Genomic DNA, 139,968 nt, shown 5'->3' with positions numbered 1-139,968 from the left:
ACAGGAAGCGTAAGGTGTCCACAAGACTTGACAGGAAAATCTGCTGAGAGGCCAATAACAACCGCCAGACAACAACCAAGGCCCTTCTACCATCAAACAGTTCTTTGTACAGAGGAGGTCTTTGTCCTGGTGTGTCTTCTGTTTATTTGTATTTACTCCATGTTGCTGCTTACAACACATTTCCATCATATGTCTAATAAAGTACATCTGTCTAGTGTTGACACTAGGATGAAAAGGCTACAGCTGTTATAGAACACCATTAGGTCATTCAACAGTGTATTTCCAATACGTGTAATTTCTCAAACCTAAACGGGTCAACTATGGACCTGGTGATAATGAAGTCCAGTGCCAAGTGAGGATACATCAATAATCCATATCACATATGAAAATGCATTCATATAATACATGCAATAACAGGATAACGGCAAGCAGAAGGCATCATTCATGTGTACAATAGAGGTGATCTATTTACTTCCTACCTCCAACTTCACCGTCCTGTTCTTTTAACATTTTCCTGGAGGTGTTGACCCATCAAGTCAGCCTTCTCCTCCTTCACTTGTCCTGAGGCTCCTCCAAAGTCAAACCAATCCAGAGGCACAAAACAAAAAACACTGAATAGACAGCTGCAACATTTTAATCATTTTTATAATTGCAGATTCTTGCAATTTACTTTAAGTTGCTTTCATACTTAATGTGTATTTAACAATTATAAATTTTCATTTCATTTCATTTATTATTGTTTATTTATGTTGATATGTTAATATCAATCATACCACTTATTTTCTTCATTCTGACATTCTTGAGGAATGACTCAAAGCATAACTTTGGTGTTCTATATTCTATAGTTGTGATTGCACGTAGTCGGGTGTGTTTTTAGTAAGTGAGTGTGCTGCGTTACTGAGCCTTGTGTGTTAATAACTGTTATTACTGTTTGCTGTGTAGAGTTATGAAGCAATCAACAGCCATTCATAATGATTTTTTTAGCGTCAGGATTGTTACATTTTATCTCCAATATTTATTGCACTAGGGGAAAGGTGTGAGTTCTTCTTCTTCTTCAGGCAAAACCCCTCATTGCGATGACATTTTGCTTAGCTAGGACCTAAGATGTAAAAGCTTTTATTTGATGATTCATAATAACTTGTTATAATTGCGTTTAAGTTTGGTTTGAGTCATGATAAAGATTTGCCTTTTTAGTGGATTGTTAGCTGTTGGTTGAGAGGCTGAGGAATGGGTTATGAAAATGAGTTTGAACAAAGGAGACTTGTTTGCCAATTTCTTGTGAGGACATTTTGATCTGTGTGTGTGCCAAATACCGGCAAGTCAAGCAGGAGCTCATAGTAGACTGTGTTGTTTTTTACTTTGTGGTTGGCTGATGTGAGAAAAGAAGCTTGTTGTTCAATCGAATAAGAGGCATTAAACATCATCAAATAATTGCACTTAAAATTAATTAACAGAATAAATAAAAATTAGCTATTTTTGAATTCCAGGTGTTCACATAAACTACATCATTCATTCTGTCCACTGCTGTCAGGTTATTATCATTGTTGTTATTTTAAGTATATTTCATTTTTCATTTTTTTTTTAAAATTTCTTTCTGATTCTATAGTGTTGATTGTTGCCTCGCCGATGCCTTTAATGTTAATATTTGTATTTAAATAATGTTTAAACCAAATGTCCCCATTGTAGCAAGAGTAAAGGTCTGATCTAATCTAACACGTTTATATTGCATGGGAACTATAGACCCATCTTCTCTTATACTCTTATGTGCAGGTGCTCATATTCCAAAGCACCAAGATTTAAAAGACCGATTTTCACTGCAAATGTTTATCATCTTTCTGTTATCTAAACAAAAATTACGTTTAGTCTGCTGTATGTTCAAGAATAAATGGACAATGGTGAACAATTTGTGAATATACTGCAGAGATAGACCTGTCAGCTCGCAGATCCAATGCATGATGTAGAAAATACACTATAAACATATAAACATATCAATATTTAGAATTCATTAAACCCATCTAATGTAATAATCTTACCTGATGTCAATGAGAAACCGTCTGCATCTGCGATCAAGTTCAGTCAGACTGAGACCTTTGCTACTTGTGACATAGCAACTCACAGGTTTCCTGACCTGTGTTCTTATTGGATGTTGTCATGTTAATTATTAATGCAGGATTTGACCTTCATGAATCAGCTGAAGAATAAAAGGTGAATGTTCAATATAACTGTGAACATAATTATGCATGAAACTGAACAACTACATACGTCACTCATCTGGGACATCAGGTACAATAAAATCAGATTAGATGGCCTTTATTACCAGACATTTTAGACCAGTCTGAATGAGTCATATCATACTCCATACTCCAGTCTCTAAGCTTCAGTAAAAGAGTCCAGGGATATTTCCCAGGTTATACTAGTCTAATGTGCATGGACCAGCGGTAAAGGTGTACACATACATACTGTAACTCTTCTTCCATATGCCTCTCACTTTGAAGTCAATTTGTCATTGCCAAGATCTCAATTTTCTTTCCTAATTGTTCCTTCATTTCATTTATTTCTGAGTTTTTTCCAGAGAACATCTTGGTGTCAAACAGTGGTCAGCAGTTGATTTAACTGTGACAACTCTCACTTGTCTGATGACTTGCTTCCTTTCCTCTGAATTTCCAACAGGCACCCGCTGTACCAGGTCGTAATGTTTTGATGCAATAAACAAAGACAAACTAAAGAAAACAAAAACTTCATGAACAGGCTATGAAAGACATTAAAGGCGCTGCAATGTGTGGCAACCTGTTTCAGACCTGAGCTTCATTATTATCATGATTATTATTATTTATTTATTTTTTTTATTAACAAGGTGCATTTGTACAAAGGACATTGAGCTAATAGCTGTGGGCATGAGGCCATAATTACATTTTCTCATGTTGTTGCAGTGGTTGTTTACATCCCTGCCTCTGATAATGGTGAAGCTGCTCATGATGTTCTGCTGTCAGCTGTGAGCAGGCTGCAGACACAGCAGCCTAATTTTACCCTTATCCTCATATTATCCTCATCCTTATCTCTGGAGACTTTAACCACGCTGCACCCTCATCAGTTCTGCCTTCATTAACCCAGAACATCGCCTGCAAAACCAAATACATACTATGTATACTAACACCAAGGAAGCATATGTATTGTCTCCTCTCCCTCTCCTAGGTAAATCTGACCACAACTTGGTCCTCCTGCAGCCAGTGTACAAACCATTGGTAAAGAGGCAGCCACCTGTGACATGCACAGTGAAGAGATTGTCTGCAGAGGTTGAAGAGGACCTACAGGCCTCTACTGTTCTCCGAGTCCCAGGGGATGCCTTAATTTGGATGGATTTATCAAGATGGCCGAACTTCCATGGTCACTTTCCTTGTATTCCTTTTCATTCTACTATCCCTTATCCCTGTATGAACTGTGTAAAAGTATGTCTTTATCATTATTATAGTGTGAATATAGGTTTAGTAGTAGAGTGCATCATGGATTGATCATGGCACAGCATGCATTTAAATTATGATGTAAAAAATGGTCAGAATTTTCATTTAAATTATGATTAAGATATTAATGAAACATATTGACTGCATTAACAGATTATTCTAAGTACGATTATTTCTTGTGACATACAGTATTTTTCTTCATCAAAGCACGGATGGTCTGTAATGATTGTCCCCAAACTAATGCCTTGTTTAAGGTAATAATACGAGGCAGAGGTACATTTGTTTTGTAACACATACTTCCATATTGTGTGTGTGCGCGGCCTTATTAAAGGTGTCACGTTATTTATTAATGTTGGAGGCAATCATTTTTAACCTTGGAATTATCAGAACAGTAAAAGATTTATGTTTATTAGCGCTGTGATTAGGATATTGAAACATTTATAGATGACGCTGACCTCAGTTCAAGCTGGTCAAGAGTCAGCAGCTTGATAACTAGCTTTAAAGTTTAAGCAGTTAAATCAAATAGCGATGTATCTTAGCTGAACTCTGACTTTCAAATGTTTGTCACGTCCACTTTCTCCTCAGGTCAGAAGTCATTTCTCTGCCCAGGTAAAACTTACACGTTTTAATACCAAAATATAATGGTTCATTTTAATTCCGGTTGATAGTGAGTTCCACATTCCACAGATTCAATAAAATATATTATTTTTATTTTAGGATATTCAGAAATGGTTTTATTATATTTATTTTATTCAGTTTTTCCAATTTTCTAAACAGTTTGCCTGAACTGAAATTTGATGAACATGACTTGCACCTGGTTGCTGGTTGGACTTTTCTAAGGCAAATATATTTGCACTGATCATGTCACGTTCTGTGTCTTCTCCCATGCTTTTATTTTGTTATTGCCTGTTCGTCTCATGTTCCTTTGTTCCCACCAGCTTAATAGCCTGCACGCAGGAGCTCGTTTGATGATCAAGCCTCGCAGATTTCTACACCCAGTAGTGATGTGCGGATCGATCCTGAAATACAGATACCTCCGATACCGGATCTTGATTCTCTATAATTGATTCTCAAACCAAAATATCGATACTTTCAATACTTAAGTAATTTGAGGTCATGTATATCCTTAACATGAACACGATGAAAAGTAACCAAACTATTGCATAAGCGTCACAGTCAAGACTCGATCATGGTCAGTGCTGCTGAATGGGCGACCTTTAGTGGAGACGTGTGGAGCTACTTCAGCGCCACAAACAACCAAGAAGCTGAGTGTGACTGTCGAAAAACAATACGACGTTCTGGCAACACAACAAACATGGTGAAACACTTAAGGTTAAACCACGCAGTTCAGTACTATGCATCGATGAGGTCAAAGGAGGAGGAGTGTTCAGTGTCCGCCACAGGTGCAGCTGCCAGGACAAGACAGAGGTCTCTGGCGGAGTCATTCCATGCAGCAGGCAGGCAATATCCAGGTAAAGTAAAGTGATAAATAATATAACAAATAATAATAATAGTGATAGTATGTGTATGGCTGAAATAATCTCACTCATCCTAACTTTAGCCTAGATTAATTTATGTCAAGATTCCTAGGTAGTTCACCTTTAAAAGTAGATCTTTTAAATTATACAGTGCAATGACAAACTGTAAAAGATGAATACAACATACAACAACATAAAAGATGAATACATATATAATATTATATATATATATAATATTGTATTATTTTCAATCAAACTTTAACGGTTAAATTAATATATATAACTTGAATTAATTATTGATATTAATTTAACAGTGCAATTATTGTGGTAAGATTTGTTTAAATATTTTACTAGCAATTTCAGTTTTGAGTGGCCAGTATAATAATTCAAATATCTACAGAAAGGGGATACATCCCCTTTCTGTAGATAGTTGAACCTAGTAACTGGGAATAACCTGGGAATTACAGCCACGTATGTATCGGCAGAGAGAGTCTTTTCAAAGACAGGGGAGGTTCTGAGTAGTGATGGGTAGATGAGGCATCCTGTATCGTTTCGACACAGTGACACACTGTATTGACACTGTGTTGACACTGTGTTGCTGAATACTGACACCTGGTGGACTTGCAGGAAACATTTGACAGGGTCATCTGACACTGATCTGTCAAACCAATTTCATCCAATTCCATTGATTAGGCATTTGCATTCACATTATTTTTACATATACGTAATTTCATTAAAAAAAAAAAATCTTTGATATTCGACACACAGTTGATAAATTAAGTGAACATCTGTCTGAATGCCTCAGTAAAAGTGTTGTGAATGACAATGGACTCATTGTAATTAAAGATTTTTATTTTTTCAAAAATAGTTTCTCCAGCGTTTTGTTATTCAGTCTATTTCTTTTTTTTGAGGCAATTTACCCCGCCTTTGAGAAGATCCTCTCACAAGGCACTGAAGAGGCCGGTGTGCACAACACCTGTGTGGCCAATATAAATAGGTGAGGGAACGTTGCCTCCATGGACTTCCAGTATAAGAGCGGGTCTTCCGTACGTGCAACGTGTCCTGTTGACAGATGCGCTTCCTTATAAACACAGTTTGGCGCGGGACCGCTGTGTCGACACGGTTCCGGTAGTGGTCACGTGACTTTCTTAAAGCGGTACGCGCACCGACACGGGGTTTGCCCTGGAAGCTCGGCGCACGCATCGACGCCTCAGTGTCGCTGGACCCATCACTAGTTCTGAGCAAAAAAACGGAACAGACTAAAGGGCGTGTGAGAGTATTTCCTTGTGTGTGAGTGTGATTTAGATCCACCTCCGAGCGCTTTTCGTTATTTGGGCCTCGTGAGTAACCTCCGAGTGCGTCTTTTGTTGTCCCTCATAGTCAGGTTTGGTATTCATCGCCTGTTTTCTGCTTTCAGGGTTTTCCCTGGCCTTGTTTGTGTTTCCTCACTCTGCGTTTGGTGTGACGTCCTCAGTTCATCCCCAAGTCCCTGAATGAATGAATTAAGTGCTGTCTGGTTCCATCCACTCCCAATCAGTGATGCCAGTAACATGTTACTGAGTAAGAGTAACAGCTTACTCACTCACGAGTAATCTAACGCGTTACGATTCCAAAAAAAGTAATCAAATTAAAGTGACTTATCTAAGTCACCATGTGTTGCTATTGTTGCCATTGTTGGGAAGCGAAATGTTTTTGTACAACTGCGTCTTTGGGCATGACGTCATGTGCGGGACACAACAATCACGTTTTGAACACGTGGGTAGCTCACAACACAAGCACAAGCATCTGATTGTAGCTTAAAAAATAAAAAATATTTCCCTACATTTTATTGTATAAATGGCAATATGTCATTTCGTTTTTTGTTTTTTTTTTTTCATCATTTTTGTGAGTGGTTTTTGCTCCATTGGGTTAGAGTGTGTCAAAGCAAAACATTGGCTGTACATTCACATAACTGAGATTGTGCTAAAAAAAAATGATCCTAAACATGGAAAAAAACACTGCACCCCCAAGAACTCCAACCTCAAAATTGACAAAAGATATTCTTTAGTCAATGAGAGCTGGCGTAGCCTTGCTCACAGCCCCGCAGCTCTGCAGCTTCGTGTTGGGGTTTACCCCGGTGAACGAGAGGGTCGCGTCCCTACGCCTACGGGTTGGGGACAGGTGTCTCACAGCGGTCGCGGCTTACGGGCCGAACAGCAGTGCAGACTACCCGGCTTTCTTGGAGTCACTGGGAGGGGTACTCGACAGTGCCCCAACCGGGGACTCCATTGTTCTACTGGGAGATTTCAACGCCCACATAGGCGATGACAGCAAACGAACACCATGTTTGAGCACAAGGGTGTCCATAAGTGCTCATGGCACCAGGACACCCTTGGCCGGAGGTCTATGATAGACTTTGTGATCGTGTCATCTGACCTTCGGCCACGTTTCTCGGACACTCGGGTGAAAAGAGGGGCAGAGCTGTCAACCGATCACCACCTGGTGGTGAGTGCGATCCGCTGGCAGGGGAGGAAGCCGGTCAGACCGGGCAGGCCCAAACGTATTGTGAGGGTCTGCTGGGAACGCCTGGCGGAACCCACTGTCCGTGGCGTCTTTAACTCCCACCTCCGGGAGAGTTTCTCCCAGATCCCGAGGGAGGTAGGTGACATGGAGTCTGAGTGGTCCATGTTCTCCTCCTCCATTGTCAGTGCAGCTGCACGTAGTTGCGGTCGCAAGGTCTCCGGTGCCTGTCATGGCGGCAATCCCCGAACCCGGTGGTGGACACCGAAAGTAAGGAATGCCGTCAGGCTGAAGAAGGAGTCCAATCGGGTCTTGATGGTCTGTGGGACTCCTGAGGCAGCTGACGCGTACCTGCAGGCCAAACGTGCTACTTCCCATGCAGTCTTGGAGGCAAAAACTCGGGTCTGGGAGGAGTTCGCTTACCTCAATTGGTGATGTTGTCGGGCGTTGGAAAGAATACTTTGAGCATGGAGCATGGTTCGCATTGCCGGCAGTAAATCAGACCTGTTCCCGGTGCTTGCTGGTCTCCGCCAGGGCTGCCCTTTGTCACCGGTTCTGTTCATTACTTTTATGGACAGAATTTCTAGGCGTAGCCAGGGGTCGGAGGGGATCCGGTTCGGGAACCACAGAATTTCATCTCTGCCATTTGCGGACGATGTTGTTCTGCTGGCTTCATCGGACCGGGACCTTCAGCATGCGCTGGGGCGGTTTGCAGCCGAGTGTGAAGCGGCCGGGATGAGGATCAGTGCCTCCAAGTCTGAGGCCATGGTTCTCGACTGGAATAAGGTGGTTTGCTCTCTCCGGGTCGGTGGAGAGTTCTTGCTCTGGAGTTTAAGTATCTCGGGGTCTTGTTCTCGAGTGAGGGAAAAGGGGAGCGTGAGATTGATAGACGGGTTGGTGCAGCGGCAGCAGTGATGTGGTCGCTGTATTGGACTGGGAGGAGACCCCGGGGAAGACCCAGGACTCGCTGGAGAGATGATGTCTCCGCTCTGGCCTGGGAATGCCTCGGGATCCCCCGGGAGGAGCTGGAGGAGGTTTGGGCTTCCCTGCTCCGAATGCTGCCTCCGCGACCCGACCCCGGATAAGCAGCAGAACAAGGTGAAGGTGAATGATGTTACTCTCAAAAAGGTTGAGTGACTGGGTGCTGACTCTTGACACGTCTGAATAAAGGTCATTTTAATCATTAGGGTGGTTCAATGTTCTTATTACGGTGATAAACAAAAATCATAAACCTTTTATTGGTCAGATCAAAGTGTTCGCTAGTGTTCCTCCATTAATAATTAATAAGGAGGACGTGTGATGTTGGATGTAAGGAAGGTGTTGCCATCTGACCTCTTTCATTTTGACAAACACAGAATTTGACTGGGCATCATTCACATCAGGTAAGATTTGATTTGCATCTTATTGTGTTTTATGTACATCAAATACTGGATAAAACACATGGTGACTGCAGGTCAGGCTCAGCTGCATCTTGATGTTCACTGTTCGTCTGTGTTGCTTTATTACTGATTCAACCTCTTGTTGAGAATAGTAAATGATGTATTGTACTGTGGTCCGTAACCACGTGCTTTTTTCCATGTACCTGTAGGTCAACCAGGAGGAAGGAGACGTAAATAAATAACTGTAATTATCTGTGAAGAGCTCCTGCTGCCTCTGACAGCTATGTTTACAAGCTTGGAAATTATGTTTAACTTCTTTAACATTCAAATAAATAGTACAGGTTCATATTAAATTTGACCTTTGACCTCAGCAAGCATCACTCAGATCAGATCAGTGAGCTTTGTGGCTGCAGAGTCACAGATTTAAGGCATATTTACACAACACACCAAAGTGAAAACACAAAACATTATTGTGAAAATAAAAAAAAACAAAACTTGCAATAGTCAACTACAGGTCAAGGTCACTTGATCCTAGGTAAATTTCAACCACTCTGCTGTGCAGTTCATCATCCAGCCAATCAACTCTCTCATAGGTTAAGATGCATTCAGGGTGCAGAAAAAAAATCAGTCAATAAATAGAAATTCTAACAAACAGGCAGGGGAGCACAGAGAGTCAGAGTATGATCAAATTGCTCTGCCTTATGTTCAGGATTTTCGTAGGTGGTTGATTGCACAGCAAAATTAATTGTTAACACTTGACAACAGTGAGCTGGGGACCGCACTGCCCCCTACCTCGAGGGATTGTCAGTTTACTCCATTAATGGTGCTCTGAACTCAAATAAGGGTCAACAGAGGTGAAGGTATCCTCCACCTGCCCATTCTCTTGTGCAGAATCCCACACATCTAACAGCTTTGTAACAACTGTGTATTTCCATTTCTCAGTCAATGCAATATAGTCATTTGATAAATGTGAGGTTTGGTCTGCTGTTTTAGGGTGAGAGGCAAATAGACTGCCCTGTGATCCATAAAATTTAGATTTGCTCCAAAATAATTGGTAGAATTTTTATTTATTTATTTATTTTTGCCTAGGTGAAGACCCTCTGCACACATTTGGGTTGTAATCCTCCTGTTGACAATCCCTGTGCCAGACTGTTTAGTTCGATGCCAAAGTCAGACGCATCTCTCATGGAAAACTGCAGTGATCATGTAGTAAAAAGTAGTAAAAAATTTTCAATTGTTGTCCACATTGTTGAAATAGTACATGCATTTCCAAAAACTATTTCAACAAATAGCTGAACTTGGATTTACTCCTGCTCATAATGCATATGGAGGTAAATATCTGAGTCAATTTCCGGACAATAAGCAGCTACTTTTTTATCGCGGCCTGAGCCCTGCGGCTTATATATGGATTTTTTCAGGCTGAAATCAGATTATATCAGATGCGGTGAAAGCAGAGGCGTTTTATTCACCCTTAAAGACCTTAAAAACCATTGTTTCCATCCATGTGTCCACAGCTGTCTAGATCTCCTGGAGGTCTGGAATCAAAAAGAAGCAGCTGAGACCGGCAGTGGTGTCTGAAACTTTGGGCACACGGGTGAAAACAACACATTTTGAGGGCATTAATGTGAATAAAAGATGTGAGACGCTGTCTTGAAAAAAAAAGCATTCAGCTCAAAAGTCACCAGCGAGTCGGCTTTGGGCTACTGACTTGTGCCCGTCTGGAGAGCTGCACCTTGTCTATTGTAAGGGCAATGTGGCCAAGTCAAGATGCTCCGTATTACGCACCTTGTTTCCGCTACTTCCTTACTCTCGATGCAGGACCCCGTTTCCAAATCTAGTTTTTAAAAGCGTTTCTAAGCCGATGCACCACTGACCTGTCCACAGCGCAGACAGCACCACTGCACCTGCACCTTACAGACTGGTGCAGTTTATGTATGAACAAGATCGATTTTCCTTCTTAAATGCTGTGGGTGCGCCTAATTTTTCCGTGCGCTCTATAGTCTACAATATTAAATAAAACCAGATCAGAAAGAGTCACAGACCGGGCAAAACAAAGCGAAGTCGAAATGTCCAAAATCAAAGCAGAACAAACAGAGACAAAAACACAAGGAACAGAAATAGTAAATCAGAGAACAAACCATGAAACTCGTGGAAACAGAGGAAGGAACAGAACACCAACTCAGGCACCAGGGTTTCAGAAAGATAAATCAAAATAAACAAGCACGGGGAGGTGAAAGACTGAACGAGGAGAGCCACTTCACCACAGGAGCAAGAGGAGACGATCTGGCACACATTGCGGGAGTCCAGGTGTTCTTATACGCAGGTGATCAGAGGATGATCGGCTCCAACCGTGTGACACAGGAACAGGAAGAACGGAGGGAGAAAACAAAAACAGGACTCAAGGGACCAAAATAAAAGCGGATTATGACAATTTCAGAACGATGTCCCTGTGAATGCCGTCTCTTAGTCTTAACAAATTGACACCAATTGAATGTCCTCAGCTCATTTCACATTTCAGTTTTGGACATTTTACATATGTACAGTGAATTACTTGCTTAGGGATTGAATATAATGTAATATCTCATTCACTGTGGACTGATCTTCAACTCAGGTAACGAACACGTGTGTGAATCAATTTACTATACTTGACAGTTAAAGAGGTTAGAGAGTAGTTTTAAAAAATGTTCTTCCAACATGGTCAACATGAGGTGTGTTGCTGATTTAAGGTTGTAAGGAATTGGACAAAGCATAGGCAGAGAACATGGCTTCAGTGAATAAAGATGAAGATGAAGGTATGTGTTGTCATTGTTATTTAATCATCTTTCAAACACGATGAGAGAAGTTCAACAAAGGTGGTCGACATTGCCCAGAAAAGGAGGGGAGTGAACAATGTCATATCGATAAAATACTTAGCTGACCAGCCACTTACTGTAAGTACTGGCTAAACCAATGGATCATGTCGTATCATTAAACCAACAACCACGTCTTGTAATTTTCTTGGAAAAACAAATGATTGTAACCACCAGAGAGAAGGAAGTTCAGGACAAATCTGCACATCAGCTTTGTCGCAAGTGAGAACACCACTAATATCAGGTCTGTAATCTGTTCACCACAGTTATCACATCAAAGATGAAGTTTGTTTACTCAGACTGAAGCTCGCACAGCTGCACATCATCAAGTCCATTCATAGTTGAGCTAAACAGCTACATGCACGACCGTTTAACGCATCATCCACAAAGTGTAGTGCGAGGAAGAGAAATTCCAGTTGCGCTCGCATAGTCTCCAAAAGTCTGGTCTTAGCCAGACCTTTGTTTTTCTGCGTCTTTGTGTGTCTGTGGTCATTGATATATTTTATTTTAATTCTTTTACAAGTTTGGCGAAGAGACTCATGCCTTCAATGTTACTTGTTCATAAAAGCCATGAGTCCCAGACTTCCGGGTCTTAACTGGAAAACAACCACCAAAAACCCCAAAAAATGTCATCAAAATAGAAAAGGTCACAAAATATTTTTTTTTACAATATGATTTGACAACACCAATACAAACTATGGATTAGTGATGCTGGGATCCCTTGAGTCTTGAATGTTGACCAACTCAACATTCAAGACTGGCACCATGAGTGGTAAGAAATCCAACGAACCGACGGTGGTTGACTTCTGGCAGGCATTTTAGAAGGGAGAGCGGGATTGGCAAATTGGGATCAGGTGTGTGCAAGTCTGCCGATGGTGGGAAAAGAGGGAGACGCCCCCAATCCTGGAAGAGAGAGGTATTCATCTGGTTTGCAATACCACACAGAAGCATAGCTAACAACAACTTCAATTCTAATGCAATAAGTATCTTCCTGTTAAACCCATAAATGGCTTCATTTGCTAGCGGAGGATGAACAAAAAAACTCATGATGCGTGCAAAAACCATAAGACTCTTGGCCTCTGGTGCCCCCCGGTCCAGACGGACAGAAAATAATGAAGTCGATGATCGGACGACAGTGATTGAAAGTGGTTTGATGGTATGAGGAAAGAAAAGGAAAATTCATGAGGATTTGTTTTATTTATGTTTGTGCTCACCACTGATTCCAGGAATTTGATCACTGCTGCTTTTGTTTTTCATGAAACAAAATATGTCAATTATTATTTCACACATGCCTTTACATGCATTTTGACTACTCAATGAATTCTATTCATAACACCGTCGCCAAAACACCATAACACCGTAACTGTCACAGGGCTCAGAAATGAGAGGAGACTCAATTGCAGGAAGTAAGAGAGGCGAGGCAGTTAACGGAACAACACAGCATTTAATAAACAAAAATGTCAGCCAACACAAACGGGACGCAGCCCAAAGTCCATAACGACAACTAAAGGAGTCTCCAACGGAGAATAAATGACAATCAAGGTCAGGAATTGTCCAAAGTCCAAACAAAGAGTTCGCAAGGAGGATCGGGCACGAGGAGGAACAGGAACTAAAAAATGAGAGGTCAGAGTCAGGATAAAACTTACAAAAATACTCAGGTGCAAGGCAGTCCAGGAGGAAAAGTAGCGATCCGAAGAATGAAAAGTCCAGCATACCACACATGAAAACGTTCACGACCTGGCGCTGCACTGTCATCCAGCTACTCCTTAAGAAGCTGTGGAAAATTAGGGGAAATGAGGTGCAGCTGCCACTCGTGCCCGACCTGTCAAGACAAACCACACACAGGAAACGGGGAAGTGTCCATACAAAATAAAAGCACAACAGGAGGGGACATGACAGTAACGCAGCCATCTGACTAAATATTAATGACTTCCTGAACTTTTGTTATATTTTATTTTCACGTTATACTAAGTAGATCTATTTTATTACAGTTCTGCTGGATGTTCTAACCACACTTCGACTGGAGGAACACAATCCCAACAAGCTCTCAGTCCATTTCCTCTTGGAGATAAAGAGAAGCTATAATCAATCGGATGAAGCTTTAACTTTGAACCAACTTCCATTCCACTTTCTCACAAAACTATTCAAACTCAACACTGACTACTGGAGCCACACAACATCGATGAACAAAACTGAGGTAGACTTATACAATGAAGAAGATGAAGACGATGAAGATCAGGTCACTGCAGACGACAATGTTCATCCTCTGGACCTCATAGTTGCTCTGTTCCTCTGTGCTGACAGCTGTTTGCAGCAGGAAATGGCCCTCAAAATGTCAATGTGTCAGTTTTCTCTTCCTCTCTTGTTACCACCCACTGAGAACAGTCAGTGCACACTCATGCTTTGGGCTCTGAGAGGAATCATAAAAGAGTGGCAGCCGCATGGTTTGTCAGAGTCAAGAGGGTTCAAGGAGAACTACATCGTCCAGGAAGGAATTCCTCTCATTTCCTTTGTGAGGCTGAAAAACTGCTCCTTATCCAAATCTCAGATTTTAAATCAAGTCCTGAGTCGTGGCCAACAGAGTCACAGCATGTTCATCCACAGAGAGATGAAGGGAGGAGCCCGTCAGAGGAAAATATCTGCTGGTCTGGTTGAGGTTTGTTGGTTTCTCCCCAGTGGAAGAGAAAATCTTGATGTTTTCTCCAATCCAGTTGCATTTGCAAACCTGCGAGGAGACATCTCAGAGTCCCAAACACAATTCACTTTCCTCATGGAGGTGTCCACTGCTGTGTTTGTTTTCCTGGACAGAGTGGAAGAGGCTGAAAACCAAACTCTCAGATCAGTGGGAAATCTAAAATCTAAAATATTCCTTGTGGTGAATCGCACTAACAATCGTGAAAACATGGAGACTGTGAAGAAAACATTGAAGGAGCTGGAGTTACCATTTAACTATGTCCACATTAAGGATTGTGGACAAAATACAACAGAGTTTTCAAAAAAACTGTGTTCCTGCGTAAGTACTTTAGCGTTTACTGTTTTAATTTTGGATTTGGACACCATCAGTGTTGAGAACATGCGTGACACTGCCGTTAGCTTAGATCTGTCTGTGGATGAAGATCAAACTCTGCAGCAGAAAGAGACAGCAGAGAAGATCTTTGGTGATGTTCGAAGTATTCCAGAGTTCAAGAATCAACAACTTCCTTTGCAAGGAAAAGAGTGGAAATCACTCGCTCGATTAGAAAGAGAGGAATGTCGCATCAAAGTGACAGCTGATGTTGGAATTCAACAGCTTAAATCCAAGAGCAGAGCACAGCAGCTGAAGTTCCGGCAAACACAAGCAAGAAAAAAGCTCTCCAGAGGAGTCACCATGTTCATTGAAACATTATTATCCAGTGATAAAGAACAAAGAGGCTGTTTTCTGAGATGGATGCAGTTCTTGTTCAACTCTCATTCACAACACGTGCTAACTGAGCTACGGCAACAGTTCAAAGAGCAACGCAACAGAAAAGATGCAGCACGTGTGGCAGAGTTGGATCAGAAGTTAGTTGACAGTTCATTGGGACTGGAGCATTACATGAGAGAAATGGGGCTGATTTTTGAGTTTTCCTCGCCTCTCCAAAACCTTGAGAAGCTTCCAGGTCTGGCTGCAGACCTGCTGCTGGATGGTTATCCATTAGAGCTCCTGGATGGAGAAGCCTCCAACATCCCTCAGAGATGGATCTCACATGTGCTGATGGAGCTGCACCAGAAGGTTGGAGGGAGAAGCCGACTGTTGGTGCTGACTGTGTTGGGAGTTCAAAGTTCAGGGAAGTCCACACTTCTGAACACCATGTTTGGAGTTAGATTTCCTGTCAGCAATGGGCGCTGCACCAGAGGAGCCTACATGCTCTTTCTGAAGGTTGGAGAGGACATGCAATGTGGCTTTGACTTCATCCTTCTTATCGACACAGAGGGTCTGAAATCTCCTGAGTTAGCTCAGCTTGATGACAGTTATGAGCACGACAACCAACTGGCAACCTTTGTCATTGGCCTGAGTGACATCACCATCATCAACCTTGCCATGGAGAACGCTACTGAGATGAAACTTGTTCTTCAGATTTTCATTCACGCCTCTTTGAGGATGAAAGAAATTCGTAAAAAGCCCATTTGTTATTTTGTGCACCAGAATGTAGCAGGTGTTTCAGCTCATGGAAAGAACACAGATGGAAGAAACCGTTTGTTGGACCACCTGAATGAAATGACTCGAATTGCATCTAAAATGGAGCATAAGTCTGTTGTTCAGGCCTTCACTGATGTGCTGGATTACAACGTGGACACCAACAACTGGTACATCCCAGGACTCTGGCATGGAACCCCACCAATGGCACCTGTCAACACAGGTTACAGTGAAGCTGTGGCAGATTTCAAGAACAAGCTTCTGGAGACTGTTAAACACAACCAGGACAGTGAACTCTCAACAATCCCAGAGTTCATTGAACTCATCAGAAGTATGTGGAGAGCAGTGTGGAGGATTCCCTCTGTGCAACACTGAGTGCCTGTATATTTGTTAAGATCGTTGACTAATTTCGGAAACAAATGGACACTTAACTTTCACTACCATCTTGTCAACCTGCAATGGCCCTTTTTCTCCCACAGAATACACCATTGAAGGTTAACAGACACACTGCAGGGAAATGAAGGAGATTTACCCAAACTCAGTGGGATGTCAACTGTAGGAGTGGTTTGAAGACTCCTTCCCCTAAAGTGACCAGAGTGAAGCTGTGCAAGCAATGAACTGATCTGATGTCACCTGAGTGACTAAAGTGACAAATCAGCTGACACGTGTCAACTGTGTCTCACCCTCTGATCATATTTCAGACCCAATGACACCAGTAATAACAGCAAAATGAAGCTAAACAGATGAGGTGTCAGGGGAGAGGAGGAGAAAACATTTCTCCATCAATTGCAAATGAAAACTCCCATCCAACCTCTCGAGTTTTTGGCATCTTTCCAACCCTTTCATGGCAACTTCATCCCAGCTCAACTCCTTCTTCCATCTGGGTTGCAAGCTGATTCTTCGAGATCCCTGATGGTTGCCGACCGCTGACAAGGTTGTTTTGATTCATCTTTTTTTCTGTCTCCGTCAATCCTAATTGTCCGTCAATAAATCCCATGGAATGAGATTTGTCTTCACGTTATTTAGTGTCTATTATAATCAATTAGGGCCTCTGATCAGCACAAGAACATCATGACAGAAGCGGTGACTTTATATCGAGAGACTGATTCATCTGATTCAAATAACTGAGTAACTAAAGTTAAGCTGATTTCAGGTGTCAACCTAAACTTTATAATGGTGTCCTCTAGTCTGACACAACTGGACCTGAGCAACAATGATCTCTTTGATCCAGGAGTGGAGCTGCTGTCTGCTGGACTGAAGAGTCCACACTGTCACCTGGAGACTCTCAGGTCAGAACACATCATCTCCTCTCTTCAGTTCTGCTCCACCACTGGACGGTTCTTCTGCTCTCATGGTTTTCTAAAACACTGTTTCTCCTTCATTACAGTCTGTCATGGTGCATGATCTCAGAGAGAGGCTGTGCTTCTCTGGCCTTAGCTCTGACCTCTAACCCCTCCCATCTGAGAGAGCTGGACCTGAGCTACAACTATCCAGAAGGATCAGGACTGGAGCTGCTGTCTGCTGGACTGGAGAGTCCAGGAGAGTGTGATTAGGTCATTCTTCCACTCAGTAAAGAGTCCCATGTGTCAGGAATGGGTTACTTGAGGAGCCCGTCACATGTCTGTGGTAAGCTTGTGTTCCTGAGACAAAAAGTTCAAGGAACTCGAGTGGGAGCCAACCGTCAGGTCCCTCATCAGGAAGGCCCAGCAGAGAATGTTCTTCTAGTGGCATATAGGACAATTTTGGCTGCCGTCAAAGTTGCTGGTGGAGTTCTACACGGCCATCATCCAGTCCATCCTCACCTCCTCTATCACTGTCTGGTACAACAGCACCACCTCCAGGGACAAGAGCAGACTGCAGCCCATCATACGTTCTGCTGAGAAGGTGATGGTTGCAGCCTGCCACCTCTTCAGGACCTGTATGTCTCCAGGACCCAGAGACGTGCAGATGATAGATCGATGGATGGATGGATAGATAGATACTTTATTAATCTCCGAAGAGAAATTCCCTTTTCCAGCAGCATGTATTTGTCCATTTTATCATCCTCCCCGAGATATGTTGTAGAGCCGAATGCTGGCCTCGGTTTGTTTAAGTGATCTCTGGCACATTAAGCAGAACGGCGCAATTCGACTATTGGAATCACTGAGGGCCAAATGTATCCACACTCCTCCCCGTGGATAAACAAGGTATTGCAGCTCAGGCTGTTCCACGCTGACAAGTCATCCCTGGGGATTAAATTAACGCGGGGGGCCTGCGGGGGTCCATGAAAGGATCTGTGACAGATCTGTCATGGAGCCACTATGGAAAGCTGGGATCTTTCAAATGACTTCATCTGTAATTTGCTTCAATGTCACCAATAACTTGACGCCGGCATCCGAAACAGTCTTCATCATCAGACTCATGTACAAAGATTCTCTGGAAGAGTGGAGAGGCTGAGTTAAGTTCCAAAATCCTGATAATAACGATTTAAATTTAGCAAAGAATCTGACTGAGCACAGTCAAGTCCAAAAATAAATAAATAAATAAAAACAATCAGAGCTCTTAGACGGAATGAAATGACAAGCGACCCAAATGAGAGGGAACTAGAGGGAGGGGACGACAAAACAGATGACAGACAAAAATAGAAATCTGACTTCTGAAACAGCATCCCAAGATTGCAGGCTTCACTATTGATAACACTGTGATAGGTAAGGTTGAGATCAGTTGTGAGAAGATGAATTGTGAGATGGATTTTGTTTTGCAAGTGACTTGTGAGTTCAACAAGCCAATCCTGGTTTGGGACAAGCATGAGAAGCGTGTCAGAGTCCTGGGATCAAGGCGTGTGGTGACGACTTGCAAAGCCCGTCAGGAGTTGCCAGTGTTCGACCATGCCAGACACTGCACCTTCTGTTCACCCATGAGGTCCTCCGGGAATATACAGGACTGTCAGAAAATTAGAATATTGTGATAAAGTTATTTCTACTATATCTTATTATTTTCTGTAATGCAATTTAAAAAAAACAAAAATGTCATTACAAATCAACTGAAATATTGCAAGCCTTTTATTATTTTAATATTGCTGATTATGACTTACAGCTTAAGAGAACTCAAAAATCCTGTCTCAAAATATTAGAATATTTCCTCAGACCAAGTAAAATATATATAACAGCAACACAAAATCAGTCATTTGAAAATGTCCATTAATGCACTCAGTACTTGGTGGGAATCCTTTTGCAGGGATTACTGCATCAATGCGGCGTGGCATGGAGGCAACCAGCCTGTGGCATTGCTGAGGTGTCATGGATGCCCAGGATGCTTCAATAGCGGCCTTCAGCTCATTTGCACTGTTGGGTCTGATGTCTTTCAGCTTCTTCTTCACAATACCCCACAAATTCTCACTGGGGTTCAGGTCAGGAGAATTGGCAGGCCAATCCAGGACAGTAATGCCATGGTCAGTACAACAGTTACTGGTGGTTTTGGCACTGTGGGTCACTGTTCACAGACGTGTCCGGGAAATGGGCTACAACAGCTGTATTCCCATGGTCAAGCCACTTCTGAACTTAAGACAACGGAAGAAGCGTCTGACTTGGGCTCTGGAAAAACAAGCACTGGACAGTTGCAGAGTGGTCACTGGTTCCTCCTCTTTCAGATGTGTGACCATTTGGAGAGGGGGAGATTGTGTCACCAGTAGCTTTAGCGCCACCTGCCGTACAGTCTTGTTGAAGGAGTCGATTCTCCTCCGACACTATCACAGTGACCCTCGTGCAGAGTGATAATCTACGCCCTGCAACTCCTAGCATCACCAACTGCTGGTTTGCTGAACCGTTCTTTTGCATGGGGGAGGTTTGGTGAGACATTTGTCTGATAATCTGGTTACTTGGTGGAGCTCTCGACTGGACGACGGTGGACTGCAAGTCTGAGAAGGAGGTAGCACATGTTCAAGTCCCTGCTCCAGTGCTCCTCCAAGGTTTGTCGATCTTTGGGGGTCGAAACCAAGGTGTCTCATGCTGGTCATCTCTATTTATGGCCCACTTATTCATCCTGTGGTGGAAAAACTACAATAACGGATGAGTTTAAGCAAAGTAAGAAATTTATTGATGAGTCCATGTGTGCAGAGAATCCAGATTCTCACAGCTCAAAACACAAGTATGAAACAATGATAACACAAATCACTGACATCATGCAGGTCCATGCAAGGTCTGGTCTGGGGTTGGGATAAGGGTTGGCTGGGTGCTAAATTGGGCTACCTCTGGTAATTTTGGTTCACCCCTGTGACCGCCGACTTGGTGTCAATTTAGGCCACCCCTGAGGTACTCAACGGTTGCATTTGGACTACAGTGTACATTTGTCGCACCACTCTTGATTATAAGTTACTTAGTCTCAGCGCTCCTAAAATGCGGTGGTGATGTCATCTCTTGGTGGGAATGTCACAAAGTTGTGAAGGCACAGCAGTTAAACAAACCCCAGCTGCAAATATGAAGCCTGATGTGGTCGCTACTTTACACAAACAGTCGACGGACACCTGTAACTTCAACCTCAGCAGGATTTGTGGGTGTGTTTACATTGAAATCTTGGACTTGGAGTTTGAAAACTGACCCAGGTCGATGAGACAAGGCAAGGAGTAGTTACATAGTATCGAGCATTTCGCAGTAGAGCGAATAAGACATACTCAGATTCTCAGACGCTGCTTCCGCACTGAGTCGACAGATAAGAGTCTAAGCTGTGGACTCAGTCTCCTAATCATGAGACGAATGTTGCTGGAAGAACTATGTAATTCGCTATGGCCACTTCTGATGTTGTGATGGATATACACATTGGACAAATGAATATACTTCCATCCCAAACTTTGGGTTACACTGAAGATTCTTCTCTTTATCATTATGCCTTCATTTCTACAAGATCAGAAGCTTCAGTCAAATGTGTGACATTAAAGTTGCAAGTGTTAACGTCCATCAGCATCGAAGCAGCTCAGACTCCTCTAGACACCAGTCGCTGCATCTCTGCTCATCACCCTGGAAGAGCTGGGTTATCCTGATCTTCAATCGCAGTTCCACTGTCCTTTTGTTGTTGTTCACTGCATCTGGCCCAGTGAGTGTGGATGAAAGACTGAAAGAAGAAGACACATGAGATGATCATGTGTATGCAGAGCCAGCAAGCCAGAGAAGGCTGGTCTGTTTGTGAACATGAACTGTAGTGGAGACAATGATCCAAACTGTGAGGGGACAATGATCTGTGGCAACCTCAAGTGGCAGCTTTCACTCGATATATATATAGCTCCTCAACATGTGCTTGTTTCTAATACTTCATGAACCGAGTATGTTCAAATGAATCATCACCCAGCCATGTTCATCTCTACCTCACCTTTCAGGCGAGAAGCTGCACTGAAAGACAGTGAATTAGACAATGAGGATCCCAAACAGTGCTGCTTTTGATCCTCACCAGCTTCTGCTGGACACCATGTTGGTGAGCAGTGTTCTCAACATTGACCTGGACCTGATGAAGACAAGTTCCAGCAGCAGATTCAAGGCTGACATTATGTCACCAACATCACCGCTCCTCCACTAGAAGCTGACAGAGTCCAGCAGTTCTCATGGATCAATCAAACACTCACACTTCTTCAGGTCAGATCTATAACCGCCGCAGTCCTCAGGAGTCCAGCCTGGAGGAAGAAAGAGAGAGAAGGATGAGAGCAGATCCATGTGACCTCAGATGTTTCAGGACTATTATCTCCTGCTGCTAAGTGGACGGCTCTTTCATGACTGTTGATGACAACAAAGATGGATCTCTAAACATCTGCTCAGTCTCGACTGTCTCCTTGGTGCTTCCACTGGTGTCCAGCAGGAGAACATGTCATGTGTTTGGATTCATGTGCTCAGTTCAGATGAAGAGTCTGAGCAGCCTCACACACCCACATCCTCTCTGTCTGCTCCTGGATCACATGTTCAGTCTGAAGCTCTTTGGAGCTCAGTCAGTCAGTTCTGCTGCTCTGTCCATACCTGAGAGTCTCCAGCCTCCAGTCTGGACTCTCCAGTCCAGCAGACAGCAGCTCCAGTCCTGGTCCTTCTGGATAGTTGTAGCTCAGGTCCAGCTCTCTCAGGTGGGAGGGGTTAGAGGTCAGAGCTGAGGCCAGAGAAGCACAGCCTCTCTCTGAGATCATGCACCCTGACAGACTGTAATGAAGGAGAAGCAGTGTTTTAGAAAACCATGAGAGCAGAAGAACCGTCCAGTTGTGGAGCAGAACTGAAGCGAGGAGATGATGTGTTCTGACCTGAGAGTCTCCAGGTGACAGTGTGGACTCTTCAGTCCAGCAGACAGCCGCTCCACTCCTGGATCAAAGAGATCATTGTTGCTCAGGTCCAGTTGTGTCAGACTAGAGGACGGAGAGCTGAGGACTGAGGACAGAAGGGAACCACTTCTCTCTGATAGGCGACAGTCTTTGAGCCTGTGAAGGACAAGTGCCATCACAGTGATTTGGATTAAAGCATCTTTTGATCTTTTAAACTTTGGTCTTTTTTAGGTGCTTCATCAGTACTGTTTCCCATGCAAGCGAAACAAAAAAGGACCAGTTTAAAATGTTCCAAACAGGTCAGGATTAACTTGATCTGACTGATTTGCGATATCGCCTTTGGCGATTCATCCTCCATGACTGAAGACTCTAACAAACATTTCAAATAATGTTGTTCAAATAATAACTGTTGTAGTTTCACGTCTGCTTATTCTCAAAAAGCGATTTTTGTCTCTTGTACATGCGGATCCTGACCACGGAAAAATGTGTCTAATTCACAGAACCTCAAAATCATGGACAGTTGGAAGAAACTTATGACATAATGTTGAACAAAGCTGTACAAATGTTCTGACCTGAGAGTCTCCAGGTGACATTGTGGACTCTTCAGTCCAGCACACAGCAGCTCCACTCCTGAATCAAACAAGTTGTTGTAGCTCAGGTCCAGTTGTGTCAGACTAGAGGACGGAGAGCTGAGGACTGAGGACAGAAGGGAACCACTTGTCTTTGACAGTCCACAGCTGCTCAGTCTGTGAAAAAGACGAGTGTCATCAACAAGTGAGACTTTTTCAATCCTCTATTGTGACAAGACTTGAAAGACTTGAAAGATGTGAGGAGCCACTGAACTCTTTCCATTCAGAGGATCATCATCACATTATTGTTGGAATATTTGAAGCACTTTTATATCAGTCAGGATCAACTTGATCAAACATGTCTGAAACACTGCGACTGTTGTGAGGCCACAGTGTTTTTGACTCCTATTATTGGTCAAAAGAGCAACAAGAGAAAAGAAACATGGAGATGATGATGACAAAACACTGGAGGAATGTGTGAAGCAGAAATGGAGACTTGAGAGAAACAAAGTCAAACTGCAGTGAAGTAGAAAACACCTGGACAAGAAGAGAAAACCAAGTGTTTTCTCAGCAACATGACAAACATCAGTCACCATGATGGACAAGAAATAGCCACTAAACAGTCCATGTTGTTTCAGAAAGACTTCAGAAAAGTGGATCATTTCTTTTGAAACTGAATCAGAAAATGAGAAGAAAAAGAGGAGGTGAATTTCTGAGCCAAAGATGAAGTGAAATCTAGAAATGGAGCTGTAACATCAGAACCTGTTTCCAGATCAATAAATATTGATCAACATGTCTGACCTGAGAGTCTCCAGGTGACAGTGTGGACTCTTCAGTCCAGCAGACAGCAGCTCCACTCCTGCATCCTTCAGGTTGATGTTCTTACTCAGGTCCAGTTGTGTCAGACTAGAGGACGGAGAGCTGAGGACTGAGGACAGAAGTGAACCACTTCTCTCTGATAGGTGACAGTCTTTGAGTCTGTGAAGGACAAGTGCCATCACAGTGATTTGGTTCAAAGCATCTTTTGATCTTTTAAACTTCGGTCTTTTTTAGGTGCTTCATCAGTACTGTTTCCCATGCAAGTGAAACAAAAAAGGACCAGTTTAAAATGTTCCAAACAGGTCAGGATTAACTTGATCTGACTGATTTGCGATATCGCCTTTGGCGATTCATCCTCCATGACTGAAGACTCTAACAAACATTTCAAATAATGTTGTTCAAATAATAACTGTTGTAGTTTCACGTCTGCTTATTCTCAAAAAACGACTTTTGTCTCTTGTACATGCGGATCCTGATCACGGAAAAATGTGTCTAATTCACAGAACCTCAAAATCATGGACAGTTGGAAGAAACTTATGACACAATGTCGAACAGAGCTGTACAAATGTTCTGACCTGAGAGTCTCCAGGTGACAGTGTGGACTCTTCAGTCCAGCAGACAGCAGCTCCACTCCTGCATCCTTCAGGTCCCTGTTGTAGCTCAGGTCCAGTTGTGTCAGACTAGAGGACGGAGAGCTGAGGACTGAGGACAGAAGGGAACCACTTCTCTCTGACAGTCCACAGCTGCTCAGGCTGTGAAAGAGACGAGTGTCATCAACAAGTGAGACTTTTTCAATCCTCTATTGTGACAAGACTTTAAAGACTTGATGTGAGGAGCCACTGAACTCTTTCCATTCAGAAGATCATCATCACATTATTGTTGGAATATTTGAAGCACTTTTATATCAGTCAGGATCAACTTGATCAAACATGTCTGAAACACTGCGACTGTTGTGAGGCCACAGTGTTTTTGGCTCCTATTATTGGTCAACAGAGCAACTAGAGAAAAGAAACATGGAGATGATGATGACAAAACATCTCAAAGTCGAACTCAGTGGACACAACAGAGAAAAGAGCTCTGATGAAAAACAGTGTGATTCTGCTCCAATATCATGAACATGAGCTGCAGAGATGATGATTCTATTGGAGCAGATGAACATTGTCCTCAATATCTTCAATATCAAACCATAAATCCACTGGAGGAATGTGTGAAGCAGAAATGGAGACTTGAGAGAAACAAAGTCAAACTGTAGTGAAGCAGAAAACACCTGGACAAGAAGAGAAAACCAAGTGTTTTCTCAGCAACATGACAAACATCAGTCACTATGATGGACAGGAAATAGCCACTAAACAGTCCATGTTGTTTCCGAAAGACTTCTGAAAAGTGGATCATTTCTTTGGAAACTGAATCAGAAAATGAGAAGAAAAAGAGGAACTGAATTTCTGAGCCAAAGATGAAGTGAAATCTAGAAATGGAGCTGTAACAAACAAACGTGTTTCCAGATCAATAAATATTCATCGACATGTCTGACCTGAGAGTCTCCAGGTGACAGTGTGGACTCTTCAGTCCAGCAGACAGCAGCTCCACTCCTGCATCCTTCAGGTCCCAGTTCTCACTCAGGTCCAGTTGTGTCAGACTAGAGGACGGAGAGCTGAGGACTGAGGACAGAAGGGAACCACTTCTCTCTGACAGTCCACAGTAGCTCAGTCTGTGGAGGACATATGCATCAATAAGTGACACTTTCTCAGTTCACTGTTTTGACCAGACTTCAGACGCTTTATTTGAGGACACACTGAACTCTTTCCATTCATTTGATTGTTATCACATAAGGTCTGCCTGTCCACACGGGAACTTGGTGAGATGCATCAACTTGTATTTTCGTCTACATGGATTATGACTCTATCACCATAGTTGTTTGGATTCTTTTATCCGGCTTTTTTATGATGGAAGGACCAGACAATTTGCTGTGCTATTCCTTCAGTTAAATTGGGATTATGCACTGGAACTTGGGGGAATGTCAGAAACAGACGTTCCAAACAACAGGTGAGACACTATTTTATTTTATTTTATTTTGTAGTTTCTGGGATCCTCACTGACCTTGACAATAAAGCTGATTCTGATTCGTCTGGGATTACAACAGCTGTTCTGTATGCCTCAAGCCCAAATCTCAATGTTCACTTAATTTCAGGAGAGATCAGCTTCCAATGTTTGATCCACTTACAGAACTTTCTTTGAAGCCTGGACCACTGGCAGCAGCCTCTCAAGAGCCTCCTCTGAAACAGAGTACTTCTTCAGGTCAAACACGTCCAGATCTTCCTCTGAGGACAGTAAGATGAAGGCCAGGGTGGACCATTGAGCTGGAGACAGTTGATCTGTGGAGAGACGTCCTGATCTCAGCTGCTGTTGGACCTGCTCCACTAGAGAAGTGTCCTTCACTTCACTCAGACAGTGGAACAGATTGATGATTCTCTCTGGAGACACTTTTCCCCTGATCTTCTCCTTGATGAGCTCTGCTGTGTCCTGATGGGTCCAGGAGCTACTTCCTGTCTGTGCCACCAACCCTTGAAGGAGTTTCTGGTTGGTTGGTAGAGAAAGACCCAGAAGGAAGCGCAGGAACAAGTCCAGATGTCCATTTGAGCTTTCAACTGCCACACTGATTGCTCTCTGGTAGAACTGGTCTGGAAGAGGTTTGTTTGTTGTTTGTTGTGCATCAAGCAGGTTGGCGCCAGTGTTTATAAATTCATGTTGGACATGAAGAGCAGCCAGAAACTCCTGGAGACTCAGGTGGACGAAGCAGAAGACCTTGTCCTGGTACAGTCCTCTCTCCTCTCTGAAGATCTGTGTGAAGACTCCTGAGTAAAGTGCAGCAGCCTTGACTTTGATGCCACTTTTTGTGAGGTCTGATTCATAGAAGATCAAGTTTCCTCTCTGCAGCTGCTCAAATGCCAGTTTTCCCAGAGACTCCATCATCTTCCTGCTCTCAGGATCCCAAACTGGGTCGGTCCCAGCTCCTCCATGGTACTTGAGCTTCTTGACTTTGGCCTGAACCACCAGGAAGTGGATGTACATCTCAGTCAGGGTCTTGGGCAGCTCTCCGGTCTCTCTGCTCTTCAACATGTCCTCCAGAACTGTGGCAGTGATCCAGCAGAAGATGGGGATGTGACACATGATGTAGAGGCTTCGTGAGCTCCTGATGTGAGACATGACGGTGGTCTGCTCCTCATCTCTGAACCTCTTCCTGAAGTACTCCTCCTTCTGGAGGTCAGTGAACCCTCTGACCTCTGTCACCATGTCCACACACTCAGGAGGGATCTGATTGGCTGCTGCAGGTCGTGTGGTAATCCAGAGCTGAGCTGAGGGAAGCAGGTTCCTCCTGATGAGGTTGGTCAGCAGGACGTCTACTGAGGTGGACTCTGTAGCTGCTGTCAAGACCCGACTGTTGAAGTCCAGAGGGAGTCGACACTCGTCCAGACCGTCCAAGATGAACAGAACCTGGACTCCTTCAAAGCTGCTGAGTCCTGAGTCTTTGGTTTCAGGAAAGAAGCGATGAACAAGTTCCACCAAACTCAACTTCTTCTCTTTCAGCAGGTTCAGCTCTCTGAAGGTGAAAGGAAACACCAGCTGGAAGTTGTGGTGGGCTTTGTCTTCAGCCCAGTCCAGAGTCAGCTTCTGTGTCAGGAGGGTCTTCCCAATGCCAGCCACGCCCTTTGTCAGCAGGCTCCTGATTGGTGGGTCTGTGTCAGGTGAGGCTTTAAAGAGGTCTTCTGGTCTGATGGTAGTTCCTGGTCTGGTCTGCTGCCTGGTTGCTGCTTCGATCTGTCGGACCTCGTGCTCCTGGTTGACCTGCTCTGTGCCCCCCTCAGTGATGTAGAGCTCTGTGTAGATCTGATTCAGAGGGGCAGAGTTTCCTGCTCTAGCGACCCCCTCAGACACACTGTGGAACTTCATCTTTAGCCTCTTCATCAGACGAGGTCTACACTCTGCAGCTCCACTTCCTGAATGAAAAGAGAAGTCACATCAATCAGGAGATAACAATTTCTTCAGATCAATCTCCACAACTAGAGATATGTAACTCCAAATGACTTTGGGATTGAAATCTTCATATTCAATGGTTTGAGTGTTTAAATCCTCTTACTGCTCCACAGAACATCAGCAAGCTTCTCCTTCTTCATGCTCTTCAGGATGTCCATGAAGATCTGCAGGAAAGCTTCTCTGCTCCTCCTCATCTGCTCCTCTTCAAGCCTCGACTCCTCTTTCTCATCAGCCAGGTATCTTTGGTCATCCGGACTGAGAAATCTTTGAACTCTCTTTAGCTCTTTCTTCACCAGGCTCATAACGGTCTCCTCAAGGCCCTGAAACAAAACGTGTCGTGAAGATGTGACACTGACAAAAAACTGTCCCGCATGTCCTGCAGGGAGAAACGTCTTTGTCGAAGTCAAACCTCAGGATTAACATTTTACCTGCAGAGTGGAGTCCAGATCTCTCTGGCTCTCCTGGTCACTCAGGATATTGACACTCTGGACGTCTGAGATCTGCTGATCCGATCTGGGAAGAAGATCAGGCATCAAAAAAGCTTATGACACTGTTGTAAGCCTCAGACCACAACTCCAAAATATGAATAGAATATGATTGAATAATTAGTGGAAAACCACAATAAACTGGAGAAGAAAAACACAGAGCTTTGAATGAAATAATTATTGGAGAAGATAATGAACTGTGGCTCAGGGATAGGTCAGCAATGCATTAACTCGGGCGCTGCAGAATGTAGGGCTTCCTTAGGAGCGGAATTCTGATACAGCATGTGGGTCAAAGTCTAATAAGTGTTGGAGAGGGCAACACGCAGGACTTGTGACTGACACATGGGGGTCCCGGCTACCTGTCCTCACGAGAACTCGGGGCCTTGTTCAGAAGTGATATCTGTTCAGATTCTGAAATGCACAACCAAGGAAGATCAGAAAGCACCATGTGACATCCACAGAAAACAAAAGGTCCAAGCTACCATTGTGAGTCGATGGGTGGAATCCTGAGAAGATTCAGGAACATCCTGTACATCAAGCTTGTGTGGGCCTTATCCCATGCCAAAGATGTAACCACACAACCTTTAGCATTTTTAGGCTCAGAAAGACAAACACAGTGCCAACCACCTTCAGCAGCTCCCTCTATCCAAGGATGTGACAGGGAAAGCAACAGAAAATGGACCCAGAAAGGTCACATGTTTTACACTCGCACCTGAAGTTAATTCCTCTTCCCATTGACCCGTCACTCTCCAGAGAGTCATAGTTGGCTGCAGGCGCAGGTCTGTGTCCGGCTGCATCCGATGTGAGTCGCTTTCGGCTGTGAAAACATGACTTGCAGTGTGAAAATTCTCAGCGTCGCTCCTGCTGCGCCTCTCACCAGCTCCTCCTTTGAAGGTCCAGAGAGTGGACACTCATCTTCACATGCTTTTGCACTCTCACCTCTCAGACTCCTGTTCACCACTGAAGTTAATTCCTCTTCCCATTGACCTGTCACTCTTCAAAAAGTCACAGTTGGCTGCAGGTGCAGGTCTGTGATATCGCCCAGCAGCGTCTGATGCAAGTTGCTTTGAGCTGTGAACACAGAAGTTGCAGCGTGTCTCTTGCCAGCCCCTGACTGGAGTTCCAGAGACTAGACATTCATCTTCACATGCTTTTGCACTCTCACCTCTCAGACTCCTGTTCACCACTGAAGTCAATTCCTCTTCCCATTGACCCGTCACTCTTCAGAGAGTCGTAGTTGGGTGTAGGTCTGTGTTGTCGCACTGCAGTGTCTGATGCCAGTTGCGTTGTGCTGAACACACAGAAGTGTGATATTCATGAATATTATTACTATTATTATTATTGGGAGCACTGATCAGCTCACCTCTGACTTCTCGTCCGACTGCTGCCCTTCAGGAAGTCCATACCTTCACACAAACACAACGACAGCAAGAGAACAAAGTCATGTGACATTTGGTGTAATAATATATATGGTATAATATGGTATAATAGTATATGTGGTGTCTATAACACCAAATTAGACAGCTAGTTTGGGATGGATGTTTTGTGTTTTTGTCAGTGAGAGTTAGAAACAAACAAACTGAATAAACCTGGCAAACAGACTCAGAATCTGGTGGGCTCAAAAGAGTGGCCTAAATTCTACTTGGAATTGAAGTGGAGGACCTTGATAACACCAGCAAAATAACTCCAGAAACCGACAACATTTTTGCAATACAAATTCTTCGTTGGTTGCCTGAAAGTAAATGAATAAATAATAGTAATAATCCACTAACATGTGTCTATGGCAATCCTTCTCAAATAGTGGGACGTATCATACATACTTTTTTGCTGTACTAGAATGAAGTGTAATTGCGCAGCCGCTCATGATTTATTTTTATTTATTTATTTATTTCAAATTTCAGGCACATTGATACACTTCCAAGGTTACAGAGTTATGCAGCGGTGCACTTCCTGGGGGACGCAACAGAAAATAATTGAGAAGCAATGGTCTATGGTGTTGAAACACGTGTTTCCATTTTTCATTTCATTTTCAACAATAATTTTTCCTGATAAAAGAATCGCAGAGAGTCTGGACATGAGCTAGACCGAAGCCTTACTGCAGATATGCATATCAGCATCTGACAGAAGCAGACATTTGGACAAGGATTGAATGTGAGACATTCAAGCAGAGCAAACAATGTTCATGAGTAAACGAGTGGACAAAGTTTTGTTCTGCACAACTGCAGGCACACTGCTGCATGATGCCGGCCCCCTGCTGTGATGTGACTCAATGTTTCATCTGCTGTCACATCAAATCTTAGAGTGGTCACTGACATCTGCCTCCAGTCCGGTCTGTCAGACACTGCGCTCTCTCTCTTCTCACTCACGCGGCTCCATAAATGGCAACAGAACTGAGCTGAGCTCAGCTTTGCCCGTAAAACATGATGGCGGCAGTTCAATAAGTTTCAGGTTCAGGAATCAAATCCTAGCTTCTCTCTCTACTGCAGCACCAAGGGGCCACAAGCAGCTCTTTGCCTGAGGTGCATCAGCCATTACTGATTGAATTCTAAAAGCCATGACTCATTTTTAGATCTTTGAAAATACTGAGCCAAAATAACTTAAATTAACGAAAAATATTTGCGTTTTTTGTCCGACGAAGATATTGGTAATTATATTAAAATCTTAATTACAATGTCATTGTAACAGTCTTTGTAAAATAACTAAAATACAAAAAGAAAATACATTGAAATAAAATGGATTTATATCATTACTTACATTTTTTACCCATGAAGATGTTCACACTTCAAATGATCTTTATGATTCATATTGAGAAGAAAATGTTACAATGTATGAAATGTAACAAACAACAAAATATGTACACTATATGTTGGAATGGGAATTGTGCATTTCTTATACAATATAAATATTGTTGGAATTGCTTGTGCTACTAATAAAAACATTATTTACAGATGGAGGAATGCTGAGTGAAGAGAGTGTGGTTGAGTGTGTGTGAGAAAGTGAGACAGGTGGAGTTCAAAGATGGGAGTGAAGCTGGAGGAAACTGGAGGCCTCAGCAGACATGGTAACTCATTGGAGAGTTCAAGGTCAGAGGGAGGAGGCTGGGAAGTACCATCTTCTCCAGGGCTGGAAGGAGCTGGTCCTGATAAGAGCCACCTGGTTCTGGGGCATGCTTTGTTATCGTTGCCATGGTTACAAGGGAGCCAGTGACCGGCACTGGCGTCAATGGCTGAGGACCAATCGGACGAGGACGGAGCCCACGTGGAGAACTTCTGTGTATAAAGGGTCAAGACCTCAGAAAACTATTTGTTGCTCTACTGGACGACAGCTAAGGCTAAGTCAGGTGCAGCTGCTGAGCCAGAGTTCTGCTTTCGTATTAGACCCCTCTGTCAGGGAAGACATTTCTTAGATATAACTTGGATTCTCCTTAGTCATTCTCACGAGTGAACAGGCGTGCGGAGATACACGGGAGGTGTATTTCCAACAATACATGCACGTTTACAGGGCTGCACCGGCGGATCGGTCGGCTGATTTATCCGGACTGATACAGGCATTAATGGCATCATTGTGATTGGCTGACAAATATAATATACTGTAGCAGCAGCCGATGCAGTCAGCCACGATGAAGGCCATTTAGCAATGCTTCTCTGTCAAGGAAAATGGCATCCAAATTGCAATTCGCAACATATGCACCCACAGAGTGGAAGACTGTTGGCCTCAAACAACTGCACCAAATTGGAGCGCTACCAAGAGGCCAACTGAGCTCACGCCAACAGGAGCAAACCTCAGGCGAAACCAATGCAAATGGAGATTATGGTTTTGGCTGAGCAGCCGAGTTCTGTTGTCGAAGACTGGAGCTTTCAGCAGCTAATAACACCTGGACCTCAGACACTCATTCCCAAAGAAGACTCATCCCCAGTGGATAAGAGAAGCTTCTGTCTGGTTATAAGGGCAACACTCCGTTGTTTAACAAGTGATGAGTGACGTTTGCAGGTGTGGCTTTGATCTGGTTATTGTTCAATGAAAAGGCAATAAAAGTTGTGGATTATATATTCAGCACTTTGCCTTTTCGATTGTTTTTTTTTTTTCTTTTCAAAGTTTGCTAATATTTTTATTAAATCTTTCTGTGTAATCGGTACTGGCCAAACCCTATAATGATGCATTTGTATTTTTATATTATTGTCTACTATTGTCCTGCATATTGTTTTCTATTTCTTATAATGTTCTTAACAGAAAAATCCCCAGTATATTGTAAATATACTTGGTGAATAAAGCAGTTTCTGATTCTGAAGACTCCCCCAGTGTGTTCCCGAGTTGTGTCGATATAACCTCCTTCCTTCGAGGACCAGAGTCTCACTGGATTCACTCTCAAATAGTATAGTCTGTCTTGCTGTGTTTTAAGTCTAAGTCTTATGTGTCTCTGTAAGTTCTCACATTCCTTCCATCTTTTTCTGAGGTGATATGGCTATAATATTTTGCACCTCCACAAGATGGTGTGGGCAGTGTCTCGAAATGTAGCTTGTAGATCGAGATTATCAAAAAGAGTCCACATATGGTTATAATAGCTCTTCTAAAAATATATTTTTCAGAAGAAAATTCATTAGTTAAGTGTTGGACTCTGACCCACACACCCAGGGTCAGAGGTCAACTGTTGCTGCCACACCTGTTCAGAGTCCTGTTCGGTACTCAACTGTTTATCACAGTCAGGAGTGTCATACATTCTGATCGGGTTGTTATGAGAGTTGCTTCTATTCTTGGTAGAATTTCCTTGACAGAATTTCAAGTTGTTTTTCGTGTTTCGTTTCATCCATTTTGAGTCATTCAATAAACATATAATCATCTGTCTGTTTCCACGAAACACTCTCAACTCTCTTCTCATTCAGTCATCCTCATTGTTTTGTGGACAGACAGAAAGTCACTGACCTGTGAGCAGCTCTCCTTTGGATGGTCGTCTGGTGTCCATGTTTGTAGCTGAAGCTTCCTGCTGAGCTCCATCTGATCCTGCTCACAGAAACACACCCTGATCGAATGAACACGCCCAGTGAGCGGGGTGGTGCGTCTGTTGAGAGATTAACTGTGCGGCAGTCTCTGTCTGTTGCAAAGGTGCATCAGCGGATGGGAGTACAGACTCAAAGAGCAAAGCAAGGGAACTTGCATTGACCTGCAGACACACTTTCTACTTGAATAACGTCTAGAGACCAACACACCCACAAGCTTTTTCGGCCTTGCTTGACTGCATGTTTTAGTCCGATTTCACTCGGACGTATGCCAGGACCAGTCTGCTCATCATCGGGTTACGATTAATTCAGAGGCCATTTGTTTAACCATATGAAAATGTCAAAGTTATACACTTTAATCTTAGTGAATTCAGCGTTCAAAGAAGAATAACAACCCAGTCAAAGGCGGAAGGATGAAGTGAAAAGCAGTTGAAACCAGTTGGACAACATTCCAGATCTATTTTTGATGAGGTGAAAACATCAGCACTGGCTCTGTTCGTGCCCATGACAGGTTATTGTTTTGCTCACCAGCGCTCTGAATAATGCACTGGAGTGAAAAACCAAGCACATCGCAGTTGCCGTATCTTCATTAGGCTGCAATAACCAGGGACCCACTTTTCACCCTTACCAAGATCAAGGTCTGCAAACCCGTCGCACCTCTTCACCTGATTTGTGCTCACTGTTAGCCACGGGAATCAAAGAGTTTCTTAAATAGGAAAGAATATGGATTTGAATTGGGGTAACAGGGCCCAGTGATCACACTGTAGTGTCAGCCTTTGACCTCCAGGTGCATTGCTGGCGTCTGAACCTTTACACATTTCACGTACAACCCATCGCCATACACCTTCACCAGGTTTCAGGCAGCAGGATCGAAGTGTTGATATATGAAGGAATATCAATTTCCCATCTTTTTATGACCTACTATATATATATATTTATGGTCATTGCACCACCAATTATACTTGACATGTGAGATATATTTTATAGTCTTTATCTCGGATGTGACAAGAAATTTTTAGTTCATGGAGTTTGAACTCGAATGAGCAAGATATGGAGTCACAGATGGAACTATATGGGTCACTTTAGACAAACAATTCTCTTGGAACCACCAGGGCAAAAGTCAGGAAGCGAAAAGGAGCTTTGACTGGAATGAAAAGGCACTTGAGAGCACAGTTAGTGCAGCTGTTCCACTGCTTCAACAACAAGAGGTCCACCAGTCAGACAGGCCAGGTGCGGACCTTTGCCCTGAACAGAAACAAAGTACAGTCGTAGATGAAGAAAATATCAATTGACCATGACACTCAATCACACCCAAACTACCTAAGTGTGATCTTAGCTCTTTGCAGCCATTAAACCTTTTCCCACGTGATTTTATGTACACACTCTGTTTCACATCACACACAGCAATGAACTAACTAGGAGCTTCTGACATAGTTAGTAAAAACTCATTGGGATTGCTGCAGCAACCGTACAGAGATGAGACAATGTCATGCTCATGTGTTTGTGAGTGGTGCAAAAGGTTTAAAGATGTGAGGATGTGGAGGACAAGTCAGACGTTCTGATTCAAGCCTGTCTCACTTGTGATCAACAGTCAAGTGATCCCCTGATCGCTACACGACGTCAGCCTGGCGAGGTAAGAAGGGACCCAGGACGAAGCCTTGCTGAACCTCAGCAGTAAATGGACATTGGTAGTTTCATATTTGTCAGATTTAGTGTGAGAGACGACAACAACAATGTACTTGATTATTCTGATTCATGATGTTAACCTCAAAAAGGTTGAGTGACTGGGTGTTGACTCTTGACACGTCTGAACGAAGGTCACGTTAATCATTATGGTGGTTCAATGTTCTTATTACGGTGATATAAATGCATAAACCTTTTATTGTTCAGATCATTGCAAGTGTCCGCAAAGACTAAAGACTGCTACCTCCATTAATAACTAATGAGAAGGAGGACACGTGATGTGGGAGGTGAAGTAAGGTGTCGCCGTCTGACCTCGTTCATTTTCACAGACTTCGACTCGACATCATTTACACCAGGTAAGATCAATGAATCACTATAAATATTCATGTTTAAACATTGTTAATATTGATGTGAATATTAATGTGTTTTATCTACTTCAAATACTTGGTAAAAGACAAGACGACGACAGGTCAGTCTCAGCTGCATCTTGACATTCATTGTTGGTCTGTGTTGCTTCATTTCTGTTGTTGAGAGAATATGGTGAACGATGTATTTATCTTGATTGAAGTGGGTCATTATTTAGAAGTGTCTGTGTCTTGAAAGGAGTCGGTTATACAAAGAAATAAATGGCTCTCACATTGACAATTCAGTTGTTAATGATCCTGGGAGTGAGTAACTCCAGAGACAATAATTCATGTCAATGTTTGCCTTGCTAAGTTAATGCTGGTTCTCTTGCTTGGCCAGCACTCTCCAAAGCTCTGTTTCTAACATCAGTGTTTGATGAAGTGTGATTGATTTTTATGAGTCTATTGATTTGACATGACATAATATTTTTATCATATTCATGTTTTTTTTTCCACGTTTGTCAACCAGGAGGAAACGTGTATAAATACATATAGTAAACTGCAAATTTCTGTGAAGAGCTCCTGCTTCCACTAACCAGAAGTTGACAAGCTTGTAAATTATGTTTAACTTATTTATCATTCCAATGAATATTACAGGCTAGTATTGAATTTGACCTTTGAACCTCAGTTTCAGGAGGCATCAGTCCAGATCATTGGTGTGCGGCTCGTAGCTGAGGTGAGGCACTGATGCAGCCAGATATACAGGACTTCAAATGTCAAAAATCTCATGCCAGCATTCTTCAAAACACACCAAACAAAATACCTGATAGCTAAGGTCGTAGTTTGCTGTCACTAGATTGTAGCACCAGCCGAGGTCAGTTTCTACAGTAGCACTGCGTACTGTTATGTGGCGGGCGCAGCTCATCAAGCCAATCAACTCTCAAGATGCCTTCAGGGTCCACAAAAAACAGAAACAAAAGCACAGCGAGCAATTGCCAGGTTTTGTACACATATTTTGGTGGATTGTTGACCGTGCTTAGGGCAAAGTTAGTGACCTTTTGACAACACTGAGCGAAGGAGTCGCCTTGTAATGACGCTGCAGACCTACAAATCCACAGTTTGACATTTGACAACTCTCAGACTCCAAGACACAAGAACACTCACTCACCTCTGGACTCACAGTATGGGGTGAGGAGAAGGCAGAGATGACGCCATTGTCTGCCAGAAAACACGGTTTCAAAATAAAATTATTACAAAATAAAATGATTTTGGTGAAATTGATGACAAAATCATCAACATTTTCCACCTGCTACAAAAGTGTAACTGAAGTACATCGTCATCGCAGCAGGTAGTTAAGTTAGAGTGACGGTGAAGCCACATGACGATTCACAAACTCCCAACTGAAAGCTGAATAAGCGCCGCAAATGAAATGAAAATTGCTCTACTCCCTGTCACATAAAAAACAGAAACTAAGCTCAAATCAGCCACAAGAGGGTTGAACCCACGAAACTACAACAGGAACAGGACAAGTGGACACGGTCTCTTCCTCTTCCTCAGTTCACATGCTTGTCCTCATTCTTGTCATGGACGCCATAAAGTCCAGTCTCATTCATCCAAGAGGAGTTTGTTGGAACATGGCAAACTCACAGTAAACACTTCAGTGATGGCAGAGTTTCAGACCCAGAATGAGCCATTGAAAATGATCATTGATTGAGCATGAGTGAACCTCAGCCCTGCCTTTAAAACCAAACTTCATCCACAGAGCCACCATTGCACTGTTTCTAGGTGGCTTACCTGGACAACACTTAGCCTCTTGACACCACAAAGCTAAAGTGTCATTTTTCAACTGAATTACTTGAAACGTTGTTCTTACAAATGACTCCATATGTTTTGGTGACGTTTCATCTCGCTGACCCTGCAGACGGGAGCAAGATTTGGCCCCTTGAACACATTGTGATGCAAGAGTTTGATGTTTGAATCAAGCCCATGTTTGTTGCTGACTTTAGGTGGTCGCGGTTTGAAGGAAGCAGAGGAGGAGAACATGGCATCAGAAGACAAAGATGACGGTATGTTTCGTCAATATCATTCAATCCATGGATCAAAGTGAGTCAGAGTCAGAGATCAGTATGCTGAGCTTGTTATTGGGAGTGACTTGATGAGAAGATCAGCAAGCATCATCACATCAGACCAATACAATGAAGCTCTCACTGTGCTCGTCGACTGACTGTTTTCCCAGCTGGCATTTTCCTTTTTCCACCAGTCCTCTGGAGCAGCTGTGATATGACACGGCTGGTTGGTCATTTACAAACACGATACGGAGTATTTCTAACGTCTGCTGCGTTCCGCTGCGATATACTGTTGGGAAACACAGCTCCAGTGTATCTTCCGATTGAGAGAACGCTCTGTTTACTCGTGAGAATGACTGCCAAAGAACCAACAAGTTATATCCAATAGTATTCGTTCCCTGACAGAGGAGTCTAATGCAGAGCTCTGGGTCCACAACTACACCTGACTTAGCCTGAGCTCCAGTGGTGTAGCGTGACAAAGACGTTCTCTGGCCCTGACCCTTTGAAATACATTGAATTCATCTAGGGGTGTAGTCATCGCTGATTGATCCTGGTGTCTTGAGGTCCGGGCGTTTTGTCAACTCCCCTTGGTTTGGAGCGGCGTTGATGAATCCCCTCTTGTTATTGTCAATTTTCTGTCCACTCTTCTGATTGGCTTGCTTCCGCTTGTTGACTGGCTCGTCCTGTATCTGCTTGGCTCTGTGGTCCATACTTCATCCTCCTCACCCATCGCTGTTCCCAGAGGTTCCTTATCTTCCACATTCCTTCACTTGGGGCAGGATACCTGCTCAGATGAGGCTGTCTGGACCGGTTATGGGTTGGTCCTCATACCAGGTGGTTCCTGCCTTTCATCATTCACTCTTCCATCCACAGCTGATATTAATCGTTCTGATTCCAAACAGGTGGATGCACAGTCAAAACATGGTCTTGTTTTAGTCTCTCTGAGTGTGGGTGGTAGCCAGACGCCAGACGCCAGACACATAGAGGCGCTCATGGCTTTGCAGAGGGCTTGCCACACTTGGGAGGTAAACAGTGGCCCTCAGTCTGCGACAGTGTCATTGGGAAGTGTGTGAATTTCTTGAAAACATGCAGGACCATCAAGTCTACATTCTAAAGAGCAGAGGGGAGCTTTTCGGCAGTTTGTCCACTGATGGGTGACCGGTTACAAAGTCTAGCGAAATATATGACCAGGCCTGTCGTGGAGTGGCTGAAACACTGCATCCAAGTCATTGTATTCCGGGGAAAATGAGGAGAGACCAGGAGCAGGAAAAAGGCAGGAGTCACTTTCAACCTGCTGACGTAATGGCTGAATGGAGGCTGTGGGAGTGACAATATTTAATCCATGACAGGATGGACGAGAAAGCCCAATAAATTGGGGGATTGTGAAGCTTCAACCAAGGCAAGCCCAATCTCATGGGTGATGATGGCAAAGAAATGAATAGAAAGAGTGACAGGGGTGCTGATGCGAGACAATGGGTTCGAAACTGGAGCGTGACTCACCACTGTTCTGGGGAACAGCTTGGGACAGACATGACACTCTGAAATCACGTGTCCTTCAAAGTCACAATACATACACAGAGCAAGATGGCGAGTCCTCTCGTCAATAGAGAGGCAGGCACCATTGATCTGAGTCAGCTTTGGAGCATTAGAAGGAGATTCAGAGAAAGGCTTCTGGGTGTGTGGTGCAATCATGACCAGACCGGATCTCACGACTGCGCTCTCTTCAATTCGATTGGATTGTTTGATCAGGTCATCAAAACTGTGAGGTTCATCTCCGGTCGAGAACTGGTCACGAATATCACCAAATATCACAGACATCAGGGCAGGTTCATTCCAGCCAGACTCACAAAACTGTGTACTGAACTGAGTGACAGAGGAGAGGCCTTAACAGAGACACAGGAGTCTGGAGGAGGCTGAATCACTTTACATTGCAACAGAATGTATATATGTGGCCTGCAACAGGAAAGTAATGCAATAAGGTCCAATACTAGCCGAAACAAAATTGACATGTCACTAATTAACTGTGGCAACAGTTAAAAAGTTATTACCTTATTAATTGTGAACAGGTCAAAAACACTGTTTGTGCTGCCCTCACCACACACGCCACTGTGTGGTTTTACAGCCAGGGAACTTGCAAAGAAACTCCATACTCAAGGGACGCTTTTCTTGTTTTATGGAGGTTTCTTGTATGTCATAACTACAAATGTACAAATATAACACATGCAGTGTTCAACAACTTACGACCTTTTGTTCGACAAGTACTCGCAAAGTTTCCCAGGTTCAAACGAACATACATGCAGTCTGACCATGCAGCTTTCTACAGAGCTTTTCTATTGCAACGAAGATAACACAACATGGATTAACTATGGACAAACAGGAACACCTACTCTTCACACATATTCGAGCGACCCTTATTTAAGAAGATGTCTCACTCTAACAAACATGCTCATTGTTTTTAACATTTACAAAATGAACATACCACATTTATTGAAACACACTTAATGAAATCTGAAACCTGAAGACATGGCACTGTTTGATGTGCACATTTTAATTTAATTTTTTTTTTTTTTTATTGCAACAGATCTCTTGAACGTTCTCTCCAAACTTGGACTGATGGAATACTATCCCAGCAAACTCACTCTGAGGACTCTCCTGGAGATCATGAACAGCAGCATTCATCAGAATGATGTGCCAACATGGAATCAAATTCCATTTCACTTTCTCACAACACTTTTCAAACTCAATGCTGAATGCAGGCGCTGCATGTCAGTAAAGAGAGGTTCTCACCAAGTTGATGTTCTGGGGTATTTAAATGATGATGACGACAACGATCAGGTCCCAGCAGACGACGATGTTCATCCTCTGGACCTCACAGTTGCTCTGTTCCTCTGTGCTGACAGCTGTTTGCAGCAGGAAATGGCCCTCAGAATGTCAATGTGTCAGTTTCCTCTTCCTCTCTTGTTACCACCCACTGAGAACAGCCAGTGCACACTCATGCTTTGGGCTCTGAGAGGAATCATAAAAGAGTGGCAGCCACATGGTTTGTCAGAGTCCAGAGGGTTCAAGGAGAACTACATCGTCCAGGAAGGAATTTCTCTCATTTCCTTTGTGAGGCTGAAAAACTGCTCCTTATCCAAATCTCAGATTTTAAATCAAGTCCTGAGTCGTGGCCAGCAGAATCACAACATGTTCATCCACAGAGAGATGAAGGGAGGAGCCCGTCAGAGGAAAATATCTGCTGGTCTGGTTGAGGTTGGTTGGTTTCTCCCCAGTGGAAGAGAAAATCTTGATGTTTTCTCCAATCCAGTTGCATTTGCAAACCTGCGAGGAGACATCTCAGAGTCCCAAACACAATTCACTTTCCTCATGGAGGTGTCCACTGCTGTGTTTGTTTTCCTGGACAGAGTGGAAGAGGCTGAAAACCAAACTCTCAGATCAGTGGGAAATCTAAAATCCAAAATGTTCCTCGTGGTGAATCGCACTAACAGTCGTGAAAACAAAAAGTCAGTCAAGAACACTATGGAAGAACTGGAATTGTCAAAAAACAACGTCTTAATTAAAGATTCTGGAGTTAACACAGTTGAGTTCTCAGATGAACTCTGTTCCACCATCAAAACTTTGCTTTCTGAGGTGAACCACACCATCAGTCTTGAGAACATGCGTGACACTGCCGTTAGCTTAGGTCTGTCTGTGGATGAAGAACAAACTCTGGACCAAAAAGACACAGCAGAGAAGATCTTTGGTGATGCTAGAAGTATTCCAGAGTTCAAGAATCAACAACTTCCTCTTCAAGGAAAAGAGTGGAAATCACTCGCTCGATTAGAAAGAGAGGAATGTCGCATCAAAGTTACAGCTGATGTTGGAATTGAACATCATAAATCCAAGATTAGAGCAGAAAAACAGAAGCTTCGGGAAGCACAAGCAAGAAAAAAGCTCTCCAGAGGAGTCACCATGTTCATTGAAACATTATTATCCAGTGATAAAGAACAAAGAGGCTGTTTTCTGAGATGGATGCAGTTCTTGTGCAACTCTCATTCACAACACGTGCTAACTGAGCTACGGCAACAGTTCAAAGAGCAATGCGACAGAAAAGATGCAGCACGTGTTGCAGAGTTGGATCAGAAGTTAGTTGACAGTTCATTGGGACTGGAGCATTACATGAGAGAAATGGGGCTGATTTTTGAGTTTTCCTCGCCTCTCCAAAACCTTGAGAAGCTTCCAGGTCTGGCTGCAGACCTGCTGCTGGATGGTTATCCATTAGAGCTCCTGGATGGAGAAGCCTCCAACATCCCTCAGAGATGGATCTCACATGTGCTGATGGAACTGCACCAGAAGGTTGGAGGGAGAAGCCGACTGTTGGTGCTGACTGTGTTGGGAGTTCAAAGTTCAGGGAAGTCCACACTTCTGAACACCATGTTTGGAGTTAGATTTCCTGTCAGCAGTGGGCGCTGCACCAGAGGAGCCTACATGCTCTTTCTGAAGGTTGGAGAGGACATGCAATGTGGCTTTGACTTCATCCTTCTTATCGACACAGAGGGTCTGAAATCTCCTGAGTTAGCTCAGCTTGATGACAGTTATGAGCACGACAACCAACTGGCAACCTTTGTCATCGGCCTGAGTGACATCACCATCATCAACCTTGCCATGGAGAACGCTGCTGAGATGAAACTTGTTCTTCAGATTTTCATTCACGCCTCTTTGAGGATGAAAGAAATTTGTAAAAAGCCCATTTGTCATTTTGTGCACCAGAATGTAGCAGGTGTTTCAGCTCATGGAAAGAACACAGATGGAAGAAACCGTTTGTTGGACCACCTGAATGAAATGACTCAGCTTGCTGCAGAAATGGAGAAGAAGCCTGCTGTTCAGGCCTTCACTGATGTGCTGGATTACAACGTGGACACCAACAACTGGTACATCCCAGGACTCTGGCATGGAACCCCACCAATGGCACCTGTCAACACAGGTTACAGTGAAGCTGTGGCAGATTTCAAGAACAAGCTTCTGGAGAGTGTGAAACACAACCAGGACAGAGAACTCTCAACAATCCCAGAGTTCATTGAATGGATCACAAGTCTGTGGAGAGCAGTGAAATATGAAGACTTCATCTTCAGCTTCAGAAACACCCTGGTGGCTCAGGCCTATGACGACCTGTCTAAAGAGTTCAGCCAGTGGGAATGGGAGTTCAGGAAAGAGATTCTCTCCCAGAGTGGAGAGGCAGAGTTAGAAATCCAAAATGCTGATCATGACTCAGACTTAGCTGCTTTAGTGAGGTCAAAGAAAACAGAGCTCATCGACAGCATTAAATCACAAGAGACCAAGATGAGAGAGAAGCTAAATGGCTACTACAAAATAAAAGACCGACATGTGAAACTGATTGAAAAATACAAGTCTGACTTCTCGAACAGCATCACAAGTCTTTCAAATGAGATCAAGTCTGAAGTTAACACAAACCTAGACTCTGCACTGGAGCGGAAGAAGGCATCCATTAAAGTTCAAAACATTCAGGGTGAATCCAGGACAGTGATGGAGCAGGAGGTGATGAAGCTTCTGTCGAACGTTCGAGACGACACAATGTCTGATGAAGAAGTGAGGACTGAGTTTGATCAAATGTGGACTTCAGCAACTGAAAATGTGCCTCAACAGAAGGAAAGAAACATTTCAGACCTTGTTCTTTACCAACTGAAGGAAAATCTTTCACGTCAGAATGTGAATGAATTATCCTTTCGCGTCGGAGATCTGAGTCAACATGGTCGAGGCCAGTTCCAGGTGAGAAAGGAACACATTGAATCGGACATCAGGAACGTTCAACAACTGTGGGGTGATGAGACACAGGTGTTTACAAATAAGGTGATTGAGCGTTCAGAAAAGTTCATTGCTGATAAATCCCAAACAAATCAGGACTACAGTGATTCATTCATGAGAGAGCTGCTGCAGGAAGTTGATCAATCTCTTGAAGTGAGTTACAAACGTCACAAGACAAACAAACTGTTTGAATTTGAGCTGAAACTTCATATTTGTGGAATCGCTGCGAGGAAGTTCCAACAGATGCACAAGAGATTCTTGTCCGATAATGATCCAAGATTGCAGCTGGAACAGCAGAAGGAGCAGTGGTTTCAGGACTTCCTGGACTTGTACAGAGAGAGGGACGACTGCCAGCGCAAAGCAGAGTACTTTGTCACCCTTTGTATCAAACCAGCTGTGGAGGATTACATCAACAGGTCACTGGGAATCAACATTGTGGATGAGGTTCTGACAAGTTCACACTCCGCAGTGTTCAGCTCTCGCTCCTTCTTCCAGTACAGCATCCTGAAAGAGTTGCTCCTGCAGGATGACTTCAAGGCTTTGGTCAAGTACTGTGGTGAATATGAAAGGTTTGTCAAGGATTGGATACGTCAGCATGTTTCACAGAAGCTGCAAGAGAATCAGACTCTTCTTAAACTGAAGAGTAATATGCTTCGCATAATTGTTGAGAAGATCAGAAGAGTGATAGAAGACACAGTGAGAAACTCACCAGATGACAATGAAAACATCACAGAGCTTGTTGATGGGATCCGCAGGAGTCTGATCAAAGACGTCTCAATATCTGAGGAGGCTGTCAGACGAAGCTTGTTCCAGATCAAAAGCACAAGTCATCAGTTTGGAAAGATGGTTTTAGAGTTCCTTAGTAAGATGACAGAATCCTTCCACAATGATTTCTTAAAACTTGAGGACGTCACAGAAACTCTGAACCAACTTCCTGTCAAACCAGAAGATGAGCTGTTCAAGAGGGTCTTTGGTTGTGGCCACCAATGTCCGTTTTGTAAAGTTCCCTGTGAGGCAGGAGGCAAAGGACACGAGAAGCACCATGCTTCCATCCATCGACCTCAAGCTTTTGGAAGATACCGTGACGAAGAGAGTAAAAAATTAACGGAAAACTTATGTACAACATGTGTTGCTGGCAACTGGAGTTTTAGCTCAGAAGAGACCAAACAAGAGTGTGTCCCTTACACACGATATGCAGAGTATTATCCAGACTGGCACATCCCACCAGATGCCAGCATACAAGCATCTGACTATTGGAAGCATGTTCTTGTCAAATACAACCAACAACTGGCTCAAGAGTTCAAAGCCAAACCAGCCAAGATTCCAGAACTCTGGAACGAAATCACAGAGGAAAAAGCTCTGAAGGGCCTGAGAGAGGCCTTCAACATCAGTGACTAAGACTCTTAGTCCCTGGCAAATCTCTGAACTACAGTTTAATTCAGTTAGACAAACAGTCCGACATGGAGGGATGAAGACAAACTGAAAGCTCTGTGGAAAACACGTCCTGATGAGCTCTTCTAGGTGTGACAGTTGATGATGTCATGAAAATGTTTCCTGCTTGTCTCCTTCATGAGTGGAGGAGAAGAAATGCATGTTTTCTTTCTCTGCTACTTCTAAGGCTCATGTGTTTGTTGTTCAACCAACATCCATGATGACAGTCCAAGAGGCAGTAAAGTCTGAGCTCTCAGAGCTGCGTTGTCGACTATATACACCTTTGAATTGTCTGTTTTATTTTGGTTCTCACGCTGTGTGTGAGGACAAATGGTGTTACTTTGCTTCAAAGGAATAATTGAAATGATTGTTCATGTTATCATTCCTCATTAAAATACATTTAGAATCACGACAGTGTTGTTAAAGTGGTGAGCGACTATCAAGAACCAATTTCCCACGTGGAATACTTTTCATTTTGTCCAAATAAAATGAACACATTAAACACAGGAATAAATGAGTGAATTGATCAGTCTTTTTGTCTGAAGTCAGGACTTGTCGTATTTAGATGTGAGTGACTGGAGAAAAGTAAAGTCCGATAAGTGTGGGAGACTTGAGACCTGAGTCTGGAACACCTGGAGAGGAAGGTGTTCTGGAGACGTCAGCTCAGTATTCGACACTGGGTCTCAATTCCCCTCTGTGCAACTGGCTTCTGGACTTCCTCACCGACAGAACCCCGTCTGTACGAGCGGGCAGCAACACGTCCTGTGTCATCTCTCTGAAGACCGGCTCCCCCTAAGGATGTGTTCTGAGCCCCGTGCTTTTCACCCTGATGACCCATGACAGTCGACCCAGGTACAGAAGCAACCAAGTATGAAGATGACTCAACAGTTATGACAATAAAGGAAGTAAAACCAAAATGATTTCTTTCTCGAGGTTTAAATGCGACTGAAGGTGTGGACATTTTTAAGACTTTATCTGAAGCACCTGGTCAAAAAAACTAACCAGGCCAGGTCTCCCAGAACTTTCCTCAACCCAGCGAATGAGGACGGGTTCTGCCTCTCTTCCAGGTTGAACTCTGACGCAGACCAGACTGTCATTTCTTGAGGACTTTGAGACCTCCTGCATTCAGGGCAGAAAAGTCAAACCATAACAAGCCCTTTTCATCTAAGTGCTTTGGCAGATCAGGTCCAGGACTGATCAGCTCATGTTGTTCCAAGCTACTCCCTATAGCATTGTCCTTGGTCCCTTGCTGTGAGATATTGAGAGTCAAATATGGGTTTAAAAAAAGAAAACTAAATAAAATGTCTCATTCCTGGCATTGATTAATGATGTTCACCGTAACATCAACCACACGCCCTCTGACACCCATACAAACACCAAGATACCAGCAAGAGAACTGAGAAGCAGTGGTGGGACTTTAACGAGTTCATTGTGATTAATTAATCATAATTAGCACGTTAAAATACTTTAATCGCATTTAAGGAGTGGTTTCAGGACTTCCTGGACTTGTACCGAGGGTGTGATGACTGCCAGCGCAAAGCAGAGTACTTTGTCACCCTTTGTATCAAACCAGCTGTGGAGGATTACATCAACAGGTCACTGGGAATCAACATTGTGGATGACGTTCTGACAAGTTCACACTCCCCAGTGTTCAGCTCTCGCTCCTTCTTCCAGTACAGCATCCTGAAAGAGTTGCTCCTGCAGGATGACTTCAAGGCTTTGGTCAAGTACTGTGGTGAATATGAAAGGTTTGTCAAGGATTGGATACGTCAGCATGTTTCACAGAAGCTGCAAGAGAATCAGACTCTTCTTAAACTGAAGAGTAATATGCTTCACATAATTGTTGAGAAGATCAGAAGAGTGATAGAAGAGGCAGTGAGAAACTCACCAGATGACAATGAAAACATCACAGAGCTTGTTGATGGGATCCGCAGGAGTCTGATCAAAGACGTCTCAATATCTGAGGAGGCTGTCAGACGAAGCTTGTTCCAGATCAAAAGCACAAGTCATCAGTTTGAGAGTTTTAGAGTCTCTTAGTAAGATGACCTTAAGAATCTTTCCACACTGATTTCTTAAAACCTGAGGACGTCACAGAAACTCTGAACCAACTTCCTGTCAAACCAGAAGATGAGCTGTTCAAGAGGGTCTTTGGTTGTGGCCACCAATGTCCGTTTTGTAAAGTTCCCTGTGAGGCAGGAGGCAAACAGAGAGGATCTTATCCAGCTGCATCACAGTCTGGTTCAGCACCTGCAAGATACCTTGCACCAAACACTTTCATCCAGTAGAGACTGCAGCTGAGAGGATGGAGGGTGTCTCTCTCCCCTCCCATCTATGGCACCCGGATCACTCTCCTGATTCTACTGCCCCAATATCCAACTTATGACATGAGGTGTGTTAAAGAGAGTGATTATTGCAGGCGCCAACTCTGAATCTCAGAATTTGACGTTTCAATTATTGTCTAGACAGGTGTGTGTGAAGAGGCCATGAGTTCATGCACAGTGAGAAAAGAAGGCCACCCTCAGTAGTTCACTTTGGATAGTCAGAGTCAGTATGAGAGACACCTGCATTACAGTTTTACTACAGGTTGTGTATTCATGTTCCACTCAAGAGGGTTTATTGGCTGGCTATTGATTCTTGATATGGTTGAATGAAGGTCAGACTTATTCAAAAATTTCAACTTTCTAATGAGGGTCATAAAAAAGCATAAGCCTTTTGTTGTTCAAGTGTGAGTAAAGACTCCTTCCACCATTAATGATTAACGTGATGATTTACAATGGCAACGAGGAAATTATCACAGATGCATAAACCATCCATAAACCAGAATAAGAGTCCAACAGGAAGCGTCACCGAACCGGGAGAAACAAACCAACCTAAATCTGGAAACAGAGACAAAAGCACAATGAACAGAGATGATCAATCACAAAAGAAACCAGGAAACACGCAGAAACAGAGGAAGAAACAAAACGCTAACAGTAGTGATGGGTCCAGCGACACTGAGGCGTCGATGCGTGCGCCGAGCTTCCAGGGCAAACCCCGTGTCGGTGCGCGTACCGCTTTAAGAAAGTCACGTGACAACTACCGGAACCGTGTCGACACAGCGGTCCCGCGCCAAACTGTGTCTATAAGGAAGCGCATCTGTCAGCAGGACACGTTGCACGTACGGAAGACCCGCTCTTATACTGGAAGTCCATGGAGGCAACGTTCCCTCACCTATTTATATTGGCCACACAGGTGTTGTGTTCAGTGCCTTGTGAGAGGATCTTCTCAAAGGCGGGGGAAATTGCCTCAAAAAAAAGAAATGGACTGAATAACAAAACGCTGGAGAAACTAATTTTTTTGAATAAAAATCTTTAATTACAATGAGTCCATTGTCATTCACAACACTTTTACTTAGGCATTCAGACAGATGTTCACTTAATTCATCAACTGCGTCTCGAATATCAAAGATTTTTTTTTATGAAATTACGTATATGTAAAAATAATGTGAATGCAAATGCCTAATCAATGGAATTGGATAAAATTGGTTTGACAGATCAGTGTCAGATGACCCTGTCAAATGTTTCCTGCAAGTCCACCAGGTGTCAGTATTCAGCAACACAGTGTCAACACAGTGTCAATACAGTGTGTCACTGTGTCGAAACGATACAGGATACCTCATCTACCCATCACTAGCTAACAGGGTTTCAGACAAAGTAATCAAAACAAGCTAGCAAGAGAACGAACGAGGAGAGCCAATTTACCACAGGGAACACAGGAGAGCGTCACCGAACCGGGAGAAACAAACAAACTCAAATCGCAGGAACTAGAGGAGCGATCACAGGCAAACAATGAGTGGATCTGGCACACGGTTCTGGAGTCCAGGTGCTCTTGTATTCAGGTGATCAGGGGTTGATTGGCTCCAGCCGTGTGACACAGGAACAGGAAGGAAGGAGGGAGAAAACAAAACACGACTCAAGGGACCAAAATAAGAGCAGAATCATGACAGTACCCTCCCCCCCCCAAAGAACACTTCCAGGTGTCTTAGCTGGTCTGCTGGGACTCAGACGGTGAAAGTCACTGAGGAGCCTATGGTCCAAGAGGGAGCCAGAGATCTAGGACCTTTCCTCGGTGCCGTAACCTTCCCATCTGACCAGGTACTGGAAGCCACGACCGGGCCCTCTGACATCAAGGATGCTCTGCAGACTTGTGGCTGGATGGTCGTCGGAGACAAGGAGGCTCATGGGAGCAACTGGAAGAGCTTGGCTGCTTTGACTTGGAGGGCAAGCTGGGGTCCTGGGGAGGCGGCGGCTGGGAAGGCACGCTTGGGGGTGGTGGCTTGGACTGGAAACCGGGGTCCTGAGGCTTAGAAGGGTATCTCGGGGGAAGAGGCCTGGATGGCGAGCTGGGGTTCTGGGGCTCTTCTGGCTTGAACGGTGCTCTGGAGGGCACCTTGGTAGCCTGACCGGAAACAAGTCTGAGCGGTGCCATGCGGTGAGTGACCCAAGGACGTGAAACTGCTGTCCATTGCACACAGAGAGCGAGGTGTGTCCAACCTGGGTCCGAGTCACAGGGAGAGAACGAGGGGTCTTGGGAAACACGAGTCTTGAAAAAAAGATTCACGGGAACAGACAGAGTTTGCTCCCCTGTTTGAGGAACAGCAGAGGAAGCAAGCAGAGCACTGGGCGGATCAGAGCGGGAGGACAGACGTACCACTGCCTCAGACATCGACTGCAACACCTTAAAAATAGACTGAGTAATATTCTCCATATTATTCACCCTGGTGGCCTGAGTAGCCAGGGCGTCCTGCAGACCTTCAACCACTGCTGGGTCCATGTTTCTGGCCAGATCGAACTGTTACGAGTCAAGACGTGGAGTGGGACCCAAGTACAGTGGTGTCACAGGAGGCAGGAGCGAGTCAAAAATAGTATTTTAATAATTAAACAACAAGATCACAATAGAAAGCATCACCGAACCGGGAGAATCAAAGCAACTTAAATCAGGAAACAGAGAGACAAAAGCTCAATGAACAGAGAGTCAATCACAAAACAAACGAGGAAACACACAGAATCAGAGGAAGAAACAAAACACTAACTCAGGCACCAGGGTTTCAGACAGAGTAATCAAGATAAGCTAGCAAGCGCACAGAAAGAGACAACGAACGAGGAGAGCCAATTTACCACAGGAACAATAGAATTGGATCTGGCCCAGGCTGCTGGAGTCCAGGTGCTCTAATACTCAGGTGATCAGGGGTCGATTGGCTCCAGCCGTGTGACACCGGAACAGGAAGAACGTAGGGAGAAAACAAAACAGGACTCAAGGGACCAAAATAAGAGCAGAATCATGACACTCGCTGCGTGAACGAATGCTGCATTTGACACTGAACTATGGTGAATTCTTTCATTCATGTCTCAAAAAAATGGCTGTCATCCAGATTCGGCCCTGCAGAGATCACTCTTGTACATTCTTCTGCATTCATCCAACCCAACATTCATGATCAAACAATATTCAATAAAACTGTACCGGTGTACCATAACAGGGTGTTGGTCCTTCCCATCTCCACCTCAGCTGTGAAGGGCTCTTTTCCATCCATCCTGGGATTTTATACCTTTAAATTTTATGATGTGACTTTCAATAGAACAAATAGCAAGTGTAACTTTGTATATTTTAATGAACACATGTAAAACAACACAACAAGTCTGATGAAAACTTGCAGATAAATTGATGCACTGCTGTGTTTGGTTGTTGGAGTAAACAAATATTTGCATGAGGAAAACATTATTGGCCGCTCTGCTGTTGATATTGTCCTTTGAGTTGCATTTAGAACAGATACAGTGTGATTAATTTGCAATTAATCGCAAAGCAGCAAAACAGCAGCTGTAGCTTGATTCATCGCGATAAAAAATTCCATTGATTAACAGCCCTAATTTAACTTATACTCGACTGTGTCCTCACTATCACTATCACTATCATTACTATCATCCCTGTTCCCAAGAAGGCCAGGATCACAGGACTGAATGACTACAGACCGGTGGCACTGACGTCTGTGCTCATGAAGTCCTTCAAGCGCCTGGTTCTCTCTCACCTGAAGTCTATCACTGCTTCTCACCTGGACTCATTGCAGTTTGCCTACAGAGCCAACAGATCTGTGGACCATGCAGTGAACCAGGCCCTTCATTTCGTTCTGGAGCATCTGGACTGCCCGGGAACCTATGCCAGGATCCTGTTTGTGGACTTCAGCTCTGCCTTTAACACGATTCTTCCAGCTCTGCTTGAAGACAAGCTTCGCCAGCTGGACATGCCTGACTCCCTCTGCAGATGGATGACAGACTTCCTGACCAGCCGGAGACAGTGTGTGCGGCTGGGGACGACTGTCTCCGACACTCGGACCCTCAACATCGGGTCTCCTCAGGGCTGTGTTCTCTCTCCATGGCTCTTCTCTCTGTACACTAACTGCTGCACCTCCAGCCGCGAGTCCGTAAAGCTGACCAAGTTTGCGGATGACACCACCATCATGGGGCTCATCTCAGATGGAGATGAGTCGGCTTACAGGAGGGAGGTGGAGCGGCTGGTGTCCTGGTGCAGCCACAACAACCTGGAGCTCAACGCCCAGAAGACAGTGGAGATGGTCATAGACCTCGGGAGAGTCAGTTTCTCCGTCCCCTCTCATGTTGGCTGGTTCACCCATTCCTATTGTGGACTCCTTCTGCTTCCTGGGAACCACCATCACTGAGGACCAACCATCAGGTCCCTCATCAGGAAGGCCCAGCAGAGAATGTTCTTCTTGAGGCAGCTATGGAAACTAACTGCCGACGAATTTGCTGGTGGAGTTCTACACAGCCATCATCCAGTCCATCCTCACCTCCTCTATCACTGTCTGGTACAGCAGCGCCACCTCCAGGGACAAGAGCAGACTGCAGCGCATCATACGTTCTGCTGAGAAGGTGATCGGTTGCAGCCTGCCACCTCTTCAGGACCTGGAGAGAACAGCAAGGGGACATGGAATTAGAAGACAAAGGTGAAGGTACGTTGTCATTGAGAGTGACGATGCACACAGAGTGTTTTTAGCAAGTCTTGAGTTCCATCCCATCTCAACTCGCAGGGTGACTGACCTCCCTTCTTCAGTGATAATTACTGTAATGCAGCATTTCGCATGTATTCAGTGAACGATGGTTGGAGAAGGACCCAAGGATGTGGTTACGAGGAGCATAGAGCGACTTGGATACAAAATAAAAATTAATCAGAAATGGAACACCAATACAAATTGTGTTGGGAAAACCAAGGGCCTTGTCCAAACAGGACCTAAACACCAGAAGCAAGGTGAACAACATATTCTAAAAACAGACAAACAGGAGGATCAGGGCCAAAAAAAACAATGAAACGATTCCAGAGAGTCAAGTTCAGAGTCCAACTCTGATTTGCTGTCCCAGATACAAACAGTCAAGCTCAACACCAACCTCGCTATGGTCCAGTACTCCACTCCAAGGGCCCATGTGCGTGGTCACTGATATGCACAGCGACTTGGACACAGTGGTCGCAACCACGGAAGAATATTTGGAACTGGGCCAACATTCCAGGATGATGATGTGTGTTTGAACTGCGGTGAGGTGGGACACTGGGCGTCAGACTGTGATTTATGAAAGGGTCGAAGACACGGATATGGCACTCCAATCCAGAGGACGACACCACAATGACATCAATCCTCAGTCACCTCACCCTCTCTCAGACTGACGCTGTAATGTGAACAGTGCTGCCCATGACCAGAAAAGGAAGGTAAAAGGAAAAGAGAACGTTCTGGTAATTATGGATGAAATGTAAAGGTCTCATGCATTTGGTACTGTATGTACAACCCAGTCTCTAAAAATTGTACAATACAGTGGTACCTCGGTTTTCGAACGTCCCGGAATTCGAACAAATTGGAGTTCGAACAAAAATTTTGAGATTTTTTTGTTTCGGATTTCGAAAGACAATCCAGAACTCGAACACCCCCCAAAAAAGCCGGAAAAAACATAACGTGCGCGGACCGATCAGCTGACCCACGATGCGCTTTGTTATTGTGTACAACCCAGCCTCTGTATGCAGACGTATCCTGTTAGCTACAGCTACTGACTGTTTTTCCTTCATGTTGAGGTGTAAAACCTTTCCTGTCTCCACACTGGAGCGTGGTAGAGTGTCACAGGGGAGGTGCTGGAGCGCTCACTCCAGGGTTTGATGTCCTGTTGTGGGCTGGAGCTGGGACAGGGATGAGGCCAGTCTGGGACAGAGCGTGACTTGGTTTATGACTTTGTCACAGCCAAACTGCACAGAAGCGCACATTCAGAGCTGGACACGCACCGGGCACCTCTTCACTTCTGGAGAGACCTCACTCACTCGGCAACCCCTCCCACATGCAGCGGCCACACACATAGAGGAACAGCCACCTGCAGCAGACACTCTACATTCACTCCTACAAAAGACTATTTTAAGGCTTGGAACACGTTATCTATTTTTCCATTAGTTGAAATGGGAAAAATCAATTCGGATCTCGAAATGCCGCCTGGAACGGATTGTGGTCGAGAACCGAGGTACCACTGTACCTACATTTGTCCACATCGGTAGAAGAAGCCATTCTTCAAAACGCTTATGGAACCTCCCTGAAGTCTGAACTATTTCTCTCAGTTAAGTTGGAACTATTTGGCAGTTCTTTACGCACAAGAGGACGCGGTTACACTCAATATCAAGCATGTGCTTCTGACTTTAAAATGTTGATCCCTGTTGCTAGATGGCAGTAAATGGATGGAATAAATTAAATTTGTTTCAACACTTTCACTTCTTATATTTCAATACAGAGAGAACCCCAGAGCTTCTGATTGACAGGTACTGCTCTTTCACAGTTGCTCCAACTCGTGTGGTTTCATTTAATAACTGATCCATACACATGACGGACCCCTTCTCCTCAAAGATGCCAGACATTTCAAAGTGTTACCACTTGACTTGACTGAAGGCCTAGATGTATATATATATATATATATATATATATATATATATATACACACAAGTAACATCTGACTTACGACCTGTTTGACTTACGTCCACCCGACCACGGCCAGCATTTGCTTTTTTTTTTTTTTAATTCAATGTCTGGCACCACAGCATGTAGCAGCCCGGCAACAAGCCAATTGACAGAGTGACACATGCTCACAAAAGATGGACTGTTATATGTTTATGGTCAGTGCACCACATTTATACTCGACATGTAAGATATATTTTATAGTCTTTATCTCGGAAGTTACAAGAAATTTTTAGTTCATGGAGTTTGAACTCGAATGAGCAAGATATGGAGTCACAGATGGAACTATATGGGTCACTTTAGACAAACAATTCTCTTGGAACCACCAGGGCAAAAGTCAGGAAGCGAAAAGGAGCTTTGACTGGAATGAAAAGGCACTTGAGAGCACAGTTAGTGCAGCTGTTCCACTGCTTCAACAACAAGAGGTCCACCAGTCAGACAGGCCAGGTGCGGACCTTTGCCCTGAACAGAAACAAAGTACAGTCGTAGATGAAGAAAATATCAATTGTGTCAGAAAATTTGCAGTATTGCTATGAAAAAATCACACCCAAAAAGTGTGGTCGTAGGTCTTTGCAGCCATTAAACCTTTTCCCACGTGATTTTATGTACAGACACTCTGTTTCACATCACACACAGCAATGAACTAACTAGGAGCTTCTGACATAGTTGGTAAAAACTCATTGGGATTGCTGCAGCAACCGTACAGAGATGAGACAATGTCATGCTCATGTGTTTGTGAGTGGTGCAAAAGGTTTAAAGATGTGAGGATGTGGAGGACAAGTCAGACGTTCTGATTCAAGCCTGTCTCACTTGTGATCAACAGTCAAGTGATCCCCTGATCGCTACACGACGTCTGCCTGGCGAGGAAAGAAGGGACCCAGGACAAAGCCTTGCTGAACCTCAGCAGTAAATGGACATTGGGAGTTTCATATTTGTCAGATTTAGTGTGAGAGACGACAACAACAATGTACTTGATTATTCTGATTCATGATGTTAACCTCAAAAAGGTTGAGTGACTGGGTGTTGACTCTTGACACGTCTGAACGAAGGTCACGTTAATCATTATGGTGGTTCAATGTTCTTATTACGGTGATATAAATGCATAAACCTTTTATTGTTCAGATCATTGCAAGTGTCCGCAAAGACTAAAGACTGCTTCCTCCATTAATAGTTAATGAGAAGGAGGACACGTGATGTGGGAGGTAAAGTAAGGTGTCGCCGTCTGACCTCTTACATTTTCACAGACTTCGACTCAACATCATTTACACCAGGTAAGTTCAATGAATCACTATAAATATTCGTGTTTAAACATTGTTAATATTGATGTGAATATTAATGTGTTTAATCTACTTCAAATACTTGGTAAAAGACGAGACGACGACAGGTCAGTCTCAGCTGCATCTTGACATTCATTGTTGGTCTGTGTTGCTTCATTTCTGTTGTTGAGAGAATATGATGAACGATGTATTTATCTTGATTGAAGTGGGTCATTATTTAGAAGTGTCTGTGTCTTGAAAGGAGTCGGTTATACAAAGAAATAAATGGCTCTCACATTGACAATTCAGTTGTTAATGATCCTGGGAGTGAGTAACTCCAGAGACAATAATTCATGTCAATGTTTGCCTTGCTAAGTTAATGCTGGTTCTCTTGCTTGGCCAGCACTCTCCAAAGCTCTGTTTCTAACATCAGTGTTTGATGAAGTGTGATTGATTTTTATGAGTCTATTGATTTGACATGACATAATATTTTTATCATATTCATGTTTTTTTTTCCACGTTTGTCAACCAGGAGGAAACGTGTATAAATACATATAGTAAACTGCAAATTTCTGTGAAGAGCTCCTGCTTCCACTAACCAGAAGTTGACAAGCTTGTAAATTATGTTTAACTTATTTATCATTCCAATGAATATTACAGGCTAGTATTGAATTTGACCTTTGAACCTCAGTTTCAGGAGGCATCAGTCCAGATCATTGGTGTGCGGCTCGTAGCTGAGGTGAGGCACTGATGCAGCCAGATATACAGGACTTCAAATGTCAAAAATCTCATGCCAGCATTCTTCAAAACACACCAAACAAAATACCTGATAGCTAAGGTCGTAGTTTGCTGTCACTAGATTGTAGCACCAGCCGAGGTCAGTTTCTACAGTAGCACTGCGTACTGTTATGTGGCGGGCGCAGCTCATCAAGCCAATCAACTCTCAAGATGCCTTCAGGGTCCACAAAAAACAGAAACAAAAGCACAGCGAGCAATTGCCAGGTTTTGTACAGATATTTTGGTGGATTGTTGACCGTGCTTAGGGCAAAGTTAGTGACCTTTTGACAACACTGAGCGAAGGAGTCGCCTTGTAATGACGCTGCAGACCTACAAATCCACAGTTTGACATTTGACAACTCTCAGACTCCAAGACACAAGAACACTCACTCACCTCTCGACTCACAGTATGGGGTGAGGAGAAGGCAGAGATGACGCCATTGTCTGCCAGAAAAATAAAATAAATAAAATTAATTCAAAATAAAATTACTACAAAATAAAATGATTTTGGTGAAATTGATGACAAAATCATCAACATTTTCCACCTGCTACAAAAGTGTAACTGAAGTACATCGTCATCGCAGCAGGTAGTTAAGTTAGAGTGACGGTGAAGCCACATGACGATTCACAAACTCCCAACTGAAAGCTGAATAAGCGCCGCAAATGAAATGAAAATTGCTCTACTCCCTGTCACATAAAAAACAGAAACTAAGCTCAAATCGGCCACAAGAGGGTTGAACCCACGAAACTACAACAGGAACAGGACAAGTGGACACGGTCTCTTCCTCTTCCTCAGTTCACATGCTTGTCCTCATTCTTGTCATGGACGCCATAAAGTCCAGTTTCATTCATCCAAGAGGAGTTTGTTGGAACATGGCAAACTCACAGTAAACACTTCAGTGATGGCAGAGTTTCAGACCCAGAATGAGCCATTGAAAATGATCATTGATTGAGCATGAGTGAACCTCAGCCCTGCCTTTAAAACCAAACTTCATCCACAGAGCCACCATTGCACTGTTTCTAGGTGGCTTACCTGGACAACACTTAGCCTCTTGACACCACAAAGCTAAAGTGTCATTTTTCAACTGAATTACTTGAAACGTTGTTCTTACAAATGACTCCATATGTTTTGGTGACGTTTCATCTCGCTGACCCTGCAGACAGGAGCAAGATTTGGCCCCTTGAACACATTGTGATGCAAGAGTTTGATGTTTGAATCAAGCCCATGTTTGTTGCTGACTTTAGGTGGTCGCGGTTTGAAGGAAGCAGAGGAGGAGAACATGGCATCAGAAGACAAAGATGACGGTATGTTTCGTCAATATCATTCAATCCATGGATCAAAGTGAGTCAGAGTCAGAGATCAGTATGCTGAGCTTGTTATTGGGAGTGACTTGATGAGAAGATCAGCAAGCATCGTCACATCAGACCAATACAATGAAGCTCTCACTGTGCTCGTCGACTGACTGTTTTCCCAGCTGGCATTTTCCTTTTTCCACCAGTCCTCTGGCGCAGCTGTGATATGACACGGCTGGTTGGTCATTTACAAACACGATACGGAGTATTTCTAACGTCTGCTGCGTTCCGCTGCGATATACTGTTGGGAAACACAGCTCCAGTGTATCTTCCGATTGAGAGAACGCTCTGTTTACTCGTGAGAATGACTGCCAAAGAACCAACAAGTTATATCCAATAGTATTCGTTCCCTGACAGAGGAGTCTAATGCGGAGCTCTGGGTCCACAACTACACCTGACTTAGCCTGAGCTCAAGTGGTGCAGCGTGACAAAGACGTTCTCTGGCCCTGACCCTTTGAAATACATTGAATCCATCTAGGGGTGTAGTCATCGCTGATTGATCCTGGTGTCTTGAGGTCCGGGTGTTTTGTCAACTCCCCTTGGTTTGGAGCGGCGTTGATGAATTCTCTTGTTATTGTCAATTTTCTGTCCACTCTTCTGATTGGCTTGCTTCCGCTTGTTGACTGGCTCGTCCTGTATCTGCTTGGCTCTGTGGTCCATACTTCATCCTCCTCACCCATCGCTGTTCCCAGAGGTTCCTTATCTTCCACATTCCTTCACTTGGGGCAGGATACGTGCTCAGATGAGGCTGTCTGGACCGGTTATGGGTTGGTCCTCATACCAGGTGGTTCCTGCCTTTCATCATTCACTCTTCCATCCACAGCTGATATTAATCGTTCTGATTCCAAACAGGTGGATGCACAGTCAAAACATGGTCTTGTTTTAGTCTCTCTGACTGTGGGTGGTAGCCAGACGCCAGACGCCAGACACATAGAGGCGCTCATGGCTTTGCAGAGGGCCTGCCACACTTGGGAGGTAAACAGTGGCCCTCAGTCTGCGACAGTGTCATTGGGAAGTGTGTGAATTTCTTGAAAACATGCAGGACCATCAAGTCTATATTCTAAAGAGCAGAGGGGAGCTTTTCGGCAGTTTGTCCACTGATGGGTGACCGGTTACAAAGTCTAGCGAAATATATGACCAGGCCTGTCGTGGAGTGGCTGAAACACTGCATCCAAGTCATTGTATTCCGGGGAAAATGAGGAGAGACCAGGAGCAGGAAAAAGGCAGGAGTCACTTTCAACCAGCTGACGTAATGGCTGAATGGAGGCTGTGGGAGTGACAATATTTAATCCATGACAGGATGGACGAGAAAGCCCAATAAATTGGGGGATTGTGAAGCTTCAACCAAGGCAAGCCCAATCTGATAGGTGATGATGGCAAAGAAATGAATAGAAAGAGTGACTGGGGTGCTGATGCGAGACAATGGGTTCGAAACTGGAGCGTGACTCACCACTGTTCTGGGGAACAGCTTGGGACAGACATGACACTCTGAAGTCACGTGTCCTTCAAAGTCACAATACATACACAGAGCAAGATGGCGAGTCCTCTCGTCAATAGAGAGGCAGGCACCATTGATCTGAGTCAGCTTTGGAGCATTAGAAGGAGATTCAGAGAAAGGCTTCTGGGTGTGTGGTGCAATCATGACCAGACCGGATCTCACGACTGCGCTCTCTTCAATTCGATTGGATTGTTTGATCAGGTCATCAAAACTGTGAGGTTCATCTCCGGTCGAGAACTGGTCACGAATATCACCAAATATCACAGACATCAGGGCAGGTTCATTCCAGCCAGACTCACAAAACTGTGTACTGAACTGAGTGACAGAGGAGAGGCCTTAACAGAGACACAGGAGTCTGGAGGAGGCTGAATCACTTTACATTGCAACAGAATGTATATATGTGGCCTGCAACAGGAAAGTAATGCAATAAGGTCCAATACTAGCCGAAACAAAATTGACATGTCACTAATTAACTGTGGCAACAGTTAAAAAGTTATTACCTTATTAATTGTGAACAGGTGCTGCCCTCACCACACACGCCACTGTGTGGTTATACAGCCAGGGAACTTGCAAAGAAACTCCATACTCAAGGGACGCTTTTCTTGTTTTATGGAGGTTTCTTGTATGTCATAACTACAAATGTACAAATATAACACATGCAGTGTTCAACAACTTACGACCTTTTGTTCGACAAGTACTCGCAAAGTTTCCCAGGTTCAAACGAACATACATGCAGTCTGACCATGCAGCTTTCTACAGAGCTTTTCTATTGCAACGAAGATAACACAACATGGATTAACTATGGACAAACAGGAACACCTACTCTTCACACATATTCGAGCGACCCTTATTTAAGAAGATGTCTCACTCTAACAAACATGCTCATTGTTTTTAACATTTACAAAATGAACATACCACATTTATTGAAACTTATACACTTAATGAAATCTGAAACCTGAAGACATGGCACTGTTTGATGTGCACATTTTAATTTAATTTTTTTTTTTTTTTATTGCAACAGATCTCTTGAACGTTCTCTCCAAACTTGGACTGATGGAATACTATCCCAGCAAACTCACTCTGAGGACTCTCCTGGAGATCATGAACAGCAGCATTCATCAGAATGATGTTCCAACATGGAATCAAATTCCATTTCACTTTCTCACAACACTTTTCAAACTCAATGCTGAATGCAGGCGCTGCATGTCAGTAAAGAGAGGTTCTCACCAAGTTGATGTTCTGGGGTATTTAAATGATGATGACGACAACGATCAGGTCCCAGCAGACGACGATGTTCATCCTCTGGACCTCACAGTTGCTCTGTTCCTCTGTGCTGACAGCTGTTTGCAGCAGGAAATGGCCCTCAGAATGTCAATGTGTCAGTTTCCTCTTCCTCTCTTGTTACCACCCACTGAGAACAGCCAGTGCACACTCATGCTTTGGGCTCTGAGAGGAATCATAAAAGAGTGGCAGCCACATGGTTTGTCAGAGTCAAGAGGGTTCAAGGAGAACTACATCGTCCAGGAAGGAATTCCTCTCATTTCCTTTGTGAGGCTGAAAAACTGCTCCTTATCCAAATCTCAGATTTTAAATCAAGTCCTGAGTCGTGGCCAGCAGAATCACAACATGTTCATCCACAGAGAGATGAAGGGAGGAGCCCGTCAGAGGAAAATATCTGCTGGTCTGGTTGAGGTTGGTTGGTTCCTCCCCAGTGGAAGAGAAAATCTTGATGTTTTCTCCAATCCAGTTGCATTTGCAAACCTGCGAGGAGACATCTCAGAGTCCCAAACACAATTCACTTTCCTCATGGAGGTGTCCACTGCTGTGTTTGTTTTCCTGGACAGAATGGAAGAGGCTGAAAACCAAACTCTCAGATCAGTGGGAAATCTAAAATCCAAAATGTTCCTCGTGGTGAATCGCACTAACAGTCGTGAAAACAAAAAGTCAGTCAAGAACACTATGGAAGAACTGGAATTGTCAAAAAACAACGTCTTAATTAAAGATTCTGGAGTTAACACAGTTGAGTTCTCAGATGAACTCTGTTCCACCATCAAAACTTTGCTTTCTGAGGTGAACCACACCATCAGTCTTGAGAACATGCGTGACACTGCCGTTAGCTTAGGTCTGTCTGTGGATGAAAAACAAACTATTGACCAAAAAGACACAGCAGAGAAGATCTTTGGTGACGTTCGAAGTATTCCAGAGTTCAAGAATCAACAACTTCCTCTTCAAGGAAAAGAGTGGAAATCACTCGCTCGATTAGAAAGAGAGGAATGTCGCATCAAAGTTAAAGCTGATGTTGGAATTGAACATCATAAATCTAAGATCAGAGCAGAAAAACAGAAGCTGCAGAAAGCACAAGCAAGAAAAAAGCTCTCCAGTGGAGTCACCATGTTCATTGAAACATTATTATCCAGTGATAAAGAACAAAGAGACTGTTTTCTGAGATGGATGCAGTTCTTGTTCAACACTCATTCACTACACGTGCTAACTGAGCTACGGCAACAGTTCAAAGAGCAACGCAACAGAAAAGATGCAGCAGTTGTTGCAGAGCTGGATCAGAAGTTAGTTGACAGTTCATTGGGACTGGAGCATTACATGAGAGAAATGGGGCTGATTTTTGAGTTCTCCTCGCCTCTCCAAAACCTTGAGAAGCTTCCAGGCCTGGCTGCAGACCTGCTGCTGGATGGTTATCCATTAGAGCTCCTGGATGGAGAAGCCTCCAACATCCCTCAGAGATGGATCTCACATGTGCTGATGGAACTGCACCAGAAGGTTGGAGGGAGAAGCCGACTGTTGGTGCTGACTGTGTTGGGAGTTCAAAGTTCAGGGAAGTCCACACTTCTGAACACCATGTTTGGAGTTAGATTTCCTGTCAGCAGTGGGCGCTGCACCAGAGGAGCCTACATGCTCTTTCTGAAGGTTGGAGAGGACATGCAATGTGGCTTTGACTTCATCCTTCTTATCGACACAGAGGGTCTGAAATCTCCTGAGTTAGCTCAGCTTGATGACAGTTATGAGCACGACAACCAACTGGCAACCTTTGTCATCGGCCTGAGTGACATCACCATCATCAACATTGCCATGGAGAACGCTACTGAGATGAAAGACATTCTGCAGATCGCTGTTCACGCCTTCTTGAGGATGAAACATATTGGAAAAAAGCCCATTTGTCATTTTGTGCACCAGAATGTAGCAGGTGTTTCAGCTCATGGAAAGAACACAGATGGAAAAAAACGTTTGTTGGATCATCTGAATGAAATGACTCAGCTTGCTGCTGAAATGGAGAAGAAGCCTTCTGTTCAGGCCTTCACTGATGTGCTGGATTACAACGTGGACACCAACAACTGGTACATCCCAGGACTCTGGCATGGAACCCCACCAATGGCACCTGTCAACACAGGTTACAGTGAAACTGTGGCAGATTTCAAGAACAAGCTTCTGGAGAGTGTTAAACACAACCAGGACAGAGAACTCTCAACAATCCCAGAGTTCATTGAATGGATCACAAGTCTGTGGAGAGCAGTGAAATATGAAGACTTCATCTTCAGCTTCAGAAACACCCTGGTGGCTCAGGCCTATGACGACCTGTCTAAAGAGTTCAGCCAGTGGGAATGGGAGTTCAGGAAAGAGATTCTCTCCCAGAGTGGAGAGGCAGAGTTAGAAATCCAAAATGCTGATCATGACTCAGACTTGTCTGCTTTAGTGAGGTCAAAGAAATCAGAGCTCATCGACAGCATTAAATCACAAGAGACCAAGATGAGAGAGAAGCTAAATGGCTACTACAAAAGAAAAGACCGACGTGTGAAACTGATTGAAAAATACAAGTCTGACTTCTCGAACAGCATCACAAGTCTTTCAAATGAGATCAAGTCTGAAGTTAACACAAACCTAGACTCTGCACTGGAGCGGAAGAAGGCATCCATTAAAGTTCAAAACATTCAGGGTGAATCCAGGAAGATGATGGAGCAGGAGGTGATGAAGCTTCTGTCAGACGTTCGTAATCACACAATGTCTGATGAAGAAGTGAGGACTGAGTTTGATAAAATGTGGACTTCAGCAACTGAAAATGTGCCTCAACAGAAGGAAAGGAACATTTCTGATCATGTTCTTTACCAACTGAAGGAAAATCTTTCACATCAGAATGTGAATGAACTATTCTTTCATGTTGGAGATCTGAGTCAACATGGTCGAGGCCAGTTCCAGGTCAGAATGGAGCACGCAGGCTCATACTGGAAGAAATTTAAAATGATTGCGAGCGATAAGCCCCGGGTGTTTACAAATAAGGTGATTGAGCGTTCAGAAAAGTTCATTGCTGATAAATCCCAAACAAATCAGGACTACAGTGATTTATTCATCAGAGAGCTGCTGCAGGAAGTTGATCAATCTCTTGAAGTGAGTTACAAACGTCACAAGACAAACAAACAGTTTGGATTTGAGCTGAAACTTCATATTTGTGGAATCGCTGCGAGGAAGTTCCAACAGATGCACAAGAGATTCTTGTCCGATACTGATCCAAGATTGCAGCTGGAAAAGCAGAAGGAGCAGTGGTTTCAGGACTTCCTGGACTTGTACAGAGAGAGGGACGACTGCCAGCGCAAAGCAGAGTACTTTGTCACCCTTTGTATCAAACCAGCTGTGGAGGATTACATCAACAGGTCACTGGGAATCAACATTGTGGATGAGGTTCTGACAAGTTCACACTCCGCAGTGTTCAGCTCTCGCTCCTTCTTCCAGTACAGCATCCTGAAAGAGTTGCTCCTGCAGGATGACTTCAAGGCTTTGGTCAAGTACTGTTTAAAATATGAAAGGTTTGTCAAGGATTGGATACGTCAGCATGTTTCACAGAAGCTGCAACAGAATCAGACTCTTCTTAAACTGAAGAGTAATATGCTTCACATAATTGTTGAGAAGATCAGAAGAGTGATAGAAGAGGCAGTGAGAAACTCACCAGATGACAATGAAAACATCACAGAGCTTGTTGATGGGATCCGCAGGAGTCTGATCAAAGACGTCTCAATATCTGCGGAGGCTGTCAGACGAATCTTGTTCCACATCAAAAGCACAAGTCATCAGTTTGGAAAGATGGTTTTAGAGTTCCTTAGTAAGATGACAGAATCCTTCCACAATGATTTCTTAAAACTTGAGGACGTCACAGAAACTCTGAACCAACTTCCTGTCAAACCAGAAGATGAGCTGTTCAAGAGGGTCTTTGGTTGTGGCCACCAATGTCCGTTTTGTAAAGTTCCCTGTGAGGCAGGAGGCAAAGGACACGAGAAGCACCATGCTTCCATCCATCGACCTCAAGCTTTTGGAAGATACCGTGACGAAGAGAGTAAAAAATTAACGGAAAACTTATGTACAACATGTGTTGCTGGCAACTGGAGTTTTAGCTCAGAAGAGACCAAACACGAGTTTGTCCCTTACACACAATATGCAGAGTATTATCCAGACTGGAACATCCCACCAGATGCCAGCATACAAGCATCTGACTATTGGAAGCATCTTCTTGTCAAATACAACCAACAACTGGCTCAAGAGTTCAAAGCCAAACCAGCCAAGATTCCAAAACTCTGGAAAGAAATCACAGAGGAAAAAGCTCTGAAGGGCCTGAGAGAGGCCTTCAACATCTGTGAACAAGACTCTTAGTCCCCTGGAAAACTACTGTCTCATTTACTTAGACAAACAGTCCGACATGGAGGGATGAAGACAAACTGAAAGCTCTGTGGAAAACACGTCCTGATGAGCTCTTCTAGGTGTGACAGTTGATGATGTCATGAAAATGTTTCCTGCTTGTCTCCTTCATGAGTGGAGGAGAAGAAATGCATGTTTTCTTTCTCTGCTACTTCTAAGGCTCATGTGTTTGTTGTTCAACCAACATCCATGATGACAGTCCAAGAGGCAGTAAAGTCTGAGCTCTCAGAGCTGCGTTGTCGACTATATACACCTTTGAATTGTCTGTTTTATTTGGGTTCTCACGCTGTGTCTGTGGACAAATGGTGTGACTTTGCTTCATCAAGAGAGTCATTGATATGTGTGTTCATGCAACCATTCCTCATTAAAATACATTTAAAATCCTAACAGTTCCATCTTTGATTTAGGTCAAAATATATGAACACATTAAATATATGAATGATCCGAGGGAATTAATTGTTATGGAAGTGACTCGGCAAGGAGCCAAATGCAGGAGACGTGAGTTCCAAGGGTTTATTCCAGATCACGATGAACCAAAGGAGTGGAGGAAAACAAACTAAGCAAAATACTCGGGCACAGGGCAAAAAAAACAAAAAAAACAAACAAAATAATGCACATCCTGCAAGCTTAAACCTTAGCTTTAGATGGACACGGGCTGAACTGGACTGGGGCTGCAACACCCTCCAGCCCCTCCCGAAGTTTGTGGAGGTCCAATCAAGAGGACACTGTCAAGAGAAAAAGAACAAATAGGAAACCGGAAAAGACTGCACAAAAATAAAAGACTAGTGGAGGTGGAGCACCACAAGAGGAGCGCAACGTAAGAAACTTAAATCAACAATAATCCAAAGAAAGGTGCTTCATTCAGAAGTGGAACAAACTAGAGTTGAGTTGGATCGACTCGACATAACACAGACTTGACAGCAAGACGGTACACATGGACAATGGAGTTACGGGATTAGGGGTAGACGCAGACAAGATGCACACAGGAAGACAAGACACAACCCCACCTGAATAAAACAGGAGGTGGACAAGATTGTACCAATTCAGATTAACCAACCCTGCGTAAACATAATGAAACCGAAAAGAACATTAATCATCTCAAATAGCTTCATCCATCTCTTTATCTGAAGTCAGGACCAGTGGTGTTTCGATGTGAGTATAACCCACGAACAAGACTGACTGGAGAGAAGTCAATAATGAAACAGAAGAGGATGATATAAAGATATGAAATGGAACTCACTCTCTCAGTATCACACAATATCTGAGCACAAGACTGAGACCAGTGGAAGAACATTCTGGAAAACTCCTTTTAACTCATGTTTAGTGTCTTAAGATGTCAGCTGGTGCAGTAGAGGAGGATGAGGAGAACGGGGGGAGGTTAGGATCCAGAGGCTGGAGGGGGCTGGTGTGCAGGCAGGAGCCATGATCATGATGGCAAAGATCTACAAGGTCCAGGACTGAACAGCTCACTTGTTCCAATCAACTCCCTATAGCACTGTCCTTGGTCCCTTGGTGTGAGTCTATCATATTGCCTCCTGAGAGTCAAATATGGCTTCATAAAATGTTCAGTTGTGCTTGTGTGTTACAACACCTGAAACAGATATGATGTCTGGGCCTCCTCGCTGAGACTGTTGCCCCCTGGACCAGAACACAGAATTAGGGAAACTTATATGGTATTGAGCTGAAACATTAAAGTAGACACCATTAGAGTCAAAGCACAACATTATAGTTTTATTATTCTTCCTTTTCTCACATGAATACATCAGTTATTCATTCTAGGTTGCTTTAAAATCTAACAACATGCAGTTAATCCTGAAGCCAAACATCTCACATAGAAATCTGAGAAGACTTTAATACAATTCCTGCATGCGTTCAAAAATAATATATTTTAGAGAGAAACAACCGTTATGATGCTGCTTCCACGAGAGGGCGCCGTCGCCAGCGCGACTCCACACAAACATGATGAATGCGGAGCAGTGAAAGGCCTGATGGCGACATGGTTCAAAAACAACCTGGCAAACTCCCAGAACACTGAGGTGAGCAGCCACAGCTGCAGGAGACTGGTTCTGGGGAGGAGCGCAGCTGTCTGGCGACCTGTGCAGGATTTTGCCCTGCCGTGATCCTGCAGCTGCGCAGGTGTCTGAGGACAACAGCGAAGAGGAAAGACGCTAGTTTTTTCTGAACTAACTGAAGACCACCAGACTATTCGTTGATCATTTTCTGGATATGTGCTTCACTGATGAAAGTCTTCTGGAAACATAACACTCGTTCATGTTTACTTTGGCTGTGAAACGCCACATTCTGTTACAGCCATCATCAGTTAACATCTGAGGTGACGACGACTCGTCGTGTAAAGAACTGTGGTGTAAAGAAACTGGAGATTTTCCACGAATAACACGTCAATGATGTTTTTATACGTTTTGAGATGAAATCTCACTTGATCATCACTGAAAAGAAGTTATTTTCCTGATGGCGTGGCGGTTCGTTTCAGCCGTGGTGGTGTGCCACGCTCCTTTATATGTATCGGAAAACCTGTCGCGCAAATATGACAACTACTTTCACAATGACAATCCTTTCAACAGAGTTAGCGTTCATAATCGACTGAAGTAGAAAATTAAAATTCCATCATTCAAACAGTAAAATACGTATAATATGTGTCTCAATATATTATTAAATATATTATATATTAAATTAGGTTTAAATTGGTTGTTGGCACAACAAAATTAGAAAATTCCCATGATGCAGTTCTGATGTTGCTCCATGGGGTTTCCCACGTCACATAGCAAGGCCCTGTGTTCCCGCAGGGTTAGCAGTGTGGTCACAGGCGTGGAGCTTCATGGTGAAAGTGTGGGACATAGCTGTGATTTTGGAGGAGACCACTGTCCTGGAGGATGTGCCAGATCTTCCATCAGCACTTGGATACCTTTTTGGAGTGCTGTACGCTCCTGATATCTCATATCCAAAGGCCCTCAAGAACACCTTTGAGACATTTCAACATGTCTTCAGGGAAATTTGTTGGTACACAGTGTGCACGGTGGCTGCAGAGGAAACTCCTTCTTTCAACCAAAGGAGTTGGCAAATTGTATCTGTTCTTCTCAATCGTTCCACCGAGAAATGCTCCGATGACCGAGCTGGCTGTACCACGTGACCGGTTCAGGAAGTGGATCGAGCAGTTCAATTCCAGATTTCAGCAGCGCAAAACGCAATGGAGGTTCCCTGTTTTGTGAGCAGCTTTGTATCGATTATCAATTACTGTTGTCATGGAACCATCGAGAGAGTTTTCCTTGGTTTGGGAAGACTTCGATCTTATCTCTGCCAACAAGGTCAGTACGATGGATTACAGATCTAGTGGGGGAGATTCTGTCAAAGAAAAGAAACGGGCTCAGTCCAAAAACAGTTGAAAAAAAATCTATTTTTGAATGTGAATGGCGAGAGTCGTAATTCATCCTTTCAGTCATGGTCTGAACATTTAACATTACCTAAATAGCCATTCAAATTACTTAACTACTACAACACTTTTCTATTGCTTTACCTAAATTAAACACTAATATTTACGCCACAAGTTCACTACCCACAGTCCTCACCCAGGTCGCTACACTCCTTTAAACACGATAAATTCCACAAAGCAAAGCGACTGACATGTCATTAATGAACTGACGAACGAACGAAATGACCATGGACCAAGGACCATGCCAGTGTGGGACTTTACAAGTGCAACAATGAGAAACAATCTTACAGTACAATCTTACAAAACAGTAGAAGCTTTTGCACACTGGCTCATCATATTCTTTTATTTTGTAATCTTTACTCTGCCATGTGATTGGTGCCTACGTACCTGTGGTGGTTAACAACTAAGCAGATGGTTTTCTTTCAAATCGTGTTTTCTATTGAAGTGGACACTTACATAGCCATAATGGTAAATTGATGTCATGTTGGCACACTTTTTTTATTTAAATATTCAGTGTTGTATATTATTAAGCACATGTGCTTTTCTCGACGGTTTTCTTGCTCAGCAAAATAAAAGTGTTGAAATGCTGATTTAGAATTTTGTATATATTTGAATTCAGGTAAGTAAAATATATTATGCAGTTAATTGGTACAACAATGTAATGTCACTTGAGAAAAAGAAAGAAAACGTGGACTCAGTTAAGAAATCTTACTTGCAAAGGTTTGCCTTGAAAATGTAAGTTATCTCAATTTATATTTTTTACAGTGTACGCACATCCATCCTCACACAGAGTAGCGCTCAGTTGGCAACAACCTTTCAGCTCCTTCTGCTGCTCTGTCGTGATAGTGAGCAGCAGACGATCCTTCTGCACGAACAAGACTTGCTGGGGACATCAACGTCAATTCACACCCTCAAACACCTACTTTGTCAAACAAGAGTTTCATTTCATACAATTGCCTTGCCGGTGTCGATGGGGCATAAAGCAAATGTCCACCGAGCTGTGTCTCTGTTTCTCCTGTCAGGGTTAGTAAGTAAATAGTTAAGTAAGTAAGTCCTTAGGTTCAGTAAGAATTCACACTAGTAAACCGTGGCGGCTGGTCAGCAGAGGTCACCGCCGCTCACTGAAGTATGTTGAAGCCATTAGTAAGTCAATATGTTCAGAAGCGCAAATATCAAATATTTCATATATTATTATACTGATTACTATATTGTTCATTAGTGTGCCACATGATCATCAATGTATCTCCACCTCAGGGTGCAGAAATCATTACTCTTGACTGTCATCAAAGCTCTAAACAGGATGATGATGCACACGGTCGGCACCCAGAACGGAGTAGGATTTACATATCACCACTTGTTGACCTAGATTTCCCATCCTCCTTCAGTCTTGTTTGAAAGAATTTGGGCTGACAAAACATATGAAAACCTGCAGTGGATCTTTGACTTGTTTGCTTTGTGGAAAATGTTTTGAAAGTGGTGGAATTCACATGACCATTCACACGCAAGAAAAACCTGTCAGCTGTTGCCAATGTGGTAAATGCTTTACGCAAAAAGAACCTGAAGTGATACATGTGATTTCACACTGGAGAAAAACCGTTCACCTGCTTTCAATGTGGTTGGTGTTTTGCATGCCAGATAGACCTCAAGGAACACATAATGCCTCACTCAGGAGGAAAATCGTTCAATGTGGTAAGTGTTTTAGATGGATACAGCAGTTGGAAGAACACATGAGAATTCACACTGGAGATAAGCCTTACAGTTGCACTGACTGTGGTTATAGTTTTAAACACCAGTCAAAGATCACATGAGAGTGCACACTGAAGAAAAAACCTTTCCGCTGCACTGAGTGTGGTGAATGTTTTGCATGGAGAAACGGTCTGAATTGAGACATCAGAATTCATGATGGAGAAAAACCCTTCATCTGCTCTCTGTGTGGGAAATGTTTTACACTGAAGAAAACCTTGCAGGAACACGCACGGATTCACACAGGAGAAAAGCCTCACGCTTTTATCTGTTCTCAGTGTGGTAAATGTTTTTCACAGAAAAAGACACAGCGAGATCAAATGAAAATGGTGAAAAACATTTCCGCTGCTCACAGTGTGGTATATGTTTTACCCAGAGTGGGCAACTGAGGACACACATGAGAGTGCACGCAGGAGAAAAACCTTTCATCTGCCACCAATGTGGTAATGCTTTTGCACAGAGAGGGACACTGAAGAGACACATGAGAGTGCACGCAGGAGAAAAACCTTTCATCTGCCACCAATGTGGTAATGCTTTTGCACAGAGAGGGACACTGAAGAGACACATGAGAGTGCACGCAGGAGAAAAACCTTTCATCTGCCACCAATGTGGTAATGCTTTTGCACAGAGAGGGCAACTCACAAGACACATGAAAATTCACAGTACAGAAAAAAAGCCTCTGCACAGGGCATTGCCAGCATAACGGAGATGGACAAACAAGTGGCATGAAAGGCTCTGAAAAGGCTCTTGTTTGGATTGATGGTGCTTCATTTAATTTAAATTGAATATGTGTCAACATGAATTTGAGTTTTAGAACGTATGATTTGAGGAAAAGAGCCACAGATGTGACTCTTCGTTGTATTGTGACATTTTTACAGTTGGACAGCAAGAACAGAACACATGTCTAACTGATCTAGAGCCTTCTGTTTACATTGTTAGCTTGAGGCTAATTAGATGATGTATCATTTACATTAATGCACGGCCTTCCCTGAAAGGAATCGTTACAATCAATTTAATATGAAAGAAATAGTCCTCACGTTTTTCCTGTTGGTGTTGCAAGTGCAAATTAGAGCTAAAGAAAGGTAAAAATAAAATAAAGAGAAGAGCAGCTGCTCAATCAGTGAACATAAAACATGAAGGAATCAAACAAGTGATAGGTTTGAATTTACTGAGAATATTGCAAATAAATGCAAATAAACAGTGAGAAAGATTTGTTGTGCTTGCGCCGACTGACAGAAGCGAGTGGCGACTTTTACCGAGGGTCTTGTTGTGCCTGGTCCTTCATTTTAATCCTTGGTTTTCTGCTAAACAAGCTGTGTCTGTCGCGTCCGGTGCATGTGACCTCAGTACATACTTTGTTGCCGTATTCAAGATAAAGTGTAATAGCACATCCACGCACGATTATTGTTTTTTTTTTTCAGTCAAATTGATGCACTTTAAGTCTTTCCCGTTATATATTACTTTCTTTTTGTTTTCTTTAATGCTAACAAGGATACAATGTTATGCAGTGGTGTACCTATAATAATTTAAGAGACAAATGATACTATTTACAGAGGCGGCAGAGAGAGTTGGGGGGGTGCGAAAAGTTTACTCCTTCCTGGGGGGCGGGCGCAACAGAAAATAATTGACAAGCACTGCAATACTGGAACTGTGTTTATCATGATCACCATTGTTTTTTGTGCATGTCACTGCAGTAAAAACAAAACAAGAAGGAACAATCAAGTCTTGAAAACACTTAAAGTAACTTCAAGTATGTTCATTGCGGTGCGTCACGCGTTTTCATCGGCCAGTCTCGGGCACCCGCCTGGGTGTTCCTGGCAGATCTCCGTCACACCAAGGCACATGTTGTGTAGAAAACACGCCGCCAGTATGATCATCACAGCCGCATCCATTCGGGTGTTCTGCAGATCACGAAGCCGCCTCCACTTGCACTTCATCCTTCCGAACGCCTGCTCCACGACCGTCCTCCCACAGTGGATCCTGGCGTTCTGCCACTCGTCTGCCTCTGTGAGTGGCGCTTCCTCACACTTTGGAGAAATGACAAACGGGAATGCATGTCCAGTGTAGGCACTGTCCCCCAGCAAGCTGTGGCCACCCATCTTCTCCTGCCATGTTGTGTAGAAGTCAGAGGCCCTCAGCATCCTGGCATCACAGACCTTGCCCGGGGGGCCCGCAAAAATGTCAGTGAATCGACCCTTCTCATCCACAATCCCCTGTAGGAGGACAGAATAGAAGGACTTGTGGTTCATGTAGTCTCCTCCTCTTCTCGGTGGCCTTTGAATCCTGATGTGGCATCCATCGATCGCACCGATGACGCCCTTGATGCCACAGAGGCGGCGGAAGGCAGCGGCAGATGCGGCTTTCTCATCTGCGTTCGGCCACGAGACAAAGGCTGTTCCTATCGTGGACATGATGTTGAGCACTTGCAGGACGACCCTGTGTGCTGAGGACTGCGACACATCAAACCTCTGGGATATCTGCCGAAAGCTGTCCTGGTTGGCCATGAACCACAGGAACATCAGCACCTTCTTCATCGCAGGAACCGCTGGTAGACCATGAGAGTGCTGCTTTTCAAGACCGTTGTCCCGTAGCTTGGCTGCGAGATACTCAAACTGTGGCTTGGTGACATGAAAACGGTGCACAAAAGTGTGATCATCCATGTTCAGCATCATCTCCCACTCTGGTTCAGACTTCAGCTGCAGCACAGCAACGATCCTAGTCCAGGGACACAACAGCACTGTCAGCCAAGAACACGCCCCCTTTCACCGCTCTGCTTCTAAAATGATCAATTCTCCCTGATACATTTCGTTTCAGCAAATCCATCTCAAGTAGAGACTGATAAACAGCAACTCAACACCGACCCATCGTGAAAAAGTCAAAGGAATTAAGTACAGAGAAAGACCGACTCTGCTGTCAATCATACACTGTAATGTAATGTAGCAACTTTGCAGACACTTTACTCAAATCCCATCGTTATCTCGTGACTAAAACACATTTTACAACAATAAAATACGGCGAAAGAAACACGTACCTTCTGCGTCTCTGCGCTTCCTCTTCCTCTGGCGCGTTGGAAAGTTGCAGAAGCGACGCATATTTGTCCAGAAGTTGTTTATATTCGGACAAAGCGAGCGCGAGCACAGCTTTCGTGGATGTCGCCATCTTGTTCTCCGACCCGCTGGACTCGGTTGTGACGTCACGCACAGCCGCGACTTCCCACTTTGGGTGTAAAAGAAGGTCGCCACTGTTTTCTTCCAGCCTGTTCCTACAACGAAGCTCCAGACTTGTTTGCTTCAATATCTCGGTCGGCAGCGCCACGGTTAATATGCGCGTGTTGTGTTTCCATGCCACACGTTCTGTTGAGACTTTCGATCCGCAACAGACTTGTGCGTCTCCAGAGTGAGTGTGTGTTTATGTGCGCTCTCTGCTCCAACCCCAACAGGCCTCTCCTCCCATCTCGTCCACATCGCAACAATACGGCAGCAGATCAGTCGCTCCAAGGAACCTCGCAACTCGGAAACGCTCGGGCAAAGAGGGCGAAAGTCATTCAAGCGGAAATTCATTTTATTTTATTCTAATATATCAATGAATTATTTTGATTCCAGCCAAACATATGGTCTAATGAATGAAGTAAGTATTGCTATTTACAGAGTAAATTCACAAGGAAGTAGCATAACAAAGCATTTCACTTTAAATAGTATGTAAGTAAACAAATATTTAAATAAAAAAGGCACGTATTAAATGTTTACATTTTTTCTCCTTCACCTATGGGGAGAATATTATGGAATATTGTTCCGCGTTTGATCAAAAGTTTAACTTTAACATTTGATATTTTGACGTTTATCCACCCATCTCCTATGGATAACTGGACAGGCATGTGTCCATCGAAGGAGGACCAGTCTCTTTTTTTTTTCTTCTTTGTTTTAAACCAAGTGTATGGTTTTGAATCAGACAGAACACAACGTCCCTGTTTACAGACAGTTAGCAAGAGTTGCTCGCGTCAGTGTTGAGAACCAGTCGGGCCTGGACTATTTATGATGGAAACTTTAGTGATAGTCTGAGAAGGAAAATGTCTTTTTTTAAATCCATTGACACACTATGTACAAATGGCAACAGTTCACTTGAAAGCAAAACTGTGAGTTTTTATTCATGAGATGAATTGGATTTTGCATTGATTTGACTTACCTCCCTGGGAACCATCTCTTATCGTGGAAGGGAGATCTGTGCTGCTGTGCTGTTCCTCGCAGGGTCTCCCATGGGAAGATGTACCGGGTGAGGGGAGAGACAAAGGCCAAAACAACACATCCAAGTCAGAACTAAGGATATTATCCTGGCTTTAAACAAGGATGCCTTTGGTGGTGTTGGCCGGCAGGACAGCAATGGGGAGAGGAGGACAGGATAAAGAGGGGATGAGAGTGTAAGAACACTAGCTGTAGAGATCATGACTGGAAAGGGTTGGGAGTTGTCTGATTTGATGTTGACAAGGAAACCGAATGGAAAGAAAGCAAGGCTAGAAACGATGATGTGGAAGTGACGCAGCAGTCAGACAGGCTCATTACAAGCTTGAGGCTGGACACTGCAGGAAGACTGGTGCTTCGGAAAGTAGCTGTGTCACATGGAGAAAAGAAGTGCAGTGACACAATAACCATCCCAACATTGTTGGAGGATGACAGAAGCACAGAGGTCAGACTGAGTTGCACGGCGACTTGCTGGATCTATAGAAAGCCTCTGACAGAGCTCCGAGAGAGCAACTGTGGTGCAGTTTGAGGAGGTGCAGGGCATCAGAGAAGTATGTGAGGGTTGTACTGGACACGTTAGAGGACAGGGAGACAGCAGTGAGGGGTGCTGCAGGAGTGACCAAGGACTTCAAGGTGTGAGTAGGAGTCTTGTTGAATGATGGATAAAGCCAGAAAAGAGCCTCCATGGACCAGGATGTTCAGACAATATAGACGTACTCAGTGAGAGTACAGAGGAGTTGGAGAAGAACCCGAGAAGATAACTGTATGGACAATTTATGCATATGAAAACTTCACTTGAGTATAGTTTTACAGAAACGGAAAGAAATGACAAATATATGGGTTATTTTATTTACTTCAATAACAATTTTGCAACCAAAGTATAATAGCAACAGGTGTCCTGCCAAAAATATATTATTCAAACAAATAGAAGCTGAAAGGTTTCACCATGTTTAAAAAGAACCCATGACAGTACTTTCAAAATGTGAAATTTATACTGACACATTACAAATCAGATGTGTGGTCTGTCGGACACATCCGGTGTATACTGTATTCATGAAGTACTCAAGACTTAACAACCTGCTTTGAAGAACTGCCTCTTGGGGACACTTACAAAATGAATATCCACAACTCCAGAAGAAAAAAAAAGTTTTTGGACACAATCTCAAATATTGTCATGAATAGTTCTGGAGGACAATATATATATATATATATATATATATATATATATATATATATATATATATATATATATATATATATATATATATATATATATAGTGTCTCAAAAGGTGTGGGCTGTATATATTATTATATATACAAATAAACATGCTGTTTTGTTTGGTTATTGTCTATTGATATAACACTAAACCCTTGACAGCTTCATTATATCAGGCATGAACACTGACAGGATCAAAGTCAACTAATAACAAAACTGAATAAAAAATAAATAAACCATGACAAAATCCAATTAACATTTAGTAGTCATGTGATTAGCACACAGTAGAACGCATGGCGTGTCCAAAAACTCTCTTCCACTACTGGATAACAGAAAAAAATTGCCAAAGTAAACACGTATTCTGGTGTACAACAAAATGTAACCAATTTTCAATTGAAAAACAACTAAGACTTGATGAGCAATTTCATTAAAGAACTAAGACGTCATGATTCGACTGCTTCCATAAAGCAATGAGATGCAAACATGCATTTTAAAAGTTCCATTTACTCAAACTTGATCATTGAGAAGAGATGAAAGGTTCAACGTCTGCATGATTTTTTGCATGTTTTTTCAGTTGGTGTAACCAAGAAAAGCACATGCCACACTCAGAGCAGATGAATGGCTTTTCTCCAGTGTGGGTTCTGAGGTGACTTCTCAGGCTGCCTTTCTGAGAAAAACATTTACCACACTGAGAGCAGCTGAAAGGTTTTTCCCCAGTGTGCGTTCTCATGTGTAATTCCAGTTTTTGTTTGCAAGTAAAACACATGCCACACTGAGAGCAGCTGAACGGCTTTTCTCCAGTGTGAATCCTCATATGGAGCTTAAGATGATCGCTCCGCGTGAAACGCTTGCCACACTCAGAGCAGATGAAAGGTTTTTTTCCACTGTGGGTTCTCATGTGGGAGTTCAAATAAACATTGCTTTTAAAACTCTTACCACACTGAGCGCAACTGAACGGTGTTTCGCCAGAGTGATTTCTCATGTGTATTTCCAGTTGTTGTATCCAAGGAAAGCACTTGCCACATTGAGAGCAGATGAAGGGTTTCTCTCCAGTATGAATTCTCATGTGGACCTTCAGGTTTCCTTTCGTCGTAAAACATTTACCACAATGAGAGCAGCTGAAAGGTTTTTCTCCTGTGTGTATCCTCATGTGCGTGGTCAGATTTACCCTGTATTCAAAACATTTCCCACAAACAGAACAACCAAAAGATTTTCTACGGCAGGCTTTTATGTGCTTTGTAAGTTTAGCCTTTGAAAAATATTTCCTCCCACATTCAGTGCAGTTGAGCGATTTGTGATCACCATCGTTGGCCTTCTCAATGATATGGTCTCTTGATTTTTTCACAGAGTTTGATCGAGACCGAGAGTTACTGGTCTCTCCCCAGTCTTCACTGTCATCGGTGTCTGATTCAGAAGACGGGGAACTCTGTTGGTCAGGCTGGTCCGGTGAATCCAAGTCGCTGGCTGGTTCTGCCACAGTTCCTCCACAGTTGTCTCCTTCAGCCTCTGTTTTTATTTGTTCAGTCAAGATGCTGGTTGCTTCATGATCATCGTCATTGTCATCTTCCCCCTTCACACCCGCAGGAGTGAGGGAGATCTGGGTGGCCTCTTCTTTGATTTGGTCTAGATCTTCTTCTTCTGGTTCTTCTTTAATGAGAGGAGGTTCTTGTCCCTCCTGATCCAGACTGGAGCTGCACTCCTGCTGCTCAGTAGCATCTTCTTCTTCTTTCATCACCAGCAGCTGCTGGACACCTGCAGGGACACACACGCCTCAGTCACTCAACAATTCAAATATTTATGAATCATTGTCGATATTGTCTGTTATTGTGGATGACCTGACAAAATATATGGGTACACAACAATAGATTAAGCTCTCGCTTATCCGGGACCGAGTCACAGAGGCAACAGTCTGTGCAGGGATGCCCAGACTTCCCTGTCTCCACACACCTCCACCAGCTCTTCTGGGGGGACCGCGAGGTGTTCCATAGCCACATAAGAGACCTAGTCTCTCCAACCCGTCCTAGATCTTCCCCGGGTCCTCCTCTCCAGGGAGGCATCCGAAACACACGGCAGAGCCATCTCAGCTGACTCCCTTCCATGTGGAAGAGCAGATGCATTCAGTTTACACTGAAAAGGAAATTACGACTCAAGCTTCTTAACTGAGCCAGACTGGCGACATTATGGTCTGGTCCCCGTTTCCTCTTGGTAATGAAGAAGTCTGGAATAAATAAAACCACTGTTATAAATACCTGAAGAGTATATCCAGGTTAACCAACTGCCCTGATGTTGTTATTCTAGTCAGTCACCAAAATGAATCGTTGACAGGGCTCATAAAATTATGGCAACATCCATAGGTGACAGAATGTGGTTACTCACTGTTGAGTCATTTACAGCAATACAGATTTTTTTTTTTGGATTCAGTTCGTTGATGGATGGCAGTCCTGTTTTCATAACAATGAACTTTTAATTTCATACCAAAAACTGTATTTTTTCAGTCTACTGTATTACACAGTACATTTTTTACTATTTTGATGAAGAAAATGGTGAAGTGTGAAGACTGAGTCTGTGTGAGTTTCTCCGTGTTGTGAATTACTCTCAGTAATTTGCTTCTCAGTTTCGGGAAAACAGAGCCGGGACATGAGTGGAGAACATTGTTGTATATTCTGAGCCAGAAGACGTGGAAGCTGATCATTTCAGCCTCTACACAGAGAAGTTGACCAAGGAAAAGGCGGGATGTAAAGAGGAATTTAAGATCGACTCGCCCAGAACTGTATTTACCTTCTGCCAGCAGGATTTTGGGGATAAATTGTCTCAGTGATTGAGAGCCTGGGTCCTGAGTCCTCTGCTCTGATGCAGCGCAACAAAACCCAGCAGCAACTGGATGATAAATGGCCCACATGCAGCTAACTCCATCGCACTTCTACACCCCAAGGACGACCTTCCACTACATTGTCGGTGTTAAATCCAGAGTCTCCAACCTCAGGTGCACACATGTTAGCATCATGTCGGTGGATCCAGCGACGGGTCCTTGTTCTACATTTGACTCAAGATCTTGTTTGGTTCGGGTTGGAAATAGAGGTTTGGCTCAAAATAACACCATAATACCTTCTTGAAACCTTCAACGGATGCAAAGAAGGCGGTGGGTGGGTGGACTCTGTGTTTTCTATTGGCTCATCTTACAGGAGTATGAACATTCTTAACATCCCATCTTGGAATAATAATGCCGTCTTCAGCAGATTTTCAGATCAGGAGCCAACAAGGGCTGTGCTCCTCTAAAAGACGTGATTCTAAAGAAGCACACAACACTCAGTGCTTCGAAGATTCCACGCCTCACGAGGAGGTTGGGTTAAACTCACTTAAGCTTCAAACTGTGAGGAGAAGACACAGCAAGGTCTTTATTTTGGGGTGAGGGGTTGAAGGTGTCGTTCCACTCTGTGGGTGGTCCTTTGACAACAGGATTTTTTGGTTTTATGAAATAATATTCACATGACAGCACCATTGAAGCTCTTGCAACAAATGACTCTGATCAGTATTAAACTTTTTTTTTTAATTTTAATACTAATATAGTTTCTACTTCACTAATGATATTTATCCTGCTGACGATCGCCCAAAGCTCCATCAACTACAGGATTTCAGAATCAGAAAACAGTGTTGCGCCAGGAGAGTGGTTTTATTTCAGAATGTTTAATACGAAGCAGAGGCCAAAACTAGACTTGGTCCACACAATGCAAAGTTAAGTGAAGAGCTGACGACGGTATTTGGTCAACCTCAGTCCATCTATAAACCAAGTGTCAACCAAGTGTTTTGCTATTTAATAGGCATATACACCCACATGCCGCTGTTCTAATTTTTTGTATTTGCTTATTCTTGATGTGACGATTTATCAGACAAGTTCAGGTTACGTCAGCAATGACATACTCGTCTGTCTGTATGAAGCAAACGCACCACAGTGAGCGTGTGTTTACCTTTCTCGGTCTCCATCTCTCTTCCGTCTTGCTCGCCGAACAGCGGAATGAATGGCGACAACTCGCCAGCAGAAGATCGCCAATGACTTGGAAGCCTTCCAGCTCAGAAGAACTCATTCCTCAACCGGAGGATCCCCGGACGAAAGAGCACAAGTTCGTTTCCGTTGTTCTGGGAGAAGAACATGGCGGCGAGGGCGGAGTCGAGCGCGCTCGCTCACATCCGGGTCGCACATCCGGAAACGAAAGCTTTTGATGGTAACTCTTGGAATAATGGAATAATAGACAAATATACCTGTCTATCATTAGAATTAGGAACCCACCGCTGAAAATAATCTACCAGTCTAAAGAATCTGGGCTCGCTACCGTAAAAACGGCCAAGCAAATATTCTTCTGCTCCAAAAACTAAATTTTATGCCATTAAATTCTGAGAAAAATAAAGTCCAAAATAACAACAAACTCAACTGCAGTGATGGTCAATTGATGTACACGATGGGACCCTAGAGGTGGCAGCGGAACCTTGGTGCGTGCAACTGTTTTCGGTCGGATCATGTAGAGTGTGGCTTTCCGCCCATGTTTCGACTTTTGAGACGCTTGTGACCGTCCGTCACGTCTATTCGGTGTCGTTAGGGCCACGGCGGATTTCGTTCTCAGATATTGTGCAGGTGAAACGTTTTCGCTCGCTATGCCATGGTTAAATAGGCACCGCAGGAGCGGCCCGTTGGCCGGACTGTTCTTCAGATGTTTCCACGCTCGCTGCATGGACCTCTTCGGTGAGTAGGAATGGAATTTATAAATAAGTATCAGAGTGAGCCATAGGCCGCGTGGATGGTGCATTGGATAAGCAGATAATTCTCAAGGAAATAAAACCCCGGACGGGAAACAGCTGAGTTTTACAAAGCGTGGAGCGACATCCAGGAATTGTTTGATCATAAATTCAGAGAAATGCTGTTGTCCTCAAGTGAAGTCATTCACAGTGTAAGAACAAGTTCCATACACAACGAGGGAGGAGAGCTACTGGGGACTGTCCCAGGAACTTTCACCCGGAGGCCTCAGACCGAACTTGGTGCCATCATACAGTGATATGTTTTTGTGCAATGACAATAAAGAAAGTCCGAGTCTAAGTCTTATCCCCCTCCGAACCAAGAAAAGGGCATTTTCCCCAAAATTGACTATTGATTTAGAGTTGCATTATTATTCATTTAAATCTAATGAGCCTGTGAAGGTCATAGTAATAGTGTTGGTATGAAACCGTGAACGTACAAAGAAAAACTAGTGGTCACGTGCAGTTACGAACAATCTTGACCCCAGCGAATTGCCCTGTTCGACCAAGTGTATTTGTTGACTTGTGCGTCTGGATTCTCTCGCACACTTTGGTTGAACAATGGGTAAATAGCAACCCACTGACAATATGGCGTTTTTATTAGGAGGAGGTCCAGTCTTCCCAACTCGATGAAGCATGGTGCTCACCCCAGGCATTGCTCCCAGAAGACTTCAGTCAACACCACTGCTTGATTCACAGCACAGAGTTGTGCCTGGGAAAGTTATGCAGCAGGGAAGAGCAGGTCCCTCTTTAGAGACTGATTCAATACAGGTCGACAACACATTTTACATGGACACTGTGGACCGTTGATTATTTTGGGAAAACCCGTCATTGATGTGGAGAGCAGGGAACCAATGAGCGTTTGTTGTTGTCACACAGGAGAAAGAAACCTTTCGTTGTCACAACTCATCGACTTGGAATTGAAACATGTACATTAACAGCTTTGATGGGAGAAAGATGGAATAAGGAAACCAATATAACCAAACAGAGGAGACAGAATCAACCAGCGGGGGGCAGCAATGGGCCAAACAGTGTCGTGTCTGTCTCACAGAAGAAGCTGAATATTTAATCTCTTCCTTGTTCTTTGATCATTCAGGCTTCTTGGGCTGATAACCGACGATCATCTGCTGCCGAGTTTCCACCACATCTTCCTCTGCTGTGAAGGAGAGACAGAGGGAAGAGGATCCTGCTGCAGATGGAGACCCGCAGAGCAGGTGCACACACACACACACACACGAGCGGTTCATGTCAATTGTGTGTCAAAAGTACATGTCTTCAAACAGAAAATACTAGACTTGTTTTGGCTCATGGTTATCTGGCCATTTTTGTTCGTTGAATTCAGATTTTTTATTTTTTTTATTAGAATGCAAATGAGATTGAATATCTTCATCTACTGACATGTGGAGAGCTGGAATTGAAGCATGAGAATCTTATGGATTTACAAAGTAAAGTCTGAAATTTGACATTGTAAAAGAGAAAAAGCAATGAAATCACTGAAAGAATCAACTGTAATGTGTCTCTTGTGACAACAACCTGTCCAGGTCTATTCATCATCACTTGAAACTTGGAGCAAAGGTCTGTGTATAAGTTGCAATATCACAGCAGCATAATCGAGCACGTTCCTGAGGTTGCAGGTTACTGTGCTTTTGAACCACCTCCTGATATATTAGGGTGTATATTATATATATTATATATATATAACTTTTCTCATTCATGGAAAAAGTGCCGCAGAGCTGATATAGTAGACAGTGCTTTAAACGGAATCTTGAACGATGCCTCACATTTATTCAGCTATTTTCACGAAAGTGCTTGGCAGTCATGTCAGAAAGAGGTTCAGAGTCAGAGTTATTTTTTATTTTTTTTTTTTCACCATCATCACCTGCAACCATCAAAATAGCAAAGACCCTCCTCACACAGGCTTCTAGATTGCAGTATACACACCAGTTTTGCATGAACATGAATAGTACAGGGAACACCTGGCTATGTGTGGACAGCAATGGAGGTGATCAAACAAAGAGCCAGCATGAGGGACATGGCTCGGACAGTCTTCATTATATGTTGCTGTTTCTGAATCGTTTGTGACACAACGCTCTGCTGCTGTGGAGGAGTCTCACCATTCGAGTCACACTGACACGAGTGCATGCAATGCTCCCATATTTGTTTTCTTGTATGTACATTTCTTCATGTCTCCCTCTTCTGTCATTTTCACGTCTGCTTCCTCTGCTGGGCGGCGTAAGTGCATTGTCACAGAGGATTACCGTCGTTTACAAGAGAATTAACTCGGAAGAAAACCCGCAATCATTTTTTGTTTTTGCATGTTTTGATTAAATAAGGACTTCTCTCACCCCAGTTCTAGTGTCTGTACAAAGCCATGTGTCATCCACTGCAACACCGTCAAGAGATTCTTCAGTGACTCAAGTGTGTCCCTGCAGGTGTCCAGCAGCGGCTGCTGCTGACGAAGGATGAAGATGCGACTGAGCAGTCGGAGTGTAGCTCCAGTCTTCATCAGGAGAAACAAGAACCTCAAGCAGAAATAGTAGAAGGAGATATGCTCCAGTTCTCCCTCACTCCTGTCAATGTGAAGAGTGAAGATGCTGAGGAAACCAGCAGCTGGACTCAACAGATAAAAACAGAAGCTGATGGAGACACCTCACCTCCACGACAATCAGAGGTCACCGTGTTCCGAATATGACAGTGAGGACTGGAGTGAAACCAGCAACTATCAGTCCTATTCCAACTCCATGGAAACGCACATAGTTCATGTCATTGAGAAGAAAACTGATGCTAACCGCGAATCACTGACCTGCTCTGGATGTGGGAGGAAATATTCTTCAGTCGCGAGACTGATTAAACACGAAAAATCCTGATTTGGACCTTTGACTTGTTCAGTTTATGGAAAATGTTTCGAAAAGAACGAGAACCTGATAGATCACATGAGAGTTCACGCTGGAGAAAAACCTTACATCTGCTCTCAGTGTGCCAAATGGTTTACTTCAAAAGGGAACCCGAGGAAACACATGAGAATTCACACTGGTGAAAAACCTTACATCTGCTCTCAGTGTGGTAATCATTTCACCTGAAGGAGCACATGAAAGTTCACACTGGAGAAAGACCTTTCGACTGTTCCGAATGTGATAAATCTTTTACGGGGAGAGACAGACTGGAGAGACACCAAAGAGTTCACACTGGACAGAAGGCTTTCGTCTGCTCTCAGTGTGGTAGCTGTTTCAAGTGGACTTATCAACTGAAGACGCACATGGAGATTCACACAGGGGAGAAATCTGACTCTGGAGTTAGCTGATATGAAAGTTTGCAAGATGACACTGACCTGGCACCTTTTTAATTCTGTGGGGGAAATGATTTTCTTCACCAAGTTCTGCCGAGTGACTCATGAGAATCTCCTCTGCCTATTCAACCTTCTCCAGCTCATGTGGAAGATGATCCAGTCACTCGGAACAGCTTTGTGTTTGGACACTCTTCTACTCCTTCTGCCCCTGCCTCGCTATCTGATCTCATCTTCAGACGGTACTTATCCTTAGGTCCTCTGCATCCCTGTCATTGCCTCCCCACCAGCTTCACCACTATGGGAGACTGAGCTGTCAGCCGCTGTGACGACTGCAGATTGCCCAACAATCTTTTAAATGAAAACTCCAAATCCCTCTGTTTGGAGCCAGGCCTTCAGCTTGGATGCCCCAGACGACTGAACATTGGCCTTCACTGACATGTCCCGCGTCTAGACAGCGTCAAGAAATGTGGTTTTCTTGTGTGATTCGAAGACTCGTACCAATTATTTGTCAAATCATTTTTCTGATTTTCACATTACTATATTTATTTTTATTTTACAGCAGGAGTCCGGTAGAGCCACAAAAAACTATCTCTTCTCCACGTGGTCTCTGTCCTCGTCTGATTGGTCCTCAGCCATTGACACCAGTCCCGGTCGCTGACTCCCTCCTAACTATGGCAACGATCGCAAGGTGTGGCCCCCTCCTCTGGACCCAGGTGGCTCTTATCAGGACCAGCTCCTTCCAGCTCTGGAGAAGATGGTACTTTCCAGCCTCCTCCGTCTGATCTTGGACCCTTGAATGAGATCCATGTCTGCTCAAGTTCCAAGCCTTAAAACAGCCTTTTGTAGGAGTGAATGTCGAGTGTCTGCTGCAGGTGGCTGTTCCTCTATGTGTGTGGCCGCTGCATGTGGGAGGGGTTGCCGAGTGAGTGAGGTCTCTCCAGAAGTGAAGAGGTGCCCGGTGCGTGTCCAGCTCTGAATGTGCGCTTCTGTGCAGTTTGGCTGTGACAAAGTCATAAACCAAGTCACGCTCTGTCCCAGACTGGCCTCATCCCTGTCCCAGCTCCAGCCCACAACAGGACATCAAACCCTGGAGTGAGCGCTCCAGCACCTCCCCTGTGACACTCTACCTCAATATGAAGAAGAAACAGCCAGTAAATGGAGCTAACGGGACACGTCTGCATACAGAGGCTGCGTTATACACAATAACAAAGCGCCTCGTGGGTCAGCAGATCGGTCCACGCACGCTATGGTTTGCATTCGAGTTCTGGATTTTTGTTCAAAATCAGAAGCAAACAATTTCTAAATTTTTGTTTGAACTCTGATTTGTTCGAATTCCGGGACGTTAGAAAAACCGAGGTACCACTGTACTTATTATAATAAGATATCGATATAAATATACATTTATATATGGTTGATTCTCCTGTAATCACGTAACAACCCCACGATTCTTTTTATGTTTTGTATCTGAACAGCTCGATGGCAAACTTAAATTCTCCAGAAAAAGGAAAGTAAAATTTAAAAAAAAATTAAAGAGGTAATAAATGATAAAAATAAACTCAAGTAGTCAATAGCGGTTTTGCCCTCATCGATAAGCCCTGTCGGAGCCTCGGGTCCCAGAACCAAAACCTGTGATCAAGCCTCTTTCGGTTACTACAGCACCTTTTCGCCTGTACATTGATTGACAGTTTATGTTTAGATTTGGAATTTAGTATATGTTAATGGTGTAAATAAGCCCATAGCAATAAACCAATGGCAACATTTCACTCACCACAAGGGGAATAACTCGCAAGGGAATATGCTCGCATGGTGTTTTTACAGTTGTTGCTGAACTTGTACTAACCAGGGAAATCGTCATGATCATCTTCTATGAAGCCAAAAAAACAACTAAGATGAACGCACCCGTTATTCCACAAGAGGGCGCCATCCGCCCCAGAGCTTTGCCCATCCATTGTTGTTTACGAATCTGTTGAGGGTATTATTGAAAGTTCATGTATTTATACACTGTATCAGTTCAGAGTGAATTTAAAAAAATTCTTCATTAGTTTTGCACACAGATGAATGTTTTCCACAGGTTCCTTCTCTCTAGTTCATATTTGATTTTATAGTTTCCCAGTCTATCAAGCGTCATTTCCGGCCGTGAACCGGATGTGTGTGTCGCCATTTTTTCTCCCGTCACAGGGAAGCGGTCCTCCTTTTTCTTTCTTTGTGCGTGGATCCTGCTGTAGATTCTTGCGGGAGATGGAGACCGAGAGTCCAGGTACACTCGAGCACGCGCGTTCGAATCGGTTTCGAATCCGCACGCGGCCCGACGAACGAGAAATACACCGACGTTGCTTTTCGCTGCAACGTTGCACAACTGTAAACAACTCGAGTTGTGCTTTAAATACTGATGCAGCTGTTTACATTCTACTTTTTTTTGTTTGTACCTTGCAATTTGACTTTTTCTGTTTTTTTAATTGGAAGGGAAACGGTTGTATCATATCACGCGTCAATATTAAGTGTTGAAATAGTAGGTTGAAAAAAACCATCCCAGAACTATAACGTAAATACCACTGCGACTCGCATGTTGTGATGGTGTGTTGAGCTGATGTGTGGAACAACCACGCTGCCTGGCTCTATATCTGGCAGTTTCAACTAATAACCAATGATTCCAAGACTACAGTATTTCTACAACCCTGTTTATCAGGTGCCAAGTCCGAGCTGCTGCTGCTGCTGCTGCTTCTGTTTCAGTATTTTAGTTCAACAAATCTCAGGCCATTGCAAATCTGGCATCATCTGGAATCAAGTTACATGGCATAGCAAAAGAATCACCACTTTAGTCACCTGTTAGATTTGTATATATAAAATGACGTATAATAGAAAGATATTTTATGAGCTGTATTGAAGGGACGGGTGGTATGAATCAAATCTAAAACACTGTGAACCATTTTATACCATGATATTCCACACTATTGCCATCCATAGAGTTTGTCTCCAACATCAACCAAGAATGTGCTTGTTTAAATCTAATGGTGTCGAGAATGGCAACTTGATGTCTCACATCTCTTAGAACCTGTAGTGTTACAGATGTTATTCTGCTGGTTTTGTTTTTGGCTTAAATTGACTGTCAGATGCTGAGTGCGATGAGTTGTGTTGGTAGCTTTGTGGTAGCAACAGACGTGGCAAAGATGTTGTGTTCATATATCCAGTGAGATCGACATCTGTTTGGAGGAATGTCTTCAAGGCGGGGAGTGTTTTTGCCAACAAATGCGACCTTGACTCAGAGTCTCGGTGTTCTCAAATGTCAGAATTAAGAGCTTATGTTATTCATGTGCGCTGTATAGTCCAGACATTACCTTGTTAGCCATGTTTTGGGTCTAATGCTGTGCAAGTGGTCATGAGATAGAGTTCGGATGAAAGATGCTGAGGACAGGAGTGAGACCTGCCATGATATGAAGTGGGGTTTAGAGACAGTAGCTCTGACTGGGCCTCAATGTGGTATTGTGTTCTGATCATAACTGTGGGCAACAGGATCTTGCTTGAGTCATAAAATAGCAATTTTTGGGCAGTGAGAATCAATCCATTAATTCCCTTCATAAAAAAAAAACAGGCAAAATTCCAGGCAACCCATTGCACAAGGAACAAAATTTCATTCTCACGTGGTGCTGTTGTCATGTGTCCGACTCTCATCCGTTCAGGCCCATGGTGACACCATGGCAGCGGTGTTTGGCCAACTTATGGGAACCTTGTCAGAATCACAATGTATTTTATGGTAGTATATAGGATCCCCATTATACTGTGGGTTTCTTTGTATACATGGAATGAAAACTCAGTACGTCTTTCTAGTTATATATTGACTGATTTTGGTGACACTTAATAGGCTTTCATGGTCACTTGGCGATGTTGCAATACAAAGAGTTGAATGTTTCGATGTAATTGTTAATGTTACTGTGTTTTTTTAAGACTCAGATAGTGTTTATACGAAGTTTACTGTATTATTGTTAGCATTTTTAATGCATAAAATTTGCAGCTTTGAGTATCAATACTGATTCTCAGGTACCGGTTCTTTTTGCACCATTGGGTCAGATGTGAAATGTACTCAACCCTAGCTACACCATCAGCATGGCACGACAAATAGTGTGTTTGTTGAGTGACTGAGGTGTGTGTGTCCCTGCAGGTGTCCAGCAGCTGCTGGTGATGAAAGAAGAAGAAGATGCTACTGAGCAGCAGGAGTGCAGCTCCAGTCTGGATCAGGAGGGACAAGAACCTCCTCTCATTAAAGAAGAACCAGAAGAAGAAGATCTAGACCAAATCAAAGAAGAGGCCACCCAGTTCTCCCTCACTCCTGTCCAGGTGAAGAGTGAAGATGATGGAGCAACCAGCAGCTGGACACGGCACATGAAAATGGATATAAACTATGCAAAAGAAGAAGACGTCAACCAGTCCTCTGTCACTCCTGTCGAGGTGAAGACTGAGTCTGATGAAGTAGCGAGCAACTGGACTCAAGAGATAAAAACTGAAGCAGATGGAGACACTTATGGAGGAGCAGAACCAGCCAGCAGCTTGGATACACAACTCCGCGGCGACCACGAGAAGTCACTCTCATCTGAATATGACACAGACGATAGTGAGGACTTGAGTGACTCCAGCAGCACTCAATCGGGTTTAAACTCTTTGGAGAATCAGAAAGCCCATGCCAGCGAGAGGAAGCTTGATGACAAGTCCCGGACCTGCCTTGGGTGTGGGAAGAAGTGTTCCACAATCTCTGGGGTGATGCAACACGTAAGAGTCTGCAGTGGCGAGTCTTTGACTTGTTCCGTTTGTGGAAAATATTTTCCTAGAAAGCAGAATCTGAAGATTCACATGAGAGTGCACACGAGGGAAAAGCCTTTCAGCTGCTCTCTGTGTGGCAAGTGCTTCACGCAGAGTGGACCACTGAAGCTACACATGAGCGTTCACACTGGTGTAAAACCTTTCGGCTGCACTTTGTGTGGCAAGTCTTTTACCCGGAGTATCCGCCTCAAGGTACACATGAGAGTTCACACTGGAGAAAAACCTTATATCTGCTCTCTGTGTGGTAAGCGTTTCACCCGGAATGAGCGCCTGAAGGCACACATGCGCGTACATACTGAAGAAAAGTCTTTCAGCTGCTCCCAGTGTGACAAGCGTTATAAGTGGCCTACCCAACTGAAGAGTCACATGAAAAGTCACACTGGAGAAAAACCCTATCGCTGCTCTCAGTGCGATAAATGTTACACACGGAAAGATCTGTTGACAGTTCACATGAGAGTTCACACCGGAGAGAAACCTTTCGTGTGCTCTCTTTGTGGCAAAAGCTTTGCACGGAGCATGAATTTGGCCAACCACCAGAGATTTCACACCAGAGTAACGCCTTTTGTCTGTTCTCACTGCGGTCAGGGTTTTATATGGAGAGGCCAACTGAAGATTCACATGAAAATTCACAGTGGAGAAAAGCCAGAGTGAATTTGTGTTTGGATTTGTTTTAATCCACCCTGAAGTTGGGAACTGAGCCAGATAAAAAGTACATATTTACATACCCTGGATCATGATGGTTTTCCATGTTTTAAGACTTGAGAATGAACGATACGTCACCATAACAGACACTGAAGTATGAAGAGCTTTGTTCACACATATAAGGGTGATTTTGAGTTTGACTTCCTGATGTCAGGAAAGAAACCTGGGTCATATAACCCACTCCAAGGATCATGGAACTGATGATGTGCTGCACTACCTGGATCTGAACTTGTGCGGAACTGCTGTTATGAAATGAAAGACAAGGGGTCACATGGTTTCCGGTCCAGGCGTTTAAATATTGAAACAAACATACTGAGATGACACATGAGTATGTTTTGTTTTCACGTGCAAGGTACGTTTATGCTGCTATAAACGCTTCTCAGATTTGTGTTTTGGACTGAAACCTAATGTCACGACATGTCTGCCATTTTTCATCACCACTTTTTACTTCCTAATAAAGTGTTTTCACCAAGGTAGGAGTTTTTTAACGTTAACTAAATATAACACAACTCATTTTTTTTATTTTGCTGTGAAGCTGCTAAGTGTGAGACTCAATTACTGGGTAGTTTAAAGTTGAATTCCAGGCCTGTTACATCAGAAAAATGTGTAATAGATGACTGAAAAATGGATCCAAATAATGGATATTAGTTATTACGTTTCTGAAATGATGAAGATCAAGGTGATGAATGAGATTGCGATGGAAAATTTGAGTTAAAAAATTTAGAAAAATGTCTTTTAAACAGATCCCTATCCTGATATGAACAGATTCTACTTCGCTCTGAACGTGGCTGTTTTCAGAACAGGTTTGCGTGCCAGGAAGGAGAGTCAAATTTAGTTTGATATCATCCATTGACCTTGCGTTTTCCACTGTGGTTCTCATTCGCTACATGTCACCTTGGTGGAATGGCAAAGAAGAAGAACACTGGAGATGGTTTTTATCTTTAGTTGAGTTCCCATGTACCAAACACCGTCTAGTCCACTTTATCATGGGTCTATACCCACTCAATTGGACCATGCCACACATTTATTTAGCGGTGTAACACTGACACATAAATATAACTCCAAGGAAACATACACTGTTCTCAACAAAAGCTATTTTAATTAAAGTTGCTTCACAACAGGTTCTTTAGAGAAGGGGTTCTTAACCTTTTTGCTCTCAGGGCCCACCTTCCCTGAAGTAGCATTCTGATTCATGACTCTTGATTTCATTTGTGATCAATAACCATGTTTAATATACTTACACAACAAACCAAAACCTTGTAAAATGACTTGAAACCATGTGATCATTGCAAATATATTTATTTGTCATCAAAATGTCCAACCAGCAGCAGAAGCAGGTGCAAGTCATGTTCATCAAATTTACAAAAGAAAAAAAAAAGCAAACTCAAAATTGGAAAAACGGAATAAAATTCTGAATAAAATGTAATATAACCTTGTCTAAATATTATAAAATGAAAATAATGTATTTTACTTAAACTCCAAAGACTAAGTGAAGTGTAAATGAATTAATTTTCAGTACTGCGTGGACGAGTGCTTTCATGAACAGTTTTTACTGTTGGGAGGGTGCCATCAGTTTCCTCATCGTTTTTTCTTTTCAATAACTTCCACTACTAACTATCACAGATTTGCAGCTGTCAAGTCAGTTCAGTGACACACTACTGCCACCATACGTGGATCATGTGTATAACAAAAAATAAAACTGAGCGTCTTGCGGCCTTCACCGCCCAAAGGTGTAAAACAAAAAAAGAAAACTTCTAGCAGCCCTCTAGGGGGCGCTCGCCCTGTGGTTAAGAAGAGGTAACTTATTAAATAATTTGATGAGTGACTAAACCTGTCGTCCGTGGTCAGTCTGTCCCGACGCTCCCAGAACTTTTAACAGGCGCGTCTCTTTCAGGATCTCTTTTCCCGGTGCACCTGTAAGGCGGGAGCATGCAGAGGTGAGTGACACATCGTCCACAGAAACACAAAATTCCACCCAGCACCGTCATCCTCTGCACAAACCTGAACTGCATGTCACGATCAAGGAAGAAATGTGTCTTCTCTGCCTCATTGTGTTCAGCAAACAAAAACTTGCTGTATTATTGTTGAAGTAGGCAAACAACCCCCCAAATTACGTCATCGGGGAAAACATCAACAGAATCAGAATCAAATTTATTGCCATGGTCAGTGGGGAGCCCACTAACTAGGAAAGTGCTTCGGAATAAAGTGCTGACAAAAAATAAAATAAAATAAAAAAAACAGTTGCTGTTCACAAATTCAACAGTGTGACGGCCGAGGGGAAGAAGCTGTTCCTGTGACGGGAGGTTCTGGTCTGGATGGACCGTAGCCTCCTGCCAGAGGGAAGAGGAACAAACAGTCCATGTCCAGGGTGAGAAGGGTCGAAGGCTCTGATCCCACCTGCACGTCTCTGGGTCCTGGAGACATACAGGTCCTGAAGAGGTGGCAGGCTGCAACCATCACCTTCTCAGCAGAACGTACGATGCGCTGCAGTCTGCTCTTGTTCCTGGAGGTGGCGCTGTTGTACCAGACAGTGATGGAGGAGGTGAGGATGGACTGGATGATGGCCGTGTAGAACTCCACCAGCAACTTTTCCGTCGCACATGCTGCGCTTTCGCGCTCCAATCCAGTAGGGGGCGGTAATGCACCTCTGAGCTGGTTGCCAAACAAGAAGAAGTGTGCGCGCGCTTGACTCCGCCCTCTCCTCCATTTTCTTCTGCGGGACGATAGACGCGGCTTCCGTTTTTGTTGGTGGGTGAAAATGTCCTGCGGAGGGTGAAAGAGTCCGTCAAACGATGGAGTGACCAAAGTCCCGCTATGGAGATGGAACTCAAGATATCAGGTACGTACACGCGCGCACACTTGTTCGAGCTGCGTAACCCGCTGTTCACGTCCAGTATATGGCGCAGTGACACCGTGTCGGTCAAATCGTGGTTCAAAACGAGTCGTCTGAAGTCTGCAGATGAAAAGCGACATGTGTTACCTAAACATCGGTCGATGTTAAAAAGGTGAAACAGGAAGGGACACGCTGCAGTCCAGCTATCAGGCGCTTCCGCTACTTACTTCCGCGGCTACGTTCTCTTGACGGATTATTACCGGTGGAGGAAATGTGTGGAAAACCGCGAGAAATCCCCAGTAATTTCTCAAAATGATCTTGTTAACCATTAGTGAAGGGCCGACGACGCGGTTCAGAAGCCAGTTGTTGTAGTTTATTTAAAGAATAGAACGTTTATGCAATCATTTTTCATCTTCACATATGAATAATGGAAGACTCAAACAACATTTCCATTGTCATGACGCGCCCTGTGTTTTACCAGGACCTAGTGCCCACACCGGGATTTGAAGAGCCCTTCAGGGCAGTTTTTGTTCCTCAGTGTTTACGTCACACACTTTCAAGGAGTGGCTTCATGTGTCATGTACCAATATAAATATTCAAATGTTTCATTGAAAAGTTTGTTTAGGTTCAATGTTCCTCCCAGAACTCTGCAGCAGCCTCGTACTCTTTGTTTGTGGATCCTCCGGCGGATGAAATGTTCTTCAGAGGTGGAAAGATTCATCACTGACGATCATCTGCTGCCGAGTTTCCACCACATCTTCCTCTGCTGTGAAGGAGAGACGGAAGGAAGAGGATCCTGCTGCAGATGGAGACCCGGAGAGCAGGTACGCCAAGTGCCAACCGCCATGTGGCGACTGTGGACTTATATGCCTACTGAATGTGTTTGTGTCCCCGCAGATGTCCAGTTGCTGCCTGTGATTAAAAATGAAGAAAAAGACTGCATCTCCCGTTCAATCCAGGAGGGACAAGAACAGCATCTCTTTAAAGAAGGAATGGAGGATATTGGCAAAAGAGAAGAAGATGATGTCACTCTGTTCTCCTTCACTCATGTCCAGGTGAAGAGTGAAGATATTGAAACAATGAGCAACATCACTCCACACATAAAAACAGAAGCTGGTGGAGACACCTGTGGAGGAGCAGAAGCAGCCAGTGACTTGGATACACCTCTCCTCCCTGACCAGCAGAGGTCGCCTTGTTCTGACTCTGACACTGATGACAGTGAGGACTGGAGAGAAACCAGTGACACTCAGTCATGTTTAAAGGTTTGTGTGAGAGAGAAGCAAGATGATGTGGATCACAAATCGCCAGTCTGCCCTGGATGTGGGAGGAAATGTTCCTCAAAAGCTGGACTGACTCGACACATGAAGTGCTGCTCGAAGGAACCTTTGACTTGTTCAGTTTGTGGAAAATGTTTTGAAAGGAGACAGTATCTGAAGATCCACATGAGAGGGCACATGGAAGAAACACCTTTCCGCTGCCCTCAGTGCGGTAAGTTTTTTACACAGCGTGAGCACCTGAAAGTCCACATGAGAATTCACACTGGAGAAAAACCTTTCTGTTGCTCCCAGTGTGGAAAATGTTTTATGCGGAGTGAACACCTGAAGGGACACATGCAAGTTCACACAGGAGAAAAACCCTTCAACTGCTCTCAGTGTGGTAAATGTTTTGCACGGAAATATCAATTGAAGTCTCACACAACCATTCACACTGGAGAAAAACCTTTTAGCTGCTCTCAGTGTGGTAAATCTTATACAGAGAGGGGACGTCTGAAGGAACACGTGAGAATTCACACTGGAGTCAAACCGTTTGTCTGCTCTCATTGTGGCGATTGTTTCATCGGTAGACGTCAACTCATGTGTCACATGAGTATTCACACAGGCGAAAAACCTTTCAACTGCTCTCTCTGTGGTAACACTTTTACACGGAACTACCAACTCAAGATACACATGAGACTTCACACCGGTGAAAAACCTTTCAGCTGCTCATTGTGTGGTGAATCTTTTACTCGGAACTATCAACTGAACATACACATGAGACAGCACACAGGTGAGAAACCTTTCAGCTGTTCACTGTGTCGTGATTCTTTTGCACAGCGCCAGCAACTCAAGACTCACATGAAAAGTCACGCAGTTGAAAAAGTAGTCGGTGAGTAGTCTCATTTACCATGTTAACATGTCAGTTCAGAAAAACGAATCATTGCCTTAGAAGCAGCAAAGGTAGCACAAAGCAACCTGGATTATCCAGTTTGGAGTAAAAAATAGAATTAAAAAAAGGAACAGATACCCTTCTAAACACATTGCATTTAGCAGAGAAGTTATTTTTATATTTATTATTGGATGCTGCACTAGTACGCCGCTTGTACCGCAGCGGGAAAACTGGTTCCACTCATTTTTCTTAGTTATTATATTTTTTCCACTGTCCTCTTTAGGTGTCATAAAATGTCTTGAATACAAATTTTTCAAAACCGTCTGTCACGCTTTGAAATATTTCAATTTGACAGCCAAACGTGGTAGTGGTAAAACGCCTACAGCAACAAGATGACTGCAAGTTCAACAATCCGTCGCTTGTGGTTGAAGCCGGAAGGTGTAAACATATAAATCACGCTGCTCCTCCGAACACACAGTTTTGAAATCTCACAGCAAAACATGTGGTTGGCATAAAGCACCAGCAGCAAAACCCTCCGGGTGCCATTTATTTGGAGACGAAAACAATAGTCGAGTACAATGTTCGCCTTTATGTCAAAAAACATTTGTTAAAAATGGAGAAGCATATGATCCAGACTTAGTTAGCTTAATGAAGTATACCAGATACAGTTAGAGCAAGAGTGGACTGGAGAACTAGAAGTCCGTATAATGGGACTTGTGCTTTTATTATACAATGTTAATATTGTTGGAATTGTTTGTGCTACTGATAAAGAAGTTATGGAGGAATGCTGAGTGAGGGAGTGTGGCATGAGAAATTGAACTTACAGGTGCAGCACAATGGCAGGAGCGAAGCACACTGGAGGCCTGAGACTACATTGTAACTTATTAGAGGGTCCAAGTTCAGACGGCGGAGGCTGGGAAGTAGCATCTTCTCCAGAGCTGGTCCTGATAAGAGCCACCTTGGTCCGGAGGAGGGGAGCAAGCCTTGTGGTCGTTGCCATGGTTACGAGGGAGCCAGCGACCAGGACTGGCGTCAACAGCGGAGGACCAATCGGACGAGGACGGAGCCCCACGTGGAGAAACTTGTGTATAAAGGGTCATGACCTCAGATGGTTTTTTGTCGCTCTACCGGACCTCTGCTAAGGCTAAGTCAGGCGTCGTTGCTAACCCAGGATTCTGCTCATGTATTAGACTCCTCTGTCAGGGAATACATTTCTTAGACATAACTTGTTGGATTCTTGGTAGTTATTCTCACGGCTAAATGGACGTGCTTGACTTCAGAAGGTCTCTGAACATCTATATCTCTGTCATTGCTTCTCATTCTTATTCATGTTCAGTTGGTCATGTGTCACTGGACCTTCCTCCTGGAAGGGCAAGATTGGTGGAGGACCTCCATCCTCAACACGACGACCGGCAGATCCAACTTTCTCTTTGAATCCCATCTGTCTCTTCATCGTATCAGCGGACTCTCAACGTTTCTCTTGAATAAATATCTTGTCTCTGCCCATCCATCGAGCAGTGAACTGTAAAAGATGCTGCCTTTCATCCAAGGAGTCCAGCGATTGTTCTGTGACTCGAGCGTCCAGCAGCAGGTAGCGACGAATGAAGAAAGAACATCTCAGTAATGAAGAACCGGAGAAAGAAGTTGTAGTTGGACTCAACACATGAAAAGAGAAACTGATGGAGACAACTGTGAAGGTCCAGAACCAGTAAGCAACTTGGATACACCTCTCATCTCTGACCACCAGAGGTCGCCTTGTTCTGAATCTGACACTGAAGTAACAGGCTCTACAGGTAAGTCTGTCCTCAGGATTCACTGACCTGCTGTGGGTGTGAGAGGTTATGTCATTTGAGGGGTGGTCTCACTTGCCATGTAAAAAAGCAGCTTTTTTGGAGACTATTCAGCTACTCAGTGTGGTGAATGTTTTTCACAGAAACAATGCCTTGATTGTCACATGACACTTTAACACTGGTACCATGTGCACTTGTCCTCTTGTACATTGGATCTTCCTGCAAGTACTCTGTTTGAGATGAAGGCAGATTTAATCTGCTGGAGAGGAAGTCACTGAAAAACCTTGAAGGAGAATGTCACTCACAAACACTCCACCTTTACCTCCAAGACTCCAGCCTGCCACTGGTTCTCTTGGGACAAAACGGTGACAGATGAAACGGTCGACTGCAGTAAAATCCACAGATTGGGAACGATACAGAAACAATGGTGGATTGTTTTCTTCTGTGACCTGAATGAGTTGATCATCGATGTGTTCCATGTTGTGGATCAACGCAAAACTTTCTTGTTTTTACACTGCAGTGCGGAGAACATTTTAATTTTAGTCGTAACTACCCATGACTGAACAGAGCCCCGAAGGAACTTCTTTGGTTTTTAAAGGCTTAAAGAACCATTTATGGAAAAAAAAAGCAGCTCTTCTACACTGGAGGGTGGACATACAAGCTTGTCTCTTGAAGTAGGAAACGCACTGAAGCAAAAAAAAAAAAAGCAATGAAGTAGGAGTCACCTTCAGACTGGTGGTAATGAAGCAATGCGCTGACTGACATCGAAGCTTTCTTCAGGGCTAGAACTTGGTGTTTGGGTTGTTGACAGCCTGGTAGCAGCGGCTCCCTGCTCCACTTCCAAGGCCCTCACCCTTAAATCCACCTCCAACTCTCTATTTCTGCGCTCAACCTCCTTTATTCGGAGCGTAAGTTTAAGATTCTCCGTAGGGGTGGTCGCCTTAAGAGGCTGCGCAGGGAGTTGGGCAGAGCAAAGTCACCTTGTGACTCACCAAACAAACCCTTCTCATTGAATGCGGCACAAATGATCTTTTGTCTTTGTATCTTCTTTCTTTGCATTCAGATGGCACAGAATTCCATTCCAGAATTCCAGCTTTCCTACATCTACTTAATTTCTCTCTCATGGGGTTCACAGAAAACTCATCTACATCAAACTCCATGGTCCTTCCCCACCATAAAAAAAACTGCCAGTAAGACAAGTAGAAATAAGTTAAATACTCACCAAAGTCGGCGGACAAATCAAGGACAAAGCTTGAAGACGAGCCCCCAAAGGAGGACACCACATGACTGTCTCCATTCTTCCAGCATTCCCAATGACTCCAGCAGCAAAGGGGAAAGTAAACAAACGTGTTCAATGCCAACACAGAACAAAGGTAAAATGGAGAGTCCTCAAATGAACTATATGTCCCCTCCCTCTCGAGTGACAAACAGCTTGGCTTCTTGAAGAAAACTCAAAGTGAAAACTTGACGGATACGAAGATGACGATGTTACGTTACAAAGAGCGAACAAAAGCTCTTTAGATACCAATAAACTCAGACTGTTTGTTTGAACTTAAAATGCCAGATTTAACACAAACAAAGAACAAAGACAAAAAGGACAAAACAAAAACCCTGAGTACTGAAAACTGGGCAACAAGCCAACACAAAAGAATCGTCACAGAAACAACACCTTGGGTGTGGTTGGAGAAGAGACAGCATGAGCAGGCTGCAGCAGCAACAGGAACTTACAGGTAAAACTCTGGCTCCAGCGAATCAGCCTCCATCTGGCCACGCCACAAACAACCCCACTCTGCAGGAAGCAAAACTGCAGTCTCATTTGACAGCAACTAATATGAGCCTGGGGTCATAACAGTGTCGTCACACTGTTGTTTTCCTTTTGTGGATCAACATTTATTTTCCTGCTCTTCAGGTGTGTCTCTGACACAATTTAGTCGTGAACTGAACTCTTTCCAGAGAGGAGCACAGAGTCAGGACGTGGTGTCAGAAGCTCCGATTGACTTGAGTGGAACCATCAACAGAAAGATACTGGTCTTAGCATCAAGTAAATCATGGCTAAAGCTAGTTTCGGTGCAGAAAAAATATGGATAATGTGGTGGCTAATCGTCGACTAACTTATGCTAAATATTAATACATGCAGATGGTGAAGTCAAAGTCGGATGGCCGTGATTCAACTGCGGCCCATGTGAGAGCACAACAAAGATGTCTCCTTCAAAATAAAAGGTGATGGAGGGTGCTGAATGTGATCGATTGCAAAGCAATATACAGCAGTGAACAACCACACTCAGTCATTCATAAACCACTGATGTTAGCATTCTCTGAGCCCATGTGGTTCCTTCATCCGTCACATTCGTTCTGCTGACTGATAGTTGTCATATGCAATTCATTCATTCTGAAAGAACTTGGCTGCGCAGTCCATGGGTGTGAAATGGGTATCAGCGTTGAGAATTCTTTTACACTGGAACTGTATTTGATCTATAACCTTTTAATCGATTTCACATTTCTTCATTCTATTGATTTCATTTTCAGGAAGTGATCCGCTTGACTCCGCCCACTCCGCCATGTTCTTCTCCAGAACTCTGCAGCAGCTTCGTGCTCCTCGTCCGTGGATCCTCCGGCGGATGAAATGTTCTTCAGAGGTGGAAAGATTCATAAGTGACGATCATCTGCTGCCGAGTTTCCACCACATCTTCCTCTGCTGTGAAGGAAGAGGATCCTGCTGCAGATGGAGACCCGGAGAGCAGGTGCACGCACGCACACACACACGCACACACGCACACACACACACACACACACACACACACACACACACACACACTCAACAACTGAAGCAGTTCACTCCTCCAAACTAGTAACGTAGTGACTGGAACGTCTCGATCCTCAACTTGAGGGTTGAAGGTGTCGGGAAAATGTCCTCACTTCCCATGAAAAAGTGTCCTGACTCTGTTGGTCCTCACAGTGTCATGTTGACGCCGCACCAGTGTCCCACCTTCTCATATCCGGTTCTTCAAAGAGGCAGCGTGAGAAACAAAACAGTGAAGGTATTTTCAACGGTCACGCGAGGACGGCTGGATCGCGAGATGCATTTGAAGAGAGCAGAAATGGAGGATGAGATCAGATCAGGGATCAGTTAACCCACATATATCTGGGCTCAACCGCACACTGGTGGCTCACTACATGGATGGATGGATGGATGGATGGATGGATGGATGGATGGATGTCCGCAGCAGCTGCGCGTGTGTGTTGATGTGTCACGGTTTCACATGCATTTTTGATTCTACTTTGCAAGTGCTTTTGTGTGTGAAACAGAGAGCAGGGCGGAAGGGATCAGATCATTGAGAACAGACCAGCGATTTTTGCCAACATGTCCAACGATGGTAAAACATGACAGATGGTGAGCAACAACACTCATGTAGAGCAGCATAAAGGACCACTTTCTATAAACATGGTGGAACCTGCTATAATATGAGTGCAGACGTGACAGTTAACTCTCATCAACACTGTTATTATTTTAACTGGATTTAAGTGCATGAAACACTCCATAGGTTATTCTGTATCGTAAGATCCCCAAAGCCCAGGCAGCGGTGTCAGGACCATAGAAGTCGGGTTGGTACATCCCTAGTTAAAGGCTTTGTACAGTGGCCGAGAAGTGCAAAACACAACACAATTAACCGGAAACACCACAAAATTAACTCAAAATACAACACAAATAGCAGAAAACACAACGCGGTTAATAGAAAACACAAAAATATTAACTTGTAATCGAAGTGTTGAGGGCGAACATGTTAGTCCCACCCACCAGGTTCGCAGAGAGCGTCTCTCATTGGTTGCCTTGCCAATGACGATCTCGTCTCTGATTGGACGCCAGCGCACACTTCCTTCGATAACAGGAAGGGAAAATACGTCAGAGCAATGGCTGCTCACGAACCTTCACTTATCGAGATGATTCCGAATTATTTTAATGCAGAGCATGAATATGATGTCATTCCTGACATGCTGTCAACATACCACCAAACAGTCACCGCGTGCGCACACTTCAGACGGGGCTACAAGAGAAGGGATGGATTAACTCGTAGACATGGATATTCGCCACTCGCAGAAGTTACGTGCCATCACAGTAGAATGAAGTGGACCCGGGCGGTTGTGGGGATCTAGAACTGTGTGGCAGGTGCTCCAACACAAACATAAACTACGCGTGAAACGCGAAGTGGTGATGAGCTTGCTGCGACAACTGCATCCACGAGGGACGAATTTGAGAAGACGGCGAAGGTTCATACGACGGACAGATCACTCAGTGGGGCCACATTATATGTGGCACGTCGATGGCTACGATAAGCTCAAGCGCTTTGGTTTGGCCCTGTCTGGATGTATCGATGGCTTTTCCAGGAGAATAATGTCGTGTTTGTGGGAATAAACACCAGCTCTCGCCTTCGTCTCCGAGTGGTGCTCTTGTGTCCAATCAGTGACGAGATCGCCATTGGCAAGGCAACCAATGAGAGACGGCCTCTGCGAACCTGGTGGGTGGGACTAACACGTTCACCCTCATCACTTCCGTAACAAGTGAATGGTTTGTGTTTTCTGCGAATTGCCTTGTGTTTTCTGTCAATTGCCTTGTGTTTTCTGCTATTTGCGTTGTTTTTTTTCTCGAGCCTCCCATGTCGTAATATGATCTCATGAACAAGCGGTTACCTGTTTATTGTCCAGACATCAAGGAGTGTGTGGTCAACCGACTGCTGTGTGACAAGGGTCTGTGCAGAAACCTTCCCGGCTCCTTCAGCTGCTCCTGTCCCAAGGGCTACGTCTTCAAACCTGACTCATGTGAAGGTGAGGGCAAACACTGACGCACAAATAGACACTTTGTTTGAAGAGCTGTGGTCATTAGAACATGTCATTACTGCCAGATGTTCCGCCTTGAGTTTTCTTTTTATTACATGTTTTGCATCAGCAATTTACAATTTGCTATTTCCCTTCCAGCGACCAACAAACCTCAAATATTCACTTTACAATAACACAGTCCAATGATATAGTAAACACTCCCAATACTGCTGTTTTAAAATCTTGCAACATCTCCACCAAACAATCTATTCAGGAAGATGAGAACAGTTTCTGGCATGTCCACAACACGTGAGTGTGGTGACCCATGTGTGCTCCACAATTTCCCCAGCAATTGTTAGGACAGGTCTTATTCATTTTTGCAGCCACCTCTGGTGTCAGAAAAAATCTTGTGACAACTTTCCATTTAAACTCCCGCTATATGTTTGCATGAGTGACATGATGTGCTTCCGTACATATTTGTTCCCAAGTGTCAGTTGATATTTCCAATTCAATTCTTCCTCCCATCATGCTTTAGTCTTTGAGGTGTTGTGGCAGTCCAAGTTAAAAAATATTTGGTAAATTTGACCAATTACTTGAGTTTTCCTATCACCCATTTGAATCTGTTCCATAAATTGTTCCACCTTTTGGGTTCCCTAATTTTGGGCCACTCTTTATGATTTGAGATAAAGCTTCTCATTTGTAAAGTCTGTGTTGGGGAGATGGAATGTTTCTTTCAACTGTTCGAAGGTATGAAAGTTCCCTTCCTCATGAAGCTGGTGAACGTATCTCAGTCCATGCTCAGCCCATTTTCTAAAATTTGAGTCAGTTTGTGATGGGATAAAGCTGCCAATGTATCCGATGTTTGTAAGGATGATATTGTTTTTGTCATTCCAAATTTAATTTTAGTTTTTTCCAAATGTTCAGAGTGGTATGCGTTGTGTTTTGAGTTAATTCTGTGGCGTTTCCTGTTAATTGTGTTGTGTTTTGCCCTTCTCGACCACCGTAGCTTTGCCATCACTATCCTGTGTGTCCCAATACTCCGAAGACCCAGGGCACTCGCCGTTCACCGCTTGATATGGTCCCTTCAAACCGAGCTCTGGAGCTGACTGGAAACAAAGTGGTATACGAAGTGCGGATAGATTTCCAGGATACCAAAGCACTTTCTTTAAAAACAATATCCAATAGGACAACAGGGACATTTTAGTAAAAAGGACGACTCTTCCCTTTGTTTACGTTCTCTCTGTTCCATCCTCACCTCCTCCTCTATGAGAAGGTGATGGTTGCAGCCTGCCACCTCTTCAGGACCAGAGACGTGCAGGTGGGATCAGAGCCTTCGACCCTTCTCACCCTGGTCATGGACTGTTTGTTCCTCTTCCCTCTGGCAGGAGGCTACGGTCCATCCAGACCAGAACCTCCCGTCACAGGAACAGCTTCTTCTCCTCGGCCGTCAGATCGATGAATTTGTGATCAGCCCTTGTTGTTTGTATTTTATTTTATTTCTTATTATTATGTTTTTGTTCATGTTTGCACATTATTCCAAAGCACTTTCCTAGTTTGTGGGATTCTGATTCTGATCTCACGTTAGCGACCCAAAGGGTCTGCCGTGTCCGACAACATGAACAATACAACATGTCTATACAACAGTATGTTTTTATTTCTTCTTAACAAACAACAGTGGGCTAGCATCCATCCTTCTACTGCTAACAGATCTGTCACTGCAATTTGACATTGGGAAAGGTGCATGAGCCCTGTGAAGTGTTTGTTGAGTGACTGAGGTGTGTGTGTCCCTGCAGGTGTCCAGCAGCTGCTGGTGATGAAAGAAGAAGAAGATGCTACTGAGCAGCAGGAGTGCAGCTCCAGTCTGGATCAGGAGGGACAAGAACCTCCTCTCATTAAAGAAGAACCAGAAGAAGAAGATCTAGACCAAATCAAAGAAGAGGCCACCCAGTTCTCCCTCACTCCTGTCCAGGTGAAGAGTGAAGATGATGGAGCAACCAGCAGCTGGACTCAACACATGAAGACAGAAGCTGATGGAGACACCTGTGGAGGAGCAGAAGCAGCCAGTGACTTGGATACACCTCTCCTCCCTGACCACCAGAGGTCGCCTTGTTCTGACTCTGACACTGTTGACAGTGAGGACTGGAGAGGAACTAGTGACCCTGAATCTGCTTCAAATTCAATGGAGGATCCAAATGTTCATGTCAGTGGGAAGAAAGATGATGCTCTCAACACACTGAACTGCTCTGGGTGTGGGAGGAAATGCTCTTCGAAGTCTGAACTGATTGGACACATGAAATCCTGCAGCGGATCTTTGAGTTGTTCGGTTTGTGGAAAATGTTTTGAAAAGAAACGTGATCTAAAAATCCACATGAGACTTCACACAGGAGATGCACCTTACAACTGCTCCTACTGTGGTGAGAGGTTTACCCAGCAGGAAACAAAGGAAGAACACATGAAGATTCACGCTGGAGAAAAACCTTTCCAGTGCTCTCAGTGTGGTAAATGCTTCATGCATCACTATTACCTAATGCAACACATGAGAGTTCACACGGGTGAAAAACCTTTCAGTTGCTTGCAGTGTGGTAAATGCTTTTCACAGAAGGGGAATCTGAGTACTCACCTGAGACGTCACTCGGGTGTAAAACCCTTCAGCTGCTCTCAGTGTGGTAAGTGCTTTTCACTAAAGGGGTCACTGAATAGTCACCTAAGACTTCACACAGGTGAAAAAACATTCAGGTGCTCTCAGTGTGGTAAGTGTTTCAAGCAACATACCACACTGAAAACACACTTGAGAATTCATACTGGAGAAAAGCCTTTCAGCTGCTCTCGGTGTGGTAGATGTTTTACAACAAAAGGGAGTCTGTGTACTCACCTGAGACATCACTCTGGTGAAACACCTTACAAATGCTTTGAGTGTGGTCAGAGTTTTGCACAGCGTAAAACATTTAATGTGCACAAGAAAGTCCACACTGGTGAAAAACCTTTCAGATGTTCTGAGTGTGGAAGATCTTTTTCTCAGAAATGTCACCTGGATGAACACATGAGAATTCACACTGGAGAAAAACCGTATGGTTGCTTGCAGTGTGGTAAGTGTTTTTCACAGAAGGGTTCCCTCAATAGTCACCTGAGACTTCACACAGGTGAAAAACCGTTTAAATGTTCTCATTGTGGTAAGTGCTTCAAGCACCATACTACACTGAAAACACACATGAGAATTCATACTGGTGAAAAACCTTTCCACTGCCCCCAGTGTGGCAAGTCTTTTGCACAGCGTGGGACTTTTAAGTTACACTTAAAGGTTCACATGGATGAAAAACCGTTCAGCTGCTCTCAGTGTGGCAAATGTTTTACCCAGAGTGTTGCCCTGAAAAACCACATGATACTTCACACTGGAGAAAAACCTTTTAGTTGCTCCCTGTGTGATAAACAGTTTGCAACCAAAGGTAACCTGAGCACTCACCTGAGGCATCATTCTGGTGTAAAACCATTCGGCTGCCCTCATTGTGGTAAAAGTTTTGTTCGGAAACATCACCTCACGGGACACATGAGAGTTCACACTGGCGAAAAACCCTTCAGCTGCCCTCAGTGTGGTCGGTCTTTTGCTCGTAAAGGTCACCTGGACGGACACATGAGAATTCATACTGGGGAGAAACCTTTTGTTTGCTCTCATTGTAGTAAATGTTTTAAATTGAAACAGTACCTGAAGTGTCACATGAGAGTTCACTCTGGTGACCAGCCTTACTCTGAGTGACCACGTGTGTATTTGACAGTTGACAGGACTGTTTTATTGTCCTTGTCTAATTATGGAAGAGAGTTTAATATTTCATATACTGGTAATGACATTGAGGCTTCTTTCGTCCTCTGGTCTATGTTTTCTACATGAGAGACGAGTCTGCTCACTGCAGTGTTGTTCATTTTGATGATAGACGCAGTTCTGTAGATGTGTTTATTTGAGCGTCACCTGCATATGATCCTGTTTTCATGTTTAGTTCTTCAAAGAACATTGTGTGAGAAGAGACTTTTCTTTGTCAGTTCCCCCGTATTTCACATTATCACATCGTGCATCAAGCAGTTTTCTGTTTTGACTGACAGACGGATTTTAGCAACACTAAGATAAATGATGCGGCCAAAGTCATGACATGTTGGATGAATTGTCTGAATGATTTACTTTAATAAACATCAAATGCAGGAAAGAATCATCATCATGGAAATGACCCGCTATCATCTGTGTTCTGGGAAAATAATCAACATAAAAAAACATTCAAACATGATATATAAGTGATACATGAGAGATAACCGTTGCTAAGGAACCAGGCCAACCTGATGAGAAATGGGCTACTGGAACAAGACACAGATTAGAAGGAAGATTAAGAAGTAAATGGAAACCTACAGCCTCGAAAGAAATCGGAAGCAAAGTTGCCAAGTACCTTCAGAAGATCTGCTAGATGTGAATGCTTTGATCACCAGCAGCTGCTGGACATCCCTACAGAGACTATCACTGAGATCAACAGGTTGTTTCACAGTACAGCAACAGTCATCCTCGAAATGCTTGGATACAAGATGGAAACTGGACAGAAGAACCATTGCACAGCTGGAACAGATGTGGAAGATCAAGACCACTGTAGTCCCCAGAGTAATAAGAGCACTTGTAGCCCCAAACTCCAACAGATCCCAGGAAGGACATCTGGCGCCTCAGTCCAGAAGACCACAGTCCGAGGAACAGCTATCGCTCCTTAACTTTTTTCTATTTGTCGGTCAAATTCTAAAATTATTCCCAGACATTATTGTTTTATACACAAGCCCTGTCTCCTGAAATTGTCAACCAGCTGGACAGATGTCAACAAACAGATGAAGCATTGATTGTGCTAGTTTCTTTCCACTCTGAACTATAGTATAATAATTAACTGGCTCAGACGGTTATTTGCTGTGATATATGTTCCCTCATCTAAAGTCTAATCATATACATAAATATTTCTCATGAAGAGTTCAGTCGCTCGGGGCCCGAGTGATCATCTGCTATATTGCAGCATGACAGCGACGCTCTGTGAAACTGCAGAGGACGCTGTCGATCATCCCACTGACGTCGACACTGACCCGGATGTTTATGCGCCTGACTCCGCCCACTCCTCCATTTTCTTTATTTCCGGAGCAGCTTCGTGCTCTTCGTCCGTGGATCCTCCAGCGGATGAAATGTTCTTCAGAGGTGGAAAGATTCATAAGTGACGATCATCTGCTGCCGAGTTTCCACCACATCTTCCTCTGCTGTGAAGGAGAGACGGAAGGAAGAGGATCCTGCTGCAGATGGAGACCCGGAGAGCAGGTGCACACACACACACACACACACACACACACACACACACACACACACACACACACACACACACACACACACACACACTCAACAACTGAAGCAGTTCACTCCTCCAAACTAGTAACGGAGTGACTGGAACGTCTCGATCCTCAACTTGAGGGTTGAAGGTGTCTGGAAAATGTCCTCACTTCCCATGAAAAAGTGTCCTGACTCTGTTGGTCCTCACAGTGTCATGTTGACTCCGCACCAGTGTCCCACCTTCTCATATCCGGTTCTTCAAAGAGGCAGCGTGAGAAACAAAACAGTGAAGGTATTTTCAACGGTCACGCGAGGACGGCTGGATCGCGAGATGCATTTGAAGAGAGCAGAAATGGAGGATGACATCAGATCAGGGATCAGTTAACCCACATATATCTGGGCTCAACCGCACACTGGTGGCTCACTACATGGATGGATGGATGGATGGATGGATGGATGGATGGATGGATGGATGGATGGATGGATGTCCGCAGCAGCTGTGCGTGTGTGTTGATATGTCAGGGTTTCACATGCATTTTTGATTCTACTTTGCAAGTGCTTTTGTGTGTGAAACAGAGAGCAGGGCGGAATGGATCAGATCATTGAGAACAGACCAGCGATTTTTGCCAACATGTCCAACGATGGTAAAACATGACAGATGGTGAGCAACAACACTCATGTAGAGCAGCATAAAGGACCACTTTCTATAAACATGGTGGAACGTGCTATAATATGAGTGCAGACGTGACAGTTAACTCTCATCAACACTGTTATTATTTTAACTGGATTTGAGTGCATGAAACACTCCATAGATTATTTTGATAAGCGTCAAATGAAAATGCAAACTTAACCATTCTGCACAGATTATTATTTAATCTGATGATTAAAGTTTATATTTCTATTTCACCTTCTATACAGTAGACATTGTGAGTGATTCCTGTCACATATTATTGTCCAGGTAAACTGCATATGACTTCACTGTGTTTGGTGAGCAGATCCTCATTCATCGTCTTCTTCATAAATATTTCAGGTTTTGGGGCATTTACAGACAAATCTTGAACTTTCATTCGCTGAGATTGCGTCTTAACAGTCGATATTCTTCTGAGTTTTTTCAATTTGATGCTGCACCAGTGTCAACAAAGGTTTCATGTGCGACGTCACAGTAGCCTCGGCGTCACGTGTCTGCTTGTCAGCATAGATCTATAGTGTATGGAATGTAACACTCACTTTGGCAGATTAGTGAGTGTTACAGTGACAGTGTTACTACTTTAACTCCGGTATCGGATCGGTATCGTAAGGTACCCAAAGCCCAGGCAGCGGTATCGGAACCATAAAAGTCGGATTGGTACATCCCTACTTAAGGACTATCACATTTAGTAATAAGGAACTTCCATTCGTCGTGACATCTTTCATATTTCAGTTCCTCCTGGAGACAGCGATGTTGTGATTGCACCCATAAATGCAACTTCAACCAATCCCAGCGAGTTCTGCGAGGCGCTGCAGTTGTGTCCAATCACCGCGACTTTACCACCTATTCCACCAATGACTTGACTCAACCTCCATCGTATCCCCTCCCTCCTTGTTGAGATGAAGACATGTGCGATGCCAAACGCTCGCGTTCGCCCACAAATCTTGCCACCAAGACTAGCGATTCAGACATGAAGGGTCCTGAATCCTAAATGTCCAAATTCCCATGATGGAAATGTACACTAGAGGGAAGTAAAAAGTGGAACCGACTAGTGCAGCGTCACCCGAACACTATACAGGGCAGACGTAAACAAACATGGCCGACCTCCAGATCCATCTCTGTCCAGGCTGTTTCTGAGCCTCTACATCCCTCATGACCCTGTGGAACAGATCAGCACCTGCTGTTTGAATGAGCCGCTCACACACACCTTTACCTCTCAGACTCCGCCCATCCAAACCTCCGTCAGGCTCCGCCCTTTTGAGGAGCTCCGGAACAAAACAACGAACACTCACTACACTGTCATCATTCACTGTGTGGGTTTTTTGCACTTGAAATACAATAAATAAAGCATGTTTTGTTCAAGTCATTACAATAATGATCTTTTTCAGGCATAGAATGTGACACCAGTTTTTTATATGCTCATTTGCAAAGGTCCGCATTTCCCGCCATGTTGTTCCAGATCCTTAAATGACTGCAACGTTCACTGCAAGATCTGAGATTTTTGGCTGCAACAATCAATAAAAAAGTAATAGAGGGACTAATTTTTGTTTCTGATGCTATCAACAAGTGGTCATGAAAACAGGGCACGAACAAGTGCTGGGAATTATTTTTCACTGTCGTGTAAATGTGCATTGTGCTTGAATTTGACATTGGGAAAGGTGTATGAGCCCTGTGAAGTGTTTGTTGAGTGACTGAGGTGTGTGTGTCCCTGCAGGTGTCCAGCAGCTGCTGGTGATGAAAGAAGAAGAAGATGCTACTGAGCAGCAGGAGTGCAGCTCCAGTCTGGATCAGGAGGGACAAGAACCTCCTCTCATTAAAGAAGAACCAGAAGAAGAAGATCTAGACCAAATCAAAGAAGAGGCCACCCAGTTCTCCCTCACCCCTGTCCAGGTGAAGAGTGAAGATGATGGAGCAACCAGCAGCTGGACTCAACACATGAAGACAGAAGCTGATGGAGACACCTGTGGAGGAGCAGAAGCAGCCAGTGACTTGGATACACCTCTCCTCCCTGACCACCAGAGGTCGCCTTGTTCTGACTCTGACACTGTTGACAGTGAGGACTGGAGAGAGACTAGTGACCCTGAATCAGCTTCAAATTCAATGGAGGATCCAAATGTTCATGTCAGTGGGAAGAAAGATGATGCTCTCAATACACTGATCTGCTCTGGGTGTGGGAGGAAATGCTCTTCGAAGTCTGAACTGATTCGACACATGAAATCCTGCAGCGGATCTTTGAGTTGTTCGGTTTGTGGAAAATGTTTTGAAAAGAAACGTGATCTAAAAATCCACATGAGACTTCACACAGGAGATGCGCCTTACAACTGCTCCTACTGTGGTGAGAGGTTTACCCAGCGTGAAACAAAGGAAGAACACATGAAGATTCACGCTGGAGAAAAACCTTTCCAGTGCTCTCAGTGTGGTAAATGCTTCATGCAGCATTATTACCTGAAGGAACATATGAGAGTTCACACGGGTGAAAAACCTTTCGGTTGCTTGCAGTGTGGTAAATGTTTCAAGCACCATTCCACACTGAAAACACACATGAGAATTCATACTGGAGAAAAGCCATTCCACTGCCCCAAGTGTGAGAAATCTTTTGCACAGCGTGGGACTTTCAAGCTACACTTAAAAGTTCACATGGAAGAAAAACCGTTCAGCTGCTCAGAGTGTGGTAAATATTTCATACGGCGTGTGGCCTTGAATGACCACATGAGACTTCACACGGGTGAAAAACCTTTCAGCTGCTCCCAGTGTGGTAGATGTTTTACAACAAAAGGGAATCTGAGAACTCACCTGAGACTTCACTCGAGTGTTAAACCTTACAGCTGCTCTCAGTGTGGTAAAAGCTTTGTTCAGAAATATCACCTTCAGGGACATATGGTAATTCACACTGGCGAAAAGCCTTTCACCTGCTGTCAGTGTGGTCAGAGTTTTGCACAGCGTCAAACGTTGAAAGTGCACGAGAAAATCCACACTGGTGAAAAATCTTTCAGATGTTCTGAGTGTGGAAGATCTTTTGCCCGTAAATGTCACCTGGATAGACACATGAGAATTCACACTGGAGAAAAACCGTATGGTTGCTTGCAGTGTGGTAAGTGTTTTTCAAAGAAGAGTTCCCTGAATAGTCATCTGAGACTTCACACAGGGGAAAAACCTCTTAAATGCTTAAGTGCTTCAAGCACCATACTACACTGAAAACACACAAGGAATTCACACTGGAGAAAAACCCTTCTGCTGCCCTCAGTGTGGTCAGTCTTTTGCTCGTAAAGGTCTCCTAGAGGGACACATGAGAATTCATACTGGGGAGAAACCTTTTGTTTGCTCTCATCGTAGTAAATGTACCTGAAGTGTCACATGAGAGTTCACTCTGGTGACCACACGTGTATTTGACAGTTGAGAAGACTGTTTTATTGTCCATGTCTAATTATGGAAGAGAGTTTCATATACTGGTAATGACATTGAGGCTTCTTTCGTCCTCTGGTCTATGTTTTCTACATGAGAGACGAGTCTGCTCACTGCAGTGTTGTTCATTTTGATGATAGACGCAGTTCTGTAGATGTGTATATTTGAGCGTCACCTGCATATGATCCTGTTTTCATGTTTAGTTCTTCAAAGAACATTGTGTGAGAAGAGACTTTTCTTTGTCAGTTCCCCCGTATTTCTCATTATCACATCGTGCATCAAGCAGTTTTCTATTTTGACTGACAGACGGATTTTAGCAACACTAAGATAAATGATGCGGCCAAAGTCATGACATGCTGGATGAATTGTCTGAATGATTTACTTTAATAAACATCAAATGCAGGAAAGAATCACCATCATGTAAATGACTCGCTATCATCTGTGTTCTGGGAAAAAAGAAAACATTCAAACATGATATATAAGTGATACATGAGAGATAACCGTTGCTAAGGAACCAGGCCAACCTGATGAGAAATGGGCTACTGGAACAAGACACAGATTAGACGGAAGATTAAGAAGTTAATGTAAACCTGCAGCCTCAGAAGAATATGGAAGCTTACAGTACAACAACAGTAATCCTCCAAATGCTGAGATACAAGATGGAGAAGAACCATTGCCCTCCTCCAGTTGGAGGCACTGATCATGGCAGCACAAGAACAGGCCCGAAGCAGCAGGGCCATAGAGGCCAGGATCTACCACAGTAGAGCTGACCTGAGGTGCAGGCTGTGTGAAGATGCCTCAGAAACAGTCCAACATATAGTAGCAGTGTGTACAGAATCATCTGTTCCCAACACGGAGTAGAAGTATCCAAATCAATCCACACAACAAAGCTAAGATTCTGTGTGACCAACAGCTGCTGCCTAACCAACCGCACATAGTGGTGGTGGTCAAGGAGCCGAAGAGAGCAGTGGCGATAGATGTTGTAATACCAGCCGACGCCAACATCTGGAAGAAGGAACATGAAAACACTAAGAAGTACCAGGGGTTGAAAGAACAGCTGGAACAGATGTGGAAGATCAAGACCACTGTAGTCCCCAGAGTAATAAGAGCACTTGTAGCCCCAAACTCCAACAGATCCCAGGAAGGACATCTGGCGCCTCAGTCCAGAAGACCACAGTCCGAGGAACAGCTATCGCTCCTTAACCTTTTTTATTTCACGTTGAAATTCTAAATTTACTCCTCAGACATCATTGTTTTGGAGGAATTCATGTCAAAGGCAAACCAGAGTTTCAAAACTGTCACTGTCACAGACATCCCTGTCGCCTGCTCTTGTCAAACTTTTAGCCAAATTTAAATGCTATTTTTACAATCTTTCTCAGTGAAGCAGAAAGTTTGACAAGAGCATCTTGTAATGTCCCTGCTTTTGATGGAAGCAAATGAAACCTTCCAGCTGGACAGATGTCGACAAACAGAAGAAGCATTAAATGTGCTCGTTTTTTTCCACTCTCAACCATAGTATAACTGTTGACTGTCTCAAAATATTCCTTGAGGACCTTGATCGCATGAGGAATTGATCCCAAACATACTTCCTTTTGTTGACCAGCTCCTATCTTGGCATTTCAACTGTCCATCAACTGTCAGTACTTGTATACACAACTTTTCTGCCAATATTCTGCCTCCACATGCGTGGAACAGACGATTATTTGACATATGATCCCTCAGATAAAGTCTAATCATATCCATAAATATTGTAGCAAGCAGTGGTCAGAGATGACACAATGGATTATCCTTCTGCATCTGTAGGAACTCTCAGACGCTCTTTATTGGAAGCAACCAAACAAACAGTGAACACAGCGAAGGCATAAAACACAACAGCCACTTGAACTATGGTGCCCCAACATCTGAAAACCACCAAATGCATCATGGGTAGTCCACATCACTGCTGAATACAGCAGTCCACCTCTCAGTCGCTACATAGCCCCCACCTGAGGGGTCAGACGTCCTCGGCGACCCCATCATCCAACACAAAATCTTTTAGATGCCCAGGACGCCGTCGTTGGCGGTTCGGTCGCCTCAGAACGACATTGACCGTAGCAGATGGTGAGTCACGTTGACAGGGCCCAGGGGTACTGGTGTCACTGCTTTGCTCACCAGCAGGAGTGCAAAGGGGCCGGTATGGCGACAGTCTGTCCTGGTGTAACACCACCATTCACCATTTTCCTGGCATCCGCACCCGGTACACCACTTCAGATAAGCGCCCTGTGACTTCACCAGGACCCTGCCAGTGGCTGTGCAGTTTGGGGGACATTCCCTTCTTTCGAACAGGGCAATACACCCACACCTTTTCTCCCGGTTGGAAGGCTCGTTCTCTGCAGCGGGTGTCATAAGCCCTATTCTGTCGAGCACCTGAGTTGTCTTGGGCTTGACGGGTGTAGTCATGTACTACCTGCAGGCGCTCCCTCAATCTGCGGAGATAGTCCATCGCTTTCCCCCCAACGATTTCAGGTTCAGGGGGGGCACCAAAGATTAAGTCGCCTGGCGTCCGAAGCTCCCTCCCAAACAGAAGAGCAGCAGGTGTACACCGACTGGACTCCTGCACAGCAGATCTGTAGGACCACAGGACGAGCGGCAGGTGATGATCCCAGTCCCTCTGATGCTGACTGGTCAGAATAGCAAGCTGTGTAGCCAGGGTACGGTTGAAGCGCTCTACTAGGCCGTCACTCTGGTGAAGTGGGGTTGTTCTCGTCTTCCTCACCCCAAGCCGCCGGCAGACCTCTCCAAAGACCTGTGACTCGAAGTTCCGTCCCTGGTCGCTGTGAAGCTCCTCAGGAACTCCAAACCGAGAAAACATCTCCTCCACCAACTTTTCTGCTGTGGTGCCAGCACTCTGATCTGGAATTGCATACGCTTCTGGCCATTTGGTAAAATAATCCATAGCGACCAAAATGTAGCGGTTGCCAGAGTCAGTGATTGGAAAGGGTCCGAGGATGTCCACTCCTATCCTCTCCATCGGCGCCGCCACCAAGTACTGCTGCAGTGGGGCATGAGAGCGCTGTGTTGGCCCCTTCTGGGCAGTGCAGGCGTCACAGCAGTGTACATACAGTTCAACATCCTGTCTACAGCCTGGCCAGTAAAACCGGTCCCGCAGTCGCTGGAGAGTCTTCGCATTCCCATAGTGTCCTGCCCCCACCAAGCCACGGACACCTTGAAGAACGTTGGGACGTAAAGCTCGGGGCACCAACCACTGAAGGAGGTCCTTCCCTCTCCCTGACGCCTGCCATCTCCGCTACATCACACCATCGTGGACCTCAAAGTTGCCCCATTGGGAGTGATACACTTTCACCTCAGCTCCAAGGGCTGACACCTCTGCCCATCTCGGACGCCGTCCTGCTTCAAGCGGGCACTTCACCATGGCCAAGGTAGCGTCAGCCCGCTGGTGTTGCCTCAGCTGCTCTGAGGTCAATGAAAGCTGCCCATCCTCGTCACCTGTGGCACTGGCAGTTGCCACTCTCCGTGGCACCTGGTCCCGCTCTTCTTGGCGCCAGCAATAGCAACACTCTACAGCTGCACATGGACGACGTGAGAGGGCGTCAGCATTTCCATGAAGCCTCCCCGCTCGATGTTGGATCTCGAAGTCGAAACCCTGGAGAGCCTCCAGCCAACGCAGCGAGTTCGGGGCACATTGGTCAGCACCTTCTCCATCAGCCGCTCGAACGTAGCAGGTGCATTGCAGAGTCCAAAGGGCATGACCCGGAACTGCACAACCCTTGGCCGATGGTGAAAGCAGTCTTGGGTCTTGCTTCAGGGGCTAGCTCCACCTGCCAGTAGCCACAGCGAAGATCAAGGGAGCTGAACCAACTGGACCCCGCAATGTAGTCAAGGGCATCGTCAATGCGAGGGAGTGGGTAGGAATCTTTTTTAGTGACAGCGTTGAGACGACGATAGTCGACACAGAACCTCCAAGTGCCGTTCTTCTTCCTGACCAAAACAACAGGAGCAGCCCATGGACTGTCCGATGGCTCAGTGACTTCAGCAGCAAGCATCTCCTGGATCTTTTCTTCTGCCACCTGCCGTTTGGAGAGGGCCAACCGGTGAGGGCGTAGACAAATTGGTGGCGCATCATCAGTCTTGATATGGTGCTGGACCAGTGCCGTCCGCTTGCAGTCCTTGTCTCTGGCAGCAAAAATGTCACTTATAGTCGTCTAGAAGGCATTTCAACTGGTGGCATTGTTGCGGATTGAGGTTGTCGCTACTGCGTTGCCAGAGTAGACTGATGGCCTCTGCCGTCTCAGCAGACAGGGTAGCACTGGGCCCAGTAGTTGGCACTGCTGCAACCTGTGGGGATGCTGAGTTGCTGGTGTCAAGTTGTGGGGCATGAGACTGCACTGCTGCTCTTGTCTGCTGCTGTCTTGTCTGAGTTTGCTCCTCACGACCAGACTGGAGCTCCACCGTCTCTCGGCCAAGGGTGATGGCTTTTCCAGCCACGTCGACTTGGGCACCCCAAAGGCTTAGCAAGTCTAGGCCAATGATACATGGATCTTGGATGTAAGCAAGCCACAACGACCTACCAACGTACACCTGCCTTGGAGGGGGGGTGGAAGCTGGAGTGGTGCCTCCCTCATTACACCACTCCACTGTCGTTTCCCGCTGTCTGGTTCTTTGGAGCAGGAGCTGGGCAATTTCGAGCGATGTGACCAGGCTGGTCACATCGGTAGCAGAGGTCACTTGAGCGGGATGGTCGTCTGGAGTGTGGACGCCGTCCTGGTAGTGGCAGTGTCGCTGATTGGCGGACTTCTTCAGCCTCCTCCTCTATTTCATTGCAATCAACCATCCTCACGAGTGTTCGCTGAATCAGGGTTCTTTGTGAAGCAGATTGAGCAGCCAGGATCCATTCAGCCTGTTCAGCTTCCTGTAGTGCATCACCGATGGACTGGGGCATAGTGAGGCGAACATGCTGCCGTAATTTCTCTGGAGTGAGTCCTTGTAAGAATGCATGCAGGGCTAGCTCTTCTTGGGCAGCAGCGTCAAAATGTGGATAACCTTGTTGGGCATGAAGCTGCACATCGGCGGCGAAGGTTCCCAGACTCTCTCCTTCCTGCCGTCAGCGACTAGCTAGCAGCTCCCTGTTCTGGTCAGCAAACCGCCGTTGTCCGAACCGCTGCTGGAGTGCTGTAGTTAGGATGTAGAAGTCACGTTGTTCCACTGGGGAAAGATCGAGGAGGACTTGTGTTGCCTTCCCTTCCAAGGCTAGGGTCAAGTGGGTGGCCGCTTCGTCATTACTCCAGCCGTTATGCTGTACTGTAATCTGGACTTGGGGGACGTATGGTGCTAGTGGTGCCGTACCATTGTACTTGGGTAGCTTGACGGTCGACCTTGGTGTCACCAGATGTTCTGGCTGGCTGGAGTTGACATCATGGGCCCCTCGAAACGATGTTTCAGAGTACTGGAGCCATCTGGACAGCAGGGATGTTCCCTGGTCCTCCCATCCAGCTGATGGTGATCTTCGGTCAGCCTGTGTACTCCACTGGTCTCCTCCAACAGCAGGCGACCTGCTGACATCCGCAGTCCCACGGTCCTCCTTTCCACTAGGTGGCGAGCAGCAGTCATCCTTTGTTCACTGGTCCTTCCTTCCAGTAGGTGGCCATCACCTTCCGCGGACCGCCTCTTCATCTCCACTGGGTGGCAAGCTGGAGCCATCTGTTCACTGGCTCCTCCTTCCCTTAGTTGGCGAGCTTCTGCAGTCCTCTTCTTCAGAAATCCTCTTCTTCAGAAACGGGTGAAGCTCAATTGCTCCTCCAGTTTGAGAATTTCCTCTCCTATTCTTTTGAAGACAGAAATCCCACTTCTGGCACCAAAGTAGCAAGCAGTGGTCAGAGATGACACAATGGATTCTCCTTCTGCATCTGCAGGAACTCTCAGACGCTCTTTATTAAAAGCAACCGAACTGCAGCAAACAGTGAACACAGCGAAGGCATAAAACACAACAGCCACTTGAATTATAGTGCCCCAACATCTGAAAACCACCAAATGCATCATGGGTAGTCCACATCACTGCTGAATACAGCAGTCCACCTCTCAGTCGCTACAATATTTCTCATGAAGAGTTCAGTCGCTCGGGGCCCGAGTGATCATCTGCTGTATTGCAGCATGACAGCGACACTCTGTGAAACTGCAGAGGACGCTGTCGATCATCCCACTGACGTCGACACTGACCCGGATGTTTATGCGCCTGACTCCGCCCACTCCTCCATTTTCTTTTCCTCCGGAGCAGCTTCGTGCTCTTTGTCCGTGGATCCTCCGGCGGATGAAATGTTCTTCAGAGGTGGAAAGATTCATAAGTGACGATCATCTGCTGCCGAGTTTCCACCACATCTTCCTCTGCTGTGAAGGAAGAGGATCCTGCTGCAGATGGAGACCCGGAGAGCAGGTACACACACACACACACACACACACACACACACACACACACACACACACACACACACACACACACACTCAACAACTGAAGCAGTTCACTCCTCCAAACTAGTAACGGAGTGACTGGAACGTCTCGATCCTCAACTTGAGGGTTGAAGGTGTCGGGAAAATGTCCTCGCTTCCCATGAAAAAGTGTCCTGACTCTGTTGGTCCTCACAGTGTCATGTTGACTCCGCACCAGTGTCCCACCTTCTCATATCCGGTTCTTCAAAGAGGCAGCGTGAGAAACAAAACAGTGAAGGTATTTTCAACGGTCACGCGAGGACGGCTGGATCGCGAGATGCATTTGAAGAGACCAGAAATGGAGGATGAGATCAGATCAGGGATCAGTTAACCCACATATATCTGGGCTCAACCGCACACTGGTGGCTCACTACATGAATGAATGGATGGATGGAGGGAGGGATGGATGGATGATGGATGGATGGATGGATGGATGGATGGATGGATGGATGGATGGATGGATGGATGGATGTCCGCAGCAGCTGTGCGTGTGTGTTGATATGTCAGGGTTTCACATGCATTTTTGATTCCACTTTGCAAGTGCTTTTGTGTGTGAAACAGAGAGCAGGGCGGAAGGGATCAGATCATTGAGAACAGACCAGCGATTTTTGCCAACATGTCCAACGATGGTAAAACATGACAGATGGTGAGCAACAACACTCATGTAGAGCAGCATAAAGGACCACTTTCTATAAACATGGTGGAACGTGCTATAATATGAGTGCAGACGTGACAGTTAACTCTCATCAACACTGTTATTATTTTAACTGGATTTAAGTGCATGAAACACTGGTTAGGTTATTCTGTATCGTAAGATACCCAAAGCCCAGGCAGCGGTATCAGGACCATAGAAGTCGGATTGGTACATCCCTAGTTAAAGGCTCCTCCTGCACCGTCTCCCTCCTCTGAGTCAGTAACCTCGCTCTCCAGATGTAATGTACCTTTGAATTCAGTCCTGCAGGTTCGCGACCCAAATGGTCGACAATGTCCGACAACATATACACATATACACAACAATACAACATGTATGTAAAAACAATATGTTTTTATTTCTTCTAAACAAACAACAGTGTGCTAGCATCCAGGCTAATGTTAGCATCCTCATACTGCTAACAGATCTAACACTGCAATACAGCCAAACCAAGTGAGATGATCAGTGCTGATGCAAGAGGTTGCACTTCACTTTGTTGTCCGACGGCACTTCATCGTGGAGGGCACTTTAAACCAAGTGCTAGTGTTAGGGTGAGAAATGGGACACATTTTTCACATTTCAGTTCCTCCAGGAGAGGACGATCAACTTTGACTTTGACTTCCCGCCTATTCCACCAATCACTTGAGTCTCCATTGGCCCCGCCCTTCTACACGGGATGTGCAGCATCATATTTCCTCCCTCCTTGTTGAAGTCATGTGCGACGCCAACCACTCACATCTGCCCACAAATCTTGCCACCAAGGGTCGTGACTCGAACGTGAAGGATCCTAATTCTATTGAAATGTAGAGTAGTGGGATGTAAAAAGTGGAACTGACTAGTGCAGTGTCACCCAAAAACTAAACAAACATGGCCGACCTCCAGATCCATCTCTCTCCAGGTTGTCCCAACATCCCGATCCTGTGGAACAGATCAGCAGCTACTGTTTGAATGAGCCGCTCCCACACACCTTTACCTCTCAGACTCCGCCCCCATCCAAACCTCCGTCAGGCTCCGCCCTTTTGAGGAGCTCCGGAACAAAACAACGAACACTCACTACACTGTCACATTGTCACATTGTGTGTGTTCTTTGCACTTGAAATACAATAAATAAAACATATTTTGTTCAAATCATTACAACCAAGAGGTAAATAAGTGACACCAGTTTTTTACAAGCTCATTTGCAAAGGTCCATGTTTCCCGCCATGTTGTTCCAGATCCTTACATGACTGCAAGATCTGACATTTTTGGCTGCAATAATCAATTAAAAAAAAAGTAATCGAGGGACTAATTTCCATTCTTGATGGTATCAACAAGTGGTCATGAAAACAGGGTACGAACAAGTGCTGGGAGTTATTTTTCACTGTTGTGTAAATGTGCGTGCATACAGATGCTCCTTGAAAAGGCTGGAAATGTGCTTGAATTTGACATTGGGAAAGGTGTATGAGCCCTGTGAAGTGTTTGTTGAGTGACTGAGGTGTGTGTGTCCCTGCAGGTGTCCAGCAGCTGCTGGTGATGAAAGAAGAAGAAGATGCTACTGAGCAGCAGGAGTGCAGCTCCAGTCTGGATCAGGAGGGACAAGAACCTCCTCTCATTAAAGAAGAACCAGAAGAAGAAGATCTAGACAACCAGATCCTTGTCATTCCTGTCGAGGTGAAGAGTGAAGATGATGGAGCAACCAGCAGCTGGACTCAACACATGAAGACAGAAGCTGATGGAGACACCTGTGGAGGAGCAGAAGCAGCCAGTGACTTGGATACACCTCTCCTCCCTGACCACCAGAGGTCGCCTTGTTCTGACTCTGACACTGATGACAGTGAGGACTGGAGAGAGACTAGTGACCCTGAATCAGCTTCAAATTCAATGGAGGATCCAAATGTTCATGTCAGTGGGAAGAAAGATGATGCTCTCAACACACTGATCTGCTCTGGGTGTGGGAGGAAATGCTCTTTGAAGTCTGAACTGATTCGTCACATGAAATCCTGCAGCGGATCTTTGAGTTGTTCGGTTTGTGGAAAATCTTTTGAAAAGAAACGTGATCTAAAAATCCACATGAGACTTCACACAGGAGATGCACCTTACAACTGCTCCGACTGTGGTGAGAGGTTTACCCAGCGGGAAACAAAGAAAGAACACATGAAGATTCATGCTGGAGAAAAACCTTTCCAGTGCTCTCAGTGTGGTAAATGCTTCATGCAGCACCATTACCTGAAGGAACACATGAGAGTTCACACTGGTGAAAAACCTTTCGGTTGCTTGCAGTGTGATAAGTTTTTTTCACGGAAGGGTTCCCTAAATAGTCACTTGAGACTTCACACAGGTGAAAGACCTTTTAAATGCTCTCATTGTGGTAAGTGCTTCAAGCATTATTCTACGATGAAAACGCACATAAGAATTCACACTGGAGAAAAACCTTTCCACTGCCCCCAGTGTGGCAAGTCTTTTGCACAGTGTGGGACTTTAAAGTTACACTTGAAGGTTCACATGGATGAAAAACCGTTCAGCTGTTCCCTGTGTGATAAACAGTTTGCAACCAAAGGTAACCTGAGCGCTCACCTGAGGCTTCATTCTGGTGTAAAACTGTTCGGCTGCCCTCATTGTAGTCAAAGTTTTGTTCTGAAAAATCATCTCACAGGACATATGAGAGTTCACACTGGCAAAAAGCCCTTCAGCTGCCCTCAGTGTGGTCGGTCTTTTGCTCGTAAAGGTCACCTGGAGGGACACATGAGAATTCATACTGGGGAGAAACCTTTTGTTTGCTCTCATTGTAGTAAATGTTTTACACGGAAACAGTACCTGAAGCATCACATGAGAGTTCACTCTGGTGACCAGCCTTACACTGAGTGACCACATGTGTTTTGGACAGTTGACAGGACTGTTTTATTGTCCTTGTCTAATTATGGAAGAGAGTTTCATATTTCATATACTGGTAATGACATTGAGGCTTCTTTCGTCCTCTGGTCTATGTTTTCTACATGAGAGACGAGTCTGCTCACTGCAGTGTTGTTCATTTTGATGATAGACGCAGTTCTGTAGATGTGTATATTTGAGCGTCACCTGCATATGATCCTGTTTTCATATTTAGTTCTTCAAAGAACATTGTGTGAGAAGAGACTTTTCTTTGTCAGTTCCCCCGTATTTCTCATTATCACATCGTGCATCAAGCAGTTTTCTATTTTGACTGACAGACGGATTTTAGCAACACTAAGATAAATGATGCGGCCAAAGTCATGACATGTTGGATGAATTGTCTGAATGATTTACTTTAATAAACATCAAATGCAGGAAAGAATCACCATCATGTAAATGACCCGCTATCATCTGTGTTCTGGGAAAAAAAGAAAACATTAAAACATGATCCAAGTGATACATGAGAGATAACCGTTGCTAAGGAACCAGGGCAACCTGATGACAAATGGGCTACTGGAACAAGACACAGATTAGAAGGAAGATTAAGAAGTAAATGGAAACCTGCAGCCTCGGAAGAAATCAGAAGCAAAGTTGCCAAGTACCTTCAGAAGATCTGCTAGATGTGAATGCTTTGATCACCAGCAGCTGCTGGACATCCCTACAGAGACTATCACTGAGATCAACAGGTTGTTTCACAGTACAGCAACAGTCATCCTCGAAATGCTTGGATACAAGATGGAAACTGGACAGAAGAACCATTGCCCTCCTCCAGTTGGAGGCACTGATCATGGCAGCACAAGAACAGGCCCGAAGCAGCAGGGCCATAGAGGCCAGGATCTACTACAGTAGAGCTGACCCGAGGTGCAGGCTGTGTGAAGATGCCTCAGAAACAGTCCAACATATAGTAGCAGTGTGTACAGAATCATCTGTTCCCAACACGGAGTAGAAGTATCCAAATCAATCCACACAACAAAGCTAAGATTCTGTGTGACCAACAGCTGCTGCCTAACCAACTGCACATAGTGGTGGTGGTCAAGGAGCCGAAGAGAGCAGTGGCGATAGATGTTGTAATACCAGCCGACGCCAACATCTGGAAGAAGGAACATGAAAACATTAAGAAGTACCAGGGGTTGAAAGAACAGCTGGAACAGATGTGGAAGATCAAGACCACTGTCGTCCCCAGAGTAATAAGAGCACTTGTAGCCCCAAACTCCAACAGATCCCAGGAAGGACATCTGACACCTCAGTCCAGAAGACCACAGTCCGAGGAACAGCTATCGCTCCTTAACCTTTTTTATTTCACGTTCAAATTCTAAATTTACTCCTCAGACATCATTGTTTTGGAGGAATTCATGTCAAAGGCAAACCAGAGTTTCAAAACTGTCACTGTCACAGACATCCCTGTCGCCTGCTCTTGTCAAACTTTTAGCCAAATTTAAATGCTACTTTTACAATCTTTCTCAGTGGAGCAGAAAGTTTGACAAGAGCATCTTGTAATGTCCCTGCTTTTGATGGAAGCAAATGAAACCTTCCAGCTGGACAGATGTCGACAAACAGAAGAAGCATTAAATGTGCTAGTTTTTTTCCACTCTCAACCATAGTATAACAGTTTACTGTCTCAAAATATTCCTTGAGGACCTTGATCGCATGAGGAACTGATCCCAAACATACTTCCTTTTGTTGACCAGCTCCTATCTTGGCATTTGAACTGTCCATGGACAGGCATCTTCATCTCTGCGACTTCCAGCTCTGCTCTTTCCAAACAATAAAACATTGCTGGCCTCACCACTGTTTTGGACACTTTCCCTTTCATCCTTGCCGACACCCTTTTGTCACACATCACACCTGACACTTTCCTCCAATGATTCCATCCTGCCTGCACCCGCTTCTTCACCTCTTTCTCACACTCTCCATGGCCCTGGACAGTTGAGCCTCAGTACTTCAGACCCTCCACCTTCTTTATCTCTGCATCTTGTCTCTTCACCTGTCCACTTTGCTCCCTCTCATTCACACACATGGATTCCATCTTACTGCAGCTGACCTTCATTCCTCTCCTTTCTGAGGCAAACCTCCACCTCTCCAGCTGATCTTCCACTTGCTCTCTGCTCTCACCACAGATCACAATGTCACCTGTAAACATCATGGTCCAAAGGGCTTCTTGTCTAACCGCATCTGTCAACATGTCCATCACCATGGCAAACAGGAAGCTGAGCCTTGGTGCAGTCCCACCTCCACCTTGAGCTCCTCTGTTCCACCTGCAGCACACCTCACCACTGTCTCACACCTTCCATACACTGGACACCTGCACCACTCCAACATCCTTCTCTGCCACTCCAGACTTCCTCAAACAATACCACAACTCTTCTCTTGGCACTCTGTCACACACTTTCTCCAGGTCCACAAAGACTCAATGGAGCTCCTTCTGACCTTCTCTGCACTTCTCCATGAACATCCTCAAAGCAAACACTGCATCTGTGCTGCTCTTTTTTGGCATGAAGCCAAAACTGTTGCCACAGCAGTGGACATCTCCCTTGTTCTTGAAGATGGGCCCCAGCACACTTCTCCTTCCTTCCTCAGAATCCTCTCACTCTCAAAGACGACTGCTTTATATGCTGCCACCACACGCCTGAATCAGTCGGTTATTTGACATAGGACATATGTTCCCTCATCTAAAGTCTAATCATAGACATAAATATTTCTCATGAAGAGTTCAGTCGCTCGGGGCCCGAGTGATCATCTGCTATATTGCAGCACAACAGCGACGCTCTCTGAAACTGCAGAGGACGCTGTCGATCATCCCACTGACGTCGACACTGACCCGGATGTTGATGTTGCGCCTGACTCCGCCCACTCCTCCATTTTCTTTTCCTCCGGAGCAGCTTCGTGCTCTTTGTCCGTGGATCCTCCGGCGGATGAAATGTTCTTCAGAGGTGGAAAGATTCATAAGTGACGATCATCTGCTGCCGAGTTTCCACCACATCTTCCTCTGCTGTGAAGGAGAGACGGAAGGAAGAGGATCCTGCTGCAGATGGAGACCCGGAGAGCAGGTGCACACACACACACACACACACACACACACACACACACACACACACACACACACACACACACACACACACACACACACACACACACACTCAACAACTGAAGCAGTTCACTCCTCCAAACTAGTAACGTAGTGACTGGAACGTCTCGATCCTCAACTTGAGGGTTGAAGGTGTCGGGAAAATGTCCTCACTTCCCATGAAAAAGTGTCCTGACTCTGTTGGTCCTCACAGTGTCATGTTGACTGCAGAACCCGCATCAGTGTCCCCACTTTGCAAGCGGTTTCGTGTGTGTGGCGCCCTGCGGGTGACAGCGTGTCAGTGGAGGTGGGCGTATGAGACGCAGCCCAAATAAGAAAAGAGTCCAACAAACTCCATCTTGGGATTTTCACCCAAAGAATGTTTAAACTAAGGACACGCGGGTCTGTTTACTCGTGAGACATGAGGCAGGGTTCCGATTGCATGTCAATAAATATAGATCCTTTATTTATACAAATCACTCTCTAAAATCCACAATCAGAAATAAAAATGACATGACTATAGACGTTTTTCACGGCGCGTCATCCAACCCGGAAGCCGCCATGTTGGAGCTCCTCTTTGTCAATATCGCCATAGACTGTGAATGGAGTGCGATGGAAGGCTCGTGGAAACCAGTTGGGAGTGACAGGACACACAGAGAGCCACTTCATGAACACGAAAGTGCGCAACACTTGGAAGAGTTGAGGTTTATTGATGGTGCAGAGCCGTAAGAGTCACCCACGTCGACCCGGACACTCTGCCGTCGGTGACGTATCCTGATCTCGTCGGTCACCTGTTTTCTCGCCTATTCCATCCACCACCGAGGATCTGAACTGTCACCGGAGTTCGGAGGCGTCTCACCAGATGGTGTGCGGATGGGTCAGGGAACTGTTGACTGACGACATTTGCACCTTATATGAGAATGTGACGTATTTAAATATTTTGATGAGTGTGCGTGTGAGAGAGAGCTATTTAAGGGAACGTTCTGAAAACTGTGGGGTGGCATCAATAACATGTTCTGACCAAAGTTTGGTGTGTTCTCCACCACGGCAATACAATGCAAATGAACATTGTATTGTAATTCACAGTCATTTAGGCTATACTTTTTCTTTTTTCTGATGAGCACAATATTCGGATGTTAGCCACAGTTTTGCCACCAAGGTCCTGGTTCACTAACCACAAGCGCCTCCTTTCTTCCGACAGCTTCTGGTGTTGTTCTCCTTGATTTGTCATAACCTTTGGAAGTTGATAAAATTCCAAATGTTTTTCACGATCGGAATGATTCGTACAACCCAAAACACGAGCGTGATTCACCATGTTTCAAGGAAACGCTGCAGAAACGCCTTCAGTATCTCCAACATGGCGGCTTCAGGGTTCGATGACGCGCCGTGAAAACCCTCTATAGCAAAGCTGGGTCTTACCGGGATGGGGGACAGCCTCGAAGGCAGTGAGTCCAACCACACAACATACTGATGAACCCAAACAAACACAGCCCAGCTGCACAAACATGCAAAAGTGTCCCCGACAGCACAGCACAAACGATGAAAGGAACCACCACCAGGTCACCTACACCGCCGGAACCCAGCAGCTACAAGAAGTGTCAATAGCAGACCAGGTCAGAGACACAAATAAATACACAAAATACTTGAAACAAAATAACAGACTAACTCAATAATGAACTGACAATAAAAGGAGTATCAGACATAACCTAGAGTGAACAAATGTCAAAAGAAACACAGCATAAGAATAAACAAAAACCCAGTCATTGCAATGTCAAGCAATACAACAAGGAAGCAAATCACAAAATCAAAATATAGACAAACTGACTCGACCAAAAAGGCAAAGAAATCAAGACAAACAAAACAGCACAAGAACAAAACAAAACCGAACTGTACAAAACAGCGCAGCACAAAACAGAACTAAACAAGACCTGAACCGCACAAAACAACGCCGTACAAAACAGCAGTGGTTCTTTCTGTCCGGTGATGCGCCTTCACAGCTCCGCCCAGATACATCTAAACCAGAGGGGCTATGGTCAAGCCAAGTGCTGCGTCACTGATCGTAACTGACCAGACTTTGTTACACGACGATGCACCTGCCCAAACGCAGGGCGGTAGAGGAAGCAGCGCCAGCCATGAGCTTCACTGAAGTGCAAGTCAGGAGGATGTGGGAGAACGAGAGCTTTACCATCCATCCATGCGACAGTGATCACAACAGCATCACTGCGATCTAACTTACGCTGACGCTCCAAAACTCAAGCCAAACAGATGCCTTAGGGGTGACCCGGAACCAGAACCGGCAGTCCAGAAGAGAGAGACCTGACGTGCCAAAGCGTCACTTAAATAGCAACAGCGTCCCCTGGTGACGAGTTGGCGATTGCCACTAAACGTTGCCGACGCATTAACCGCCTTTCCATTTCCTACATTGTCTTATGATTAGAGTTTATATTTCTATTTCATCTTCTGTACAGTAGACATCATGACTGATTCCTTCACCTGATTGCTTCACCGTCTCCCTCCTCCCAGTCACTAACCTCGCTCTCCAGATGTAATGTACCTTTGAATTCTGTCCTGCTTTGCTCTGTCTGCAAGTTAGTTTTCATGATCTGGATCTTCAGCCTCATGATCCTGTCTGACTCCGCCCTCACGTTCCCAACATTGTTCAGATTTTCCTCCTTAAAATAACAGTCTCTCTTTCTGTCTGCCAGGGACGGGCGATAACGTATCGTACACGATATACCACCAAGCACAATCTCAATTCTGCATCTCAAAATTCAATAAACACGTGACTCACTCGCTGCATTGGACCTGCACACATGAACGTGACGAGACCGTGACGGCGCTGCGCTCGCCAGCTCTGCGGCGTTTGACAGCCAGACAGCTGCGGAGAGTGTGGTGGACCTTGGTTCATGATCATTGTTTTAAACTTATTTTAAATTCAGGGAACCTTTGATCACGGCACTGGTCGACTCTGAGTCTCTGGATCCCTGTTTCTTTGATGAGATGGAGTGGTCCTCATAGGTTCTCTGACGCGCTCGTCTGCCTTGGTTCACATCAACACATGCAGGTTTCCCGCTGAGCTGGTGAAAATAGTTGGATATTGGACGGAGCTCTTCTCCGGTATTGGCAGCGGCGTCCTCTTACGCTGCCCCATTTGGGTTCACCGATCACGGACACACTCTCACAGGCAGCGTGAATGCTAGGAGCCGCCATCAGTTAGGGACCATCATCAAATTCTATAGCATCAAAGTATGAGTGAAATCTTCAATAAGGCCATGGAAAACAAGCATTTTAGGAGAGAGGATTGTGAAAAGGTTTTTTAATCGTATCTTGAGTTGGAGAATAGAATCTGACTCCACGATCATTTCTTCACCTGATTTCTAATGTTTCTTCAGTAGCATCTAGGAAATGTGTCCAGACTGCTCCATAGTTCAAGTCAACTGTTCAGAGACCTGAGATACAGCAGACAGACGGCTCCATTTAACCCCTAAATAAAGCTGGCAGAGCTGCCTGTCAGACACCAGCGGCTTCTACCAGAGACCTGAAACATTGAGTTTCTCATCTCTGCACTGAGTTCACTCTTCTATTGAGACATCAACAAGTCATGATGTTGGAGACAAACTCCACTTATAAGTTTCATCATTAAACAGTTTCAAACTGTAGTGTCCAACACATGGTGGAGAAGGAACATGGATTTATCCTGATAATTATCGTTATCTCCGAAATTACAACATTTATCATAATAATTTTTTTGTACATCCCTACTGTCTGCACCATGACAGATCTAGAGTCAGCATTGCTCCTGGGGTGACGGAACTATCACATTTAATAATCAGCAACTTCCATTCGTCGTGACATCTTTCATATTTCAGTTCCTCCTGGAGACAGCGATCAACAACCAATCCCAGCGAGTTCTGCGCGGCGCTGCAGTTGTGTCCAATCACCGCGACTTTACCGCCTATTCCACCAATGACTTGAGTCACCTTTGGCCCCGCCCCTCTACAGGGGATGTGCAGCATCATATCCCCTCCCTCCTTGTTGAGATGAAGACATGTGCGACGCCAAACGCTCGCGTTCACCCACAAATCTTGCCACCAAGACTAGCGTTTCAGACATGAAGGGTCCTGAATCCTAAATGTCCAAATTCCCATGATGGAAATGTACACTAGAGGGAAGTAAAAAGTGGAACCGACTAGTGCAGCGTCACCCGAACACTATACAGGGCAGACGTAAACAAACATGGCCGACCTCCAGATCCATCTCTCTCCAGGCTGTTTCTGACCCTCTACATCCCTCATGACCCTGTGGAACAGATCAGCAGCTGCTGTTTGAATGAGCCGCTCACACACACCTTTACCTCTCAGACTCCGCCCATCCAACCCTCCGTCAGGCTCCGCCCTTTTGAGGAGCTCCGGAACAAAACAACGAACACTCACTACACGCTGTCATCCTTCATTGCGTGTGTTCTTTGCACTTGAAACAATAAATAAAGCATGTTTTGTTCAAGTCATTACAATAATGATCTTTTTCAGGCAAAGAATGTGACACCAGTTTTTTACATGCTCATTTGCAAAGGTCCGTATTTCCCGCCATGTTGTTCCAGATCCTTAAATGACTGCAACGTTCACTGCAAGATCTGAGATTTTTGGCTGCAACAATCAATAAAAAAGTAATAGAGGGACAAATTTTTGTTTCTGATGCTATCAACAAGTGGTCATGGAAACAGGGTACGAACAAATGCTGGGAATTATTTTTCACTGTTGTGAAAATGTGCGTGCATACAGATGCACCTTGAATTTGACATTGGAAAAACTGTATGAACCCTGTGAAGTGTTTGTTGAGTGACTGAGTTGTGTGTGTCCCTGCAGGTGTCCAGCAGCTGCTGGTGATGAAAGAAGAAGAAGATGCTACTGAGCAGCAGGAGTGCAGCTCCAGTCTGGATCAGGAGGGACAAGAACCTCCTCTCATTAAAGAAGAACCAGAAGAAGAAGATCTAGACAACCAGATCCTTGTCATTCCTGTCGAGGTGAAGAGTGAAGATGATGGAGCAACCAGCAGCTGGACTCAACACATGAAGACAGAAGCTGATGGAGACACCTGTGGAGGAGCAGAAGCAGCCAGTGACTTGGATACACCTCTCCTCCCTGAGCACCAGAGGTCGCCTTGTTCTGACACTGTTGACAGTGAGGCTTGGAGAGAACCCATTGACCCTGAATCTGCTTCAAATTCAATGGAGGATCCATATGTTCATGTCAGTGGGAAGAAAGACGATGATCTCAACACACTGATCTGCTCTGGGTGTGGGAGGAAATGCTCTTCGAAGTCTGAACTGATTCGACACATGAAATCCTGCAGCGGATCTTTGAGTTGTTCGGTTTGTGGAAAATGTTTTGAAAAGAAACGTGATCTAAAAATCCACATGAGACTTCACTCAGGAGATGCACCTTACAACTGCTCCTACTGTGGTGAGAGGTTTACCCAGCGTGAAACTAAGAAAGAACACATGAAGCTTCACGCTGGAGAAAAACCTTTCCAGTGCTCTCAGTGTGGTAAATGCTTCATGCATCACTATTTCCTGATGCAACACATGAGAGTTCACACGGGTGAAAAACCTTTCAGTTGCTTGCAGTGTGGTAAATGCTTTTCACAGAAGGGGAATCTGAATACTCACCTGAGACGTCACTCGGGTGTAAAACCCTTCAGCTGCTCTCAGTGTGGTAAAAGTTTTGTTGAGAAATATGACCTAATAGGACATATGATAGTTCACACTGGTGAAAAGCCTTTCACCTGCTCTCAGTGTGGCAGGTCATTTGCTCGAAAGTGTCACTTGGAGGGACACGAGAGAATTCATTCTGTGGAGAAACCCTTTGTTTGCTCACTGTGTGGTAAATGTTTTAAACTGAAATCTTACCTGATGTGTCACATGAGAGTTCACACTCCCCAAGCTCGCCTTATCAAAAAAAAGACGAGAGATCTAGACAAAGTAAATGAAGACATCTCTCTCACTCCCATCAAGATGACAAGTGAAGATGATGAGGCAACTCATTGCTTGACTGAACAGGTTAAAACTGAAGTGGATGGTGACTTTTGTGGACGACCAGAACCAGTCAGCACCACTGCCGAACTGCTTGACCCTCACCTCGAGAGGTCGCTTTCTTCCAAGTCTGATGCTGAGTACAGTGAGGCCTGGAACGAGAACAGTTGCTCTCAGTCAGCTTCAAACTCTGTTAAAAATCAGAATGTTTTTGACAGTGAGGAGGAGGATGGCCGTCACAAATCAATGGTCTGTTCTAGATGTGGGAAGAAATGTTTGTCTAAGTCTGAACTGAACCGACACAACAAATCCTGCACTGGACCTATCATTTGTTCAGTTTGTGGAAAATGTTTTGAAAAGACATGTCATCTGAGCAATCACATGAGACTTCACACAGGAGAAACACCTTACAAACGCTCTCAGTTTCGTCAGAGTTTTGCAGAGGGTGAAATGTTAAGAGTGAACAAGAAAATACCTTTCATATGTTCTCAGTGTGGAAGATCTTTTGCTCAGAAATGTGACCTGCAGGGACACATGAGACTTCACACAGGAGAAAAACCTTTCAAATGCTCTCAATGTGGTAAGTGCTTCAAGCACCGTACTACACTTACAACTCACATGAGAATTCATACTGGCGAAAAACCTTACCAGTGTCCCCAGTGTGGCAAGTCTTTTGCACAGCGTGGGAATTTTAAGTCACACTTGAACGTTCACATGGGTGAAAAACCGTTCAGCTGCTCTCAGTGTGGCAAATGTTTTCATCAGAGTTCTGCCCTGAAAGACCACATCAGAGTTCACACTGGTGAAAAACCGTTCAGCTGCTCTCAGTGTGACAAACGGTTTCGTCAGAGTTCTGCCCTGAAAGACCACATCAGAATTCACACTGGTGAAAAACCTTTCAGCTGTCCTCAGTGTGATAAACAGTTTCGAATGAAAAGTAGCCTGAGCGTCCACCTGATGCATCATTCTGGTGAAAAACCGTTCATCTGCCCTCAGTGTGGCCGTTCTTTTGTCCGGAAATGTCACCTAGACGGGCACATGCTTCGAGTGCATACTGGAGAAAAACCTTTTGTTTGCTCTCATTGTAGTAAATGTTTCAAACTGAAACAGTACCTGAAGAAACACATGAGAGTTCACTCTGGTGACCAGCCTTGCCCTGAGTGACCACGTGTGTATTTGACAGTAGTCATATGGAGAGTACTGATTACTTGTTTTGTCCAATTATGGAAGAGAACTTTTGACATTGAGGCGTCATTCGTCCTCTGGTCAGTGTTTGTACATATGAGATGAGTCTCCTCACTGTTGATAATAATGACAGACACAGTTGTGCAGATGTGTGTATCATTCATCACATGGTATATTGAGCAGTTTTCTCTCTGTCTGTCTGAAAATGTTTTTCATTGAGTTTAGCTACGCAAAGATAATTGTTGGGGGTAAAGTCTTGATATTTTGTATGAATTATTTATTTAAATGAAGGAAAAATCGCCACAATGGAAATCTGTGTTTTGGAACATTTTGGCACAAATGATGAGCCCACATCAGTTGAGTAATAAATGCATTCCAGTCCATCCACCTGTGGCATTTCTTTTGAAATAATCTCTGATTGATCGTCGCTCATCTTCTCTGTTTAAAGTGAGAGTGTGTCCAGACCACGATCCAACATGTCACCTGTTCCACATGAGTTATGTATTCGAGTGAGCAGCTTCCTGTTCATCCCATACTGCCTGAGACCTTCAGCACAACCAGCTCTGCTAAATGCAGCCATGGACTGATCACATGGCTCCTGCACTCTGTGGCCTGAGGATCACTTCCTTCTGTGTCCCAAGGTCTGAGTCTCCTGCTTAAACTCCCATGAATCCAGCCAGAGCTCTTCTTCTGCTGCTGCCAATAATCACTATCTTTGACCCTGTCATTGCGACTTTCACGTTTCTCATGAGGAGACTTGTAAAGAGGGGGTTGATCTATGGAGCTATTTTTAGTCGATTGGAGGCACGTCTGAATGCGATCCATGCGTGAGCATGTGGCTTAGGGATGTGTGGGATTGATCATCACGGATTGTTTTCAGGTGTGGGTACGACTGGTCTACACGCATTGGATCAATACAGAGTTAAGATTTATTTTTTAGCTTACACAGTAACTACCACCAGACTTTATTTGTGTGACTGCATTTTCTCTGTTCTGTTGAGAAATGAGGAGCCAAGTCTTTTTTTGCTTTTAAACTTCTCAATTCAAAAGAGAAAAGTCGCTACATTTTTGCTGTGCAGCCCAGTGGTCTTCCCAAACCAGCTTTGTCATTGAAATAGATTTTTGGCCTAATTTTGGGACGTTATACACATTCAGGGCCAGCACTCCCACCTTGCAGCAAGTCAGTCGCCCATGGATCCAGTCTGGAGGACAAAGTGGAACAGAAGTTGTATGAATAAACATTCAATAAGTCGCACTGCAACGCTGCACTCTGTCTCATCCTTGGTAAAGTCATCGCTGCTCCATCAATATGCATGTTCCTGTCTTACAGGAAGGTCTCCGTAGCTACTGTGTAGGACCCAGGCCAGTTGAGGAGGGGGAAGAAGTTCAACTGAACAGACTCAAAGAGCAAAGTTTAAAGACTTTAATCACAAGTATAAACAAAGAAAATGAGCTCTTCTCGTGTCTCCAATTCTCTAATGACTCTAACAGTTTTTCATGGTGTTTAAGTTCCTGCACTAAAATACTGAGATAAATTCAAGGTGCAGTCATAAGTGAGTTCCATTTAACTGTTATAGTTTTGAGCCATTTCAAATGTAAATCATGTCATTCATCCTTTGAGGTCTTCAATCTCCAAACCAATGTGGTAGGAGAAGTTTGTCTGTCACTCCAACATCTTTCAGCAGAGTTGGAAACTGAGTATGGGGAAGTGTTGGCATGTGAATTCTCCTCTAACACTGTGGGCCTGACCTGATACTGCAAAGGTCTGAGATCAGGTTTGCGTTCTGATGGCAATGCCTCAAACTGCTATCAAAGGAAGCCTTACATATCATTCAAATGTGCATGTTAACGTATATCTTACAAACTGAAGACTGTGTTGTGTTGTGATTAATTCTTTCTGTTGCAGTGGAAAGAGTTTCCCATTTCAGTGGGTCCCAAAGGCAGCAACAAAAAGATAAAACCATCCATTGTCTCATTTTTTGTTGTGTTGTTTTTGTTTATGCATAGTAATAATAAAGAAATGTGTGACAGTATGATCTTGCTGTTGTCACAACACAACACATACATGTGTACAAACAGATGAATTTAAGTTCCTGAACAAAATTGCCATAGCAGAAAGCAACCAGGATGATTCAGCATATATATCTGATCTGGATTTTTTAGGATTGTTATTTATATGTGTAATATCCCTTTATCTTAATTTACATTGCGTGTGCATGTGTTTATGAAATGTTTGGTGTTTGTCTTGAGAAAAGTTGATTTCCGCCATTGAGGGAAGAACTGCCTCCCTCTCATTCACACACATGGATTCCATCTTACTGCAGCTGACCTTCATTCTCTCCTTTCTAAGGCAAACCTCCACCTCTCTAGCTGATCTTCCACTGGCTCCCTGCTCTCAACACAGATCACAATGTCATCTGCCAACACCATCGTCCAACCTGTCCATCACACATGTCCTGCACCACTCCAACATCCTTCTTTGCCACTCCAGACTTCCTCAAACAATACCACAACTCTTCTCTTGGCACTCTGTCACACACTTTCTCCAGGTCCACAAAGACACAATGGAGCTCCTTCTGACCTCCTCTGCACTTCTCCATGAACATCCTCAAAGCAAACACTGCATCTGTGCTGCTCTTTTTTGGCATTAAGCCAAAACTGTTGCCACAGCAGTGGACATCTCCCTTGTTCTTGAAGATGGGCCCCAGCACACTTCTCCTTCATTCCTCAGAATCCTCTCACTCTCAAAGACGACTGCTTTATATGCTGCCACCACACGCCTGAATCAGTCGGTTATTTGACATATGACATATGTTCCCTCATCTAAAGTCTAATCATATACATAAATATTTCTCATGAAGAGTTCAGTCGCTCGGGGCCCGAGTGATAATCTGTTATATTGCAGCACAACAGCGACGCTCTGTGAAACTGCAGAGGACGCTGTCGATCATCCCACTGACGTCGACACTGACCCGGATGTTGATGTTGCGCCTGACTCCGCCCACTCCTCCATTTTCTTTTCCTTCCGGAGCAGTCACATGCTTTTTGTTCGTGGATCCTCCGGCGGATGAAATGTTCTTCAGAGGTGGAAAGATTCATAAGTGACGATCATCTGCTGCCGAGTTTCCACCACATCTTCCTCTGCTGTGAAGGAGAGACGGAAGGAAGAGGATCCTGCTGCAGATGGAGACCCGGAGAGCAGGTACACACACACACACACACACACACACACACACACACACACACACACACACGCACGCACGCACGCACGCACGCACGCACACACACACACACACACACACACACACGCACACACACACACACACACACAGACACTCAACAACTGAAGCAGTTCACTCCTCCAAACTAGTAACGGAGTGACTGGAACGTCTCGATCCTCAACTTGAGGGTTGAAGGTGTCGGGAAAATGTCCTCGCTTCCCATGAAAAAGTGTCCTGACTCTGTTGGTCCTCACAGTGTCATGTTGACTCCGCATCAGTGTCCCACCTTCTCATATCCGGTTCTTCAAAGAGGCAGCGTGAGAAACAAAACAGTGAAGGTATTTCCAACGGTCACGCGAGGACGGCTGGATCGCGAGATGCATTTGAAGAGACCAGAAATAGAGGATGAGATCAGATCAGGGATCAGTTAACCCACATATATCTGGGCTCAACCGCACACTGGTGGCTCACTACATGGATGGATGGATGGATGGATGGATGGATGCTGGATGAATGGATGGATGGATGGATGGATGGATGGATGGATGGATGGATGGATGCTGGATGAATGGATGGATGGATGGATGGATGGATGGATGTCCGCAGCATCTGCGCGTGTGTGTTGATATGTCAGGGTTTCACATGCATTTTTGATTCTACTTTGCAAGTGCTTTTGTGTGTGAAACAGAGAGCAGGACGGAAGGGATCAGATCATTGAGAACAGACAAGCGATTTTTGCCCACATGTCCAACGATGGTAAAACATGACAGATGGTGAGCAACAACACTCATGTAGAGCAGCATAAAGGACCACTTTCTATAAACATGGTGGAACCTGCTATAATATGAGTGCAGACGTGACAGTTAACTCTCATCAACACTGTTATTATTTTAACTGGATTTAAGTGCATGAAACACTCCATAGGTTATTTTGAAAGTGTCAAATGAAAATGCAAAGTTATTGTTAAATTGTCATTATTGTGGCGCCCTGCGGGTGACAGCGTGTCAGTGTAGGTTGCCATAAGAGATGCAGCCCAAATAAGAAAGAGTCCAACAAACTCCACCTTGGGAATTTCACCCAAAGAATGTTTGATTGGGCCTTCCAACAACCCGATGAAACTGAACAAGTTGTCAGAATGTCTCCAAAAGCACAGCACACCACAAAAGGACCCCACCACCAGGTCACCTACACCACCAGGCCCCAGCAGCTACAAGAAGCCCGCAAAATGAGTCCCTCCACTGGAGTGTAAGTAGCAGACCAGGTCACAGCAACAGCTGAATGAACAAAAGACTTGAAACAAAATAACAGACTAACTCACAAAAGAACTGACAATAAAAGGAATATCAGACACAAGCCAGAATGAACAAATCACAAAACAAAAGAAACACACAAACAAAACACAAAATCAAAATAAAGAAGAACGGAAATGAAATAAAGACAAACAAACAAAACAGCCCAGAGGGGTACAAGAACAGAACAGGGACCATAGAAGTCGGGGTGGTACATCCCTAGTTAAAGGCTTTGCCTTCACCGTCTCAGTCACTAACCTCGCTCTCCAGATGTAATGTACCTTTGAATTCTGTCCTGCAAGTTAGTTTTCATGGCCTGGATCTTCAACCTCATGATCCTGTCTGACTCTGCCCTCACTTTCACAACAACATCTACATGGGATGTGCAGCATCATATCCCCTCCCTCCTTGTTGAGATGAAGTCATATGTGACACCAAACGCTCCTGTTTGCCCACAAATCTTGCCACCAAGACTAGCGATTCAGACATTCCTAAATGTCCAAATTCCCATGATGGAAATGTGGAATAGAGGGAAGAAAATAGCGGAACTGACCAGTGCAGCGTCACCCGAACACTATACAGGGCAGACGTAAACAAACATGTTCGACCTCCAGATCCATCTCTCTCCAGGCTGTTTCTGAGCCTCTACATCCCTCATGACCCTGTGGAACAGATCAGCAGCTGCTGTTTGAATGAGCCGCTCACAATGAGCTGACACACACCTTTACCTCTCAGACTCCGCCCATCCAACCCTCCGTCAGGCTCCGCCCTTTTGAGGAGCTCCGGAACAAAACAACGAACACTCACTACACATTGTCATCGTTCATTGTGTGTGTTCTTTGCACTCGAAATACAATAAATAAAGCATATTTTGTTCAAGTCATTACAACCAAGTGCTTTTTTTAAGCTAAAAAATTGACACCTGTTTTTTACAAGCACGTTTGCAAAGGTGTGTTCATACAGATGCACCTTGAATTTGACATTGGGAAAGGTGTATGAACCCTGTGAAGTGTTTGTTGAGTGACTGAGGTGTGTGTGTCCCTGCAGGTGTCCAGCAGCTGCTGGTGATGAAAGAAGAAGAAGATGCTACTGAGCAGCAGGAGTGCAGCTCCAGTCTGGATCAGGAGGGACAAGAACCTCCTCTCATTAAAGAAGAACCAGAAGAAGAAGATCTAGACCAAATCAAAGAAGAGGCCACCCAGTTCTCCCTCACTCCTGTCCAGGTGAAGAGTGAAGTTGATGGAGCAACCAGCAGCTGGACTCAACACATGAAGACAGAAGCTGATGGAGACACCTGTGGAGGAGCAGAAGCAGCCAGTGACTTGGATACACCTCTCCTCCCTGACCACCAGAGGTCGCCTTGTTCTGACTCTGTTGACAGTGAGGATCGGAGAGAGACCATTGACCCTGAATCTGCTTCAAATTCAATGGAGGATCAGAATGTTCACGTCAGTGGGAAGAAAGATGATGCTCTCAATACACTGATCTGCTCTGGGTGTGGGAGGAAATGCTCTCGACACATGAAATCCTTTTTTAAATGATTAAATGAATTGATTATCTCACCTGAAAGGGATTAGGTCTAATACTATCATACTAGCCATATATACATATACATATACATATATATATATATATATATATATATATATATATATATATATATATATATATATATATATATGTGTGTGTGTGTGTGGGTGGCAAAATGATATGTGGATCATACAGGTTACAAATGTTTTGTTTTTTTCCAGTTGAAGATGCCACACGGATCCACTAATAAGCACTGCAATAACTGCAATGCAGTTATTGCAGTGGCTTGCAAGACCTGCAAAATTTGTCAAGCAGAGCAGCCCAGGCGACAGAGGCTGGCAAAACGACTGAAAACTTTTGAGAAAAAGAAAGAGGAATGGTTGAAAAACCAAAAAAAAAACAACACCGCCTCTCGTGTGATGGACGAGGCACAAATGCTGGTATGTTTGACATCAGTAATTGTATTCAAATTCATGGCATAACATATGGCAATTTCATTTTTTTCAGCTGGAAAAACTGCACGCTTTGGGCCACAGAGCTGTGGTGTTTCTAGCTCGGCCAGGCAAGAAAGCTGGCACTTGGTCCAGTCAGGTGGTCCACTCCAAGTGGCATCTGACTGGCCAAGCCAGTAAGTGCCTGGACCGGATGAAGGACCTGTACGAGGTGGTTGTTACAGGTAAGCTTGTCATAATGGGCCGGGCCATGCAACCCCACAACGTAACAGAGCATCCTCCTTACTTCGTCGTTTTTTCTTCTTGAGGAGTGGTTGTGACTATACCAGGAGTTGTAACTCTTGGTTTCATCTGTCCAGAGCAATATCCCCGAATGACTCTGGTGGATCCACAAGAGCTTGTTGTGCTTCACCTTTTTATAGAGCTCCTTGTCTGATAGTGGAACGATACACCACATTAGCATCTGCTCCAGAGTCTAACCACAGTTCTGTGGTGGAGGATTGTTGGTCCCTGCAAAGCTTTCTGACCATTTTACCTTGTTGTCTCACTGTTATTCCCCTGCTCTGACACATCTTTCCCACAGTGCCAGTAGCTGTAGAATGTTCCTCAGTGTAGACAAAAGCAGCTGAAAGCAGCAAGATCGATCATTTCTTATAACCTTCTCCAAAGTAGAAGTAGAATTATACACAATTTAAATTCTTCTGAGAGCTTTTTTGATGTCGCCATCCACATTATAGGTCAACAGTTGCTCAAATGTAGCTTTTAAGTCTGTTGTTGTTTGTGAATTTGCTCTGAAAATTTCAGGAAAGTAATTTTAAAGTTTATGTGGTGTAAATCAGTCTTTTAAGGCTGAGTATCACTGGAACATTAGAAAGTTATGTGTGTGTGTATACAAAAATCTCACTCTGATCATATTGTCTATCTGTTCCACGAAGGTTGGACAGATATGCAGCCGCCAACCTCCTCCACCATCCATCCGTCCACAACCTCTGTCAGCCAGCCATCAACCTCCTCCACCATCCATCCATCCACAACCTCTGCCAGCCAGCCGTCAACCTCCTCCACCATCCATCCATCCACAACCTCTGCCAGCCAGCCATCAACCTCCTCCACCATCCATCCGTCCACAACCTCTGCCAGCCAGCCATCAACCTCCTCCACCATCCATCCGTCCACAACCTCTGTCAGCCAGCCATCAACCTCCTCCACCATCCATCCGTCCACAACCTCTGCCAGCCAGCCATCAACCTCCTCCACCATCCATCCGTCCACAACCTCTGCCAGCCAGCCATCAACCTCCTCCACCATCCATCCGTCCACAACCTCCGTCAGCCAGCCATCAACCTCCTCCAAAAGAGCCTCCACAGGCCCTCTGAGTATGTAGTAGTTAGATCTTTGAGATGTGTCTGCAATCCAATTGCCAGAAGATCTGTTTTGGTTCATAAATTATTTGTAGACATCATAATATTTAGGTGAAAGACTTTTATAGTTTGCTATGACAAAGTCTGACATGTCAGAGCATGTTTTATTAGCATGTTATGACATGGTTTATTTGCACCAGATGAGCCATTGGTTTTTGATCATTAGTCTATTGGATGTTACACTTAAATAAGATATTGTGAGAATTATTGTGTACAAACAGTTATATTTATCCTCAACAGGATTACCTCCAAGAAAAAGCAGGAAGACAGAAGATGGATCGAAAGGTTCTTACATATTATACATCATACATTGCCAAGATGAACGAGTATGTAAAAAGCGATGTGATACGACCATAAGACTTGAAATGAAATTGAAATACAATATGAGATTAGACATGAAACAAAGAAATTAGAATTATGACCACACAAAAGAAAAATTATTTTAAAATCCCTACATCAAAATTCATTTTTGTGTAGTTTGGCCATTCTTAAATCCAGTGCGCACATTCCACTGATTCTGACACAAGTCTAGTGACTGCCCTGGCCTCTAAACATGATGTATCTCATAAAGGCAATACAATGCAAGATGGTGCAGTGCCTCAAAGACTGTTTCATACAGAAAAATCACAGGCAGCCGATGTTTTTATTTGTACTTTCTTAATATTTTAGTTCATTGCAGTATGTATTTTTGCCTGAAGACGTAGTGGGCACATCTGATGGTAATTTTTCACCACACCACACCTTGCTGACTTGTGCAGAACCCATGAATAATGTGGAGAAGCAAGACAAGACCATTACAATGTTATGTTTTTTGAATAATAATTCTGTGAGTGTACTGTATATGACTTGACGTTTTTTCACGCAACGCTTTAACAATTTGAATGTTGACTTTTTGCTCTTTCAGAATGCAGCCATATGGTTGGAGATGACGGCTATTACCCAGTGAAACGGGTAGTAAAAACAAAGCATCAAAAGGTTCTGTTTTGTCATGACTTGGTGTAGATATGTAATGTAAATATACACCTCAACTGTGGATGTGTTGTTAATTTCAATGGCATTTTTTTGTTTCAGGGGAAAGTAATGAAACTAATAGAGTGGGAGCCCTGCTCCATGTGGTATGTACATTTTCGCTCTTCTTTATGAAGAAATTTGAGGTTTGACTCAGGCAGCCAGAGAAGATATTAGTCACATTCAACATTCCAACTTCTGTCGAGAAGTTGAGATAGTCTGGGGAGCGTGCACCTTTCGAACAATGAACAGTACTGGATGGTTAGTGCTAATGTATTCATTTGTGATAGTCACCCATCCAAGTGTAGTAGAGGATCAACCCAATAGGATGCATTCACTGGGTGGGTGAAAGATGGTAATGTGTGTGTACTTTCATGCCATAGGTCCTTGTCCAAGGGAGAAAGGTATTGATGGGCCATTATGTTACTACTATTGAAAAAAGTCTTAGATGTCATACAAATGTGCATGTTAGTGTAAGTGTTACAAACCAAAGACCACCAAGGATCATTGTTCTCTCCTGCGTTGTGATGAAACCTTTTTTTTTCTTTCTGTTGCAGTGGAAAGAGTTTCCCACTTCAGTGGGTCCCAAAGGCAGCAACAAAAAGATAAAACCATCCATTGTCTCATTTGTTGTTGTGTTGTTTTTGTTTATGGATAGTAATAATAAAGAAATGTGTGACAGTATGATCTTGCTGTTGTCACAACACAACACATACATGCGTACAAACAGATGAATTTAAGTTCCTGAACAAAATTGCCATAGCAGAAAGCAACCAGGATGATTCAACATATATATCTGATCTGGATTTTTTGGATTATTATTGTTACCGGCACCCGCTTGATCAGTTCCGAACCGTGGTAAGGAACCTCCGGGTGTGTGACTCGCGCTGGTAACGATACACAAAACACAAAATCTCCGGGTCTCTGCTTGTTCGACGAAGTTTTATTCTCTTTCACACAAGTTTTGGTGCTGCTCTTCCACACTCTCTCGCTGTGGCACGCCCCTCGCATTCACACACGCCCACCTGCGCAAAACTGGCAACACTACCCCCACTATGGATGATGATTAACTCTTTAGCATCACTCCATCATAACACAACAAAAGAACATCTATATAATATATAAAGGTATGATCAACTGACTTAGCACAAAGACATTCCACAAAATAAACAGTCAAATAAAACATCACTCAGGCTACTCTCACTGAACTGAACTGATTGAACTCAAATTTTTTTTTTTTAAACACTCAAACCCATAACGGATATACATGAGGTGTATATATATATATACATATGAAAACTTAACCACTTTGAAAATATAAAGGCTCATCAAACAATCCAGTCACCGAACCTATCAGGGGGCCTACGGGTCCGAGAGGGACGCTGGGATGGTGCAGCAGAAGAAGAGGGCTGAAGTCGTTCCGTAGTAGGACTCTGGACGGGAACTACTGGTGTTTGGAGATCAACAGGATCAGTGGAAGCTGGAAGGGCCGATGAAGTATCGTGGTCCCCGCTGGCAGGACTGTCCCACAGGTTTAGGGGGGTGACGTCC

General features: G+C 44.3%; 13 protein-coding genes across 22 annotated transcripts; 10 read left to right on the top strand and 3 right to left on the bottom strand.

The window, feature by feature from the left end:
- Window positions 1–12,428: 12,428 nt before the first annotated feature.
- LOC128751225 (up-regulator of cell proliferation-like) lies at window positions 12,429–16,194 on the top strand. The gene is made up of 2 exons (XM_053852112.1): window positions 12,429–12,435; window positions 13,655–16,194. Exons 1-2 carry the CDS (start codon window positions 12,429–12,431, stop codon window positions 16,192–16,194), a joined length of 2,547 nt encoding a protein of 848 aa, XP_053708087.1.
- Window positions 16,195–24,432: 8,238 nt separating this feature from the next.
- LOC128752614 (protein NLRC3-like) lies at window positions 24,433–26,873 on the bottom strand. The gene is made up of 2 exons (XM_053854016.1): window positions 25,694–26,873; window positions 24,433–25,180 (listed from the first exon to the last, which is right to left on the bottom strand). Exons 1-2 carry the CDS (start codon window positions 26,761–26,763, stop codon window positions 24,976–24,978), a joined length of 1,275 nt encoding a protein of 424 aa, XP_053709991.1. The 5' UTR covers window positions 26,764–26,873; the 3' UTR covers window positions 24,433–24,975.
- Window positions 26,874–37,051: 10,178 nt separating this feature from the next.
- Window positions 37,052–44,276, top strand: LOC128750982 (up-regulator of cell proliferation-like). The gene is made up of 2 exons (XM_053851673.1): window positions 37,052–37,076; window positions 39,658–44,276. The coding sequence occupies exons 1-2, from the start codon at window positions 37,052–37,054 to the stop codon at window positions 44,274–44,276; spliced, it is 4,644 nt and encodes a 1,547-aa protein (XP_053707648.1).
- An 869-nt stretch (window positions 44,277–45,145) lies between these two features.
- On the top strand, window positions 45,146–63,867 carry LOC128750883 (up-regulator of cell proliferation-like). Its single transcript, XM_053851503.1, has 5 exons — window positions 45,146–45,161; window positions 45,883–46,044; window positions 59,240–59,427; window positions 59,494–63,008; window positions 63,612–63,867. The coding sequence occupies exons 1-5, from the start codon at window positions 45,146–45,148 to the stop codon at window positions 63,865–63,867; spliced, it is 4,137 nt and encodes a 1,378-aa protein (XP_053707478.1).
- Window positions 63,868–69,501: 5,634 nt separating this feature from the next.
- On the bottom strand, window positions 69,502–72,267 carry LOC128752742 (putative nuclease HARBI1). The gene is made up of 2 exons (XM_053854303.1): window positions 72,135–72,267; window positions 69,502–71,818 (listed from the first exon to the last, which is right to left on the bottom strand). Exons 1-2 carry the CDS (start codon window positions 72,260–72,262, stop codon window positions 70,873–70,875), a joined length of 1,074 nt encoding a protein of 357 aa, XP_053710278.1. The 5' UTR covers window positions 72,263–72,267; the 3' UTR covers window positions 69,502–70,872.
- Window positions 72,268–74,625: 2,358 nt separating this feature from the next.
- Window positions 74,626–78,695, bottom strand: LOC128752676 (oocyte zinc finger protein XlCOF6.1-like). The gene is made up of 2 exons (XM_053854136.1): window positions 78,520–78,695; window positions 74,626–76,306 (listed from the first exon to the last, which is right to left on the bottom strand). Exons 1-2 carry the CDS (start codon window positions 78,533–78,535, stop codon window positions 75,072–75,074), a joined length of 1,251 nt encoding a protein of 416 aa, XP_053710111.1. The 5' UTR covers window positions 78,536–78,695; the 3' UTR covers window positions 74,626–75,071.
- A 402-nt stretch (window positions 78,696–79,097) lies between these two features.
- On the top strand, window positions 79,098–89,910 carry LOC128752604 (oocyte zinc finger protein XlCOF20-like). Of its 3 annotated transcripts, XM_053853990.1 has the most exons (5): window positions 79,098–79,289; window positions 80,436–80,553; window positions 81,772–82,864; window positions 83,185–83,382; window positions 86,782–89,910. In XM_053853990.1, exon 5 carries the CDS (start codon window positions 86,802–86,804, stop codon window positions 88,086–88,088), a length of 1,287 nt encoding a protein of 428 aa, XP_053709965.1. In that variant the 5' UTR covers window positions 79,098–79,289; window positions 80,436–80,553; window positions 81,772–82,864; window positions 83,185–83,382; window positions 86,782–86,801; the 3' UTR covers window positions 88,089–89,910. The 3 variants fall into 3 exon arrangements, 2 of the variants coding, with proteins under 2 accessions (XP_053709965.1, XP_053709975.1); XM_053854000.1 differs by lacking the exon at window positions 81,772–82,864; XR_008413683.1 differs by lacking the exons at window positions 83,185–83,382; window positions 86,782–89,910 and having other exon boundaries at window positions 81,772–83,178.
- An 833-nt stretch (window positions 89,911–90,743) lies between these two features.
- Window positions 90,744–94,689, top strand: LOC128752568 (gastrula zinc finger protein XlCGF28.1-like). 2 transcript variants are annotated; one of them, XM_053853919.1, is made up of 4 exons: window positions 90,744–90,978; window positions 91,616–91,796; window positions 91,870–93,117; window positions 94,454–94,689. In XM_053853919.1, exons 2-4 carry the CDS (start codon window positions 91,778–91,780, stop codon window positions 94,549–94,551), a joined length of 1,365 nt encoding a protein of 454 aa, XP_053709894.1. In that variant the 5' UTR covers window positions 90,744–90,978; window positions 91,616–91,777; the 3' UTR covers window positions 94,552–94,689. The 2 variants fall into 2 exon arrangements, with proteins under 2 accessions (XP_053709894.1, XP_053709904.1); XM_053853929.1 differs by lacking the exon at window positions 94,454–94,689 and adding an exon at window positions 93,944–94,416.
- LOC128752325 (gastrula zinc finger protein XlCGF26.1-like) lies at window positions 92,348–103,859 on the top strand. Of its 6 annotated transcripts, XM_053853439.1 has the most exons (6): window positions 94,804–94,910; window positions 95,971–96,637; window positions 97,045–97,127; window positions 97,434–97,648; window positions 99,609–99,728; window positions 101,513–103,859. In XM_053853439.1, the coding sequence occupies exons 4-6, from the start codon at window positions 97,630–97,632 to the stop codon at window positions 103,468–103,470; spliced, it is 2,097 nt and encodes a 698-aa protein (XP_053709414.1). In that variant the 5' UTR covers window positions 94,804–94,910; window positions 95,971–96,637; window positions 97,045–97,127; window positions 97,434–97,629; the 3' UTR covers window positions 103,471–103,859. The 6 variants fall into 6 exon arrangements, with proteins under 6 accessions (XP_053709440.1, XP_053709414.1, XP_053709432.1 ...); XM_053853457.1 differs by having other exon boundaries at window positions 95,971–97,127; XM_053853448.1 differs by lacking the exon at window positions 94,804–94,910 and having other exon boundaries at window positions 95,964–96,637.
- A 3,774-nt stretch (window positions 103,860–107,633) lies between these two features.
- Window positions 107,634–109,542, top strand: LOC128752662 (gastrula zinc finger protein XlCGF57.1-like). The gene has a single exon (XM_053854110.1). The coding sequence runs from the start codon at window positions 107,672–107,674 to the stop codon at window positions 108,929–108,931; it is 1,260 nt and encodes a 419-aa protein (XP_053710085.1). The 5' UTR covers window positions 107,634–107,671; the 3' UTR covers window positions 108,932–109,542.
- Window positions 109,543–117,952: 8,410 nt separating this feature from the next.
- On the top strand, window positions 117,953–119,592 carry LOC128752703 (gastrula zinc finger protein XlCGF8.2DB-like). Its single transcript, XM_053854197.1, has one exon. It carries the CDS (start codon window positions 118,005–118,007, stop codon window positions 119,151–119,153), a length of 1,149 nt encoding a protein of 382 aa, XP_053710172.1. The 5' UTR covers window positions 117,953–118,004; the 3' UTR covers window positions 119,154–119,592.
- Window positions 119,593–122,108: 2,516 nt separating this feature from the next.
- LOC128752279 (zinc finger protein 569-like) lies at window positions 122,109–129,827 on the top strand. The gene is made up of 2 exons (XM_053853345.1): window positions 122,109–122,263; window positions 127,146–129,827. Exons 1-2 carry the CDS (start codon window positions 122,245–122,247, stop codon window positions 129,473–129,475), a joined length of 2,349 nt encoding a protein of 782 aa, XP_053709320.1. The 5' UTR covers window positions 122,109–122,244; the 3' UTR covers window positions 129,476–129,827.
- A 2,726-nt stretch (window positions 129,828–132,553) lies between these two features.
- LOC128752551 (uncharacterized) lies at window positions 132,554–139,099 on the top strand. Of its 2 annotated transcripts, XM_053853869.1 has the most exons (9): window positions 132,554–132,698; window positions 135,054–135,454; window positions 135,758–135,976; window positions 136,044–136,212; window positions 136,924–137,364; window positions 137,650–137,694; window positions 138,314–138,384; window positions 138,481–138,524; window positions 138,975–139,099. In XM_053853869.1, the coding sequence occupies exons 1-9, from the start codon at window positions 132,680–132,682 to the stop codon at window positions 139,024–139,026; spliced, it is 1,461 nt and encodes a 486-aa protein (XP_053709844.1). In that variant the 5' UTR covers window positions 132,554–132,679; the 3' UTR covers window positions 139,027–139,099. The 2 variants fall into 2 exon arrangements, with proteins under 2 accessions (XP_053709844.1, XP_053709852.1); XM_053853877.1 differs by lacking the exon at window positions 136,924–137,364.
- Window positions 139,100–139,968: the final 869 nt, after the last annotated feature.

This window comes from Synchiropus splendidus, chromosome 1, assembly GCF_027744825.2.
Source record: "Synchiropus splendidus isolate RoL2022-P1 chromosome 1, RoL_Sspl_1.0, whole genome shotgun sequence".
In the NCBI taxonomy this organism is placed as follows: Eukaryota; Metazoa; Chordata; class Actinopteri; order Syngnathiformes; family Callionymidae; genus Synchiropus; species Synchiropus splendidus.
The sequence above is the reverse complement of the archived record's forward strand: the minus strand, read 5'-3'. Positions and strand labels throughout refer to the sequence as shown.

Coding starts and splice junctions, on each gene's coding strand:
- LOC128752614 (XM_053854016.1), bottom strand. CDS start 26,763: ATGGTGACAGAGGTCAGAGGGTTCACTGACCTCCAGAAGGAGGAGTAC. Junction 25,181..25,693: donor CAGGCTTCAAAGAAAGTTCT/GTAAGTGGATCA, acceptor TGTCCTCCACAG/ACTGAGCTACTGTGGACTGT.
- LOC128750982 (XM_053851673.1), top strand. CDS start 37,052: ATGGCATCAGAAGACAAAGATGACG. Junction 37,077..39,657: donor ATCAGAAGACAAAGATGACG/GTATGTTTCGTC, acceptor TTATTGCAACAG/ATCTCTTGAACGTTCTCTCC.
- LOC128750883 (XM_053851503.1), top strand. Junction 46,045..59,239: donor GGCTTTGGTCAAGTACTGTG/GTGAATATGAAA, acceptor TTATTGCAACAG/ATCTCTTGAACGTTCTCTCC. Junction 59,428..59,493: donor AATGCAGGCGCTGCATGTCA/GTAAAGAGAGGT, acceptor GACAACGATCAG/GTCCCAGCAGACGACGATGT.
- LOC128752742 (XM_053854303.1), bottom strand. CDS start 72,262: ATGGCGACATCCACGAAAGCTGTGCTCGCGCTCGCTTTGTCCGAATAT. Junction 71,819..72,134: donor GAAGCGCAGAGACGCAGAAG/GTACGTGTTTCT, acceptor TCCCTGGACTAG/GATCGTTGCTGTGCTGCAGC.
- LOC128752604 (XM_053854000.1), top strand. CDS start 86,802: ATGAAAGAAGAAGAAGATGCTACTGAGCAGCAGGAGTGCAGCTCCAGT.
- LOC128752568 (XM_053853919.1), top strand. Junction 93,118..94,453: donor CGCAGTTGAAAAAGTAGTCG/GTGAGTAGTCTC, acceptor ATTCATGTTCAG/TTGGTCATGTGTCACTGGAC.
- LOC128752325 (XM_053853430.1), top strand. CDS start 99,578: ATGAACAAGCGGTTACCTGTTTATTGTCCAGACATCAAGGAGTGTGTG. Junction 99,729..101,512: donor CAAACCTGACTCATGTGAAG/GTGAGGGCAAAC, acceptor GTGTCCCTGCAG/GTGTCCAGCAGCTGCTGGTG.
- LOC128752662 (XM_053854110.1), top strand. CDS start 107,672: ATGAAGACAGAAGCTGATGGAGACACCTGTGGAGGAGCAGAAGCAGCC.
- LOC128752703 (XM_053854197.1), top strand. CDS start 118,005: ATGAAGACAGAAGCTGATGGAGACACCTGTGGAGGAGCAGAAGCAGCC.
- LOC128752551 (XM_053853869.1), top strand. Junction 135,977..136,043: donor TGGACGAGGCACAAATGCTG/GTATGTTTGACA, acceptor CATTTTTTTCAG/CTGGAAAAACTGCACGCTTT. Junction 138,525..138,974: donor TGGGAGCCCTGCTCCATGTG/GTATGTACATTT, acceptor TTTCTGTTGCAG/TGGAAAGAGTTTCCCACTTC.